General features: G+C 43.0%; 3 protein-coding genes across 13 annotated transcripts; 2 read left to right on the top strand and 1 right to left on the bottom strand.

Annotated features, from left to right (window-relative positions):
• Positions 1-25,803: 25,803 nt before the first annotated feature.
• Positions 25,804-37,772, bottom strand: HIF1AN (hypoxia inducible factor 1 subunit alpha inhibitor). Its single transcript, XM_072620073.1, has 8 exons — positions 37,492-37,772; positions 36,870-37,120; positions 33,724-33,872; positions 32,173-32,318; positions 31,115-31,221; positions 30,615-30,678; positions 28,370-28,480; positions 25,804-27,436 (listed from the first exon to the last, which is right to left on the bottom strand). Exons 1-8 carry the CDS (start codon positions 37,765-37,767, stop codon positions 27,392-27,394), a joined length of 1,149 nt encoding a protein of 382 aa, XP_072476174.1. The 5' UTR covers positions 37,768-37,772; the 3' UTR covers positions 25,804-27,391.
• Positions 37,773-47,128: 9,356 nt separating this feature from the next.
• On the top strand, positions 47,129-53,635 carry NDUFB8 (NADH:ubiquinone oxidoreductase subunit B8). The gene is made up of 5 exons (XM_072620084.1): positions 47,129-47,284; positions 47,430-47,556; positions 50,305-50,404; positions 50,922-51,077; positions 53,452-53,635. The coding sequence occupies exons 1-5, from the start codon at positions 47,200-47,202 to the stop codon at positions 53,542-53,544; spliced, it is 561 nt and encodes a 186-aa protein (XP_072476185.1). The 5' UTR covers positions 47,129-47,199; the 3' UTR covers positions 53,545-53,635.
• A 3,610-nt stretch (positions 53,636-57,245) lies between these two features.
• Positions 57,246-87,388, top strand: SEC31B (SEC31 homolog B, COPII coat complex component). 11 transcript variants are annotated; one of them, XM_072620014.1, is made up of 26 exons: positions 57,246-57,510; positions 59,509-59,595; positions 59,853-59,976; positions 68,883-69,078; positions 69,288-69,383; positions 70,318-70,461; positions 72,855-72,997; positions 73,531-73,630; positions 73,882-74,043; positions 74,604-74,756; positions 76,705-76,935; positions 79,743-79,817; positions 80,244-80,339; positions 80,623-80,722; positions 81,527-81,705; positions 81,951-82,080; positions 82,338-82,483; positions 82,863-83,036; positions 83,120-83,287; positions 83,788-83,950; positions 84,124-84,450; positions 84,742-84,800; positions 84,930-85,076; positions 85,380-85,496; positions 85,890-85,961; positions 86,092-87,388. In XM_072620014.1, exons 1-26 carry the CDS (start codon positions 57,312-57,314, stop codon positions 86,275-86,277), a joined length of 3,774 nt encoding a protein of 1,257 aa, XP_072476115.1. In that variant the 5' UTR covers positions 57,246-57,311; the 3' UTR covers positions 86,278-87,388. The 11 variants fall into 11 exon arrangements, with proteins under 11 accessions (XP_072476115.1, XP_072476163.1, XP_072476152.1 ...); XM_072620062.1 differs by having other exon boundaries at positions 57,247-57,510; positions 70,321-70,461; positions 81,954-82,080; XM_072620051.1 differs by having other exon boundaries at positions 57,247-57,510; positions 81,954-82,080.
• The last annotated feature ends 56,791 nt before the right edge of the window (positions 87,389-144,179 follow it).

Raw genomic sequence — 144,179 nt, 5'->3', positions numbered from 1 at the left:
TACCAAAGTGACTAATAAAAATGTTGAACAGCTCAGGACCAAGGACAGATCTCTGGAGCATTCTGCTACCAAATTCACCCAACACTACCATTCATCTACTAATGACTGGCTACTCTTTCGGTCCAGTTATTCTCCCGGTTACAAATCTATCTATACTATCAACTGGTACATATCTCTCAATCCTATCTAAAAGGGCAATATGAGAGACTTTTGTCAAATGTTTTGCTGAAATCCAGGAATACTAGGTCTCCAATATTTCCTTGATCTACCAGACTAGTGGTCCTGTCAACTAGGAAATGAGGTTAGTGTGACATGACCTACCCTTGATGCTAGCTCATATTGATCACCGAGTTTCTTCTAAATGCTCATAAACCACCATTTTAATAATACATTCTAGAATTTTTGCAGGAATTAATGTCCAGCTCACTAGCTCTGATTCAACAATTGTACTCTCTTCTCTTATTTGAAAAATCTACTTACCTCCAGCTTTTTTGCACCCCTCCTGTTCTCCATGATTTTTCACAGATCATTGATAGTGTATCAGTAATAACTTCCATCCATTCTTTCAGGCTATACTTTTGTATATTTATCCCCAGTAGTTAACATAGTGCTTGGCACATAATAAACCCTTAATACATCCCTTTTCATTCATTCATATTCTGAGACATAGTTCATTTGGGCCTGGTCATCTGAACTCATATAGGACAACTAGGTCAGTGCAGGATGGCCTAAAGCCTCAGGGAGGATGCCAAATAGGAGGAAGTGGCCTTTCTCTGAGTGCTGGATTTAGAATCATAGAATTTGAGTTCAAATTCTAGCTCTGTTGATTATTACCTTTGTGACCTTGGGTAAGTCATTCATTGATGGGTCTCAGTTTCCTCATCTGTAAAATGAGGGATTTGGGCTATAATCCTGTGATCCTCCAAGAAATCATGACAGAACTGAGATGAGGAAGGAGAGTGAAGTTTAGGGTCCATCATTTCAGCTAGCCAAGCCCACTTGGGGCCAGGGTTGCAGAAGTACATTTTGTGCTCAATAACCTTTTCTAATGTTTAGGCTTTCATGGTTGTTTTCTCTCACCTTAGTTCTTAGAAAGGCAGCAATGGTATAGCCAAGCACATACAGGGTTGACCTCAGAGAGGAAATGAGCTGGGTTCAAGTTCTTCCTCCAGCTCATACTGGCTCTGTGACCCTGGACAAGTCAGTCAGCCCCACAGTACTCTCAACCATTCTTTGTGATGAGACGATATCAGCTTTCAATGGCAGAGTTTCCTATATCAATGAAATCATAGCTCTTTTTAATAAAACTGTCTTTAAAAAAAAAAAGCCTTAGTTCAGCTGAAATAGAGAACCAGCATGATGCATTAGGTTGAGTGCTGGACTTGGAGTTAGGAAGACCAAGGTTCTAGTCTCATCTCTGACACTTACTCGCTGTGTGGCCCTGGTCAGATCACTTACCCATTCTGAACCTCACTGTCCTCATATATCAAATGGTGACAATAATAGTGCCTCCCTCAAAGGGTTGTTTTAAGGATCAAATGAGATAATGTTCGTAAAGCATTTTGAAAACCTTAAAGCAATATATAACTGAATAATTTAAATAATAACTAAGTAGTAATATTAAAGTTATTAATAACTAATGTGTGAAGTTTATCTCATACTTCAAACAGGATGGACAAGTGGGGCAAGGGTCCAGAGAGACAGGTGTTGGGGTGTTGGTAGAATTGGTACAGAAAAGGAAAGACCCAAAAGCTAAGAGCCAGAGATTGACACCTGTGATCACTGGCCTCTTCCTTTCTGAGATTTTCTCCCATTTCAACTAAAAGGACATTCAATCTTCCTGCACAGCACTAGTCCAGAGGCTGGAGATGAGGGTAATGGTGGACTTAGCCAAAGAATATGACGAGCATTTTTGGATATGCCAGTGGGGGATGTTTTCCTGGATTATGCATATTTGTTGTGAGGGTTTTGTTTTTTTCTTTTTTTTTCTTTTTTCAGTTGGAGGGCAATGGGAGGGAGGGATAATAAATATTTGCAAAAACATAAAGAAATGGGAGGAGGAAAGAAAAAAAGAAAAGACAAAGTTACATGATAACTTTATTATATATTTAAACCGAATAGCAAGTTATACATAATAGATTTGCAATTCATATACAATTATCTCTTCCTAATCTACCATGTTATGGAAATGCTTGTTTTATTTCTTAAGTTCAGAATAAAAGATTTTAAAAAATAAAGAAACGGGTTTTTGTTTGGAAATATGAAGAAAACAAAACAAATAACCAAAAAAAGGACAGCTGTTCTAGACACTCTCTGCCCAAGAGCAACACGCTTCAACCGAGTCATAGCTCCAAGGGAAATTGTTCTTCTCTAGGGCAAACACTTCCCTCAAACACCTTTGCCACCCTTAGTAGGGAAAACACTTACCTTTCTCCCCAACATGCATCTGATCACAACTGTTCCCACATCTGTCTCTAGCTTTCACTCCTGCTCCACCTCCCTCTACTTCTGTCCCCAACCTTGCAACATTTCCAAAACCTCCCCACATCTAACTCCCATCACACTTGACTATCACATTAGAACCTGAGAATCTATCCTGCCTTTATTTTTAGCCCTGGATCAATGATCTGACTTGAACTCCTGAGGGGTCATTGGTGAACTACATTATGTTTAGGGAGTAATCTTAGGGCCACTGTACTCACATAGCTGCAAGAAGAGGCAGTCCCATATCTTGGGGGAGGATCAGTGAGAGGGTCCCCAAGGACCCTAAAATCTCCTTATCAATCATCTCCAATTGTCAGTCTAGAGCTTTGGGATTTATCTTTCTAGATATGGATTCCTCTCCTCTTAGCATGAATCTTTCAAGACTAAAGGGGCCTCATGGATTTTATCCATCCTCACAACTCCTCCACTCTCCTACCTCCCTCTCCTTGATTATCAGGTTTGTATGAGCTCCAGTCAGGGAGTATTCACTTGAGGGGTGGTACTAGTAGAATCTGACAGGCTGGATTCCATGTGCTTAAAAGGAACAGAAGTCTTTCTGTTTTGTTTTCTGTCATTTTCCTACTGGTAGAGCCCACTATGAAGGTCTCCAGCTGAAGAAGTCCTACCCTGTTACTCTTAGGGTGACAAGGCATTCCTCCCATTGACCCTTCTCCCCCCTTCAATCACTGAGAACTTGAAGCCAATCACTTCTAAGGATAGGTCCAATTATTTTTCCCTAAATGCATCATCTCATACTTCCCCCTCACTGCCGTTCATCGAACATGCTGCTCCCCACGCATATGGGCCTCTCCCTGCAGCTCATCTCCTGAATTTCACCACCTGGAACAGCTTAGCATTGGCTGATTGATTAATCTGCAAACCTGGAGATCTTCCCACTCTTCCTCCTCCACATCAGGCATTCATTCCTTCACTCATCAGACATTTCTTGGGCACTTCATATGTGGAAAGGCCTTATGCTCAGCCTGGGGTGGGGGGAGGATAGGGGTGAAGAGCAGGTACAAGGTCCTTGCCCTTGAGAAGCTTACAATTTAGTAGGAGGACTAAGTCAGCTGGGAAATAAATAAGATTTTAAGAATTAGGATGAAAAGATACTTTAGAGATAATCTATTTCCACCTCTGCATATTACAGATAAAAAAAATGGAAACCCAGAAAAGGAGAGGGATTTGCCCAGAATTGCTTGGGTAGTTCTACGTAGCAGAACAAAGCAAGATGTGATAAACGCTACTGTATTAGGAAGGAACATAGGTATTTTCTAAATATATTAATTAAGATGGAGCCCATAGAGGATCTTTGAGGAATCCTACTGTTTATACTTTTTCATCCAGAGAAGTACTCATTTATCCTCACATTCCACTCAAGGTCACTAGGTCAGCTTCTCACAGAATGACAGAGTTAGAAGAGACCTCAGAGGTCACCTAACATCTCCCAAATGTTTGTGGAGGAAGAGGAAAGTAGTGTAAGGAGGGGAGGAAAGAGGAAGAAGACAGAATCCAGAACAAGTCCCTTCTTCTCCACAAGGCAATTGCCTTGGATATTCCTGTCAGTGGCTCCTAGTTACATACCCAGACATGCATGCAAATTCACCCACAGATACATGAACATATGCAACAGATGGGTGCAGACACATGCCTGAACACATGTTCTCATCTAAAGATATGATCTCATACTCAAACTTTCTCTTCTGGACCTGGGAGGCCAGGGTGCAGGCAAGTCATTTTCCAATTCAGTGTCTTCGTGACGGCAGAATTGAGATTCTTAGAGGGATCATCCAAAGTTAGGGGGTACTACTAGAGAAAGACATGCCATCCCCTAAGTCCCTGGATGCATCTTTTTAAATAGAGAGGGGGGAAAAATACATTATAACACCAACCCCTCTCCTTTCATTCATTGATCTGGTCACAGCTTCTTAACCAGATAATTAATCTCAGAGTGGTCACAGACCCCACCACAGGGTCGTTAATATGGTGACTCTTGATCTCCTCTGCTACTTGCATGACACCTTCCCACCTCCATCACCCCGAAAACTCACTCCTTAAGGCTGTAACATTGATTTCCAATGGCAGGGGGCTGGGGAAGTGGTATTGACTGGGCATCAGACACCATAACCATATTTATTCTGTAAAAGGAATTGACTTGCTCTCAGAACATATAAGGATTTAGAGCTAGAAGAGACCTTAAAGGTCATCTCATTTGAACTGTATATTTTATACATTGAGAAACTGAGGTTCAGAGAGGTTAAGTGACTTAATCACAAAGGTCTTAAGTGGCAGCGTCAGGATTTGAATGCAGGTCTTAGAGTTATAAATTCAGTGTTGCTTCACTACCTCTCAGAGACAGACTTTGGCTCTTAAGACTTCCAAACCACAAAATTCAAACTTTTTTACTTTAGACCCTAAATTCTTGAATCCCAGACAATGAGCCTTAAGTTCTCAAATCTTAAATTCCTGAACCCCAATCTCAAAGTCTCAAATCTAGATACCCAAATTCCAAATGTCTAGGCCCTGAGAATTAAACATCAAATTATAAACCTCTGAACCCCTAGACCCCAAATTCTTAAATCCCAGAAATGTAAACCCTCAAATTCCAAGCCCTTGAATCTCCAAACCCTAATCCCTGAAGATCTAAATCCCAGATTCTAGAATTCATAAATTCCAAATCTAGAATCCTCACAGTACTTTAAGGTTAGTGTGCCTTATATGTACATGCCTGTGTATCCTAGGTAAGGGGGCCAGTAAGGAGGGCATCCTGAACATAGCAGGACTCAGTGCTAGAAGGGCTCCATTTTTTAAATGTGGAGAAGTATGTGAGGAAGTGAGAACAGTAATAATAGCTCTCATTTAGATAGCTCTTTACAGCTGGATATTATCTTGTTTGACATCAGATCATGTGAGGTAGGCACTATTATCCACCTCATTTTACATATGGAGAAAATAAGGTTTAGAGAGGTTAAGTTACAGCAAGGAAGTATTTGAGGCAGGATTTGAATTTAGGTCTTCCTGACTCCAAATTCAGTGCTCTAAACATGATGCCAGGATACCTTAGACAAGGAAGAAGAGACAGCTGGGGAGAGGCAGGAGCATGGAATCTATGGGAGCCTCAAACCTAAATAAGGAAGAGATAGGTGACAGACAGGCACAAGATTGTTTGTACCACGTTATCCTGAATGACTTTGGAAACACCTTTCAGTCATTTCCTATGTCTGTCCTTGTCTTCCACCTTAGATCCAGTCTCAGAATTGTCCATGGGCTAAAACTGCAACACTCCTACTGCAATCCACAGACTCATATCAGACCAAGAGCTTTTTCACAATGGAAAAATGGGTTTCATTGTTCCCTCCCCTCCTACCTCCTCCTTGGTGCCCCCCCCCAAAAACCCAAAACTTACAAAGAAAACTCAATTCTGAATATTTAAATTGTGGACAAAGAATGAGAATTATTGTAGCACAGAAGTTCTTGAGCTTTTTAGTCTCAAGACCCTTTTACATTCTCACAAAGTATTGAGGACGCTCACATATATTTTGCTTATGTGAGTTATATCTGCTAAAAATTAAAACAGCTTAGTATTATTATGAAAATCATTTTGGCCTTGTGGCAGGGACCCCTAATAAGGGTCCCCAGACCACACTTTGAGAATCACTGCTTGATTACACCACCTACTCTGGCCCTGTTTCTCATGCAATTCTTCTGTCTGTTTCACAGGATTAAGAGCTGAATGTCTAGGGATGGTCATATCAAAATGCTCTCATTTCATAGATGAAAAAATCAAGATCTCAAAAAGTAAAGTGAGTAGCCCAAGATCAAAGAAATTAGTAAGTAGTAGAATTAGCATTTGACTCCTTTCTCCATCTCCAAGTCTAGAGCTCTTTCCATGACTTCTCTGTTATAGAACCATAGAATCTCAAAGGAAGAAGGAACCTCCCATCCCAATGGTTATGCCAATGAGCCTAACCCATATCTGAAGAGGAAACCCCTTCATTGACGAGTGATTATCTGACTTCTCCTTGAAGACCTTGCATAAGGGAGCATCCACTGTCTCCTGGAGAAGGAAGGTCAGTGCACTTTTGGAGAGCTCTATTTGTTATGGAGGTATTCCTTATTAAGCCAAAATCTGCCTCTGAAATTTCTGCTTTCTGTAGAGGGCTTCATTCCTCTTATAAAGGACAATCCTTCATCACTTAGAGACATTCATTTGGTTCCCCCTCAATCTGATCTGTGCATACAGAGAGGCAAAATACAGTTCCTGTCTGCAAGGAGGTCACAATCTAGTGGAGGAGACAAAAAGCAAACAAATCCATACAAACAAGCTATACACATAAAAAAACTGGAAATAATTAAAAGAGGGAAAAGCATGAGAATTAAGAGACTAGGGGGAAAGGTTTCCTAGAGAAGATGGAATTTTAGTTAAGCTCATATAGTAAGCATCAGGAAATGTTTATTGAATTGAAATATCTTTGTGCATACAGATGTGTCTGTCTCTCTGTGTGAGTGTCTGCATTTGTGTTCATTCATTCAATAAGCATTGATTAAACACCAACTAGGTGCAGAACTCAGCCTTGGGAACTAGAGGGCAGGGCTGATTGTTGAGAACCCAGATGAGTAAGGCTCAGTGTGGTCCTGCTTATCACCCAGTCAGGAGGGCTGAGGCAGAGGCAGAGGCAGAGGCAGAGGCAGAGGCAGAGGCAGAAAGAGCTCGAACAACAAAGGGACCCTCTGTGCAGAAGGGGCACAGAGAGTGCTCTGAGATCCGAGGGCCGCCCTTGACTATGGATGTCTGCGCATGAATGTGTAGGATGGATCTCTGTGGTTATGTGTTTCTGTCTCACTGTCTGTGCAGATGTGCTCCTGTATCTTTGTGTGTGGCTGGGCCCCTCTGTGTACATGAGACTGTGTCCCGATGTGTATGTGTGTGAGAGAGAGAGACTGTGGGTGCCTGTGAAAGAGGCTCCCCTAATATGCTGAACGGGCCATTACCCCACTGCAGGCGGGGCTGGGGGAGGGGGAGGCAGCAGGATTCTGTAAGAACATTAAATCCCAAATAAAGTAGAAAATATTTTTTAAAATTACTGACTTCCCGTTTTCTCCGAAATGGAGTGAAACGAGGCTGGTCCCGAGGCGAGAGGGCGGGGGGGGGGGGGGGGGGGGGGGGGGCTCCGGGGCCAGCCACTGGAAAGGGGCAGCAGAGCTTTATTTTTTATTTTTGTAATAAGAGGAACTGAATTAGAAAAAACGGGGAAGGGAGAGCGGAGTCGGATTGTTAAAGGATTCAATGAGGTGTGGCCAATGTATTCCAAAGGTGCTTAAGGCAGCAGAGCCGCTCACCAAGCAGGGGCGCGCGCACACACACACTCAGATACACTCACACACACACACACACACACACACACACACTCGGATGCACGGACAGACAGACGCGTGCATAAACAGTCACAGAAACCCACGAACGCTCAGAGATACACAATACATGTAGATACAGGCAAATACAGACAAAAACACACAGACAAAAAAACCCCAAACAGAAACATAGGCACGTATATAAATATACACCATACGAAGACACAGATACATACGCACTCCCATACAAACAACACAGGTGGAAACACACAAACTGGAAACGTACAGACACATACTATAAAGTGCTCAGAGAAATACAGAAAGGCACTTAAAGAGAGACACATCAAGACCCACCCAGAAACACACAAGAGGCGTGTCTACAGAACCATATACACACAAACAGAAACACAGACACACCCCAACAGAACTACACAAACAGGCCATACATTAACACTGATACCCTGACACACCTATTCAAACACTCATCGAGATAAAATATACTTACTCACGCCGGAGATTCACAAAGACTCAGTCACCACCCAAACCCTCAGAAGCACACAGGCCTACACACAACTGCTTCGACTCCTTGTTAGGTCTCGAGGTGCCCATAGGAGATCACCTCTCCACTCCCGCCCCAAACACAAGGCCTGTCTTACCCCTGGGAAAGATGATCTCCCCTTACCCTAGACATCCCCCGCTCTCGGGTAACCAAAGGGACATTGCAAAGTGCTGACAGGGCACCCCAAGGGGCCAGGCTAGCCACCTGCCCCCAGCCTGGCCCCGCCCCACCAGCCCCTTTCATCTCTAGTTGCCTCCCCCAGGTAGGAACCTTTTGATTAACTCTGACTCGGCCTTGCTGGCCTCCCTACCCCCACCCCAACCACCCGCTCCTCCCCAAGTCATCCTGCTCCGCCCGCCCCAGGTCCCCTGTCCCTCCCGGAACGCAGCCTGCGGGGGAGACCGCAGCTCCCCAACATCAAGGAGCCGGCGGCGTCTCCACTCCTAGCATCAATCATCCTTTTGGCTGAAAGCAAAGTTCAGAAAAGTCCAGAGAAACTCGTTCTCCTCAGATTTACTGCGGAGACAGAGAAGCTGATCAACCTTGACCCCCACCACCATGCCCAGGCACACAATGACTCAGAGAACACTCACACAAACACACACACGCAGTCCTGGTAGGCAGAGCCGTGATGAGTCCTGAATAAAGTTGGCCAGTTTAGCTACCCCTACCCCTTGCAACTGAAAAATACCCTTCCTTGAGCCTCCCAGTTCACTGTCAGTTTTGAATGTTTACTATAACACATGCAACTTAGCTTATCACGAAATAAACAGCTAGCAGCCCTTGAAAAGAAGAATTTTCTGGGATCCAAATCTGTGCCCTCCCACCCCCTGGTGCCCTACACAGCTGCCTAGCTTGCCTACTCCTAGTTCAAGATTGGAGTCAAAAGCTGCACTGGGAGGGACAGTTACTACACACAGCCACACAGATGCAGAGACACACCCTGGAGCCCAAATGGATAGACCACAAAAAAAAAGTGGAAAACTAGAGGAGCTGTGATTAAAATCTGTAATTCAGATAAGCCCAGGTGGGAAATGTGTGCAGTCTTAAATAAAACAGGGAAGAAATCATTCTTTCTGTTGTCCTCCATCAATGTTCATGAAGCCCCCTGATCCCACGCCTGGGCAAGAGTTGAAGGGAGGGCACAAGTCAAGAAGGGGCATGGAATGACCCTGGGAACCCGTGATCAAGCTGGGGAGAGAAGATTCAAGTGCACACCAGGAAGCACCCTGAGAGTTCTGATAGAAATATGGCAGCTTAGGAGGTCAATGTGACCTCCTGATTCCAGTATGAAACTGGGACTTGGGAGACCTGGGTTCCAGTCCTGGTTCTGCCTCTCTCACCAACTCAATATATGCCATTGGGCAAGTAAGTCCCTTTCCTTCTTTATGCCTGTTTGCTCATCAATAAAATGAGTGAGTTGGCCATAGATCCCATCCAAGCTCTCTTCTAGCTCCATAAGCATAATAAGATATGAAAGAATGAATACAAATGAACAGAATGGAGTGAGTAGTACATGTGCCCTTCACGAAGAGGATACTTCATTTGCACATGTACAGAAATGGCAGAGGCATAAATTCCAAAGAGGTAAAAGACAAAGAGAAGTTTCATGTAGACCAAAATATTCATAGCCACCGTGTGTGTGTGTGTGTGTGTGTGTGTGTGTGTGTGTGTGTGTGTGTGGATGGAGAACTGGAAATGAAGATTCCATTGATTGCTGAACGATTAAACAAATTGTGATACGTGAACGTAAAGTGATATTTCTTTGCTATAAGAAATTAGGAATGTGAAGAATGCTTTAAAAAATGGAAAGACATATGAACTGATGCAGACTGAAGTAAGCAGAACCAGGAAAACAATGGGTGTAGCATCTTGCACATGCCGTCAGACAAGAGAGATGTGTCTGTTTTGCTGACCTGATTCTGTGTGTGTTTTTTAATCTTTGTTACAAGGGAAGTCTCACTGGATGGGAGAAGGAGGAATATATCTGGAAATGAATCTGATATAAAAACAAAAGGCATCGATAAAAAAATTTAAACACTAGTAAATGCTATTCACATCATCTCCAGTGCAGCATTCTTTCAATTGGCTTTTAGAATTTGAACACCAATAAAAAAGAATGTTTAAATGAACAAAAAGTGGCAAAGATAAAAGGAATAATAAGAATTGGGAGGGATGAAGAGGAGCTACTTAGAGCATCAGAGGGAGAATTTACAGGGGCCGCAGAATAGAACAAGGATAGGAACTAGACCTGTTATTTCATTAATATAGAGAATTCTCTGGAAATTATCTCTATGAGGCACAGGTTCCCCACCCTATACCAATGTGGATTGGCAACTTCTCTGCAATTTAAAGTCTAAAAGAGTTACCTAGAACACAGAAAAATTATGATTTGCCTAGGGTCACACAATCACTGTGTGGGACTAAAATTTAAGTTTTACTGGTCTTGAGGGCATCTCTCTATGTACTACATACACCAACCATGCTGCTTCTCAAAAATCAAAAGTAAGAACCATTAGGATACACGGAGTTGAAAAAGACCTTGTGATCACAGTGGTGCACAAATTTGTTTTGGAACCCAACATATTTGAAGTTAATAAAAAAAGGGGAGATCCCAAAGCATTGGTTAATGACTCTGGGTCCCAAGAGTGATGCTCTGCAGAAGGATGCTTAGTTTTTTTCTTGAACAAAGGAGGGATTAGGATGGAGATGAGGGTTCTTTCCTTGAGGGATTGAGGAGAGAAAGAGGAGTAGGAAGAGAGTTTAAAGAGATCCTTGACTGTCTACCTTGGAGAGGGAGAATCTGTGGGAACTCCTGCTAAGAGGTGCCCTGAGACCCACTCCCCTTCTTTGGGATCATGTCATTCATCTATTGGCTACATTCTCAGTTCTCCCTTTCTTGTGGGGAGCGGGGGAAGGGGGAGAACTAGTTCTCTTGATTTTGCAGTCCCACTGAGTTACTATTCCATATATCTCTCAACCTGTTAGCAGCAAATTGTTAGAATCATCTGCCCCAGCCAACACCATTCTCTCCATCTACTGACTCCTCAGCCTCTTGTAATCTGGCTCCCTTTGCCAATTCCATCATGTGCTCCTTGAGGGTAGGGGACTGTCTTTGACTTTCTTTGCATTCTCAAAGCTTAGCACGGTCCATAATGGGCATTAATACTTGTTGACTTGACCTCTCTACTAAAATTCATCTCTAAGACCAATAATGACATCTTCCTCTTTGATCTCACTGTGACATTTTACACGGCTGCTCACTCTCCCTCCCTGCTCTCCTTTCCTCCCCCTTCACCTCCATCCCTGCCTGGGTAAGCTTTTATCTCTTGGCTTCTGTGTCTTCATGTCCTCTTGGCTCTCCATCTCTCTCTATCACCTATGCTTTACCTCCTCCTTTCTCCTACTCTCTAAACATGGAAGACCCAGGGACTCAGTTCTCAGACCTCTTCTCTCTACATTCCTCCCTCAGTCATCTCATTCAGTCCCATCACTTGCACTGATCTCTTTACCAATGATCTGACTATGTCTCCTACCCTGACCTCTTTCCCCAGCATCCATCTGCCTGCCACATATTTCCCTACCTTATTCCAGCCAGACCAACCTGCTTGATATTTCTAAACACAGGTCAGGTTCACTCTTCTTTCTTTCATTCACCTGAACCACCATCAGCTAGATGATACAGTGAACAGAGTGGTGGGCCTGGATTCAGGAAGACTGAAGTTCAAATCCAGCCTCAGATTCTTAGTAGTAATGTGTCCCTGGACAAGTAATTTAACCATTGTCTGCCTTAGTTTCCTCAACTGTAAAATGGAAATAATAATAGCAAGTACCTCCATAGTTAAATGAGACAATACTTGTAAAGGGCTTAGCCTGGCACATAGTAGGCATTATATAAATGTGTATTCCTTTCCCCACCCTTCCTTCCCCAGGGTTGTTGTGAGAATCATACACTTAGCCTGGCACATAGTAGGTGCTTAATAAATGCTTCTTCCCTTCCCTTCTATTCCTCTTCTCCCTGAAATGCCTCCTTAACTCCCTCCCCTCGGGCTAACCAAATTCTAACCATCTTTCAAGCTCCACTTCAAATTCCTCTTCCTCCATGAGCCTTTCCCTCATTCCCCCAGCCCACACCACTTGTTCCAGCTTATGGTTTTCTTCAATACTTAGCCTAATAGCTAATATTTACATATGACTAAGGTTTATGAAGTGCTTTCCTCACAATAACTCTGAGGTAGGTAGCAAAAGTAATGATGACGATGATGATAGCGCTCATTAATAAAGTGCTTACTCTGTGCTAGGCACTGCACTAAGGGCCTGTACAAATATAACAACCCTGGTGCTGTTATTATCACCAATTTACAGATAAGCAAACTGAGGCAAAAAGAGACTAAGTGACTTGCCTAGGGTCACACAACTAGTAAGCGTTTGACGTCAAATCTGAACTCAGGTCTTCCTAATGCCAGGCCTGACACTATCCACAGCACCATCTAGCTGCTGTATTACCTCCAATTCACAGATTAGGAAATTTAATACTTAGGTGGCAAAGTTGATAGAATGCCAGGCCTGGAATCAGGAAGACTCATCATCCTATGTTCAAATCAGGCCCCAGACACTTCCTAACTGTGTGACCCTAGGTAAGTCACTTAACCTTTTTTACCTCAGTTCACTCATCTGTAAAATGAACTGGAAAAAGAAATGGCAAATCACTCCAGCATCTTTGCCAAGAAAACCCCAAATGGGATCACATCAGACACTACAGGAAGCAACCGAACAAGAAACAGGCTCAGAAAGGTTAAGTGATTTGCCCAAAAATCCTGCAGAGAGCAAATGAGAATCAGGTCTCCAAGCCATGTCCTCTGATTCCAAATCCAGTACTCTTTTTTCCCTCTACCAAATTTCTAAGCCCCTCAGAACCCTCTCTTGTTCTCTAAGCAAATGTAAATTCTAAACCTCCACTCCCTGGAAATGGGTTTCTCAAAGGCTGTCTCCTTCACAGCATAGCCCAGTATCCGACTAATGGGATGTGGTGAGATGAAGATTATGAAGAGCTGACCCAGAGAACCCTGATGGCACCTCTAGTTCTAAAGGTCTAGGGTTTTAGTATCTTTCTTTGAGCCTGAAGAAGGGATTATCTTTGAACCATTTCTGGGATTCTCCAAAGGGTCTCATTAAAAAAGGGAAAGTTTCATAACTTCTCTTTCCAATTCAAATCAACAAACACTGATGTGCAGGGAAACAGGAATGCAAAGACAAAATGGAGAGATACCTAGTCCTTAGTCCTATTCAAGGAGCTTACATTCTACTAATTTGTATTTTACTCTTTTCCCTCTTCAACTGGCCCCTGGGACCTAGTAAAGGTGATGGTAGAGAGACAATCCCAGATTTTCACCAGGACATCAGGCCACAGCGTTTGGGAGTGCTACAGTGAGGCTACATTGCCTCCCACCTCCCTAGGAGAGAGGAGTTCTGCCAATACCTCTCAAAGCACACCCCTTTCCCTCCCACACAACTGCCCATTTCTTCTAGAAAAGGGACCTGGATGGAGGCCTTCTTCCACAATAGAAAACATAGCTGTCCTCACAGGGCCCCCCAGAGAACAGTGGGCTGTCAATCATTACTAACATATGACCATCACCCCATTTTCCACAAGCACATTGTCCCTCCCATCCAAAAATTAGGAAAGCATGGGTCCCAATGAAAACATGCGTAGTGCCAGGCTGTTGTCCGTCTCCACTTATGGAAACCCAGCTGAGAGTCTGGGATGCTCAAGGGCCACAGGAGTATCTGGAAGAAACACCAGACATAGCGCTTATTGTAGAGGATATATAACCCCTGTGGCTCTGGGCTCCACATGTGCCTAGAGAGTCACATAATTTCTCCTCCCTTGCAACATGTGGCCAGTTCATTGGGGCCATTAGAACTCTGCCTCCTTAAAAGTGAGGATCACTTTAGTCTTTGCATTCTCAGTGCCTAGCACATATAGGGATAAGGACAGGACCAGAAATTTCATAGGTATAGAAAACTCCCAGGTAAGGAAACTCTTTTTAATAATGCAGATTGCAGCATGTAGTGTTAGAGAGCCACATGGCGCACTAAGAGGTTAATTGCTTGGGTCAAACATATGTCACAAGTGAGACTCGAACCTAGGTCTCTTTCACCGTAAGACTGGCTTGGTTTCCAGTATTTCACTGTTGCCTCTCACCAAGCACATAGTAGGAGTAGGCCTTAATAAGTGTTAGCTGATTAATTAGCTTCTCTGTATGGGCATCTTCTGCAAGTCTAGCCTCTAGAGTGTTTCTCTTAGTTTTACAAATTGAACTCTCTATGCTCATTTTTATCCTGCGTATTTGGGTGCTTGCTTGAATCCACTCCTTTACCTACTGTGGTTTATTCTTAGCTGGACCCAATTCAGGTTGGGCTCAGGTTCTGTGCATGGAGCTACGGCGCCATAACGTGGCCATTATGAGAACAGCAAATCCCTCAGCGCTTTGAAAACTAGGGTCCTCAGCTGTGTTGCACCTATCCCTTATTAACCTCAAATCTTAAAGCTAGAAAGATCTAAGCTTTCAGGTATCTCCACTTTTACAGCTAAGCAAGTAAGTCCTGACTTGTCCAAAGTCCCACAGGTGTAACAAAAGTAGAAGCCACTGGGCATCTTTGATGGCCAAAAAGATTTTCCTCAGTCATTGGAATATCCAACAAACCTTTGCAGAGCACCTACTGTGAGCAGACCACTTCTAGGTGCTGGAGGACACGAGGTTTAGATAATAAAACACGATCTGTCTCCCCAGAGGAGCCCCTCCCCCTTGTTTTTGGTTTTGCCCTCTGAAGCCAATCTAAATAAACAAATATGGCTTCCCCATGAGAGCCCTTCAAATTATTGAAAACCTTGTGCAGCCACCTCCGGAGGTTCTTCTCCTGGCTAAATGTTGCCAGGTCCTTCGGGACATAGTTCTGAGTGTCCTCTCCATTCCGGTCATTCTTGTTTGAATTCATTCCAGTGTGGTACTTAGAACTGAGCATAATACTCCACATGAGGTCTGACCAGATAAAGAAGCTTTATCTTGGGTATAGGAGATACTTTTGTTCTATAGCTCTGTTGAGGCACCTGAGATTGTGTTACTTTCTCCATTTTACACAATGAGGTTCAGAGGCATCACAAGGCTGTTGCAAACAATGGGATTCAGATTCAAGTTTCTCCAGATTCCACACTGCTTCAGAGTGCCTCAAATTTAATCAGTTAACTAACAAACATTTATCAAGTGCTTTCTGTGTCACTGGTTGTGTCCCACCCAGGTAGTATTCTAGCCCTCAAGGATACAAAAACAAAGAAACAAAAGCAATCCTTGCTTCTATAACCCCCCCCCCCCCCAAAAGGCCACCTCATCATGGCTCTAGAAGGTTTTATCACATTGGGAAGGCTTCAAGCATGGGATTAACCAAAGAACGTGTGCTCTCTGAGGAGCAATCCATGAAGCAAAGAAAAATACAAAAAAATGGGTGTCCGTCCTGGCAGCTCCTTTCCCATTTCTGCAACGATGGTGACAAAGTAGCAAAAAGAGAGCAGAAGGTGCTAAGAATCAAGCTGTTTGGAAAGAGCTTCGGACTTGAAATTAAGACATGAGTTCAAATGCTACTTTAGATCACACAGTCACTGTGTGATCCTATACAAGTCACAACTACTGTGAGGCTCAGTTTCTTATTTGTAGAATGGGGGCACTAATAGCACTTATAGGGTTATTGTGAGAATCTAATAAAAATAATGTATGCACAGACTGAAAAACCTCAAATCACTATATGAATGAGTTATTACCATTGCTGTTATGACCGTAAGATGGTGTGCTATGAAGAGCTGGCCTCTACAAACAGTAACACCTGGATTGAAGCCCTGCCTCTGACACATACTATTGGGAGGGTTCTAGGCAAATCCCTTAGCTTCTCAGGGTGCTGGGCGGTTTCTGAAGATCACAAGTTGCAGAGAAAGTGCCAACCTACATTGGTAGAAAGAGCTTCTTCTTCTAGGAGTTCCCAAGTTCCCCCACAGATCCAGCCCACATTCTCTCATTCTTACTATTAGAAGTATTAATTTGGTACTCTAAATGTTAGACCCTTATTCAGTGACCAACTTGATGACATATTGCTGGGGAACCTGGATCATATAAACCTTAGTATTAGACCCACTTAAGCAAGATCATTTGAGGACAAAACTGAAAGGACAGCAAAAAGACCAAAAAATGACAAAGGTCTGCCAACATTTCTAAAACTATTTTCTTTATCAATGATACTGAAGCCATCACCAGACTGACCTCATCGGCCCAGATGTGTTGCAGGTAGTGGAGGGGTGGGGGGAAGCAGACCTGGAAGGGGTGCTACACAAGTAAAAGCATAAACAGGGAGAGCAGCCAGACCAGGCCGAGTGATATGCAGAGGAATTCTGCATTGAAGGCAATATAGTTTTAAGGACAATAAAAGACTAAAGGTCTCAAGGTATCTGAAAAAAAAGAGATGACACTGAATAATTTGGGGGAAAATCACAGATAAAATTACTACTGTAAAAAAAAAAAAAGATGTTCAAGAAAAATGCCTAACTAGATTTATATGCCTACACATTCTCATCTCTGCAAAATCTTTATGAGGTTGATATGCATGCCTCTAAAGAACATTGCTAACGAGACTATGAGAAAGAAAAAGATTTTTACAATGGACAGTCTACAGCAGAGCATCTTTACCATAGTATAAATGATTAAAAGGTGCTGAGAACACAAGATCTCTTTGTGATTGTTTGTTTAAGAAAAGCACTGACTGAGTCATTAACATAAAAGCTGTCTTCCAAGGAGGTGCTTCCCATGCAAATGTTACAGAGATCACTTTAATAGCACTATGCAATAGTGAGTTACTTCCTTGATGACTGCCTGATTATTAATGTCAATAAAGGCATAAAACTGGGAAATATATTCTACCCAAAGGTGCTTGTCACTGTCATGGAGGATGTCTGAGGAGTGAACATTCCACCTGGAAAAGGGATTTATAGAGAATGAGGTCTTCCAGATGCACCTGTTTCCTGATGAGATTGTACTGATTGCATCAAACCTTGGAATACTACAAAACCTTCTAAATGAGGTTGACAATTATCTAAGAGAGATCAGCCTGATAATTCACATATAAAAACCAAATAAATGAAGAATGAGCATTGTACAGACCATGATAAGCTGTTGAATAGCTAGCTCATTGAGCTCATCTTTTGGTCTTCTGGTATCTATATTCATCTATATCTATACAGACATATCAGAAACAGTAAGGTGAACAATAAGATGAACTCGGAATTAACTAAGAAAGTAGACTAGAATTTTAAAAAACTCACTTTTTTTAACACTGTGTTTCCCTATCTCTCATGTATCAGCCATTCCCATGGTCCCTAAATCCTCTGAATGGCAAGAAGTCTTTGACCAGCTCTTTTACAGAATGGGTCAGTTCATCCCTCCTTAGGCAGCCTGGTGGACCCTGGAACGAGAGTGGAGCTCACCATATTGGTACTAGATTTAGCCTTACAGTAGCTCAGACTCCAGAGCTCAAGCAATTCACTAGCTTCAGGGGTAGCAGAGAATGTAGCAAAAACTCCCCTTTTTAACACTAATATTCTTCTGATAATGCAAGTCATGATATCACAGCCTCCAAAGAATTGCAAATGTGGGCTATTCAAAGGGCAACAGGGAAACATAGGCTAGATGTGAATAGGCTGCAGGTGTATTGCCAACAATAACATACCTGCAAAAAGTGGCATCAAATTATATCCAAGAGGTGTATGCTAAGAAAAGGAGGTGGGTTGTTCCTATATTGAGATCAATGGGTAGCAGATGGACAACTCAGGTTCTGTATCAGTACCTACAGGATGTTAAAAGACTTAAGGAGCCTGAAGCATGTTAGGTTGACAGCCAGTGGAGCATTCAAGACTCTGACAAGAGTCACAGAAGTACCAAAGGTGGTTGCATTGTGATCTTTGTTCTTGTGAGGAGTCCTCATAGCAATGAGATCACAGATCTCTTTAAGTCATGAAATAGTAAATCACACTCTTTGCTGGTTGTCACATAGCTCATGGTTGACTCATTTTAAGATGATGACTAACGCTAGCCAAGGTCCTTTGTACACAAACTACTCTTAAGCCACATCCCTCCTGTTCAGTATCTAGGCAATGACTTGCTTTTTAAACTCAGAGCAGGTTTCTATAGCTATTCCTGTAAAACTACATCCTTGTAGCTTGTCAAGATCTTTTTGAATTCTGTCATCCAGCTATGCTTCCTAGCTTCATATCATCTTTGGATTTGATAAGTATACTTTTTATGTTGAATGCATTCATCTAAATCACTGATAAAAACGTTGACCGGAACATGGAACATAATGTAAACAGAAAAGAATATTGGACTTGGGGGTCAGGTGATCTGAGTTCATGTCCCATTTCTGATAATTTTATATATATATATATATATATATATATATATATATATATATATATATATATATATATATATATATATATATATATATATATATAATATCAGAGCCTGATTTCTTATTTGAAAAGTGGGTTCCGGGGGTGGGTAGGTGGGTGATGCCTCTTGTCCTGTCATTATGCTCAACCCCCAGGATTGTTAGGAGCAAGACTTCGTAAACTCAACTGCCACATGTTTATAAAAACCAAGTCTGGCCCCAGAGAAGAGTTAAAACACCCTCCCTTGTTAAAGAGGCAAGAGACTACTGGTATGGAATACTGTATATATTCTCAGATATAGGGTGATGTGCTGGTTTGCTGAATTGCTTTTCTCCTTTTTAAATCTTTATTACTAGGGATGGGGAGAAGCATATATTTGGAAGTGTAAGTGATGTAAAAGCAAAACATTGATAAAACAAGGAAAAAAATTAAATGTTATATGTGAGCTGTTATTAACAGAGTTGAGGCAGTTTTGTGATATGCTACTAGGAACCTCCTAGACTAGCATATATTCATTAATCAACACTTTGGCTAAGGTCATTCAGGTAAAGGAATTCACTTCTCTTACCCAGTTTAAGCCTCCTACAAGAACACAAGACTCTGTCAAGCCAAATGTAATACCACATGCTACTAGGGGAAGCTAAAGCTGGTGATCTCTTGAACTCGGTAGTTCTGAGCTGCAGTTAAGGTTAAAGAGCATCTGGTGTCTGCAACTGAGACCAGTATCAATGGCAAGTCCCTGGGAAATGGGGAAGGGCACACCAGCCTGCCTAAGGAGTGAATTGGCGCAGTCTCAGGTAGAAAATGGAGTATATCAAGCTTTACATGCTGATCAGCAGTGGGACTAAGCCTATGAGTGGCCACTGAACTTTCAATTTGGGCAAGACAGGGAGCAGTTATTCTCACAAAAACAATTTTAAAAAAAAATTCAAATCTTGCGTGTTTCAGGCAGTGACCTCTAAATGTCTCCTTTTGCCAGAGCTGGGATTATGGAGGTAGTAGTCGGGACAAAAAAAGGGACAAAAGTGGCTCCATGTCTCAGAATTTTGGGAAAAAGGCATGCATAAGAGTAGTTGCCCTTGGAAGCCAAGAATCAGGAGCCAGGTGAGGAATCTTACATAAAGGAGTAGCCAGATAGGTGGTCATCACAGCCCATGGGCACCAAGTCATATTCACCTACAGACACAGGGGTCCAGCAGAAAGGAGACTAACACTAAGGTCTTCCTCTGACTCATCCTGGAAGTTCTACTATGCTTTCTTGGGGACAGAATCAATCTTACATCAACCCAGAATTAGCAGGTGAGAGTAAGCGAGGTAGGTTAGGGAATCCATAAGGAGGTAACCTGGAGAAGGGTGGAGAAAGACAAAGGTAAGAAAAGATCTTGCAACTTCTCTAGGAATGAAATGGGTCTGTTCAGGAATTTTGGTGGGATAGGACCTGCATGTAATAGCTATAAGGTCTTTGTGATCCAACAGAAATTCACTTGTCGGGTGATAGGTCAAAACACTGAATAGTTCAGTCACTGCAAATGGTAGAGCATGCGTGCGCGCGTGTGTTTTCAGAGGTACAGACAATCTACAGTTGAAAAACATTTCTACCTTCCTCTATTTCAACCTGAACAGGGATAATTTCCACGGTAGGGTCATTCAGCATCAGTTCTCGATGTGCAGCTATCAAGTACATTCTCTGCTCGTGTTTCATGCATATTCTCTCCCATACCTACAGTTTGGGAACATGTAGCAAAATGTTTGGGGGGGGGGCTGTTAGTATCTTTCTTGTCACTTATTTTTATATTCTCTTTGATTCAATGTCTTTCACTTTTCAAAACAAAACACAAGTCAGGGAATTCACTACCTCTTGAGTCAATCTATAGAAAGTTCTACTTGACAGTTTTACCCATATCAAGCCTAAGTCTGCTTCTCCACCACTCCACCCTAGAATCACGTAGCAGACTAATCCTGAAAAGACACATCGTCCTTTTACAGTTGGCCAAAAATTTTTTTTTTCAAAAAGTCAACTCTGTACTTCCCTTCCTGAGGAAATGTGAATAACTGGCAAATCAACCTTGTAGCCCCAGACTAGAAGAGGGATGACCAAGAGCCACGTGGTGCTCAGGGGGAGTCTTGCATTTCACAGGATTTATTACAAGCAACCAGGTGCAGTACTTTGAATTCCAGGATGGAGCACGAGCACAGCCTGTAAGAGCTTCAAAGAGCCTCCCCAACGTCTCAACTGCTGGGGAAAACTTTGATGATATAGCTGTGGATGGCAGAGCTAGTGTGACTTTGCTTGGCCCATCAACTAGTGGAAATGGAGAACTGGCTAATTTCAAGATGACAATAGGGCTGGGAGGATAAGCCGGGCCACTAACCGGCAGTCAAAGGAATAGAGGTGAGATGGTATCCAGTTAACCTGAGGACAAGCGGTACCCTTTCCTCCAGATATCACCCAACTTTTGAGAGGTCTATCTGTAGAAAAAGCAATAAGGTCCTTAAGAGCAGAGATGAACTAGTTCCCTTACATCTATCTCCGGAATAAGTGTTTGTTGAAGAGAGGGAATAAGCAGAACAATTTCCAGAGAGATTTCCCTCACCAGATCTGTCCAAATATATAGCACTTGAAGCCACTTCTGAGAAGGCAGGTACCACATGTGACTAAAGTATATCCAGGGTCATAATCACCAAAGTGTGCAACAAAAATGTCACACTACAAAGTGATCAACAAAGGTCTTTCAAGGACTAAAGAAACAGCCTGGCTCTGTGATAATGTAAACTCTTGGAATTACTTCGTTCAAGACTATCTTGGTTTTTATCTCCATATATCCAGCACCAACATGATACTTACAAGGACAGAGCCTGGATCTGTGATTTCAGTGGTAGAGGGCACTCCTAGAGGAGCACTATCTCTGCAACTTACAGTTGCTTGGAGCACTGAGGGGACCTACCCAGGGTAATGTAGCGTCTGTCTCAAGAGGTGGAGCTTGGACCCCTATCTTCCTGAAGCTACCTCTCTTATAGCACATACTCTCTCAAAAATTTGTTGAATTGGCCAGAGACTGAAGAAACTGAGGCCAGTCTGTATTTAGCCAGTTATTAGTGCACAACAAAGGGTTGGTGGAACACGGATTAATTTATAAGGCAGTGGAAGAGTGAGGGTGAGGGGAATACATTCAGATGAGTTTATAAACTATAACACTTCTCAGAGATCCTCCAATCTCAGATGAGAGAGCTCTCCATCTGCCTGAGTCCAAGTAGGTACTTTAGTAGTCAAGACCTCTAGCAAATCCAAAGGAATGAGCAGCTGGCCAAGATGGATCAAGGATCCTGTACCTGGAATGCCTCCAATGTTTTTTCTCTCAAGTAGAATTGAAGATGGCGAATTCTATTTGTGGAAGGTCTACATAATTCGAGTCCTTGAACTCCAAATCCAGCACCCTTTAAGCTTTACCTTGTCTCCTTCAACTTGTGTGACTTTGGGTCTGTCATGTTACCTCATTCAATTTCCCATTTTTCTCTTACCTATGAGGTTGTTTTTACACACTCTCTAGTCCCCTCTGGTTCTAAATCTTTTGATTTTTGATGAGTTACTGAAACCTTTAAATTTATAAGTCGAGCCTCCCTCCCAAGTCCCCAAGGACTCACACCAAGTCTGAACTGGATCCCTGATACTACCTATTTGTGATATCAGGGAAATGTCCTTTTAACTTTTCTGGGCCTCACTTTTCTCAACTGTAAAATGAAGCTGGATGGCCCTTAAGGTCCCTCCAAGATCTATCAAAGTTATACTGGATGAAAATGACCTCAATTGCCACTTCTCCAGGGGAGAATAATCATGATAACCATTGTTCTTGGTGCCATTTAAACAGTATTCATAGAGCACTTTAAAGGTGTCCAAGGTGCCTGTACAAATATCTAATTTGATCCTCTGTTGTAGACAAGTGATTCGCCCAGGGTTACATTGCTAGTACCTAAAGCCAGATTTGACCTCAGGTCATTCTGGACTCCAGGCACAAAGCACTATCTCCTGCACCACCTGGCTGTCTCTTATTATACCAAAGAAATTATATGGTCATAACTATGGACTGAGAGGAAACCTAGGTTCAAAGTTTCAGCTCCACCACTGACTAGATTTGTGATCTAAGGCAAATCACTTCACCGCTGTCCCTGTTTAAAAAAAAAAAAAGTGGTTGGATATGATTTCACAGGTACCTTCCAGATCACTGGAGTAAATCCCCAAGATACTTAGATTCCAGATATGCAGTTCTAGGCTATTTCTCTAATATGCAGGTCCAAATATAAATTGCTTTCTAGAACAAGACACTTGGAAAGAAATATATTCTGCAAAAAACTAACATTCAGGTTTTCTATAAGCCAGATTTCGACTACAATTAAATCATTTGTAAAGCTCCATCACCTGTGAGCTTTTTTCCCCCTTTAGTTTAATATTTTTTCAAGCAGTTACTGCATAAAACAGAAAGATACATCAATGAAGACAGAAGCACAAGTGTCCTACTTGATGTGGATCCAAAAACTGTTTTGTGCTTGAAGGAATACTTATTGAGGGTGGGTACAGTTAAGTCTGAAAACAGATTCTTTCCTTAAGTACTTTAGAACGAAGATACTTAGTTGACATTTTCATTCCTTGTGGAAAGGGTGTTATTACTCTGCATTTTTCTATTATGAACTTACAGGCAAAGAAAACTGGAAACCTACTGCCCTAAGGCATCTAGGATAGCCTTTAAAGGTCTGATGAGTTCTTAGATTCAGGAGCTGTCAGTCATGTATAGTCTGCCAACGAACTGAAAGCTGGAAGGATCCAGGAACTTGGCAATTCTTAAAAGAGGGCATCAGTTTTGAAAAAAGGAGAAAGAACTCAGTTGAGAGATGTGAGAAGAACTACTGCATTGCAGGCAGAGGTTAAGATGTAATTGTAGGGAGGTCTGAGTGAATCACCAAGATCATATGGTTATTAGGCACAAATATATGCTTAAAACTACAAGAAAGAAGTCAAGCTTCTCAGAGGCAAAGAACTAGCTGGCTTGGCAATGCTTTAGGCAAACGACTCCATATAGTCAAGGGAGAGGGTCGTATCTTTGGAATCAGAATCAGGACATCCAGGACAACAGAGGATAGTGCAGAACCAGTCAAAAACCAGGAAAATCCTGTTCTTCCTCGTTTGAATTCTATACTAATTTAAGGTGAGAAATAGAAAACAGATTAGGTATCCTAAAAACTGTACTAATCTGGGCAAGATTAGAATAAAAATTATAAACATATCTCTATACTTAGCTTTTGTTTCCTTCTAAGGAAAGTTTGTGCACCTCCAGTCAAGACGACTCTGGCATATTTAAACCTAGGAGTAACAACACTGGTCATTTAGTACATGCTCCCTTTACAGATAAGAAAACTGAGTCAAAAAAGGCTGACTTGCCCAAAGCTACTGTCAATGACAAGAGGTGCATCTGAACGTGGGTATGACACAGGATATCTTCTAGGATGCAGCTTCTACAACACAGCTGAGCCCTACAGCATGGCTGGAGAGCCCAGCACAAATAAAAGGGAAATGGTACATATAGAAAGTGGCAAATTATATACTCCTGGGGTTTATACCCTATGACCCATTACTGATCATTTTATGTCTATGCCTCCTAGCCAGTAATCATAGAGAGCACTGAGAACACTCTCACCAGACCACAGATGGTCATTACAGCGAACAGACCTGTTCCCAGTCTGAAGAGACAGCATGTCTAAAATGGCCATGCCAACAACCACAAATTGAGTGGATATAATGGAGAAAGAAAAGGCAAAGAGTTAAAGGGGAGCTGAATTCCTTAACCTAGAAAAGGTCTTAATCACTACCTACAGAGCTTCACATTTCTCATCTGACTTCTATGTAATCATGTATCAGGAATCCTAACCTGAACACCTACCTCATACTAGGGCTGGACCCATGCCCACCTCCTTTGCTAACTTAAATACAAGGACCCAGTTCATGCTTTGAAGGTGTATTACTGTTGGCACTTGCACAGGGGGGCAAGGCCTGCACCTGGGTCAGTCTTGCTTATCGATAATATCCTTCCCCTCTGTCTCCTAACAGATTCAGATTAATGATCGCTCATTCCTAATTGTCAAATTTCTTTTCCTTCATCCTGTGTCTAATCACCAGTGACAGAAACCATTACGCAAATGAGCAGATAACTTTCCCCAACTGTTCCCGTTGGTAAAAACCTTGTAATTTAGAGCTCTGATTTGTAGGGGAAGCTGCATCTCCCCAAGGCATCCTGGGCATCTGCTCTACTTTTGTGAAGTCACCCACCCCCAATTCAGAGCCCCAACAAATATTTGACTTTGCATAATTAATCATAACTTTTTTTGTATCTGTAGTGGAAGGGGAGACATAAGAGTTCCCACATGCTAGCCTAACAAGTGATATTTATACTGGCCAAGAACCCTTCCTTATGTGACCAGTTAGCAACATCATGAAGAGTATTGCTTTGTGTCAAGTAAGAAGTTTAGACAGCGGCATCCACAACACGTTTCATCCAGGCAACAAAAGGGGATCTGCCCAGATTCAAACTCTCTGAAGCTAAAATAGCCCGGCAATGTCAAGGGAACAGAGAAGAGCAAGTCAGGACATGGCAAACAGAATATAACACTCAGATTCCAACCCAGATGCATTTTATAAAATGCCCTCACAGCTGGGTTCTCAAATCCAAACTGAGCAGCCCCGACAACCAGTTATTTGTCCTTCCTGTTGTGAGGCTTGTAAGAGGTCAGCCACAGATTGCTGCTGATTCACTACTGAGGGTCTGAAAGAGTGAGGCAACCCACCAGGCTTGGCTTTTCTTGCCCTTTTTCTCACCACAGTCCCTCATGTCAGATGAGAGACCAAGCAGGGACACAGATCATAGCACTCAGGTCATTTCCCAACATTGGTTGTTATTGAAAGAACTACACTAGAGAAGGTACCGTGTCTTCCACACTCACACACACCCTGTTCTCATCAGAGAGAACACCAGGGCAGGCATAGAAAGTACAGGGATTTACAAAAGTAAACACCCCCTCCCCTACACACACCAGTCTATCAGTGCATTATAAGCTGAGCTTCTGGGGACAAAAAAAACTGCTCAGACACTGAAATTAAACCTTTGGCAAAAAGGAAAAAAATAAAACACATTTCCTCCCACAATCCTTCCAGTGAGACTTCTTGCAGGAGGGCAGTCCTCAAGTCACTCAAGAAGACCAAGGAAAGGCCCATCCCTGGTGGCTGCAGCTACCTTGACTGGGGGGTGAGAGGGAGGGTGGTGGGGAGGGCTTTTCAGAGGTTTGGAGCATCTGTACATTCAGAACTAGGGATGATGGCAAGGGCTCTGGCTCATCTCCCTAAGTGATGAAACAAGGGAGCAGCCCCAGTTTACCTCTTGGGCCCCAGTTGACAGCTCCCATCACTGATCCCACTGTTGGTGGGGATGAGCAGTTGGCTTGGAGCAAGAAAGCCAGGAAGCTCAATCCCAAAGGAAGGGGGGTAGAAACGGGCATTTCTGAGCCCCAGAGGCTCTATCTAATAAACCTCAAGCTTGTTGCAGCACAGCCCAACCAATATAAATAAGCTAAAAACCAAATTAAAAATCATCTCAGTGGGCAAGGCAGCAACTTCCCTGCAGTAGTACCCAGTGGAAGTGGACCAAGTCAGCATGTGGAGTGTTGATAGACAGACTTCAGCCACAGTGTGGCCATCAGAAGAGTCACACTCAGGCCAGGAAGCTCCTCCTGTAGCACAATCTTGGCAGTCAAATTGTGGAGAGTGTTGGTAGACAGATCCTGGCCAGAGTATGGGGACAAAGATGTACACACACAAGCCAGACAGCTCCTTCCTTCTTGTGGTACCCAGGATATACCCATGCTGTACAAAAATCAAACCAGACTGTTGGTGTACAGGCAGAGTATCTAGCCAGAATGGGGACAAGAAAGGCTGAAAAACCTCAGGAGTTCCAAGAGCCTGGGAGACTAGTCATTAGGTCAACAAACTCCCTTCAAAAATGCTAACATGATCCAGGTAGACTTGGCTCCTTCCCTTACCCAGACAATGGCAGTGAGGCTGTAGGATACCATGCCAACGACAAGAGCACCATCACAGCCTCAGGGGCCTGGGAGGAAGGACACAAAGACAGACAGACAAACACACACATACAATGACACAAGGCTGGAACTCCACACTGAATGCAGGACTTGGGGGCAAAGAGGGAAGGTGAGTCAGAACAGAAGTGGAGAAGAAGAAATCACTCAAGATGGGAGCAGAGGAGGGTGGGTTGCTTAACTGCCCCACCTGACCTCACACTCCTGCCCTGGGAAGCTGGGGCAGGAACCCAGTCTGTTAAGTGCTGCGTGCAATTAGTATCACTCTGGTTCTTCCAGTCCTCATGAACGAAGCAGCGTGGACCAGACGAGATGGGATGGGATGGAAGGGTTGGCAGTCACCCAGAAGGAGGCCTCAGTCTCCAGGCAGGTTAGTTGTATCGACCCTTGATCATCGTGTTCAACAAAGGCCCCACCTGTGCAGAGACAGGAGGATCCAGTCACAGAGTTACCTGCAACAATCCCATTACCACCTCCCTGGCTTCTAAACTAGGAAAGAAGAAATGTAAGACAAAAGGCAGCTGCAGAAGACCTTGGACAGGCATGGGATGGGAAATGGGCTTTTAGACAAAATTGAAGTTTTATTTACCCTCTATTCCCTCCCCTCTCCGCTGGAAGGATAGTGCTAGAGACCACCTAATACAGCAGGGAATGGCTAACACCCTCTGGAGTCTATTTTGCATCAACTCTCTCCCACAATGCCCTGAAGCATTGTGCTGTGCTGAGCTGATAAACAGATGCCATGTTCTTCCCCAGGGGACAGAAGAGGTGATTCCTAAACAGACAATTGACATACATGTGCATATTTCTGCAGCCTCTGCAAAGAACTCTGGATGTCATGTATCCCTATCAGATCACGTGCAATTAAGGCTAACATAAGCCTAACACCCACCAAGTGTTCTTGGGGCACTGAATATGGCAGTGCCCCCCTCCACAGGGAAGAGACAAGTGTTTCACAACTACTATGTTCCCCTATGCTCTGAGTCACTAAAGCACCTCTGTGAGAATCAGCTCCCAATAATTTCCAAAGCTGCCTTGGCACAGATGTGAGCATGCTGGGAAATGCTTTACTGCTCTCTCCCCAATCTTCAAAAAATCCCCTGGAGGATCCCCCAGCCAGCACATGAGCCCCATAGGGAACATTACTGCCAACACAGAACAGGTTCCATAGATCTGTCGGCCAAGTCTGGCATTCATTAGGTAACAAGGGTTTTCTAAAGATGCCTATAACCTTCATGGAAAATACAGTTTTCAAAATAAGAGAAACTAGGGTTGACAACAAATTCTCTTTGCCCATCAATACCCCTTCCCACCCAATGGCTAAAGCCTCAACCCAGGTCTAGCCATACCTCTTGTGGGTTCCCTAGGGCCTCTCCCAGCATCTTCTCAATGTTTCTCATTATGGCCACTTTTTGATGAGCCTTGAGAGGATATTCAATCCTCTTAGGGGTAGGCGCCCCCTGTAAAAGAAGCAGTAGTTCAGGAAGTCATCCTTATTGGCTAACCTCCAAGTTACCCTAAAACCTTGGTCAGAGAACAGGCAAAAACAAATAGATACTGGGAAATACCTACATTATCAAAGCTACTCATTGTGATGGAAACTTAGGCTCCTACGAGCACAGATTTGGAGGCAGAAGGGACCTTAAGAAGTCATCTAGTCCAAAGCACTCAATTTATACTTGAGGAAACCCAGGTCCTTAGAAGTGAAGTGGTTTGCCCAACATCACAGAGTTACTAAGCAGCAGCCTGGATTTTAGAGCACAGAAGTTCTTGGACGCAAAATCTAGTGCTCTCTCCATCTAACTACGAGGGGATTTTTGTACTTGGAGAGCTGTACTGTATTTGAATTTTTAAGAAAATGCATTTTACTTGTATTTCCTTTTGAAAAAGATAAAAGGATGGGTGTGAGCACAGGTAAAGGAGGTTTTCTGAGGCAGGACACTTAGGCAGGTCTGAGACAGTGACTGAACCAGAACATTCAGGCTGACAAATCCCCAGTGAAATACAAGGTGTTTTGTGAGCAAAAACACCATTCTCTTGCAGAAGTGAGAAGGGAACTCAAAGTTCTAGACCTAAAAACAAAACCAAACAAAACCAGGCCAAACCAGGCACAAGGAACTATACAGCACAGTAGGAAAAACACTGAAACTGGAGTAAGAAAACTTGGATTCAAATCTAAGCTCTGTTACTTACTACCTGTGTGACCCTGGGCAAGTAACTTAATCTTTGGGCCTCACTTTCCTCATCTGTAAAATGAGGACATTAGATGAGATGATCTCTTAAGATAGATCTAGATCCCTTCTGCCTCAAAATCTTATGATTCTATGAACTATAAAGAGAAGCTTAGAAAGTTTGGGTATCACCCTTTCTAGGACTGGATAGTTTGAAGGTTAATTTGGTTTTTGTGTGTGTGTACATCTACGTACATATTTCTAATTACCTTATTCTGGCACGATATTCCTGAATTTTTCCCCCTTGAAAATAAAAACCCCAGAAAATATGTACCCTGCAAAATAAGACTAAAAAAAAAAAAAAACCATGACCAACATGGGAATTTGCTTGACTATGAATATTTTTGAATTTTCCTTTTTTTGCCCAATGCAAGCAAGGTGTGAAGGAGAGAAAACATGTTATTAACCAAAAAAAAAAATTAAAGAATTTTTTTTTAAATGAACTCTTACAGAAAAGAGTATATGGTGGCAGAAAAAAGAAAAACAGAAGCAGATAGTGAACCTGACAATGAGTCAGGAAAGGCCTAGGATAAATGTTGTCTTGGATACTAGTATGTGACCTTCAGCAAAGTCTTATCTTCTAAGTCTCAAGTTTCCTCATCCCTGGATAAATGGGAAAAATATTAGAGTACTTCTACAACAGTATTGTTGTGAGGTTCCAATTTACTATTTTATTTTGTAAACCTTAAGGTACTATATAAAAAAGCTGTTGGTGCCTTATATAAACCACTGGACCTGAAATCACAAAGACCTGCATTCAAATCTGACCTCGAACACCAGAGTCTGGGCAAGTCATTTAACCTCTGTGCCTCAGTTTTCTCAACTGTCAAAAGGGGGTAACAATAGCACCTAACTTTCAGGGTTGTTAGGAGAATCAAATAAGATGCTTATAAAGCACTTTGCAAACCTTAAATCATTACATAAATGTCAGCTATTATTATTTATAAATGTTAACTATTACTACAGTGGCAGCAGCAGAGAAAACGGGAAAGATAATTAGGAAGCAAGAAGACTTGGGCATCAACAAGGTCTAGGAGGCTTAGGGTTTGGTCCTCAGTGAAGATTTAGAAAGCCACAAAAGAAGTAAGGGCAAGATTCTCTGTACCTCTTCTAAGAAAGAACTAGTACCCAGGGAACTTCCCTGAGCTCAGCAAAGTCTAAGTTAGTCCTTGCCAGGACACTTGAACCTCCCTCAAACTTGTGCTACTTCACCTTCCTCTGCCCACAAGGAGACCTGAACCACGAAGTTATCTTTTCAAGAGTGGAAACCCTTCACTTCATCAAGGAAACTAAGCCCCAAATAAGCACACTAATGCCTGACTTCCTCCCATCACCACCCTTACCCCAGGAAGATAATATTCACCTTGTACCAGAAGTTCACAGTGATGGTGGTTCCCCCATTCAGTAATGATTCTATGTGATGCCACCTGCAACAAAATAAACTAACATGCTTCATTTCTGCCATGGGTATTTTTCAGAGTGAATGAGAACTACACAGGGTACAGGGCAAAAATATAAAGAAAGAGCTAAGTGACTGGTCATCACCTAAAACCACTGAGGTCAAGAGCACTAAGATTCTTAAGATAAGACTTATATTCAGTTTCCAAATGTCAAAGAAATAAGATCAACAATCCTTCTGTGGTTTTTATTAAGTGGAATGAACATTCCATTGTCTTTGTCAGGAGAGAACTGTCATTCACCTGCAAGGCTTAGTGAGTACCCACTGAGGATTTACTAGCAAAACTGAGGTTTCAGCACCTCCCACAGGACACAGGTAGTTCTCACCAGGGAATACAAGAGATAGCACACCAAGTTACAACATGAGGCTACTTTCCTCATCACCCATCTCCTATCCCTTCTTACCAGTACATAGGGATGTAAAGAACATCACCAGGGCCAACCACTGTCTCATAGCCAACCACATTCCGGAAGTTCGGGAACCTCTCATAGTCAGGGTTGTCAAAATCCACCTGGCAGATCCGGTGAGAGAAGAAATTAATCAGTCAACGTGCATTTACTAATATCTAAGCTAGCTGTTACCTGCAGCGGTAGAAAAAGTTTCCTTAATTAGGAATTCCCTACACCAGTGAAATTCTAGGTCTAATCTCTATCCTCATGCTAGATGTTGGGAATTAAAAGAAAGCAAACAGTAACAAGAATGAATAGCCTACGTGGGAGGCAAAACGAAACTTAAGAAACAATCAGATAACAATAGACAGGACAAATCTAATTGTGAAGGATCCTAAAGATCCTGGTACTCTGGGAAATGACTGACATAACCTAAAGGTCTGAGAGTTTATCCCAAAAGTCTGAATGCTGGGAATTGTGGAATATGCTGTCAGAGCACAAACAAAAGTATATCTAGTGAGACAAGAATCCTACATGTGATAGGTCAGAAACCACTTTTGGTAGAAAGTATACGTAGAAAGTAATACCTCCCTGGCTACTCACAGTCAGTCATGCCCTACTATGTCTAGGACTTCCTAAGATAATATATACAAGTTATACTGTGCTATACGTGGCACACTTCAATGGCTTAACAGAACAATCTCAAAACCCAGGGAACATGGGAAGGTCTGGATCTGAGCCTAAACCTTGTAGGGGACTCTAAAGCACACCAGCCTAGTCCAAGACAATATGAGCCATAGTTTTAAAAAAAAAAAAAGGGGGGGGGGGAAGGCTCACAAAATAATGAAATTAAATGGAGGTGGACCTATACAGGGCACAATTAATATAAGTCTTGGGAACTGGTGACAAGTGAGAAGAATTATAGAATTTTATATACTAAAATATATTTCTGATTCATCTCCAAAGTAAGCTACCTTTATTTAAAGATTCAACACAACAGTGCCCACTCACCCATAAAAGAGGAATGTTATAAATGAGTCTGGATTGCCTTCCTCCATACCCTGTTAACTCACCTGACTCTGCCTATCACAGGGATGGTGCACAGGGTAAGGATAGAGGCACTCAAACTGATCTGGAGGAAACAGGATGCATCGCTTATAGCCCTTGATCTGAGCAAAGAAGTTCTGTTGTTCATCATAGTGAGCTGGTGTCACATTTCCTGTAAGAGTGAAGATATTGTCATCCACAGCAGAGTTATATTGAATAGGCCAGAAAAGGGGTCTGAAAAACTATAGCCCAAAGTCCAAATCTGACCTGTTTTCATATATCCCCATGAAAAAGTTTTTACATCTTTAAATACAATAAAATTTTATTTAAAATGTAAAAACCATTCTTCACTCAGTCTGTTGAAAAACAGACATCAAATACAGGTGTCTGTAGTTTGCCGCCACCTCCTCAGCTAGAGTATAGAATACAGGAGAGGCTGCATGAAAGTACTGAAGGGTCAAACATCTTTGATGTTTCCACCTACCTATGACCCAAAGTCATCAAAATTCCAAAAATATATATGAACTAATTCTAAGCATGTACAATCACAAGCTTCAGCAAATTATCTAAGTGACAGATGTTTAATGTGCAAGTAGTTCATTAACCATTAAGCGCTAAAAAGTTTGCCAATCATAAAATAATGGATTGTGCTAACAGCTGCTATCTCTTTAAGAGTAAGCTAATGTGAACCAAAATAGTATTTGCAATTTTAACAAAAATGGCAGATTACACCAATTTTTTTTTTGTTTCCAAGGCTAATATACCTTTTGGACATGCTAAAAAGTCCACTTGAAGACCTTTAAATAAATCCATTAAGAAACACTGAAAATGAAGGAGCAACACAGGTTTATTCCACTCTTGGATGAAGCCAGTCTGAGCTGTACGAATTGGCACAAGCTCTGCAAAGTTCTTCTGAATAGCTTTTAAATTTCTCACAGTACGTGCCCAATCCCATCCCAATCTTCACCTCCTCCTCTCAAGCCAGTTGCTATAACTTTTCTATATAAAGTATTACATAGAAGATATTTAGTACACATTCCTGAGTGACAGAAATGAAATCTCTGTAGCCCAGAACTGTTTCCTCAATGGTATTGATTCATAAATACCCTTGAAGATGAGATATTCTCCACAGCCCACCAATGGCAGGCAACCAGAAAAAGAAGAGTCTATATTAACTCAATTATGAACTTGTTAGGTTAGCAAAGAGCAAGTGTGTCAGCTTAAGAAAGAAACTGTTTCAACTAAAACTGATCTGTAACATTAAGTCAGATCATAAGGAATCAGAACTTGCTAAAGTGAATTACCCAGAAGGGCAGAAAATGTTTCAGAACTCAAATCTAAGAGACCTAAACACTCACTAAGTGACTGAAAAGACTCTCTATCCTGATAGAAACCAAACATCTTGTCTTAGGATTAACACTCTTCTGGGCATGATAAAAGCCTGCTAATGATTAATGGTGCTTCAGAGAAGCTCCTAAAGTCCTGCTTGGCATAGTCCACAATCAACTGAGGAGATTATTCCAGCACTGGGTCAGTGAAACTTACAACCACTTCTAGATTTTTGCTTAGTTTCTTACCTTCCATGCCAATGAGCAGCAGGTTGGAGGTCAGCTGCCCCCAGCCACGCTTTCCCTGCTGCTTATTAATCCAGTTCCAGTTAAAACCCAAGAAGTCCATGACAATCTTCCTGCCTACTGTGTCATTGAGAGTTTGCTGCAGGTACAACCTGTATTCCCCAATAAAAAAGTCTCATTAGCATATCTTCCAGCCACAACCTCCCCACATCCTGAAATATAAATCCACACCCAAAGCTGGCACAACCCCACAGGGAACATCTGCTAACAGTCAATACTAATCTGGGAAATTTAAATCCTTTCCCCTACATCTCAGGGCTCTACCATCAAACCTATGCTTTTAGGAACTCCTGAGACTGAAGAATTCCTATTATGCCTTTCGAAGCCTCCAGCTCATAGCAATTTTCTAAAATAAAGCTTAAGGCTTAAGGAGATTCTCTCTCCCAAACTGTCAGGTGTTACAGGATATGGGAGCTCAGATGAACTTGACCAAATCACATAGAATGCCAAATATGGCAGTAATGTTCTAGGTGGAGCCTAGAAGATTATCAATCACCTTAAGGTGACAGTAATATCTGAATTGTCTCAAAAGTAGAATCAAAGAACAAAACTCATAGAATATACTTTGTAAACAAAGTGTGTGTCAGCTATGACTGACTGTCACCAAAAGAATAAGAACAGGGTAAAATAGCAAAGAAATTTTTAGGAAACAATTCAATCCTTCAAGGGCCTAAAAGGGATACTTACTCCCATCAGGAAGGCAGTCATATCTCCTGGGCCTTTCTCAACAATATAAAATTTAAAGCTCAAAGGGACTTGAGAGATCAGTCTAGTCTAGTCCCCACACTTTACAGATCTGAAAAAACTGAGACTGAAAACGGTTAAATGACTTAGCCAAGATGAAATTAAGGATCTGAGCCAGAACTTTAACTCAGGTATTCTGGCTCCGAAATCCAGAGTTCTTTCCACTATACCACACTGCCCTTAATAATGGGATACTACCAAATTCAAACTAAACACAGAAATTCTAGGAAGGTGCTGGGAGCTCTGGATCCTGGGTCTCCTACATGGTTCCAGCTACATCTGACAGATATCATGAACAGGCTCAGAGGAAGGAGAAACCTACTCTCTCCTAGAACCACAGCACAACAATTACTAGACAGATCTTCAGAAGACACTCAAAATAACACCAAACAAAGCACAAATTATGGTAATAATCTATCAAATCCAAACCTCTTTTACTCACAAAAAAGAAATTTAAGCTCCCCTGGCAATGAGATTCCTAAGAGATCAGAATCCAAAGAAAACAAGGTACCATGAAGAAGAAAATATCCCAGGTCCATGGAACACTAGGTTGGGAAGACCAGGAAAGGATGAGGTTGGTGGTGAAGTGCCCAAAGAAAGATAATCTAATTGTGATGAATGATAATTTTCATGAGACAAGAATTTCTGGGCAATTAATTTATTAATTAATTAGGCTAGCACATAATAAGTTGATGGTCATTGCTCTCTCTTAGTAACCAAGAGATCCCACCTTAGACAACATTGAATAACTAAAAACCTTTGGAAAAGTGGGTATCCCCGAAAGGCACAGATCAACCCAGACTGGTGAAAAATTAACGAAGGGGTGGAGGATGAGGTGGGCTGAAAATCTTAGCTCCTCAAGCTGAGAGCTTGACTAGATCAAGAGACTCAGCTGCCTCCAGATGGTGGGACAAAAGAATCCATCTCTACCCAGACCAGTTAAGTTGAGCACGGTGGGCTGGAAATTCACCTAGATTACATTCTCTTTATATATTAATCAGAAATAAGCTCTCCTAGTCGGGTAGAGTCTGGCCAAGCTCATGAGCAGCCCGGGCCTTCAGAGACTAGTCTCAGAGTCTTCAAAGACTAGTCTCTGAACAAGGAAATAGGGGAAAAAAACCCTGGATGCCCCCTTATTAGACATCCCTATATAGGCGTTACCTCCCTCTAAATGAGTACCTGAAAAAGCCAGCTTAAAAAGGCCAAGGTTTCCCATTGCATCCAGAGCTATCTCTAATCATCCTGATGCACTGCTCAATATCTGCTCTCCAGACCCAGATGGCTCAGGAGGAGAAAGTGAGGTTGGTGACCTGCACAGCCCTCCCTCACTCAAAACAAAGTCCAATACAAGTCACGTCATCATTTCTCTGATGCCATGGTCTTCTTTGAAAATGAAGAATGAACAATGACAGAATTGGCTATTAATAATCATTTCTCTCAATCACACATCCACGTGCAAAACTATTCAAAGAAAAGATCAACCCTAGGTCAGACCCTAGGAGGAGCTGCTTTAGGAAGAGAAGTGAATCGTGCAAGCCAAAAGCACAAATAAATGAACAGAACCACACTAGACAATGATTGAGAAATATAAGTGAAGGGACAAATTCCCGCACATGTGCATGTACATGACCTTGAGGTATATGACAACTCAGTGTATGTACAATAATAGCATTCTCCTCTGTACCAATGTTGACTGTGGGGCAGCTAGGTGGTACAGTGGATAGAGCACCAGTGCAGGAGTCAGGAGGACCTGAGTTCAAATCTCACCTCAGACACTTGACACTCACTAGCTGTGTGACCTTGGGGAAGTCACTTAACCCCAATTGCCTCATCCTGGGTCATCTCCAGTCATCCTGATGAATATCTGATCACTGGATTCAGATGGCTCTGGAGGAGAAGTGAGGCTGGTGACCTGCACAGCCCTCCCTCACTCAAAACAAAGTCAAGTGTCATGTCATTATTTCTCTTCTGACATGTCTTCTTCGGCAGGAAGGACAAAACACACACAATGTTGACTGTCCAAAAGGTTGCATCTACAATTCGTTCTTCCCTTCTAGAGAGAAGAACCATGAATCACAATTAAAAAGCAATCACGTATCTACCCATCAGCCACTTCTCAGACCCCAAGTTAACTGGCCTGGTGGCCTTGGCTTGCTACACTACAGACCACTAGTAAATTTAAAAATCTAAAGTCAGAGGAGTCCTAAGGACTAAGCCAGGGGAGTTCCAAGTTGGTGATTCGTGCGCTGTGGTGGCTGACAGGGTTTCCCAAAAAGTGATGAAGTCTCTTTTTACTGCTAGCCTAGCCCTTACCCCTCACCCCAGTCAGCTCCGACTCGGCTCACCTTTCTTCGCTGCCCCGTTGCTGTATGTCCTGTAGCTTCTCTACAAACTCATGGAATTTCATCTCTTCCCTGTTGGACCTTGGTTTAAAAGTCTGGAAGTTAGCCATCTTTTTCTCATCGTAGTACAGGAATTTGTGGGTGCTGGCACTATACACGGAGAAGTCTCCGTTGCCAATGTTCTCTTGCAGGTAATCGAGGTCCCATTTCAGGGCCGGAAACACCAAGTTTGTGTCAGTCAGCACCACAGGCTCCTGAGGAAAGAGCACCAGGCAAAAATAAAGTTGGAGAACAGTCCTTCCAGCTCCCCTCTTTCTTCCCAGGGGCGCTCCCTCGTCCTCACGCCTCCTCGGACAGCTCACCCCCGCCCGAACCTCCTCCCCCTCCCCTCCAGAACACCGCCCCCCCAATCCCCTTTAACGCAGAACTCCCACCTCCTCCCAACCCCGGGGCAGACGAGCGCCACCGCCTTCCAGGAGCTCGGACCCCCTGGCCTTCCTCCCGCCTCGGTCCCAGGACCTCCCCTCGTGCGTTCCCGCGCCCCTCCCCGCTCCGCGCTTCTCTCGGACACCCCCCAGGGCCCGTCACCCCTCCCGGCCTCGTCTTCCCCTCCCCCCGCCTCCACCTCACTCTCGATGAGCTCCTCCGCCCGAGGGTCGCTCTGGCTCAAGCGAGGGATGGGCTGGGTCCGGAAGCTGTAGCTGCGGAGCTGGGACTCGTCCCAAGCCAGGCTCGGGGCCTCGGGCTCCTCTCGAGGGCCCCCGGACCCCGAGGCCGAGGAGGCCGCTGCTGCCGCCGCCGCCGCAGCCGCCGCCGCCGCCATCTCCGCCGCCAAGCCCGGCACCCCCGGAAGCGGAAGCAAACCTTCGCCTCTTCCGGAAGAAGCCACAAATGATACCATAGCGATGGGCAGAAAAGCCAGAGGGCGCGACGGCGAAGCAGGAGGAGCAGCGCCCCCTGGCCTGAGGGGGTGGGATCGTTTCTGGAAGGGCTTTGGGGAATCATCTAGGCCCAATCGCTCTACACGCAATGTAGGGGAGCAGTGGAAAAAGACTCGATTTCCCACAAGGCCATCGTCCCAAGGTACAGGCGCCGTTTGGAGGCGAGGGGGCCGAGGCTGCTGAGTGGAGAAGGAGCGGCCGGGGCTAAGCAGCAGCAGGCCTAGAGGCTCCGGGCCAAGCCTGGAGCTGGCGGCCGGCCGCCGACGGGCGGCGGGGGAGAGTGAGCCAAGGGGCGAGACTCCGAGGGCAGCGCTCTATGGCGGAGCGCGGCGTCCCGGGCCGCTGCCGCCGCCAACAAATACGCCGGTGTCGGACACCAGCGAACCGCGGCGTATTCGTGCCGGACCGGGCGAGTGTGTACGTTCGTACCGCCCCCCTCCCCAGCGGCTGCGGCTGACGCGGGCCCGGCCCGTAATTGGGCACAGGACGTTACGTCACATTCTCCCCCGCCGAAGCCCCGCGAGCTGCCCTCGGGGCTGGGGACGGGCTGCTTAGTGTAACAAAAGAAGGCGCGTCATTTGTTACCAAGGAAAGAGGCAGACCCACCGTGTACCCTAGGAAACTAAGTCTTATCCGTCATGAGCCTGTGCTAAGGGCCTCCTCCGCTGTCTTATCTGATGTGCGCTCGTCCTTCGCGGCCGAAGAAGACCGCCGCATCAAAAATAATGACATGACTTGCGCTTGACTTTGTTCTGAGTGGGGGAGGGCTGTGCAGGTCACCAGCCTCACTTCTCCTCCAGAGCCTTCGGAGGATAGTCATCGGGATGCCTGGCTATGACCCAGGAGGAGGCAGTTGGGGCTAAGGGACTTGCCCAAGGTCACACAGCTAGAGAGTGTCAAGTGTCCGAGAGGAGATTTGAACTCAGGTCCTCCTGACTCCACTGTGCTCTACCCACTGCACCACCCAGCTGCCCCTTCTATCTGATAGGATAAAGAGAACCTCTCCAATCCGGAGGCCTTCTCTTTTGTAGTGATGAAGAGGAAGGGAGATTTTGAAGGACAGTGACGTTTTGTTTTCCTGAGACATCACATAGCAAAAAGTAGTTACCTTCATCAAGGTTCCCGGATCTACTGAGGTTTGTCACATCTTGTATTTGACAAGTACTTATTAACTGTGTGCCAGGCCATAGGTTATGTGCTGGGGATAAGAAGGAAAGGAAAAACAGCCCCAGTTCTCAAGGCGTTCTCGATCTAACGGAGGAGACCACGAGGTACTATAAACTATGTACAGACTTGGAATTGTGGAAAGTTACCTTGACTCCGCATGCCATGGTTCTCAGCCAGCCTCGGGGGAGGCCCAGGGTGGGGAAGGAGATAGTCAGCAGCTCTCTGCTTTTTGTCACGTACTCCTCCCTGCAAATTCTCCTGGTCTTGGTATCTTAGGGAGGGAGGGAAATGGAAGAACCCAGCCTTTTTGCTGAGGTGGACCTACTTGAATTGTCTTAACGTTACCTATAAAATCAGCCTATCAAGGTGTTGTTACCTTGACAGACTCGTAATAAAATCCTTTTAATTCTCTTTATCCTGAGTTTTGCCTTGTTAATCAGGGTGAAAGCCTATATGAATAATTTTCATTTCAACAAAATATGCAGAATTGGAGATGGTGTCAGAGGGAAGGCCCTAGCATTAAAGAGGGCCAGGAAAGGCTTCTGGCAGAAAATGGGATTTTTAGCTGAGACCTCCAAAGAAGTCTGAACGTGGAAAGGCAGGAGAGCACTCCAGGTACTGGGGATAGCCAGTGAAAATGCACAGATGATTAACTGTCTTGTGGGAGGAACAACCGGTAGGCCAGTCCCTCTTGGATACCAGAGGACATGATGCAGGGGAAGTAAGGTATAAGAACACTGGAAAGGCAAGAAGAAGTCTGAATGCTAGAGGATTTTATATTTGATCTTGGCAATAATAAAGAGTTTTGAGTTGGGGGTGTAAGATTTTCAGACCTATAGTTTGAGAAGATCAGCTTGACAATGGAGTGGAGAATAGACTGGAATAGGGAGAGACTTGATGAATGGAGAACCAGAAAGCTACTTCAGTAGTTCAAGTGTGAGGTGATAACAGCCTGTATCAGGGTGGTGGTAGTGTCAGAAGAGAGAGGGTAGAACCAAATTGGCAACCAAATTAATATTAGGGGTAAGGGTGAGGAGTCAAGCATGACATCTATGTTGTGATCCTGTGGTGTCCTCAACAGTAATAGGGACTTTGGGGAAAGGAGAGGATTTGGGCTAAAGGATAATGAGTTCAGTTTTATGTTAAATTTGAGATGTCCAGCAGGCAGGTGGAGATGCAAGACTGGAGATCTGAAGAGAAGTTAGGATAAATATACGAGACTCATCTGAATAGAGAAGATAATTGCATCCTTGGAAACTGATGAGATTAGCCAGCAAAAGAGTATAAAAGAAGAGAGCCCAGAACAGGGCCTTAGAGGACACCCCTGGATGAAGATCCTCCAGCAACGACTGAAGAGAAGTCAAACAGCTATGAGGAAAACCAGGAGAGAGCAGAGTCTTGGAAAAACCTGGGAAGAAGAGAGCAGCATGTGGTGGCTCCAACCTGCGCAATTTCAGGATTCTCTCCAGCTTCCTTCATCAGCACAAGAATAGGAGTGAACTCAGTGATGGTTGGAATAATCTAAGGCTGAGAATAGGCAGGGAAGGATCTTTGATATGGCAAGGAGGCAAGGAATTTGAAAGAAAAGACCAGTGCAGTTGAACTGATTCACTAAGGAGTCAAAATGGGGAAGGGAGGAGTATAATTAGGACAAGGGTAAAGAGATTTCTCCTATTGGTGATACAGATTCGTTTATATCAGAGATTGACCTACAGGCCTGGGGAAGGATAAAAACCCTATTCCTTTTCCACTAGGCCTTGGAGATGAGTCCCCTTTTTAGCCCTTGGAGCCTTTATGTGATATGTGGCCTTAGATTCTAGAAGGATTTGGTTCAAATTCTGCTTTTGATACATACTGGCTATGTGACCCCCATAAATCACTTAACCTCTCAGTTGCCCTAGGCAACTCTCTAAGGCTATAAATTGCAAGGCAGGTGTAAGTCTACATTTTCTCAAGGAGTTCTCTATATCAATGAAATCACAAGTCCTGTGAAAAAATATTTGTATGTATACGTGTACATATAATATAATCTACACTGAAATATTTACTAGGAGCTTCTTTTTTTCTGTTTTAGCTTTTAGAATTTTTCCCCAGTTACACGTAAAAACAATTCTTAACATTCACTTTTTAAATCTGGAGTTGCAAATTCTCTCCTTTCTTCCTCCCCCACTCTGACCTCATTGAGAAGGCAAGCAATCAAATATAGGTTATACATGTATGGTCATGGAAAACAAATATATAATAGTCATGCTGTGAAAGAAAAGACAAGAAAAAAACTCAAGAAAAATAAGTTTAAAAAGTATCAGTATTCAGACACCATCAGTTCTTTTTCTGGAGATGGAAAGCATTTTTCATCATAAATCCTTCAGAGTTATCTTGGATCATTGCATTGCTGAGTACAGCTAAGTCATTCACAGCTGAACATCTTACAATATTGCTGTTACCTTGCACACAATACATTTCACTTTGCATCAGCCCATGCAAGTCTTTCCAGGTTTGTTTGTTTTTTTTTTTTTGACAGCATCTGTATCGGGAATGATACTAGCAGCTGCTGTGGAGGGGTAAGGCCAATAACACCAGCACACAGGAAGGCAGCTAACACACTAACACAGGTTCTTGATCTGCTTTTCGAAAGGAAAGACAGCTTCGAAGGGGTTAATAATCTTACTTTAAACAATGCAGAAAGACATGAATATCCAAGAAAGAATTCAGTAGATAGCGGTCCAATTGTCTAAACAAAGTAATAGAACAATTTACATCACCAGACCAGGGAGCACCAACATGGGGGGAGGGCCTTAATAACGGTTAGCCAGAGTCTCCCCTGGCCAAATCACCAAGAAACATTCTTCCCATGAGTGAGCCCCACAGCAAAATGCCAGTCTCCCAGACCATATAACAAAGACACTGCCCTGTTTGGCTCAGAGCCAGAAGGCAAGAAACGCCCCCCCCCCCATGTGACTCAGCACAACTGTGAATTATCAGGGTTCAAAGGAGATTAATCTTTCAGATGTTTATAATTTATCCTGAGCCTGGGAAACTGAATGCCAAAAACGAAACAACAAAAATCCCGCCTTGCTTACACTTACAGCATCCTGCTCATCATTTCCTATAGTACAATAGTATTCCATCATAATCACATACCACAACTTGTTCAGCCGTTCCCCAAGTGATGGGCATCTCCTCAACTTCTAATTCTTTACCCCAGAAAAGAGCTGCTATAAATATTTTTGTATATATAGGTCTTTTCCCTTTTTGTTTTTATCTCTTTTGGGATAGAGACCTAGCAGTAGTATTGCTAGGTCAAAGAGTATGCATGGTTTTATAGCCTTTTGGGTATAATTCCAAACTGTAGGAGCTTGTTTCTTGTAGGTGAACTGGAATGCCCCAGGGGAAGTACAAAAAAATGAGCCAAATTCAACTGTTCCTGAACTGTTTACATGGGGGATGGCTACTCCATAATGCCAGGTCCCTGATTGGAGAGGGGAGAACAGAAGATTCTTACCTCTCTCCTAAATTATTGCAAAGGTCTCCTATACATTACTGCCAACTAATTTTTCTGATGAGTACATCACTCAGGGGAGTGACAAATTATCCTGTTGTCTCTAGGATAAAAGATAAACTCCTCTGTTTGACTTTTAAAATCCGTCAAAACTTAGCCCAGATTTATCTTTCCAGCCTTTCTCTCCATTCTCGCATTTACTCTTCATCCTACACTCTTCAGACTAGGACACTGACCTTCTCTCAAGTCCTCACTCAAGATACTTTATTTTCATCCCCATGCCTCTCTACCAGCTATTCCTTATGCCTATAATGTACTCACTCCTCACTTCCACCTTATAGAAGCTCTCACTTCATGATGTAGCTCAAGCTTCATCACCTTATATATTGAAGGTGTCAAACAAAGACCACTGAAATACTTCAGAGTGCAATGGGAACCAGATTAAAATGTAATTGGAAAATATTTTACAAAATATATAAAAATACAGTAGATCATAGATAATAATAATATTGATTTTCTAAGTCAATGTGCCCTGGCAAGGATCCTTATGTATGGGTTTAGTGGCTCTGTTTGTATTTGAGTTTGACACTGTTCTTCATGATTCTTCTCCTGATCCCAACTGTTAGTACCCTCTCCACCAAATTACCTTATATGACTATTGATAGCTTTGATTTCTTCTTCTGAATGGTTCTTATTTTTATAAATTTACCTCATTTCCCTACATCTTTGAGAAATGAGGCTTTCATCAAAGAAACTTTCTGTAAATTTTTTTTCCAGTTTCCTGCTTTCCTTCTATTTTTGACTGCACTGGATGTTTGTGCAAAACCTTTTTAATTTCATGTAAATCAAAATTATACATTTTACTTCCCAAGATCTTCTCTTGTTTGGTCACAAAATCTTCCTTTATCAATAGATCTGAGAGGTAATTTTTTCTAGGCTTCCTTAATTTGCTTTAAGATACTATACTAAATCACATACTCATTTTGACCTTATCATAGCATATGATGTGAGTTTTTGGTCTATATTTAGTTTCTGCCAAACTACTTTCCTGTTTTCCTAGCAATTTTTGTTAAATAATGAGTTCTTGACCCCAAACTTGGATCCTTAGGTTTATCAAACACTAGGTTACTATGATTATTTACTTCTGTATATTATGTACCTAATCTGTTAAACTGATCAATCACTCTGTCTCTTAGCCAGTACTAGACTGTTTTGGTGATTACCACTTTGTAACATACTTTGAAATCTAATGCTAGGCTACCTTCACGTTTTTTTGATTCCCTTGATATTCATGACCTTTTGTTCTTCCAGATGAAATTTGTTATTTTTTCTAGCTCTACAAAATAATTCTTTGGTAATTTGATTGGTATGGAACTAAATAAGTAAGTTAATTTATGTTAAATTATCATTTTTATTATATTAGCCCCAGCTACCCATGAACAATGATATGTTTCCAGTGATTTCAATGTCTTTATTTATTTGAAAGGTATTTTGTAATAGTAAATACCATTGTCATGTAACCATGACATCTCAAAGACAAGAACTCACTATTTGACCAAAACTGCTGGGAAAACTGGAAAACAGTATGGCAGAAATAAACCAATATCTTATACACTATACCAAGAAATGATCAAAATAGGTACATGATTTATACATAAAGGGAAATACCATAAGCAAACTAGGAAAACAAAGAATAGTTTACCTATTAGATCTATGAAGAAGGGAAGAATTTGACTAAATCAAAGACAGAGAGCATTATGAGATGTTAAATTTTTATAATGTTAAGTTTAAAAGTTTAGCACAAACAAAACCAATGCAACTAAGATTAAAAGGAAAGCAGAGAACTGGAGAAAAATTTTTATAGCAAGTATCTCTGACAAAGGTCATTCTCAATTAACAAATGATCAAAGGATATGAACAGGAGAAGAAGAAATCAAAGCCATCTATAGTTATATTAAAAATATGCTAAATCATTATTGATTAGAGAAATGCAAATGAAAACAACTCTGTGGTACCACATCACACCTACCAGATAGGCAGTAAGATGGAAAATGTTGGAGGGGGGATGTGAAAAAGGAGGACATTAATGAACTATTATTAGTGGAATTGTGCAACTTTTCTGAAGAGCAATTTGGAACTATGCACAAAAGGCTATAAAACTATGTATACTCTTTGATCCAGCAATACCACGACTAGGTCTATATCCCAAAGAGATCAAAGAAAAAGGGGAAGGGATCTATTTGTACAAAGATATTTATAGCACCTCTTTTTGTGGTGGTAAAGAATTGGAAATTGAGGGGATGTCCATTAATTGGAGAATGTCTGAACAAGTTGTGGTATATGATTGTAATGGAATATTATGTTCATTAAGAAATGACAAGCAGAAGGATTTCAGAAAAACTTAGAAAGACACACATGAACTGTTGTAAAGTGAAGTGAGCAGAACCAGGAGAATATTGTAGACATTATTAGCAATATTGCATGATGAACAACTGTGAATGACTTAGCTATTCTCAGCACCACAATGATCCAAGACAATTCCAAAGGACTCATGATTTTAAAAAGTGCTATCCACCTCTAGATAAAGAACTGATGGAGTCTGAGCGCAGATCAAAGCATACTATTTTTCACTTTTTTTGTCTGTTTTATAACATGACTCATATGAAAATGTTTTGTATGATTGCACATGTATAACCTATCTCAAATTGCTTACCATCTTTGGGAAGGGTGAGGGAAAAGAAGGAAAGAATTTGGAACTCAAGTTTTTTTTTTTTTCAATGATGTTAAAAATTTTTTTTACATGTAACTGGGGAAAAAATTTTCAAAAAATTATATTCATGTAATTATATTCATATAATTCCTAGGCTGACTTATAAGTATGTTATACTCTCTGCAGTATCCAGTCCTGCTGGGTTTTGCTGTTAATATATGGAAATGCTGGCAATTTATGAGAGCTTATTTTATATCCTAAAACTTTGCTAACGTTGTTAATTGTTCAACTAGTTTTTCAGCTGATCCTCTAGGGGTTTTGTAGATATAGCATCATATGATCTGCAAAGTGGTAGTTTTGTTTCCCATTCCCTTCCTATTCTTACTCAATTTCTTTTTCTTTTTTTTTGGTGTTATTGAACATTGAATAATAATGGTGATAATAGTCATCCTTGCTTCACCTCTGATCTTAAGAAGGCTTCTAATTTATCCTCATTAAAGATACAAATTACCTTGTAATTATCTATTTTGGATTTGCAGTATCCTCTTTATACTGATTCTGTATATAGTTTTGGATTTGTCTTCTTTATTAGAATGTAAATCCTTTTCAAGTGGGGATTACTTTATTCATTGTATTTGTATCCCCTAGTACCTAGAACACATAACAGGGACATCATAAGTAATTGTTGATTAATCAATGTGATTGCAAGTTCCCTTGCTAAAACTGATCCTCCCCTTACTACCATGTGTCTAAATATCCCCACTTAACACAGGTTACATACGGATAAAGAAACAGAACCTGAGAGCGGAAATGAGACTCTAACTCGCCCTGACTTTCAGTTCAGGGATCTTTCATAGATCTCATACAGTGGCAAGTCTTCCTGCTGGTGTAACATTCCCAAGGGTGACCTGAACCACATTAAATGTGACTGGGAAATATTTAGCAAACTAAAAACCCAATACAATAGAACATCAGTAACGTCATTGTGGTTTTTTAAGTCATTACGGGGCCAACAGGGATCACCAGGTTGGTGGCCCTGTTTCTGTCTGACACCACCGTACACTATGCTGCTTCTCTGAGTTCCCACTTTGCAAAGATGAGGTGTCTTATTTTCTCTTCCAGTGTACAACAGCTAGGGACAGGAATCATTAACTCAAAGATGTTTGCTAAGCCTCCCAGGAAGACATGGCTTGCTCTTAGGAACTCACAGTCCGGTTAGGAAAAGAGATTAACAATATACAGGAGAAGATAATCTGGTGCAGAGGGAGGGAGAACAAGAAACTGGACGTGACTACAATGTATCTAAACTGTGAAACTGGCAAGCTGCTAGCGGTGCTGAGGGAGGCAGAGGTGCAGAAGAGGAAGAAGGGGCTTCGTCAGCGTTTTCTTGGACAACTTTAGTTGTAAAGGGCTTATGCACCCCCAGGAGAAAAGACTACTGGAAATGCGTTTCTGGTCCAGCTCGACAAAGAGGTCAGCTGGGGCCGGACAGACGCCGCTCTTCCCTGTAGAGGCGATGACAGAAGCAGGGAGATGGGCTGAGAGGGCAGACGGGGCAAGGGGTGGAGACAGACGCTACCCTCGGGTTTTAGGGGCACGGGAGGAGGAGCAGGACTGCAGTAGGTACCCTGGAGAGACTAGAAGAGGAGAAGCCCTAGGGCGGCGTGTCCGGCGTGAGTTTGGGGGCGGCCAGCTTCATTTGCCCCAAACAGCACCTCCGTCGGGGCATTCACCTGCCTTGCCTAGAGGGCACCGAGCCCGCCTCGGACTGGCATCCAAGTCCTCGGTCACCCGGCCTCATTGCCTTCCTTACAACGTCTTTCAACACGTGGCCTCCTTCGAGGACCCAGAGAGTTCTGTAACCCAGGCCAGCCAGTCCTCGGGTCGCTGAACGCCCCGCCCTCTGGCACCTGCCCCACGTGAGCACAGCGCCGCTCCGCGGGATTCTTTTGGCCTCTGCTCGGCCGCCGTAGAACTGGCTTGCGCCTGCGCGAGTGCATCTTGAGGAAGGTTAAGATGGCGGCCTCCATGGCTGCGTCCCGGGGAATCCGATGGCTGGGGACAGCGGCCCAGCGGGTCACCCCTCGGGGGGCCCGGGCAGGTGAGAGGGGCTTTGGGGTGTGAGGTCCGGGAGGAGCGGGAGAGCGAGGCGTCAGCGGGGTGGGGAGGGTTGGGGAGGGCTGGAGCGGGGGTGGGGGCGGCAGCCCCGAGGCTGGGCTCTAATTCTCTGCGTCCGTCCTGCCCAGCCTCGGGCCTCAGCAAGGACATGTTCCCGGGACCGTACCCCCGCACGCCGGAGGAGCGCGCCGCCGCCGCCAAGAAGTACAACATGCGCGTGGAGGACTACGAGCCTTACCCGGACGAGGGCTTCGGGTAAGGGGGCCGCCTCCCCAGCCCGGGCTGCCAGCGCGGAGGCCGTCACGGACGCCGGCGGCCTTCATCCGGGGACGGCCAAGTTTTCGTTTTGTGTGTTTCGGATGAGTAGTCACCGGTGTGGCCCAGGGCCGGGGCAGGTGCCAGGCTCTGCGCGCCTGCGGGCTCCACTCTGACCCCCTGCTGCTTCCTTGCAGCACTCAGGGGCAGCCGCAGGCTTTCCCGAGGGTCCTTCGGGCCCTGGTGGTGCCAAGCTCACTTGTGGCCAAGACAGCGCTCCTCCTCCCTCCTCCCCACCCCCCCTCCTGCCCGGTGTGCCAGTGACTGTCTGGGGCACCGGCTGCCTAGGATCACAACTTGGGTGGCACCCTCAGCTTCTCACCTTCGCTTACCCCCCATAGCCAGTGTGTTGACAAGTCTAGGTTCTACCTTGACGATACATGTATGTGTGTCTACGTATGTACGTATGTAGAGACAGATTCTGTGCGTATGCACATTATCGTGTGAGCTCCTTAGCTGCTAGGACTGTGTTTTTTCCCTTTCTTGTATCTGGAAAGTAGTAGATGTTTAATAAATGCTTGTTGGTCCTGAGTGCTAGGTTCTGTGCTGTGGTGAGGACCATTTGAACTGTTCCAATCCCACTGGGAGGAGGCCTGATATTTATAAGATCAGTCCATAGAATCATAGAGCTAGAGTTAGGAAGATCCTTAGAAGTCTTTCTCTTTTCGCAGATCAGAAAACTAAAGCCCAAAGACAAGGTTTGCTCCAGGGTGGCACAGGTTAGTAGCAGAGCAGGAATTTGAACCCAGATTTTCAGATTTTAAGTTCAGTAATATCTCTTAAATGCCCCATTGTTTCCTATACAGAGGTGTATATATGACTTATACCTCACTTTATGTGACTTTTTTTCTTTGATTTTTTTCAATACTTTTCCAGGCTGGGTGGTCTTTCTGTAGTCACCATAACAAAGGTTGAATAGGTCAGATGCAACTGAAATCTTATCCTGCCCAACTGAATCATTTTTACCACATATCCAGACTCATAATTATCGCTAGAGACCCAAAAACAAAGCAGTCCCTTCCTCCAAGGCATTTATGGTCTAATGTGGGGGGGAGGGGGAAATGGGGGAAGAGACACCTAATGTGGGGAAGAACAGCTAACTCCATTTATTCACTTGCCTTATTTCTCCTATTTTGTCTTGTTAGTAATGACATTAGTTATAGGCACTGCATTCTTTTTTCCCATTTTGTCCTTAGCATTTTGATGCTAGTATCCAACTTCTTGCTATGTTTCCCAATTCATTTTGTATTGTGGCATATCTGTAGGATCTGTTTTCTCCTGATTTAATTAGAATTTCTGGCCAGCAGTAACTCTGGTAGCTCCTCTGTAAGGATAACATTATCTTTGAAGTCTCTGGGATGCACAAATATGTTCCCACATGCTAGTTGGAAAATACAGCTTTCTTGGACTCCGAGGTAGAAAGAATCTCAGAAGCTGTTTAGTGCAGATTAGCTATTTACCCAAACAGGAACCCCTTTGGCATCACTGACCAGTCATCAGGCCTGTTCAGGAAGGTTCTTAGTTAAAAATCCAAAACAGTAATAACAGTTGGAACTTCTGTAGCGCTTTATACGCATCATCCCACTGGACAGATTGTTCCATAGTAACTAGAAACGTTCAACGTCAGTGGTTATAATGAGAAAGAGGAATCTGTCTCTAATGTTTTCTTCTATTTTTGGATTTGACACTACTGTTGAAAAATTACTTTGAAAAAGGCAAATAACCTATGCCTCCATTTCTCATTCATAAAATTAGGGAACCAGATTTGGTGGTCTCTGGTCCCTTCCAACTTGTTTCTTCTCTGATCCTACGATTCTTCCCATGAGCTGAAAGAAAGGAGAGATTATACATTTTTGGCATTTTCACATGAACAAAGTTAAACTGTAATTTGAGCTTATGTAGCAGTCTCACTTAGTACCTAGAATTTGAGTCCTGGATCTGGGTCTTTGTTCAACCATACCAGCTCAATCAACACGTATAGTGCCTGCTCTGTACCAGGCACTGTGCAGGCCCTGGGGATACAAATACAAAAAATGAAGCCATCCCTACTCAATTCACTTACAATTCTAATGAGTGAAACAATAAGTAAATGTCAGAATAAATGCAGCAAAATTATAAAGTTAGTAAATACCAATACATACAAAAAAGTAATTAAATTCACTGTAGTTTGGGAGGGAGAGCACTAACAGGGGAAATTAGGAAAGGTATCATGCAGAAGTTGGTGTTTGAGTTGTGTCTTAAAGAAAAAGAGGCACTCTGAGACAGAGATGAGACAGTGCATTCCAGGCATGTGGGATGACCAGTCCAAAGTCATGGAGATGAAAGATGGAATGTCATATGGGTGAGGAACAGAGAAGGCAGCTTGACTGGATTACAGTGTGGGAGGAGGAGTAATGTCGAATGAGGCAAGAATGATAGGTTGGGGGGAGATTATGTAGGGCTCTTAGAGCTAGTCAGAGAAGTTTGTATTTGTCCTAAAGGCACTAGTAAACCACTGGGGTTAACTGAGTAGGGAAAGGTCAGGACTGGATCTGTACTTAAGGAACATCACTGTAGCAAGTATGTGGGATGGCCTGGAGTAGGTTACTGAGATTCTTTGTGACTTCCTTTCTCTAATTCTCAGGTGAGGTATCTCCAATTCCCCTGGGGTGTGTGGGCCTCCACTCAAGACTTGCTATTATTTTCTAGATATGGTGACTATCCCAAGCTTCCAGAACGCTCTCAGCATGAACGAGACCCGTGGTATGACTGGGACCATTCAGAACTAAGGCTGAATTGGGGAGAACCGGTGAGGAAACAATACTGTTACGACCCCTTCTTTTCTCTTTAAATATTTCAGTCATTCACAGGGTTCTCCATGATACTTAAGGCATCCTTATTTCCCTGCTGGGTGAATCTTCCTTTGTACCCAGGTGGTAATCTAACCCTGTAGTAGAGAAGCAAGGTATCTAGTTAGCAGTAAACTTTTCTGCCTCCCAAGGAATGGGGTACTGCCAAAGTAATACATGGGTCAAATGTCAAGGGATCCCCAAAACTTTGTAATATTAGCAATTGAGCTGCCTTCCCTAAGTAGCAGACTAAGTTAGCGGGTACTACCCCCACCTCTTAGTGTCCCCTTGGTGCCTCCCCATCCCCTCCCCCCAATTCTTGGGTTGTCAGTGTCATTTGAGAAAGGTCTAGTCTCTATGAACACAGCCCTTAGGAGCACTATACCCTCTGCCAGGCAGTTTCCTCAGAGCTCTGTTCTACGCTGCCTTCCTGCTGCTAAGCTCATGACAGTACTCAGATCTCTATATTTGTTGTAGATGCACTTTGACTTTGATATGTACACTCGCAATCGTGTGGATACATCCCCCTCACCTATTTCCTGGAACACTATGTGCAAGCATTTCTTTGGCTTCTTTGGCTTCATGATGTTCATGTTCTGGTTAGGAGAGGTGTACCCCTCCTATCGGCCTGTGGTGAGTATCTAGGGCAGCTATTCTTAACTTGGGGTCTGCCAGTAAATTTTAGGGGGATCTGTGAACTGGGATGGGAAAATAATTATACTTTATTTCAGCTAAATTTCTGATTAAAATTTAATATTTCCTTCAGTTATTTAAAAATATTACTTTGAGAAGGGGTCTGTAGGCTTCACCAGATTGCCAAAAGGATCAGACCCCCTGATCTAGGGGAAATAATGTTTTCGCTGCCTGATGCTCAGCCTTGTTTCCTATGGAAATGAGGCATCTGAAACACAAGAATCCAGCTTTGATCTGAAGGGGTGCCACCAGTGGCTTTTTTGAGGATTTTCTGCCCGGGATGCTGAATAGTAGCAACAGGATGATATATAGGCTTCTTTCTTACCCTGACACAGGAACCCTTCAGTCAACTCAGGAAGCCCTATTAAGCACCTGTTATGTATAGTGCACTGTGATGGGTGCTGAGGATACAAATTTAAGTTAAACAGTCTTCGTCCTCTAAATATTCACATTCTATTGAAAGAAAAAACTATGCACAGGGAATTAAATAGAAACTGATTCTCCCCCTCCCCTCCAGGGCACTAACAGCTGGAGAAATCAGGACAGAGAGACAGGGGTGTCAGGAGGGTGAGCTTTTCAGATATTGAGGGGTAGAGATGGGGGACAGCCTATGCAAAGGCACAGAGACAGGAGAAGGAATGAGATGTATAGGGAACCACCTGCCAGTGGGATACTTAGCCAGGAACTTAAAATATTTGAGGGAGAATGAAAAAATAGGTGGAGGCCAAATTGTGAAGAGCACGAAATGTGAAACAGAAGAGTTTGTATTTTATCCTAAGAACTCTCTAGAATGAGCAGGAAAGTGACAAGGTCAGAACTGCACTTTTAGAAATACACATGGGCCAACTATTCTACCATTCGCTAGAAGTCAGAAAGGGATCTAGCTTGCCCCAAAATGTGATTACCCCAGATGGTGTGAAGCCATTTTTGTGACTAGTAAAGGACTAAGAAGGCAAAGCTATATGTAGTCTTCAGAGACTGAAATACAAAGGGGTTCCCAGGTGCTGGGCTGCATCTTTAAAAGGACCCTTCCACTCACTAAGCATTTATCAAGGGACACCAAGGTGCTGGGCTTTTGGGATACAAAGACCAAAGTGAAAATAGCCCATATCCCCAGGGAGCTTACATTCTACTCATCTTTAGGAGGGGACCACATGGATTGTATGTTGTATTTGATGAGCAATTACATTCATACATAGTCTTGTATTCTAGACATAGAGTGAAAAACAGCCTCTACCTGTAAGTAATTTATAGCTAGGTTGGAAAGACTGTGTACCTGAAAAAGCTGGAAGAGATCTCTAAGATAAGAAGGAAGTGTCTAGTGGTTTAGCAGAGGATTATACATTATTTGGGCATCTGTTTTTAGGAAATGGCACTCAAGCTGGGCCTTGAAGGCAGTATGAGATTTAGATTGGAGGCAGAGGGAGGCCATAAAGGCAGAATGTGCAGGGGACCCTGAGCAAACTGGATGAAGTGGAAGGCATGTGTTGAAGAAAAGGGCCTTCAATGCCAGGCAGATCCCTTAGGCAATGACAGGTCCTGTAACTTTTGGGGCTAGTGAGTCACATGATGAAAATGGTGTTTTAAGAAGATTAATCTGACAACCCGTGCAGAATGGATTGGAGGAGACAGGAGACCTATAGTTGTTGCAGTCAGATGCCCCTTGCTACCTCTGCAGAGATAATCCATGTCTCCATGGTAGCTGGTGTGTCTGTGTGCACTGACACGAGCCTTGATCTTGAGCCCCAGGGGCTCTTGGCTGGAGTGTGTGTACAGGGCTGATGTGAGCACTAACTTCACTTCAGGAAACTAGGAAGCATAGTGTAGCTTTTGCATTTTTCAGTTCTGTAAGCACATCACCCTTTTCTCCTCCCCTTGAGCTGTGAGCTCTGACAGCTGGTTGTTGGTAAAGCCAGCAGCCCTTAAAGCACGTCCCAGCCGTGCCTCCTCTGTGCTTCCCCCACTGCTGCTTCTGCACGCCTCATTTGCTAGGCCACTTTAGCAGGGGAACCATTAGAGGCTGAGTGACTTAAAGGAGATTGAGTCTGCCTCGACCCGAGAGAGAGTGGGATGGATGGATGCGCCGTCTCATTTAGAAAGCTTTGATTCTCTTACAATCAGTGCAAGCAGCACTTCGTTTACAATCTAGGCTTTTTCTCTGCCTTGGGCTCAGCATGAAAGAAGGATGTTTCTCCTGCCATTGCAGCTCAGCTGGGTCTGACAGGGAGGGTGGTGTTTGGTGGGTGTTAGTGTTGGGTAGGGTCACAGCAGATGGGGCATTTATCTGCTTTTTCTTATGTACTTCCTTCCTCAGGCTCCAAAACAATATCCTTATAACAACTTGTACCTGGAGAAAGGAGGTGATCCCAACGTAGAGCCAGAGCCAGTGGTACACTATGAAATCTGAAGGACCTAGCCTGCAGGGCCACTGACTTTCTCCTGTGCAAGCCTACTCGATCAGGAAGATTTAACCTTAATGAAATACCTAATGAAACTCAGTGGCCTGCTGTCTGTGCCTCATTTCTCTTAACACAGGACATCCCTGCTCCTAAACCAAGATTAGTCTAGCCTCCTGCCTCTGGCATGGCCCTCTCTACCCCAGGACTTCCTGCCTGTATCTGGGATCATCCTAGAGCTCAGATCCTGTTCTCACTGAACATTGTATTTGACCCTTGAGGCAGAATGATTTAGTCCACAAGTATTTAGTGAGCACAGGCCCTTTTGTGCCTGGCAGGACAGTGAGAAACAACAGATGACTAAAGCCCAAGGCTCTTAGTACACGTTCTCTGACCATTCATTTCACTGATTTTTCTGGATGTTCCCCAGAGCCTTCAACTGATCATTTACTAATCAACAAACCACCCATTCCTATTCCTGGTGGCCATTGTCTACTACCCTGCTCCCCTCCCTAGATAAACTAGCACCCCCCTTTCCTCTCTTAAGGAGTTCAGAACCTGACTTTTAGTCCTTCCTTATCACACCAACTGCCATTATTCTAGGGGACTTTAGCATCTCTGTTGATCTCTCATGTACCTTAACTTCCCAGGTCCTCATCTCCTATGATTCATTCCTTTACCACAAAACAACTGCCACACACAGGATGGTTATACCCCTAATCTCACCATGTCATGAGTATTCCATTTCCATGCCCATTCACTTTGAAATTCTTTTGTCCAATCATAACCTATCATGCTATCTTTCTCTGTGTATTAATTTTAAATCTATTACTTGTCTTCACTGTCACTTCTAATCTCTCAGTCCCTCAGTACTTGTCAAGCCATCACCCCTGCTCTGACTTCACTTTCCTCTCCAGTCTTGATCCTGCGATTAGCCAGTTAAATTCTACATTGTCCTCTACTTCAGAATCCCTTTCCACCTTGTCCTCTCACTTCAAATGTCTTGGCAAATCCCAACTTTATATTACTTCCACCACCAACTTCCACTTCATACAAGCTGCTAAGCAGAACTGGAGACCATATGGAAGAAGTCATATTCACTAGGTCCATTACAAACTTAATTATTTGATCTTAAGTGTATCCTTGTTGCAGCAAGTAAATCTTTTTCCTCTTCTCTAATTGATGATCTTACAAAAGCTGCTGTAAGCCTCCTCTAACACACCTTTCTGTTTCACAACCTTTTGACATCCTTTACTCTCTCATGCACTATAGGCTCTGAGTCCTTTTTGCCAAAGCCAGCTTCCACATATACGCTTGACATGCCCTTCCATTTTATCCAAAAGCTTGCCTTCACAATCCTGTTATCTTTAATCCCACTCTACTTTGCTGCCTAGAAACCTGCCCAAGTCTCTTTCGGGGGAATAAAAACAGAAGACCCTGCTATCCCCTTGAGGTGTCATCCTGTGTTTCTCCTCCCTTTCATGAGCTTCTAGAAAACACCGTTGCTTCTCCTTCCTCTCACTTTACAATTCTGCGGCTTAGCGTGTAGCCTGCCTGCCAAACCAAAACTGCTCTTTCCATAGTTACTAATGATCACTTAATTGCCAAAATCATTTTCTCAGTCATCCTTGATTGCTTTTGCATCATCTGACCCTTGATTATCTGAATAGTTTTTTCAGATTTTTGGGACTCCTCTCTTGGTTGTCTTCCTAGATACCTATCAAGTCTCCTTTGCTAATTCGTCATACATATGCTGCCTCACTAGATGTATACCAAGTCTGTCCTTCAGCCTTCTTTACACTCATTGCTTGGTGGCCTTAGCAACTCCCAAGGTTCTGTTACCACTGTGCAAGTGACTCCCAGATCTGCATACCCAGCCCTAGTCTCTCTTGGTCTTGGGTCCAGATTATCAACTGACTGGGGATATTTCAAACTGGGTGATCCACAGGTATCTCAAAACTTGGCATGTTCAAAAAAAAAATTTTTTTTTTTAAAGTGACTCAGTCTTGCTTAATTTACCTACATTTTTGTCCAGGGCACCACCATTCTTGCAGTCCCCCAGGTACCCCACCTTTGTGTCATCCAAGCACAGTGCCTGGTACAAATAGCCACTAAATAAATGTTTGTTGAATTGAACCTTCAAATCCACATTCTCCCTCACCCTGCATAATCAGCTGCCACAGACATCATGGCTCTTTTCCTCTAGAACCTCTTCCATCCATAATCCTTTCCTTTACTCACATTGTCACTGTTCTAGTTCAGGCCCTCCTTAATCAGAGCCACTTTCTCCAATTTGCCTCACTTCATTACAAAGCCACCAAAGTGATTCTCTTAAAGAGCAGTCTGATACCACTTCCTTGGATCAATTTACTCCAGTGGCTTTCCATTGCTCCTGGGATCCCGTAGATTGTCATTTGAAGCCCTTGACCCTCTGGCCTAATCTATTTTCTCAACTTTGTTATGTATCACTATCTCCAGCACTCTGACCCAGAAAAACAACTTTTTGGTCTTCCTTACGCAAGGTTCTCTGTCTTCCATTTCTTTGCCTTTGCATTGACTATCTAGCATAACCAGCTGTAATATGCTGTCTATTTTCCTCCACCTCTCACAATCCCTTGTTTCCTTGGGGTGGGGGAGGAGGTGTTAAATGGTAGGCTGAAAAATTGTGGGGGTCAAGTCAGGAAGCACTCAGTGCCTACTATGTGCCAGGTAGGTGTACTCAGATGATGCAGAGATGGTGAATCTCATTCCCTAAAGGTGATGATGCCCATTACCAAAGTATAAGGAAGTCGTTTATAGAATATGAGTTCAACTTTAAACCTAACAGCTACTAGTGCTGTCCCTCCAAAAAATAATTACCTTTCATTCTTAAGAAATGTGTATAGATACATTTCCCCTTTAAAGTATCAGCCCCTTGATGGGAAGAACTCCGGTTTAGTCTTTCTCTGCACCTGGTATATTCTGGGTGTTTAACGAGATTGGTGCATTACAGGCGTTTAATGATTGATTGCTGAAGCCCCTGCGTGCTAAGGATAAAGACAAAAATGAAACAAGTCTTGCCTTCAAGGAATTTATGACCTCCGCCAAAAGTATACAACATATAGCCAAAAAAGTGAATACAAAGTAATCTCATGAGAGAAAGTGCTAGGCGTGGGGGGAGAGGGCTCAGGAAAGGGCTTTGGGCTGGGCCTGGCCTGGCTTGGAAGGAAGCTGGGGGTTCTACCAGGTCAGAGGTGCAGGAAGTGCATTCCCAATGTAGGGGACCACCTGTGCACACAGAGGCGGGGCAGGTCGGAACAGGCACGGCGTGACAGCCAGGAAAGGCAGCCGCCTTGGGCGGGAGGAGCGGGTGCGGAGGGCTAGGCGGACAGACTTCGGGGAGCTCTCCGCGCAGGAGGGCCGGGCCTCGGCTGGGGGCACCAGGCGGCCCGGCTCTCTCCGCGCCCCGTCCCCCGCCGCCCGCCTTCCCAAAGGCACCGCGGTTAACGAGCCTCCGGCCTGCCTCGGGGGGCCGACGGTCTCGGGTGAGGGGCTCACGTCTCCCCTCCAGGCTCCCCACGTGGAACTTTCAAGTGAGAATGGTTCCGACGTCGGATCTCCACGTGGATCTCACCTCCAACCCAATACGTCAAAGAAACGGACACCCACCCACGCACCCCGAGCCCCAGCCTCAGCTCTGCGCCCCACTCCCACTCCCACCCCCACGGCCCCCCAAGCCCCGGCTGATCCCCCTCTCGGCTCCTCGGGGGCCTCCAGCAGCCCCCCGCGCTCCCCAGCAATGCCGAGGCCTGGGCGGGCCGCGCCCCCCCAGCACCAGCCGCGCTCCTCCGCTCTTCTTCGCCCAGATTTCCTCTGCCTCCGTTTCTCACGCGTGGAAATGGGGGTGCGCCCGGCCGGAAAGCAAAGCCCGGCTCGTGGACGAGCGGCCCTCTCAGGAACTCCGAGGTGGCCCGAGGCGCTCTGCCGCATAAACCCAGGTGGCTGCCGTTTCTGCCAGGGAGCTCACGGCAGAGGGAGGGGATGCTCGGGTGCGGGCACGGAAGGGTTACCGGCGCGCCTGAGTTCTCTACGCATGCGCAAAGGGAGGGTCCGGCTCTTGGTTCTGGGAATGAGTTTGGTTCCCAGCGGCTTCCGTCGCTCGGGCCCTGCTGACCCCCGAAGGAAATTGTGGCGGTCGAGTGGATAGTCCGCACTTGACCTCTGACCCAGTTCCGCCACTATCTGACCTATGACCCGGTACAGTCGGGCACAGGTGGGTTTAGGGGCTGAGGGCCCCTGAGCCTGTCCGCCAGCCCTCCCTCCCTTTCCCAGTCATGCTTTCTCCCGGTCTTGCCCGGCCTGGGCCATGAGCACCCCCGCTGCCACCCCGACTCCCCCCACACCCCTATCACCCTGGGGGTCCCCGTCACCCCCGCCTTGCGCATCCCCGCTGCCACCCCGACTCCCCCCACACCCCTATCACCCTGGGGATCCCCGTCACCCCCGCCTTGCGCATCCCCGCTGCCACCCCGACTCCCCCCACACCCCTATCACCCTGGGGATCCCCGTCACCCCCGCCCTGCGCACCCCACTGCCACCCCGACCCTCCCCACACCCCTATCACCCTGGGGATCCCCGTCACCCCCGCCTTGCGCATCCCCGCTGCCACCCCGACTCCCCGCACACCCCTATCACCCTGGGGATCCCCGTCACCCCCGCCTTGCGCATCCCCGCTGCCACCCCGACCCTCCCCACACTCCTATCACCCTGGGGATCCCCGTCACCCCCGCCTTGCGCATCCCCGCTGCCACCCCGACTCCCCCCACACCCCTATCACCCTGGGGATCCCCGTCACCCCCGCCCTGCGCACCCCACTGCCACCCCGACCCTCCCCACACCCCTATCACCCTGGGGATCCCCGTCACCCCCGCCTTGCGCATCCCCGCTGCCACCCCGACTCCCCGCACACCCCTATCACCCTGGGGATCCCCGTCACCCCCGCCTTGCGCATCCCCGCTGCCACCCCGACTCCCCCCACACCCCTGTCACCCTGGGGATCCCCGTCACCCCCGCCCTGCGCACCCCAGCTGCCACCCCGACCCTCCCCACACCCCTGTCACCCTGGGGATCCCTGTCACCCCCGCCCTGCGCACCCCAGCTGCCACCCTCACACCCCCCTCCTGTCCAGCTCGGTCCCAGAGCTGATTCCCGCCCCAACCCCAGCAACCTCCTCCTCCAGTGCTGCCCAGCCCCAGCCCTGAACATCCTCCTCCACCACCATAGCCTGAGCTCTGCCCAACATCCTCCCTGAGCAACACTCTGAGGGACCCCCTCACCCCCACCCTAATGAGCCTCCTTCCTGTTCTGCCCAGCTGTGGCCCTGAGTCCCCAGATCCCTCTCATCCTATGTCTTTAGCGCCTCAGCATCACCCCCAGCCTCCCCTCCTTTACCTTCCATTCTTAGCCCCGAGTGACCCAGCCTAGGAGCTCCTCCTCCTGTACTGTCTAGCCCCAGCAGTGAACACTGACCCCCCGCCCATAAAACTCCCCCACCCAAGAAGATTCTCCTGCTCTTCTGTGTAGCTCGTGCTCTGAGCTTTGCCTCCCCACCCTGCTACCCTAAAGGTAGCCCCGAGCCCATCTGGAACCTGCCTGCCTCTTCTGTCCCATCCCACATCTCCATCTGTCCTGAGAGCCTTGATCCCTGTAGTCTGAGTCCATGGGCCTTGCTGAGTCTTGCCCATGGTCCTCTGAGGGAGGAGGAGCTCTCTGAGGGCTGCTGAGTCAGGACGGGAGAGCTCTGGTTCTCAAGGTAACTCAGTGATGCCAACTTAGCAGCCTCTGCACATTTAGGAGCTACTGCTGCATCATCCCCCTGGTTTTCCTATGCTGAAATCCCCACTGAGGGTGGTATAGGTGCATTTCAGGTCTGCCCCCAGTCCCTCCAGTGTAGGCTCTCAGGAGCCTTGAATGGTCTTGTTATTCATCTTGTACAGGACATAGCATGAAGCTGAAGGAACTTGAGAGGCCTGCGGTCCAGGTGTGGAGTCCAGCCAGCCAGCACCCTATCTATCTGGCAACAGGTGATTCCTTCAGGAACAGGTAGCTGGGTGTTTGTTTATTTGTTAAGGATTCCTAGCACCTCAAACTGATAGACTCTTTATTGATCAGTTGCACTGGAGTACCCCTTTTCAGTGATGTAGGTCTCTTTTTCTTTCCTTCCCGTTATGTCAAAGTGTATTGTGCTGTACAGACCTAACTTTGTGGGAAGTTGCCTTTAGCTTTCCCTTAATCCTTCCTTCCTTCCTTTCTTCTACTTCTCCTTGTGCTTGGTGCCTAGGAACGTCTGCCCAGCAGCTGGATGCATCCTTCAGCACAAATGCTACCTTGGAAATCTTTGAGGTTGATTTCAGAGACCCTTCCCTGGACCTGAAGCATAAAGGAGTCCTTTCTGCTTCTAACAGGTATACTACCAGTTGGTTGGCATGTTGATGGAGTGGCTCTGTGTGCAGAGGAATAGTTTTGGAAGCGTGTGTACATGTGCATGTGTGTGCATAGGTGTGTGTGTGTATGTGTGTGTATGAGAGAGAGAGATCTGGTGGAATGGGAAGAAAAGGCCAAGACTTGGAACATCGAAGGTCTGGGGAACAGCCAGGTATGGAGATAAAGCCTTGTTTGAGGAACTGCAAGTAATCCAGTGTCCCTGGACCACAGAGTATGTGAGATTAAAATGTTAGGAGGTTGGAGAGGTAGGAAGGAGCCAGGTTATGAAGTATAAAATGCCAAACTGAGGATTTTATCTTTGATCCTAGAGGTAATAGGGAGCCATTGGAGTTCATTGAGTACGAAGTGCAAAAATAAGGAGTGAAATTGTCATGCTCTAGAAAAGTCACCTTATGGAAGAAGGGGAGGTAATAGAAGGGAGGACAAACTGGAGGAAGGGGTGGATGGGTGGATGCTGCCCTGGGGTGGAGGGTGGGGAGAGATGGGGAGAAAATTTTGAATTGAAATTCTTATGGAAGTGAATATTGAGAACTGAAACATAAATAAATTATATATTTAAAAAAAAAGTCACCTTTGCAGCTAACTGAATGAGGCTCACCTGCAATGGGGAAAGATTCAAGGACACCAGTCAAAAGGCTGCTGAGGTAATCTGGGCATGAGATGAGGAGGGCCTGACCTAGGCTTGTAGTGACGTAGAGAAAAGGAGGTGAGTGTAAGGGACATAGTAAAGATAAAAATGATAAGATTTGGCAGTGGATTGGATTTGTTGGATTAGTGTGAATTAAGCGTTGAGGATGACACATTGAGTGTGCAGCTGAATTGGAAGATGATGGTGTCCTTGATAGTAATAGGTAAGTTCAGAAGAAGGGTTATTTGGAGGTGAAGATAGTAAGTTTTATTTTGGGCGTAATGAGTTCGAGATGCCAGTGTGACATCCAATTAAAGATGTCCAAAAAATAATTACTGATCATGTGACTATCTCAAGCGAGAGAGACCAAAGGCAAATGTAAAAATCTGGGTATCATTTGCACAGAAATGATGATTGACTTCATGGAAGCTTATCAGATCACCAAGGGAGATAGTATAGAGCAAAAAGAGAAGAAGGAAGGCCTAGGAGAACCTTGATTAGAGGGTGTGCTATGGGTGATGAACCAGCAGAGAAAACTGAGATTGAGGGAGGCAGATGGGAGGAGGAAAATCAGGGGAAGGAGGGGGAGAAAAGGAGCAGTGTCACAAAAACTTATCCATCTAATTTCCCATCTCTAGAAAATTTTTATAAGAATTTATCAAGGGTATCCTCAATAAGAATATTCTTATGAAACCAGTCAATCTTTTTGCAAGTGATAAGTTTACCATCACACAATTGACTGAAAAAATGTAGAGAATACAAGGTCCCACTGTACGTATTGTCTGTCTATTATTTTTTTAAAGTATTTGATTTGGTCAAATAAAAATGCTACCTTAAAGGTTGTCTTCAAACAAAGTGTCTGCTATCCACCCATTAAAATTATTCAAGATTCCTTGAAAGATAGAACAATAGAGGGATATCCTTGTTCTATAACCCTCAGATCTCAAAGATCAAGTGAGACTTATGTCAAGGAGACAGAAGAGCCTTGCAAGTGTTTGCCACTATCATGGGGAAGGAAAGGAAAGGGAATAAGCATTTATTTGTATAGCATCTCCTGTGTGCCAGGCACTATGCTAAGTGCTTTACAAAGATGATCTCATTTGAGCCGCACAGCAACCTTGGGAAGTAAGTATTTGTTGTGATTATCCCCATTTTACACTTGAGGAAACTGAGGCAAACAGGTTAAGTGATATGTGCAGAGACACACAACTGGGAAATGTCTGAGGTGATCCAGCACAGTCTTGAGTTGAAGAGGGACTCGGTGAGGTTCTACAGATATTGCTTTGTTGATTGTCTAGACTTAAAATAGGAAACGTTAATAATGCAGATTAAGCTTAAAAGTGTATTGTGTGTACAGTTTTTTCTCAGAGAGCTGGTTGTTAAATATTTGCCAGCACAATAAGTCAAAGTATGGTCCACAGGGATCTTGATACAGGTGGTTTAGAGGCCTCATATTTATTTGAGTTTGACACCATGCTTGTAGAGATTCCTAGAAGAGATCTGTAACCGCTCAAGCATCTGCCCTAACCATGTACATAGGAAAAACCAAGTGGATGAAGAATGTCTGCTGACTAGATTATGACATGCAGGTAGGTTTATAGCCTATAGAGCTTGTCCATCTGGAACAGACAGTACAAATGGATGATGAACTGGACCCAGAATTAAGCAGGAGGAGGAGGAGAACAGCCTCCATTGCCTTTGGCATAATGGGCCCTTAATAAGTTTTTGTTGGTTGATTGATTGATTGTCTTCAGGAAATTGCAGAGCTCCTTTAATTACTTCGTATTTCTCCAAATAATAAAGGTCTATCTTTTTTAACATCTATATTCTTTCATATGAACCCCATATAGTCTCTGAAAAATTCAAAATGAGTATCACACAGAGGGCATTGGAAAAGGTACATAGTGAATATGAGCAGATTATAATATGTAACAAATAAGAAATTTGAAGAATTATAGTAAAGGATGTCATCAGGGAAGTGTATCATCAGAAAAAAAAGATGAGCTGGTTCCATAGAAAGAATGAGGAACAATAGGTGGGTAGCCACAGTCTGCCAATGGGAACTTGTGATTTCAGGACAAAGAAAGGAAGGCCCCTCAGCATGCTGAGTGGATCCCCTTCAGCTGACACCCAGCAAGGAGGGTCTCTTTTTATCTCCACTGTGATCCAAGCTGAAAGTACTGCAGTCCCTAAGATTAAAAGTCATTTAGAAATATGGTTAGTGGTTGTTTAGTGTCTTATGTAAGCCCTTTGAGGGCAGGACCTGATGCACTTTTAAAAAATTTGTATTCTCAGCTCCTAGTTGCCTGGCATATAGTGTAGACTAAATAAGTAAAAAACAGAATTTTGCCTTAATATAAGGTTCAGTCCTGTGTTTCCTTCCCAGTGATCCTTGACTGAACTGGTTCTTTCAGTATTTCCAGCTTTTCCTTGTGGTTAGCCTCCATGCTGATTTTCTTTCTTTTTTTTTTTTTTTTTTGTGGTTGCTGGGTTCTTCTCTCATCCTTGGTGTGAAATCCAGGGTCATATAGCTCATTCATGTGCCTGATGAAGCCTCCTTAAAAGGGTTCTGTGACTTAGCATGGGCTTCCTAGGGCTAAGGCCTCTGGGCCTCTCTCTTCTTGATTGGGAGAACTATACCATGCTGGTTCCTTATGAAGCTTAGGTACAATTTAATTCAATTCAGTGAACATTTATTAAGTGTCTGTTAAATTCAGGATACCATGCTAGATGTTCAGGATACGAAAATGAAAACAAAACATCCCTGTCAAGGAGGATACTTTCTAGTAGAGGGCTGTGGCAAATATACAAGTAAATCAGTAAAATCAATTAAAAAAAGATTTTCAAAGGGGAGAAAATGCTAATCGCTGAGGGGATCCTGGAAGGCTTTGTGGTCAGTGTAGGGCTTGAGTTGGGCTTTGAAGGATTCTGTGAGGTAGAGAGGGAGTATATTTCTTCTGTGAAGGACCATGTGTATAAAGATGTGAAGGAGAGAGATGAAATATAGTGTGTGGGAACAAGGAAACCAGTTTGCCTAAAAGAGCCAGTGTAATATGAGTTAAACAGAAAAGGTTGGTGGGAGTCAGCTTATGAAGGGTTAAAGGCCAGCTGACTGTTTTGTGTTTTATCTTGTGGCAATTGGGAACTCTTGAAGATTTTTTTATTAGGATAATGTTTTAGGAATATCACACATCTGACCATTTTTGATTTCCTGATCTCTGTTGTGATCAGCCCCTGATCCTAGATATGGTATCTTAAGAACCATTTAGAGTCATTCAGTTTGGTTTCTGCTTCCTAGGAGCTGTTATGAAACAGTGACTTTGGTCCTCTTTATTCAGAACTTCCCTGTAGCTCTTTTTTGTGGAAACTTGAAAGTATAAATGGCACAATGGGTCAGACATGGATCCAACCTTTTCTGTCTTATACAATTTATGAGAAAATGTTATTCTCCATGTCATAGAACTCAGAAGGGATGAGATATATTCCAGATGAAATCACTGTTTTTTTAATGACTTAGGACTGACTTTTTTGTGTAGTATTTTTGTTTCTGTTATTTATTCTTTTATTTCTTTTCCCAATTACATGTAAACACAATTCTTAATCATTTTTTAAAGTGTTGAGGTTAGGATACATTTTTGCTCCTTGAATTTCCCTTAACACCTCCTCTTGGGATATGTGGATGCCTTTAGATCATAAATCACATTAATATGAGGACTCCTTCCAGTAGTATAGGTAGCAGCCCATCTCTGCCTCATTTATACAGTCTTTCACCACGTTCCCCCTTTAATCCTTCGTAGGGAATCCATACATTCCATACATTCAAGACCTCTTGTCTGGAGAGTGAAGGTTGATGTTCTAGCTGCTCATGTCTTTTCCCTCAAAATTATCTTATATCCATTTTATGTAGACCCATATACACATGTTGTCTCTCCTGAATGGTTTCTAACCTTCTTAGAAGCAGGAATCATTTCCCTTTAGTCTTTGTATCTCTACTGCCTAACATGGAGCCTCTTATACAATAGCTACTTGATAAATGTTTGTTGATTAATTGATAAAAGTACTACGTCGTAGTTTTAGAGGATGACCAGGTTAAGTGGAGACTTCTTAAGAATAAGAAAACTGGGAGTAGAAAGACACACATACACTAGCTCCAAACCCACAGCCCATAGAATATCTGTAAAAAAGAACTCCTGGTGAATTCTGGAGCAGCAGAGGCCACAGAACGGTGGAGCGGAGGAGATTTCTGTTCCAGAGAGCCCTGAAAACCTCTCGCAAAAGGTCCTTCAAGCTGCGGACCAGGAGCCGAGCCCAGCCCTGCCTCGGCCGCGCTGCACCAAGAGGAGCAGATCCGAGCGGGCTTTGGGGAAGGAATCTCCAGCGGCTGTGTGGGTCCCTCCACCCACAGGTGACAGGGGTCGGTGAGAGGGTCTCTTTGGCGGGTCGAGAAGGGAGTGGGGTGCCCCCATAACTCAGGCCCCCTCGGGAGGCAGCAGCGGAGTCAGGGGCCGACCAGGGCTCCCCAAGCAGGCAGGAGCCTGGATCCATTGTTGAAGGTCTCTGCATAAACCCCCTGAGGGAACTGAGCCTGAGAGGCAGCCATGCCCCCACCTGAGCAGCTGAACTTAATCTCACACTGAATAGCAGCCCCACCCCCGCCGAAGCCCTGAGGCTGGGAAGCAGCATTTGAATCTCAGACCCCAAGTGCTGGCTGGGAGGATCTGGAGGCAAAGTGGGTGTGAAGAGAATATTCAGAAGTCAAGTCACTGGCTGGGAAAATGCCCAGAAAAGGGAAAAAATATAAGACTATAGAAGGTTACTTTCTTGGTGAACAGGTATTTCCTCCCTTCCTTTCTGATGAGGAAGAACAATGCTTACCATCAGGGAAAGACACAGAAGTCAAGGCTTCTGTATCCCAGCCCACTCAATGGGCTCAGGCCATGGAAGAGCTCAAAAAGGATTTTGAAAATCAAGTTAGAGAGGTGGAAGAAAAACTGGGAAGAGCAATGAGAGACATGCAAGCAAAGCTTGAAAAACAAGTAAACACCCTGCTAAAGGAGACCCAAAAAAATGCTGAAGAAAATAACACCTTGAAAAATAGGCTAACTCAACTGGCAAAAGAGGTTCAAAAAGCCAATGAGGAGAAGAATGTTTTCAAAAGCAGAATTAGCCAAATGGAAAAGGAGGTTCAAAAGCTCACTGAAGAAAATAGTTCTTTCAAAATTAGAATGGAACAGATGGAGGCTAATGACTTTATGAGAAACCAAGAAATCACAAAACAAAACCAAAAGAATGAAAAAATGGAAGATAATGTGAAATATCTCATTGGAAAAACAACTGACCTGGAAAATGGATCCAGGAGAGACAATTTAAAATTATGGGACTACCTGAAAGCCATGATCAAAAAAAGAGCCTAGACATCATCTTTCATGAAATTATCAAGGAAAACTGCCCTGAGATTCTAGAACCAGAGGGCAAAATAAATATTCAAGGAATCCACAGAACACCACCTGAAAGAGATCCAAAAAGACAAACTCCTAGGAACACTGTGGCCAAATTCCAGAGTTCTCAGGTCAAGGAGAAAATATTGCAAGCAGCTAGAAAGAAACAATTCAAGTATTGTGGAAATACAATCAGGATAACACAAGATCTAGCAGCTTCTACATTAAGGGATCGAAGGGCATGGAATAGGATATTCCAGAAGTCAAAGGAACTAGGACTAAAACCAAGAATCACCTACCCAGCAAAACTGAGTATAATACTTCAGGGGAAAAATTGGTCTTTCAATGAAATAGAGGATTTTCAAGCATTCTTGATGAAAAGACCAGAGCTGATAAGAAAATTTGACTTCCAAACACAAGAATGAAGAGAAGCATGAAAAGATAAACAGCAAAGAGAAGTCATAAGGGACTTACAAAAGTTGAACTGTTTACATTCCTACATGGAAAGACAATATTTGTAACTCTTGAAACTATTCAGTATCTGGGTACTGGGTGGGATTATACACACACACATGCACATGCACACGCACACACACATAAAGACAGAGTGCACAGAGTGAATTGAAGAGGATGGGATCATATCTTAAAAAAATGAAGTCAAGCAGTGAGAGAGAAATATATTGGGAGGAGAAAGGGAGAAATGGAATGGGGCAAATTATCTCTCATAAAAGAGGCAAGCAAAAGACTTATTAGTGGAGGGATAAAGAGGGGAGGTGAGAGAAAAACATGAAGTTTACTCTCATCACATTCCACTAAAGGAAGGGATAAAATGCACACTCATTTTGGTATGAAAACCTATCTTACAATACAGGAAAGTGGGGGATAAGGGGATAAGCGGGGGGCGGGGATGATGGAAGGGAGGGCATGGGGAGGAGGGAGCAATTTGAGGTTGACACTCATGGGGAGGGACAGGATCAAAAGACAGAATAGAAGTAATTGGGGGCAGGATAGGATGGAGGGGAATATAGTTAGTCTTATACAACACGACTATTGTGGAAGTCATTTGCAAAACTACACAGATTTGGCCTATATTGAATTGCTTGCCTTCCAAAGGGAAGGGGTGGGGAGGGAGGGAGGAAAAGAAGTTGGAACTCAAAGTTTTAGGAACAACTGTTGAGTACTGTTCTTGCCACTAGGAAGTAAGAAATACAGGAAAAGGGGTATAGAAAGTTATCTGGCCCTACAGGACAAAAGAGAAGATGGAGACAAGGGCAGAGAGGGATGATAGAAGAGAGGGCAGATTGGTGATAGGGGCAATTAGAATGCTTGGTGTTTTGGGGTGGGGGGAGGGACAAAAGGGGAGAAAATTTGGAACCCAAAATTTTGTTGAAATGAATGTTAAAAGTTAAATAAATAAATTAATTAAAAAAAAAAAGAGTAAGAAAACCATGTTTGTAGACAGCTAAAGAAGGAGCCAGTAGATAAGGAGGACTTTAGATGAATCTCATGAATTCTTAACTGTTATCGATTGGTGCTTAATCTAATCCAAGCCTTACTTACAGATTTGGAATAGAAGTGAATGGAACAGTTTGTTAGACCTGAAAAGGACCTCAAAGGCAATCTATGTGGTCCAGGCTCCTCATTTTATGGATGTGGAAACTGAGGCCCTGATATATAAAATATTTTTCTCAAGGTCACTCAGTGAGTGAGGTATTGGCAGAGCCGGGAGTAGAACCCACGTAAGCATTCTGATTAGTTTTTGCACTGGTCTTTTGGAAAACGGAACATACACTAGGTTATCTTACTAAAGAGGACTGGAAATTCTTTTTTCCTTGTACAGGTTCTGGGAACCCAGATCAGAAGGGTCCTTGGAAGCCAGGATTCTTTTCAGAAAGTGTTGTATGTTGTCACATGGCTTTGTCCCTGAGGCTTTCTCAGAAAAAAACATATGGGCTGGCTTTGAGGGGCACATAGTGTAGCAGCTTCTCTCCCATAGATGGGACCTTCCTCCGACAGAAGTATTTTCACACAGACTGGGATTTGCTCCTGTGTCCCAGGGTACTGGGAAAAGCTCTGATTTTGGATCTAGAAGACTAGGGTTTGAAGCTCAGCACTGATAATTCTAGGGTCATCAGACTGAGAGTCGGAAGGGACCTTAAAGATCATCTAATCCAATGTCCTTCTTTTTACAGGTGAGGAAACTGAAGTCCCTAGGGTTAAAGTGACTTGCCCAGGGTCACACAGCTAGTATTTACCTGTGTGTCTCCGAGACAATCACATAATCTCTCAGGACTCAATTTCTTTATTTACAAAATGTGTATAATACTTTTGCTACCTTCTCTTGGAGGATTATTATGGGGAAAATACAGATCTCAGAGTACTACATAAATGTAGATGCTGATGATGTCCTTGGGCAGGAAAGGAGAGGAGAACTTGGTTGTCCTTGAAGGGAACTAGCCCTTCCCTTTCAGTGAATGAAAAGCATTTATTATTCACTTACTGTGTCCCAGGCAATCTGCTAAGCAGTGGAGAAAAGCTGGCATCTTCTTCTGGCCCAGAGGCCATGACCTTCTACTTCCTTCAGTGCTAAGAAGGTGGGCTAAACATCTCTTTGTTGCCTGAGAAAGGACTGATCATATTGGCAGGACTGGGCAGAGGGTAGAACCACTCCTTATGATTGAAGTACGAGAATATAAAGATGCCCTTGAATGGTGAAAGATGGTTGCTTTGTTCTGACTGCTACTTACTGGACCTTGTAGCTCTGAATTTGTGCCAATATGACCAAGTCCTCTCTTTGTAGGTTTCACAAACTGATTTGGGGGAACTTTAGCAGCGGATCTCCTGAAGGTTCAGGAGTCATCGCAGGTGGAGGGGACAATGGTGTGCTCACTCTGTACAGTGTCTCCCAAATCCTGACTTCTGGGAAGGAACCTCTCATTGCTCAGAAGGAGAAGCACACAGGTGCTGTCAGAGCCCTTGACTTTAATCCTTTCCAGGTATGTCTGTAGCCATTTGCTGTTAAAAACCCATTAGGTTATGTCTTCACCTTTCAACTCATCCTCTTGTATCTGACCAAGAAGGGCATCTTCTGTCCAACGTTCTCAGATAGGCCTTGGCTACCCCTTAGTATAAGTACCTTCTTTGCTGAGAGCCTAGATTTGTCTTTCCTGGGAATGGGGAAGTCACTGTCTGTTTTTTCATATAGAGCAACCTCTTGGCCTCAGGAGCAAACAATTCTGAAATCTACATTTGGGATTTGAATAATTTCAGTGTGCCAATGACTCCAGGATCCAAGTCCCAGGTGAGGTTGCAGCATATCCAATGTGTGGAAGTGTCCTTGGGGGAAGCTGGGAGCCAGGTTTCTCCTGATTATACCACTGGGGGGTGCTGAGGTGCCATAAACTAGTGGCAGCTGGGCAGGGATTCAGGGGTTACAGGACAGGGCGAATCTGCCTGCCAGATGGTATTCCCTAGAAGGAAGCAGGGAGCCTTCTTTCTTGGGGGCCTTTCTTAACTATCTAGGGAAAGAGTTTGGGAGAGGGAGAAGGATGGTGTTAGGAAGGCAGTCAAAGGTTAGGGGGTTATCTGTCCATCCCAGGACTTTTTTTCAAGGGTCCTATGGGCTAGGAGGTAGGCACATTACCCTGCATGAGGTAAGGAGGGAGCATGCATATTCCTGGTATGAGCTTATGGCTTCTCTGGGAAGTGGGGGGTCCAGCTTTTCCATTCCTAAGTACACTTTTGCCTGCTTGCCTGTGTCTGTTTGAGTCTGCCTGTCAGTCTGTAATTGTCTTCTCTTTGCTTTTCTGTCCCCTCCCTGCCTTGTGCTTACAGTATCGTGAGGTAAGTTGGGTTTAAATTCATCAGTGTTGTCAGCCACGTGCTTTTTAGCTTGAGATTCTCCTTGAATGTTTCCCATGGGTTTCTCTCATTCTCTCTCTGTGGTGTCAAGATTGACTCTATGACCCTTATCCACCCTTACCCTTCAGACATGGTCAGAAGGGCCGTAACTACTGAGGAAACCTTTTTGTCTGTGGCCCTTGACTTTCCCTGACCTATTGTCATTGCGAAGTTAATTAATGGTAATGACATATTGAGATGGAGCCAGGATGGCCAAATGGTAAAAACCTTACATAGCCCCTTCCCAGCAGCCCCACAGTTCCCAAAGGGCTCATCCAGAGCAACAGACTGAGGGGAAGAGTGCTGGGCTCTAGAGTTGTGAATTTCTGCCTCAGCAGCCTCCAGAGGATGTCAGCGCACTGTCTTGGAATCAACAAGTCCAGCACATCCTGTCCTCTGCTCACCCCAGTGGCAAGGCTGTGGTGTGGGACCTCAGGAAGAATGAGCCCATCATCAAGGTCAGCGACCACAGCAACAGGGTGAGTAATGAAAGCCTCCTTCCACCCCCTGAAGGCCTTCTCTCTGTCCCCTTTACTGGCCTCTTTTCTTCCTTAACCTTAAATGTAAAATGGATGGCCCCTAAGGTTCTGCCCTTGGCCCTTTTCTGTATCTACACCTTTCCCTTAACAACCTCATTGACTCTCGTGACTTCAGTTGTCATCAGTGAGGAAACTTAGGCTTGAAGAGCTTGAGGGATTTGCCCATAGACAGGGCCTGGGCAGATGACTCCTGAACTTCTCACTTTCTGCCTGCTAGATATCTGATCCTGAACACTTGCTAGCACCTCAGACAGCGTATCGAAATCTAAGTCTTCATCTCAGAAAATTCGCCCTTTACCCTTCCTTCTCTGTTTCTGCTGATGTAGCTTCCCCCTCCCTAAGACTCGAAGTTTGGAATAATTATATTGTAATATTTGTTTCCTGTCACCGCCCAAGTCCAGCTGCTTGTCAGGCAAGTCAGTCAGGGAGTATTTATGAAGTGTTACTCTGTGCCAGGCACTGGGATGCAAGACAAAAAGAAGATTGCCCTTTCAGCTGGGTCCCCTCCTGCCCGCGCCCTTGTCGCCCTTCTTCTCTGCTGTTGTAATAGTTTCTAATCGGTCTTTCTTGTCCTTGCCTTCTTCCCTTGCCAGACTGCCTTCACACACTGCTGCCCACATAATCTTCCTGCTTTATTCCTATCATTTCTCTACTCAAAAGTTCCTCCCCATTGTTTTTCAAAAAAAGTTTGAGTTCCCAGGGCTATTATTTGAGGCCCTCCACAATCTGGCTCCATCCTACCTTTCCCATTCTATCACACAGCACTTGCCAGCCAAACTGGAGGACTTACTGTTGCTCAGTCCTGCTGATGAGATTCAGGGGTGCTGGGGACCCCAAAATACCAACATGCTGGGTCCTGCTCAAATGAATTCAACCGAAGCCTTCTTAAAGCCAAAGAAAGACAAAGTTTATTAAAGATTTGCCACCTTGGGTTGGCTCTTAAGGAGTCTAAGCATTTGTAGTGCTTGTACTGCAAGGTGGGCCAGATAGAATCTCAACTAGACAGAGTCTGTGCTGGATTCCACCTGAGCACCTTCATGGAGGGCCTGGGCCAGAAGCAGGTGTCACCAGGTAGTCTAGGGTCCCAGGGAGGGTCTCCATAGATCAAACCCAGGGAGCATCCTGGTGGGAGTGGCTGGCAATAGGATCAAAGGGAGGAATATCAAAAGAATGCTAAGTAGAAGATGGGGAGTATCTGGCCTGGGAGAAATGGAAGGGGAATCCAAGTAGCCCCCCCCCAAAGGTCAGACTTTCCGGGGGCCCTTCAGACTAACGGGACAAAAGCCCTCCTGATCCAAAGGGAAAAGATCTTGGCTTGAGCCCGTACCCCATCACTGCCTTCCCCCTTCTCCATGCCTTGGTCTACACTGTCCTCCATATCTAGACCAATCCCTTATTCCTTTTTCTCAGCCTATTAAAATCCTTCCTTCCTGCTTTCCTTCAAGGCTTAGCTCAGAAGTCCCAAGAAGCCTTCCCTGAATTTCCCTGCTAAAAGTGATGTCTTCCTTCTCAAATTGATTATAGCCCCTTGTGTGGACCTCTCCTTCACACTTACCACATTCTGTCCCATTGCAGGCTTCTTTCAGTCCTTCCCCACTCACCGTTACATTGGAAGCTCCTTGGGTGCTAGCAGGTTCTTGTCTTAGTTAACCTTTGTTACTCCTTTAGCACCACTGGCTTTTCTTTCGTTCTCTTTCTGTGTCCCTTACGTACCTCTCTCGCTCCTGAAGCTCTTCTCTGTGTGAGGCCCTTGGCTTCCCCTGACTGATGTTATAACAGGATTCATTAATTGTCAATGTGCAGTGAGGTGGATCCTGAGTGGCAGAAGCCTAACATGCTCCCTCCCCCAGAGGACTCTCCCAGAAGGATATCCGTGCTCTCTTCCTGTCTCTTTCCTAGGGACTAGTCTCCCAACTCACACCCACTTTTGCACGTTTTAGGCACTTAATAAATATTTAAATCAAATGTCCTGGTTCCTGCAGCCCCTTTCCCACCCTGTATTTCGGCTGTCTCCTCTTCCCATCACACCCTCTTGTTTTATTCTCTGGGATCATGGGCTCAGAGCTGAATAAGGCTGAGCCAAATAACTGGGCATGGGCATTCCCCTGGTGGCCTGCCTCCCTGCTTGTTACTCAGCCTGTGCCCTCCTTCAGCATGAGCCAGCAAGGCTTTACTGATGCCTAGCATATGGTTGGCACCAGGTGTGTCTCTGCGGAGGAGACAAAAGAAGTCGTGCACTCGCTTTAGAGAGCTCCCAGCCTGTCTGGGGGTAAGCAAGGTTCTCACGTGGAATGATTGGACACAGTGTAAGGTGGGACCTGTTTGGCCCACAGATGCACTGCTCAGGCCTGGCTTGGCATCCAGAAGTGGCTACCCAGCTGGTGCTATGCTCTGAGGATGATCGCCTCCCAGTGATCCAAATGTGGGACCTACGGTTTGCCTCTTCCCCGCTCAAAGTGCTGGACAGCCACAGCAGGTAGTGCCAGACTTTCCATCTTTGGCCCCCAAAAAGAGCCCACCTCCAGCATCTCTGAGACCGTAGGACCCTGAGGGATTGCTGCAGACATTTGGGTTATGGAAAACAGCCTTGAGGCTCCAGCCCTTCACTTCTGTCCTCATGGGTTTTCTGAGTTTAGGGTATGGCTAGAATTGACAGTGAAAGCCTTAGCTGTTAGCCTGGCTTGGCCTCCAAGGGCCGAGAGAGCTCCTTGGGAGATTCCCTCAGCCTAGACATCAGGACTACGTGAACCAAGATCTTTAGGCAGTGTAGATTCCAACACCCCTCACCCAACAGCAGCTGGTACCTCCCTAACAGCTGTTCTTCTGATTGGCAGTTGAGCCTTATTACATGGGGTGAAGGTCAGGTCCTCACTGCCTTCCTGGGACCTCATTCTAAGTAGATTCCACTTGCTTAGGCAGGTTTAATTGGTGCTTTGTACACTGGCATTACTCCTTCAGGATGGAAACAGATAACTTCCTTGAGTGACTTCTGCCTTCTGGACTTTTTAGGGGAGTGCTATCAGTGTCATGGAGCCAGGCTGACCCAGAGCTGCTGCTCAGTAGTGCCAAAGACAACCAGATCCTGTGCTGGAACCTAGGAAGTGGAGAGGTAGGCAGGGGCTGCCCCCCTGGAGCAGGTAGTGGGGGGCAGGAGAGGGAAATTGGGAGGAGGAGGAAGAGGGTGATGCCTTAGGAATCTAAAGCTTTGGAGCATTGTAAGACCTTGTCTTTGGAGAGTAAGGGCAATCTGGAATGCAGGGGTAGTGGGTAGGATGGGTATTTCTGATTTTAGGCATGTGCTCAGGATTGGGGAGGCCCTTAATTTCAATCCGGCCTGATGACCATATCTCCGTGGATTAGGTGGTGTACAAGCTGTCCACGCAGAACCGATGGTGCTTTGATGTCCAGTGGTGCCCTCGGAATCCCCCCGTATTCTCAGCCGCCTCCTTCAATGGCTGGATCAGTTTGTACTCAGTAATGGGAGGGAATTGGGAAGCTCAGCGGAAGACCCAGGCTGATAAGGTAAAGGTGGAGGGTGAGGGGAGCTGGGACTAGAGCAGTCAGACAGGGCGGAGAAGACAGCATGGTTGTCCTGCGTCTGTGACCTGAGTTTGATGCAGCAGTGCTTTGAGGGCAGGCTTAGTGAGCTGGTACCCTGAGAAGAGCACAGGCCCAGGAGACAAGAGCTGGGGTTCAGGCTCATCTGTGAAATAGAGACAAGAATAATATTTCTAATGCCCTTCCTTGTGATTGCTGTTATTATTCCTTACGTCGAAGGGCTGTCTTGTGCTTGGTGCGTGTGAGCTGCCGCTGTGATTGTTTCTAATCCTTTCCTGAGGCCTCTTAGAGAGGTGAAGACTGTAGCTTAGCACCTCTGTTCTCACACCTTCTGGGAAGCATCATTTGGGTCAGCTCCTAGCATGTCTCTGACATGCAGTGTGCTCCCTCCCCCTCAGCTGCCCGTTAGAGAAGCTGGAACTCTTATGGGCAGCTCAGGGCTGCCGTGGGTTTGCATTTAGACCTGAAGCTTTGGCTGGGTCCTCCGCTTCATGCTAATGACACATCCACACTTCTGCCTTCAGATCTCGTCTTCTTTCAGTAACCTTGATCCATTTGGCACCGGCCATCCTCTTCCTCCACTGGAGGTACCAGAGCAGGTGGCCCACACCAACTTAATCCCACCACTGAAGAAGCCCCCAAAATGGATTCGCAGGCCAACAGGTGCCTCCTTTGCAGTAAGTTCTGTTCACCTCTTGCCAACAAAGAGTGTGTGTGTCTTTGTGTGTATACAAATAAAAATAAGCCACACAGGACTCAATTAACATGAATCAATAAGGTGTCTTACATGTGATCTTATGCTAATCACTTCTTTGGGCCTCAGTTTCCTCATTGGTAAAATGAATGAGTTTAACTAACTTTTCCCTTCAGTCTGATGTTCCTGTGAAACCTGTGCTGGGGGCTTTGGAGGAAGCAGAGAAGCCTACGTGGTTATTCCACCTTGCATTGTAGACAACATAGTGTAGTGGCTGGAGTGCTATTTTGGGAGTCTGGAGACCCTCCGTGTACTAACTGTGTGACCATAGGCAGGTTACCTCACCTTGCTAGATCAGTTTCCACATCTGTAAAATGGGAATAGTAATGCCTGTTCTGCCTATTTCAGAGTCACAGGATCATAGATTTCAAGCTGGAATGGACTAGAGAGGGTTTTCAGTTCAGCTTTCTTATTTTGCACAGAAGGAAATGTTAATTTTGAGTGACTTGTTTAATGCCCCTCAGATAGCATAGGATAGATCCAGTACTTGAACCTGTGCCCTCTGACTTCATCTACTGCTCGTTCCACTGTACTACATGGTGGCATATGAAGATAAAATGAAATCTTTCTTTTTAATTAGTTTATTTATGAAATAATGTCTTTTAAAATTTTGTAATCTGTAAAGAGTAATGTAAATGTATTCCTTTTTAGTCTGTGCTGGAATACAGATGTAACAGCCAGGTGTCCAAACTTTGATTCAAACTAAGGACCTGTAGAAGTTCAGAGAGAGGGGTTCATTATGGGCTAGGTAGTCAAGGGAGACTTCATGACAATGATGGCCCTTAATCTGGACTTTCAAAAGTGGGTGGGGTTTGAATGGTCAAAGAGAAGAGCAGGAAGCATTCTTTGTGGGAAAAGTCAGTCCAGAGTAAATTTCATGGGTGAAGGGAACAGGAGGCCTGGCAAGCTGAAGCCAAGGGTACCCATGAGAGGCTGAAAAAAAAGGGTGGCACAGAAATATGGAGGGCTTTGATTGGTAGGCAGAGGAGTTTGGCCTTCGTTCTGGAGGTAGTGAGGAAGGCTTATAAGTAGTGCAGTGTCAGATCTGTGTATACTTTAGGGATGTTGATTTGACACTGATGTGGCCTAGGAAGAAACTGGAGGCAGAACAGCCAGTTAGGAGGCTATTGCGAGGAACAGGAGCGAGGTGACGAGGGACCAAAAATAGTGGTGGCATTGGAGATCAAGAGGTGGGAAAAGGTGCCCAAGATCTCCTGAAAGAAGAAGGAACAGAACTTCATCTGTGACAGCTTGGAGAGAGGGTAGAGAAGAGTCCAAGGTGCCATCAACGTTTCCCACCAGTTTTTGTTCACAAACACAGATGTCTATAGCAAAGCCTGGGCACAGTTCAGAAGTATGAGCTGCCTTAGTCCTGTCTGGCAAAGTGCTTGAGGAAGGCGTGTTCCCTAGGGATCCATCAGCAGCCTGAAGCTGAAGGAAACTCTTTTCGGGTCAGTTTGTCCAAACATGTTAGCCTGTGTATCACTCTGTCTGGCATGTGATTCCTTCTCTGATGGTCCCAGGCTCCCATCTGTGTCTGGTCTCTCTGGTTGGGGTGAGTGAGCCTGACTGATGTCTCTTACTTAGGAGGTCATGGGATTTCAGAGAGGGAAGCAAACTTAAAGACTCTCCAGTCCAGTTCTTCATTTTAAAGGTGTGGAAACTCAGGCCTAGAAAGCTGAAGTGGCTGGTCTAGAGTCACCCAAGGGGCAGAGCTGGAATTCAGGTCCAGGATCTCACTGACAGTGGTCTGTCCTTTCCCCAGGGTGCTGCTTTCTTTAGTGGCTGTGGGAAAGAGAAAGGTAGACGCAGGCCATGTTCTTGCCTTTGACACATAGCTAGAATATATGTGATCTTTCTTCTTTTTACAGTTTGGGGGGAAACTGGTTACCTTTGGTCTGCCCAGTCCCCCAACCCAGCAGATGCCACAACCTGGTTCCTACCTCATCTTCATCAGTCAAGTTACCACAGAGTCTGAGCTGTTGGCACGCTCCAAGGAACTGCAGGAGGCCTTAGGGTCAGGTAGTCTCCTGAACTACTGTCAAAGCCAGATCCAACGAGCTTCATCGCCCTCTGAGAGGGACATCTGGCAGTTCCTGAAGGTATGTGACTCAGTGGATCCTATGCCTCCTCAGAGGCTTTGTCCCACGCCTAGTCTCCTAGTCATGTACTGGGCACACAGTGGTAAGGGAAGCCTTTGCTGAAGGCTTGAGCACAGGGAGGAAAAAGGAAGGAAGGAAGAAGAGGAGTGGTGAGCTGTGAAGGACTTGTGTAGCTTGTAGGGTGTAAAGGAAGACCACAGAAAGGTATCTGGGAATGGGAACTTGCTAGATTGACTGAAGATAAGGTATTAAGGGAGATGGTGTGGGGTCAGGGAGAGTCTGGCAAGGCAGGGGACCTGAAAAGAACTCCAGGATTTTCCTTCAGACAGAATATTTTTTTTTTTTACACAATATTTTGATGATGGAAAGATTGAAAAGAGACTCGAAATAAATGTTTATAAGGGATGACTAATGTTAAATAGAGACTAAGAGGGGAAGAAACGTAGGGTGAAGAGATTAATCAGTAGACTTTTATTAAGTACCTACTGTGTGCAAAGCATTAGAGATAAAAAAGAGGTAAAAGTCTCTGGCCTTAAGAGCAACAGTCTGATGGGGGAGACAGAAACACACCAATCTATATAAAGTAATCTATGTACATAGGATTAATTAGAAAATTATTAACAGAGGGAAGACACTAGAATTAAGAGGGGTTGGAGAAGGATTCCAGTAAAAGAAGGGATTTTAGTTGGGAGCTAAAGGAAATGAGAGAAGTCATTAGTCAAAATAGAGAAGGGAGAGCGTTCCAGTTATGGAAAAGAACCAGAAAAAAACCCAGAGCCAAGAGATAGAGTCTAATTTGTGGAACAGTGAGGAAGCTAAGGTATAAGAAGACTGAAATGCTAGGAAGAGACTAGGTTGTGAAGAGCTTTGAATGCCAAACAGAGCATTTTATGTTTGTTCCTGGAGGCAATAGGAAGCCAGTGGAGTTTGTTGAGTAGGGGGTGACATGACTGGATCACATTAGAATGAAGGATGGATTGGACGAGGGAAAGACCTGAGACAGGCTGACCCATCAGTAGGCTGTTGCAATATTCCAGGCATGAGAGGATGAAAGGACAGGGTCAAAGGTGAGAAGGAGGCTTATTCAAGAGATGGTGCAAAGATGAAATCTTCAAGTCTTGATAACATATTGGTTATGGAAGATGAGAGATAGCGAGGAATCAGGGGTGGCTCCTAGGTTTTGAACCTGAGGGACCAAGAGGATAGTGTTGCTCTCTACAGTATTAGGAAAGGTGGGAGGTGGGGAAGGTTTAGGGAGAAAAATAATGAGGTATGTTTCAGACAATTTGAATTTAAAATGTATACTAGATATCCCTTTTGAGATGTCTCCAAGACAGTTGGAGATGTGAGATTGGAGGTCAGTAGAAAATCTGAGGCATGTTAGGTAGATTTGAGAGTCATCAGCATAGAGATAGATGGTAATTAAATCCATGGAAACTGATATGATCACCAAGTACCACAGTATAGAGGGAGTGGACAAGAGTACCCTGAGGGACACTTATGGTCAGAGCGCAGTCTGGAAGAGGATACAAAGAAGGATCTGTCAGAGAGGTGGGATGAGAACCAGGAGGGAGAGGTATCCTGAAAACCTGGAGGGCAGAGAGTATGAAGGGGAGAAAGTGATCAGCAGGGTCACAGGCTGCAGAGAGGTCAAGAAGAGTGCCACTGGAATTTGGCAACTAAAAGATCACTGGTAACTGGAGAGAGCAGTTTCTGTGGAATGATAAGGTCCAAAACCAGATTGTAAGGGTTAAGAAAAGAATGAGGTGAGAAAATGGAAGCATCTCTTATAGACATCTTTTTTGAGGACTTTAGCTACAAAGAACAGAAGAGATACAGGACGATAGTTAGCAGGGATGGAAGGATCAAGTGAGGGTCCTTTCAGGACGGGGTTGATGTGGGTATGTTTGTAGGCAGGAGGGAAGGGGCCAGTAGAGAAGGAGATTGAAAATAAGTAAAAGAAGGGATGACAGGGCAATGTTTTGGAGGAGATGGGATGGAATGGGGCTATTTAACATGTAAAGGGGTTAACCTTGGTAAGAAGTAATGCCACTTCACCATGTGAAGCAGAAGTGAAGGAAGAGAAAATAGCAGAAGATACCAGAGCGATAGGAGACAAGGAGGAGGGAAGAAGGAACTCATGGCCACTGGCCTCAATTTTTCGATAAAAGTTAGGACTCTGCCACTCGATTCACCTGAGACAGCAGAGATTGGTTTGGGTGATGACTGATCACTAGCCATCAATCTAGATTGTAATTGAAGCCTATGTTAGCATTTCTAGGGAAAGGAGACACAGGAGGGGGTGGAGTGGGATTCAGGTCATGGTCCTGATACAAAGAGCAAAACCATCAAACAAGGTGCAAAGAACCAAGTTAGAAAGGTTGGAGTGGGCCTAGATTGGAAAGAGTGCAAGGAAGTTTGGCTTCTGTCTCAGAGCAGTGGAAGGGGAAGGAGTTAGTCTCCTCCTGTATGTAGAGCATTAGGTTCAAAGGAACAGGGAAAGTTTGGCTCTTGAGTACCAGGGCAGAACAAAATGGGGCTCAGTGCATTTGGGGTGTAAAGCAGAGCTCAGAAAGAGTTCAGTCCCTAGGCTGTTAAAAGGAAGTCAGCTCCCATGAATTCAGAGCAGAACACTTAAGCTGGAGGAGAGAGAGTCTTTGCCTTTGCTCTCTTGAGACCTCAGTCCAAACCATTTCAGTAATATGAAGAAATGTGACATTTGGGAACAACCTCTGCTTAGAGTGGTTCAGGAGAGAGGCCCATTCACTGATTGACTGACTTTCCCTCTGTGTCCCATGGTTCCCTAGGTGGCCTTGGAACAGGAATCCAGGACCAGATTCCTCAAGCTGTTAGGATATAGTAAAGAGGAACTTTATGAGAAGGTGAGCTGTTCTCCAATTCAGATTCATGTCCATTTCAGAGAGCAGGAGAATTTATTGGGAAAGACACAGAAATTGGTTCCTTCCTTGTTATTGGGCATGTAGCCCTGGTCACCTGGGCTTCAGTGCTTTTCCTCTCTAAGATTCCAGAAGGAGTTGGCCAAGGGTTCCCAGACAAGACCCTGAAAAGATTTATGGAGCCTTGGTGGGCAAGCAGAGGGAGCAAGGCCTCAAGGCAGTGGAGAGTAAACCCATCTGAGAACATAGCCTGCAGCCCCATTGTCTCCCCCAGCACACACCTCCCTAGTGCACACCATGATCCTCCTCATTCCATGTCCTTGTGTGAAATTGAGACCCACACCAGCCCAGACTGAGGGAAGGTGGACAGAGGGTCATTCTGAGAGGATGCTCATAGCTCTCTTCCTGCAGATGGTCGCATGTTTGGGGAGTGGTTCAGAAGTAGGTGAGAGTCCTCACCCCAAAGGAGATGACCTCCGCTGGGACAGACAAGCCTTCTGCAGGCAGGTGTGGTGGGAGCCCTGGACATTCTCAAAGGCTATGGGAGGGCAGTCTCAGGGCCTCAGGCTACCTTCCCTGTCCTAGTACTCAGCTCCCACTGCAGCTCCCCAGGTGGGATTGGGCCTTAGCTCATTTAACCTTCCTGCCCCTTTGCTTTATCTTCACCCTCACCCTTAAAGGGACAGACAAGGGAATGGACTCACTCGGGCTCCCCTAGCTGACCAATAGGCTGCCCCTGAGTGCAGATCCTCAGTTGTCACCTTTCTCCACCCTTCCCCTCCTGGTGCAGGGCTCCAGATGCTCTTCAGAGGAATTGGCTACATCCTCTGCCTTCTTTGATGAGCTTGTCCCTCAGAACATGACCCCATTGGAGATCCCTGTCACAGAAGGTACCCCTACCTGAGCGAGAACTCTGTCCAGGCTTGTACAAATGCAGGCAGGGAGCCCCCTGCTCCCATATGGAGCAGAGGCCATGGGAAAGGTGTTTCCTGGGTACAAATAGCAGCTTTCCACTTCTGAGCAATTTTACTTTTTCTCCTGCTTTGTCTCGTTGTCTGAGCTTTTCCTTTGATGTGGTTTTCAGGGGTTGCTTTATCCTGTTGGCCTGTTGGGAAAGGCTTCATAGGAGATGCTATGTAGCAGCATTACATAGTGTCTCCTTTCCCAGTCTTCCTTTCTGCCTGAGGGACAAAGATTCCAACACCAGCTAAATGCTCGCTTCCACCAATACACAGTTTTAGAGTGGTTTCTAGGACCCTCCCCAGGCTGCAATAGTCCTGGACAAACTGCAAGGGAGGGAGACCTGAGTCCTTTATGTATATTGGGCAGGGGGCCAAGTAAGGGAAATTTTGAGGGCTACCATTTCTGGAGTTGGGTAAGGGGAGAGGGGCTATGGGTCTGTCTGTCTGTCTGTATGTATATACATATATATGCACACATATACACACACACATATATATACACACACATACATAAATACACACACACACATATATACACACACATGGAAATGATGGGAGACTCAGGTCTGGGAGGGGGTACGTGTCCTGTACATTGTTGTTGAAGGTGTGGGTTACAGGTTCTGGTGGGGAAGGGCACAAGGTCCTATGTTTGTGAAGGTGTTCTTGGGGAAGAAACAAAGGTCAAGGTCTTTGATTTGCCTGATGGAGGGAGGGGGGGCCATCTCCTTGCAGACACTGATGGCCTGCTAAGCCAAGCCCTGCTGCTGGGAGAACTAGACCATGCTGTGGAACTGTGCCTCAAGGAAGAGAGGTTTGCGGATGCCATCATCCTGGCTGGAGCTGGTGGGGAACAGTTGTTGCAGAAGACTCAGCAGCGCTACTTTGCCCAGAAGAAATCCAAGATTGCCTCAGTACGTGCCAGTCGCTGAGGAGGAGAGGACTTATTGCTTCAAACACAGACCTGGGGCTTGCGTGTCATGTAGTGAATGCTTAGAACATGACCATATAATGTGGGCATTACACCAGTGTGTGAATGTGGTGCCTGCACTCTGCATTTGATCTTTCCCAGCCACTCTGCTGGTAGGGAACCCTTCTTCCTAGTGCCCACCCCCGGTGCCCTCAGGCCACAGTATTGACAGCCTTTCTCTCCACTCAGCAGCTTCTGGCCTGCGTGGTGGAGCAGAAATGGAAGAATGTGGCCTGTTCGTGCAGTCTGAAGAGTTGGAAAGAGGCTCTGGCCCTGCTGCTGACACACTGTGGCCACCAAGACTTCCCTGTGCTCTGTGGTGGGTGTGCCCAACCTCCTTCCTTCCTGAACCTCTTCCTTCTCACCTCATCTCTGTGGTCATATGAGGCAAACCATTATCATTGTCTGACTGCCATGCCACATCCCAGGTGTGCTATTGCCACTGAATGGAGCCAGCTTCCCCATGTCACCAGCCATGGAACCCATGTTTCTCTGGGGCTGGATGCCCTTCTGGAAGAGAGACACAAGGAGGGAGCTTGGATTTCCAATGTTAGCTAAGCTTGCTTCTCTCTGCAGATATGCTGGGGACCCGCTTAGAGCAGGAAGGTGGAGGAACACTGTCTGCAGAAGCCTGCCTTTGTTACATCTGCTCAGGAAATGTGGAGCGGCTGGTGGAGTGCTGGGCAAAAATCCACCAAACTTCTTCGCCTATGGCTCTGCAGGTATGGAACCATGTGGATCCTGAGATAGTCACTGATGGCTGTACTCCGAGGTCTGCTGCCACAGCATCAAAAAAGCTAGGACCAGAGACTGTTGGGACTAGTGAGGTCCCTCAGGGTTAGGGGCCTTCTTTGAGGTAGCTGGGGTTGGAATGAGGGAGAGGTTGACCTTGTTTGGATGGATCTGAGCCAGTTGAATAGAAGGGAAGATGGGGATTGGGGACAGAGAGGAAACAACCTTTTTATGTGGGGTAACCCCCTTAGTGGTATAGTCAGAAGACTTCCCCTCAACCATTCTCCCTGGGAAATCTCTTGAAGTTGAAGCTCATCAGACCAAAGAGACTTCTCACCCTTGACCTTTTCCTTTTCCTTGTCACCAAAGGACTTGATGGAGAAGGTGATGGTTCTTAGTAGGAGTCCAGAGATGCTCCAGCGCTCTGAGGGGGATGTCCCCGGCCCTGCTGTGGCCCACAGAGTTACTCAGTATGCCAGCCTCCTGGCAGCCCAGGGCAGCCTCTCCACGGCCATGAGCTATCTCCCCAAGCACTGTGCTCAAGTGAGTAAGCCCCTGGCCGAAGGAGGTGGGGTCAGGCCAGTGTGGGCCCTTGGCCTCATCTCTCCATGTTGTTGCCATTGCAGCCCTCTGTCCAGCAGCTGAGAGATCGCCTCTTCCATGCCCAAGGGTCCAGGCTCCTGGACCAGCAGCCTCCTCCTTTCCCTTTTCCCCGGGTCCCAGTGGGGTCCTCTCCTCAGCCTAGAGGCCTTGGAGCCCAGCCCTATGCTGGAGGATTCCAGCCTCTTCACCAGGTGAGGTCCACCATGCAGTGGGATGGGAAGGGTGGGGAGGCATGCCTGGCATGTTCACATATGTGGAAGGGACATTGCATTTTGGGACAGAAGAGCAGTTTTACTGTCTCCTGTCCTCTTGTAACCTAAGGAAAATCATTTCTATTCTCCAGGCCTTAGTTTTCTCATTTGTGAAATAAGAGTTAGACAAGATCAGTCTGAAGGTCATTTTGAGCACTAAATCCAGAAAATGATGGATCTCAGATCTTGAGGTTGAGGGTGTCAGGGACGTGCTGAGAATACCTCCATGAACTGGCCCTTTCTCTTTTGCTCCTTGAGAAAACCTTTCCCCTTGCAAGGCCCGGATTAGATTCATAACCACAGCCAACTCCTGGCTGGCCTTGCCTTGAAACAGCAGTAGATCATTTCTACCAATAGAAGATAGGAAGTTGTTTCCTTCTGTATCCCCTCCCTAACCTCCTGGTCTCTGTCACACTCCTGGATTCCCCTCCTCTCCACAGATCTCAACTCCAGCAGGGGTCTTCATGCCTCAGCCCTCAGCAACAATGGCCCTCACCCACTCAAGCCCCTATCCAGGCCCCAGAACCCAGAGCACAAGGGACTCTAGGGCAGCAGGTGCTCAGCTGGTTCTGGCTCCCCGTCCCAGTCCTAGAGGAGGGCCAGGTGAGTGAGTTGCTGAGAGTAAAGTAACCAGGAAAGGTTTCCTGAGTTCTGGCCTGGTCATGGCAGGCACCTTTCTTCCATTCCTCCCTCTGATCAGTTCCTGGGCTCATGTGCTAATTATCCTTTTGCTGAGTCAGATAGGGTCACCAACCTCTTTACCATTTGCATTTCAGCTCTGCCTCAACCACAGCTGCTGGGAGCGCAGCAGACCCAAGCCCCTGGTCCTGTGGGCTTCCCAGGCACCCAGCCTTTCCCTGGGCCACCTCCATCAATGGCTCCCCAGAGAGTATCATTTCCTGGCTCCACTTTTGTAGCAGGGGCCCCCTGCTTGTCTCCTTCATTTCCAGGCTGGGCCCCTGGGCCTGGTCTGCCACCCACCACTGGTTCCCAACCTCTAGTTCCGGCTGTCAGTTTCCCTGTGACATACTGCCCTCCCGGAGGGCCCGGTGCTCCAGTTTCTAGAACTTTGCCAGCCACTGGCACCCTGGATCCCCACTCAGGTCAGTTGCTTCCTTCTTCCTCCCTTCATCCTCCTTCCCTCCTCCTTCCCCCAACAATCAGTCTCCCTCTGAAAGCTCCCTTTTGATTTCTAGTCTTGTCTCCTCCCAACACTCTGGGCCCTCAGAGGGTTGGAAAATGTCAAGGAAAATGTTTGAGGATGAATGGCAACATGCATTTGCTTCATCTGGTGGGGAGCGGAGGGCAGGGTGAGGTTCCTGTTTCCCCGTTCCACTGACTTGGGGACCATAGTCCCTTATGCTTCTTTCTGTTCATCCCTCTGCGCCTCACAGGACCCCGAGAACCCTGCAGAGATACCTCAGCTTCCAAGGGAGGCCTCCAAAGAACAAAGGTGAACGTCCACAAACATTCTCCCCTCCCACAACCCCACTTACCCACCTCTCCCTCAGATGCACCCCTTCCCCCACTCCTTCAGGAAAGCCCCAGCTGAGCCTGTGACCCTTCATATTCTTCATTTTAGCTGCCTGAGATGTTTACTCCACCAGCCCCCATCACTGCTCCTACTGGGAACCTGCCCCCTAATCCTCGAGAAGCCTACTCGCCTGGCCCTCCCATCTCTGGCGTGGGTCAAGCTCCCCCAGGAGCTCCAGGAGAGCTCACTCTGCAAGTAAGATGAATGGAGGGGTGGGGGTGGGGGCTTCTTCCTTCAATCCCCCTGCACACAGAGACTTTATGTTTTAACTTCCCTCTCTGGTGTGCTCTACAGAGTGAGAGCTAGCTCAGACCCCAGGGGCCAGGGCCACCTTTTCCCAGGAAGGAGCACGGTGATGCTTTTGGGACCATGGAGTCAGTCTGTAGTGAATGCAAGAGAAAAACAATTTATCTGTTTATCCATTCTGCTCTGTGTGTCCTGCTGTTCTGTCTAGATGGACCTAACCATCTGACTGGCCTGTTTATCCTTTATTAGCAGCTTCAGCAGCTGCCACCTGAGCAAGTGAAGAAGAAGGAGATGCCCCTGGAGCACCAGCCTTTGAAGACCAGTTTTGAAGCCCTTCTACAGCGCTGCGCCTTGTCAGCCTCTGACCCTGTGCGTATGACTTTGGGGGGGACAGAACCCTGCCCTCCACTCCCTCCCCAGAGGACAGTCTGCAAGTTATACCCTTAGCAGTGGGTCCCTGCTCAGCCTCCCTGGCTTCCTTTGTCCCTACTGTGTTAACTGTGTCTGGATTTGATGCTCTGGAAGTGTTAATCCCTGAGGGTGAGAAAGGGAGGGTTGTTTACAGCAGGGGGCGGGGGGGCCTTCCTCCTCCTTCTGATCTTTGGGGAGCATATGGAATGGGACAGCAGGGATGACTTCCAGCTCAGGCCCTTGGGCTAGCTTATACCCCTCTGACTGACCATGGCAGGGTGGAGAAAAGTGCTGTCCAAAACTGGTCCCTGGTCCAGCTCATGCCCACAGATCTTTTCCCCTTACTTTTAGAAAACAAAACGGAAAGTAGAGGAGGTAGCCCTAAGACTGGAATATCTCTATGAGAAGCTGCAGGAGGGAATGGTGGGTACCTCTCCTTTTTCGCTTTTTGAGCTGCATCCTCTGGCCACAGTGGGAAGTCTGGTGTTATATGGGTCTTTCCCTAAAAAAATCCACTGACCTGGACATATTCTTGCCTTCTGTACCCTTATAGCTCTCTCCCAATGTCCTGGCTGGGCTCCATGAGGTCTCCCGATGTGTGGATGCTGGCAGCTATGAGCAGGCCCTGGCAGTACACACCCAGGTGGTGGGCAGCAGCAGCTTCAGTGAGGTATCTGGCTTCATGCCTGCCCTGAAGACCATCCTCACTATTGCCCACAGGCTTCAAGGAGGACATTGAAATGGGTCATCTTGTCCTTCTGACCCTCTATCTAGGTCTCTCACCCGAAGACTCTGGGGATGGGAGACTGACAAGGCACTGAGAGAGATGGGAATGGATGGTTAGATGGCATATCTCCCATCTCCCCCAGAATTAAGGCCCAGGAAGGAGGACAGGAAAAATGTCTCCATTGACCCCCTCCCCAGTTCTAGATCTGCTGCTGTCGACTCACCTTGGCTTCCACTGAGCTCTGCCCCTTCCCCCAGCCTGTGTGGGATCTGACCTGACTTGGCTGTGTGTTGCAAAGGTGGATCCTCATCCCATCCTTTATCTTCTCCTTCAGCCCATCCCGGATTCCTTTAGACTCCACTGTCTCCTGCCTTCTTCCCCTCAGCAGTCTTCAAAGAGGGTGAAAGAGAAAGAATTCTGCACCCCCTCCCTATTTCCACCAGCATTCTGGGCACCCACAACAAGCATTCTTTTTTCCTCTCTTTTTTGTGACCCTGTTCTTACCCTCATCCCTCCTTAGGTCTGTCTCCAACTCCAACTCTCCATTAGAGTTGGACAGGATCTGGCTAGTGCTCAGCCAGATCTCTGATCAGTTGGGGTGGGGGTGAGGATTGGGAGAGGCACCAGGCTATGGAGAAGAATGGAGAGTAGGGCCTCCTCTATTAAGTCTGCTCAGCAGTTGGGCTGGCCAAGTTACCTTTTCATTTTTCCTTCTGTGGGTTGGGTGGGTGCATATATGTGTAACCAGGAATCCAAGAGTTCAGTCCACAATACCTCCTTTCCCCATTCTAGGGGGATGGTTTGTGTTGTAGTCCTAAGTGATCATCAGAATGTGTATCCTGTGGTCCCAAATGGTTGTTAGATATTCCATGTTGTGGTCACAGGTGCTCTAGGATGGGGGAGTGAGTGAGGCTAGGGAAGCGCTCCCCTTGCTCTGTCCTCCATAGGTTGGCCCCCAGGATGGTGGAGCAGGCACGAGCAGCTCTTAAGGCCTTCTGGCTTCTCTTCCTCTAAGCTCCTCACTATGTGCCTCAGGCCCCCTTTTTGGCTGCCTCTCACCTTTTGGATTCTGCTGTTTGATGCACTGAAATACTTGAGGATAAAATAAAATGCTTTGATTGTATTTCCTCAGTTGTCAAGAGTGTCTGTATGTGTGTGTGTGTTATTCTACAGTCTCCCTTGTCTCTTCTCCTACCAGTAGTGAGCCCTTACTGAGTGCTTGGCATAGGTCCCACGTGGTCTCTGCTCTCCTTTAAGCTGTGTCACTAAGGTCATAGGATGGACATAAGATGTAAATGATGGTGCACATAGGACACAGTAGATGCTATTGGAACAGCAGCAGCTCAGATTCTCAGGGAGGCCTTTCTGGAAGAGGCTAGACTCATTTTTTTGGGAGGGAGGAAGATGCCCTGTCCCACAAGAAGAAAACCAGGGGCTGCAAAGTTTTCTACAATTTCTTGTGGGAGCCACTGCCACCAAGGAGAGACCCATGTCAGGGCCCTGATGGATCCCTAGAAGCAACCACTCCCCAAAACCCAGGATCCTGCTCATTCTTCCAGATAGAGAGATAGACGTCCTTAGGAAACTTACCCACTGATGCAGGCAAGTGTCCATGACGGGAATCTGAGAGGGTTTCTGGCTGGTGATGACCTTCAGTGATGTCTGCTCCAACTCCTGGAGCATTTTAAAGCTTATAAGTCACACTCCCTGCAGTGCCAGGTGGGAATGAATACACGTGTTAAACCATTCTATTTGATAAGCAAGGAAACTGAAACTTAGAGAATTGAAATCGTTTGACCATGGTACACAAGTACCAAAAGTGGCAAATGGCAGTCTTCTCTGGCTTTGTCTTATGTCTTATCTCCTGTGTGATAGTTGTGATTTCAAAAAGCAGGGAAGTGGGGAGAGGGAAACTGCAGAATTTGATGTATAGCCAACAGTTGGACAGCCCTACCTCAGGCCTCAAAGTTGTTTAGAATAGCTCACTACTCTAGATGTCCAGGATGTATTCCTTCATACTTAAGAATGAACTAGCCACTTAGAAAGGCTTTTCTCAGCTAATCTCGGGGAGTAAGGCCCAGGCAGTTTGTTTTGCAGTGTTCCATGTCCACAGTTATCTACCTCTTTGAGGAAGAGGGTAGTATACTTTCTCATCTCTGAGGCCAAGCTTTTTTATTATAATACAGTTGTCAGCTTGAGGTTTTTTGTCCTTTCCATTCACATTATTATAATCACTGGACACAAGATTTTGATTTCCAAATTTTCTCCCGATTGCTCCCTTCTGCCCGTTTCAAGACAGCATGCATTCTGATTACCCTTTCCCCCAATTTACCCTCCCTTCTACCACACCCCTCCCTTCCCTTATCCCCAATTTCTCTATTTTCTTGCAGGGCAAGACAAATTTCTATACCCCATTACCTGTATTTCTTATTTCCCAGTTGCATGTAAAACATTTTTTACCATTCGTTTTTAAAACTTTGAGTTCCAACTTCTCTCCCTTCCTCCCTCCCCACCCATCCCCACTGAGAAGGTAAGCAATTTGATGTATGTTATACATGTATAGTTATGTAAAAGACTTCCATAATAGTCATGTTGTGAAAGACTAGCTATATTTCCCTCCATCCTATCCTGCCCCCCTTTTATTCTGTTCTCTCTTTTGACCCTATCCCTCCTCAAAAGTGTTTACTTCTAATTATCCCCTTGTCCCATTTGCCTGGCCTGCTGTCTTCCCCCCCATATCCCGCTTATCCCCCTCTACCCTAATTTCCTGTAGTATGAGATAGATTTTCATAGCAAATTGAGTGTGCATGTTATTCTCTTCTTAAGCCAAATGTGATGAGAGTAAGGTTCACTTTTTCCCTCTCACTGCCCCCACCTTCCCCTCTATTGAAAAAGTTTTTTCTCTCCTCTTTTATATGAGAGATAATTTGCCCCATTCTGTTTCTCCCTTTCTCCTCCCAATATATTCCTCACCCCTTAATTTTATTTTTTTTAGATATCATCCCTTCCTATTTAACACACCCTGTGCCCTCTGTATGTATATAATCCCTGCTCCTGCCCCTCCTAGAGTGATTCATCTCTTTATTTTTTCTTTTCCACTAAAGAGACCATCCCCTTGACTACCTTTTAAAGAGGCCTATTTACGAATGGGCATTGCCTCACTTTAAGTGAGTACCTGAAAAGGCCTTAGCCTAAAAGACCAAGGTCTCCCATTGCATCCTGGGTCACCTCCAGTCATCCTGATGAATATTTGGTCACTGGATCCAGATGGTTCAGGATGGGAAAGTGAGACTGGTGACACAGAACTCCCTCACTCAAAACAAAGCCAAGTGCAAGTCATGTCATTATTTCTCTGATGTCATGGTCTTCCTTGAAAATGAAGGATGAACACAATTGTAATCACTGAATATATAGTTTTCCTGGTTTTGTTTACTGTTCCCCGCATCAATTCATACATCTTCCCATGCCTCTCTGAATTCTTCATAACTATCATTTCTTAAACTCTTAATTACTAATTAATAACTACATTAATGTACTGAAATTTGTTCAGTCTTTCCTCAATTGATGGTACTCTTTTTCTGTTTCCAGTTCCTTGATACCACAAACAGTTCTGCTATTAATATGGTGATGCATATAAGATATTTCTCTCTGTTAGCCTTTGTTCTCTTTGGGGTATATGCCTAACAGTGGGATCTCTAAAAGGAAGGGAGGGAGAAAGGAAGGAAGGAAGGAAGGAAGGAAGGAAGGAAGGAAGGAAGGAAGGAAGGAAGGAAGGAAGGAAGGAAGGAAGGGAGGAAGGAAGGAAGGAAGGAAGGGAGGGAGGAAGGAAGGAAGAAAGGAAGGAAGGGAGGGAGGAAGCTTGATTTAGAAGTCAAGAAGCCAAGATTTGGGCTGGAAGGGGAATGAAAGCTGGCCTGGGCCACTTCACAAAGTGGATGCTCCAGGAGGAACTCATCAATGGGAGAAGGGGGTGGGTCTCATCAACGGGTATTGTTACCAAAATAAAATAATGAAAAGAGTGTCAGTGAAGTAGTGTGGTAGTGAGTTTGTCATCACTATATATTTTCCTTTTTTCTAAAGTTTTTATTAATATTTTCAGTATTTCATGTCACCGTAATTATCCCAAGTACTGCTTCTCCTCCTCTTTCTTCTCCCCAAGAGCCATCCCATAGAACAAATAGTATTTTTTTGGAGAAGAAAAAAAAGTCAGCCCAACCGATCAATACATTGGAAGTCTGAAAGCATGTGTTATGTGTAATAGCTGTGAATCTCCTCCCTCCATCATGGGGTGGGTGTTTCTTCTCATATCTCAATTTGAGTTCTGCTTGATATTTACAATTTTATTACATTTTACTTTTGATTTTGTGTGTGTCATTCTTTCCATTTACATTGTTGTAGTTACTGTGTATATTGTTTTCTTGGCTCTGCTTATCTCATTCTGCTTCAGTTCCTATAGATCTTTCCATGTTTCTCTGGATTTATATCATTTCTTACAGCACAGTAATATTCCATTATATTCATGTACCGTAATTTGTTTAGCCATTCCCAATTAATGGGCATATACTTTGTTTCCAATTTCTAACTATCACAAAAAAATGCTGCTATAAATATTTTGGAGTATATGAGGATTTTCTTCTTATTGATGACTTCTTTGGGGTATAAGCCTAGTAATGGAGTCTCTAGTTCAAAGGTTCTGGACATTTTAGTCTCTTTATTTGCATGATTCAAATTGCTTTCCAAAATGGTTGTACCACCACTCTCAAAATAAAGAGGAAATCCATTAAAGAAGGAACTTTCCATAAGCCAAAATGTAGTGAAGCTTGAGGAAGATAATTTATTTATCTCCATTTAGTAGATGAAAAATTATAATCCACAGCAAACCTGAGGAAAACAAGTTATATGGAAGCAGGTGAAAAGTGGGGAGAATACAGTGAATTTGGAGCAAAGGGTAGTTCCATCCAATAGTGCAATTCTTCTCCAGGTTTCAGTGAATTCCTTCTTTCCTTTATCAATATGGGAGAGAAATCCAAAGTCTTTAACCTGAAGCACTCAGAGCTTCACATTTCTTAGCAGGGTTGGACTTCTTCACAATGTGAAAAACACAGGACTTCGGGTCAAAAATATCTACACAGTTTTCCTCGTCAAATGCAATGGGAATTAGGTAGCTTTGGGAAAGAAAAAGCAAAAAAAAAGAAAAGAAAAGAAACTGGTTAGACTATTCTTTGAGCCTTAAAACCTTCCCTGACTACCCCATTTTATGGAGACTAATTCGCCTTCTCACCTTGTAAATTAGCAGGCACTTCCATAATGAACTAGTAAAGGTGACTTCCGTTGGTTATAATATTTCCTAATACTTCTTCCTGACTGAAGGGTGCTATAACGGGAGAGGCTTTGGACCCTCTACCTCTGAGGCCAATAAGTGGCCTTTGAATATGGGGCTTGGTCCTTTGCTCGGCATATGTTCTTTCATTTTAGGTGAAGAAAGTTGGACACTTTGACCCTGTAAGTTTTGAAGGATCATAACACTGAAAGTCCAGGTGAATGGAAGTGGAATCTATACTAGATTTTGCAGCCAACCCAGCATTGATCTATTAGATTGTAAGCTCCTGGAGCTGTCTTTTTGTTTATTTTTTACATCCCTAGGGCATAGCACATTACCCAGGTACTTAATAAATGTTTATTGATTGATCGATAGCTAAGTAACAACCTTTGGGATCCAGTACAGCAGTAGCTGAGACAGGAACTCATATAGCAGCAATACCGCATTGGAATGTGAACTTGGTGGGAACCATACTAAGCTGAAAGTGAAGTCTGAGTCCACTGCCCCTCAAGGCCAAGGTGTGGCACCAAGGAAGGTGTGCCCCTGAGGTATAGAGGAAAGTTTTGTGTTTTTGTTTTTGCTAAATATTTGAAGCAAATTTCCCTTTATCAAAGGTAATTGAGGTTAAGTAGTTAAGTAGACCTGGGATGCTAGACAAGGGTAGTCAACAGTGAGGCTAACCTATCTGGAATGGGGGCCAGAGCTGGTAGCATCTAACCCTTCAAGGATTCCCCTAGAATCCCAAGAGGAAGAAGTAACTCTTTGTTCAGAGAGGGTAAGGCCATAGAGTGAGTACACACTACTTGTAGAAAGACCAAAATATTCACAGCAACCCTTCTTTGTGGTTAGGAGCAAGCTAGAAATAAATGGGTTGCTTGGGGAACAACTGAACAAGTTGTGTTACATAAATGTAATAGAATATTATTGCACATAAGAAAACAATGCATATGAGGAATTCAGAGAAACATTGGAAGACCTTTATGAATTAATGCACAGTGAAGTAAGCAGAACCAGGAGAACAGTGTAGACTAAGTCAGACCAACTCAGACTGATTGTAATAACCAATCTTGGCTCTGGAGAACAGATAATAAAACAGACTCTCTCCTCGGGAGAGGTAGCAGGATGGACATACAGATAGAGAATGTTCTATTCACTGTCAGTAATGTACTGACAAAAATGTCAGTAATTATTTTTGAATGTTACAAGAAGGGTTCAATATATGTATGTGTGTAGTATGGTGGATATTGGAATATGTCTGTGATGTAAAAAGAAAGGTGTCAATGAAACTTTGTAAGAAAAATATAGTAAATTTTGGTCCCAGAATAGGCTAATATATAGAGGTGGGCATCTCTAAGCCAGACTGTCCAAAGTAGACACAGTTGTTCCTCATATGAAATGTTCCATACATTGTGCTCTTGGTCATTGCATTTGGTTGACAATGTTTTCCAGTCAAGACATTACCATCACAATATCATTGGTCCTATTGGAGAGTAAAGGATCAAAAATTTCATATGGGTAGGAGAGGGATACTCTTCCTGCTCCTAGCTTTCTCCTCTTCTTTTATAGACTGCGGAGTGGGTGTTTCTTCTTGGTTTAATCACCAATCATCTTTGGTTTACAATGGCCCCCCCACCCCCCTCAATACACACAGTGATCTATAAGGGGTTGTTTTGATATCCTAAAGTGCAAGTCCTAAGCTAAGCCAGAACACAGGAGTCAGTACCCACACCACCAGTTCCACGGAAAGTGCCCCAGGCCAACAGACCAGGAAGTTCCCTTGATTATCCCTGTTACGTTTGTGTGACCCTGCATCACAGTTAGCATGGAGATCAAGATACTTACCCAGAACCACCAGCACCATGGCTGTGGACCTGAGGGAGAGCTTTCCAAAGAATTTGAGAAGAACCACTCAGAAAGGGGAGAAGCTGGACTAAGGATGAGAGTATGGAATTCACCTTCTATTTTGGGAACCTGCATTTTAAGCTTCCTGCATTTTAAGCTCCAGTATCACAAAGAAAGAGAGAGAGAGACAGAGAGACAGAGACAGACAGAGACAGACAAACAGAGAGACAGAGAGAGACAGAAACTGTTGATGAAGGTGCTGAGGCTGACCACGATTCTGTGGACTGTGGTGATTAGATAAGGTTTAGGTGAGATGACTGATGCTGTCCCTTAGAGATAATTTCCTTCTGTGTTTCTGAGTGGGGAAAAGGTAGACTTAGAGGAAGCGAGCAGTTGCTATTTGTTGCCCCTTCCCCTCCAGGGTTTTTGTCTCAGCAATTTTCTGTGAGCGGAAGGATAAAGCAGGAAAGCTTCAGTTTCTATGAAACCTGAGCTGGCTGTGCCTAGTCAGCACACACCCACAGCTGTTGACCATAGCCCAGAGCCTCCTATTTTTGCCCTTGCGACCTCTTATTCTCATTGTTATATGAATAAATTCTTGGCTGTTGTATCTTGTGTATTTAATGTTATCCTAACTAATATGGATTTGGGGGGAAAAGTCTGGATAAAAGTACTAAGACACATCCAGTACCTGGCATGAGGCAAGGGATAGGACAGGGCAATAACAGTTAATAATAGCTAACATCTACACGGCATAGAAGTGTCAGACGCTATGCTAAATGCTTTACAATTATTTCCCATTTGATCTTGTGAGGTAGATGCTGTTATTATCCCCATTTTGTAGTTGAGGAAACTAAGGCAAACAAGGCAAAGTGACTTGTCCAGGGTCACACAGCTAGTGTCCGAGGCCAGATTTGAACTCAGGAAGATATCTTGCTAACCTCCAGGTCCAGCACTCTGTGCATTAGGGTTCCACCTCGTAGTTAGATACCAAAGTTCAGTGGGCTACCTTGAAGAAACACACTTGTGGTATTGTTTGAGTTGAGAGCTGAGGTTGCTGCTTTTTTTTTTCATGACTGAAATATCATTTTTACTTGAAAGAATGGCAAACTATGGTTATTCGGATTTATTATTTGTTCGACATTTTCTCAAAAATGAGATGAGCAAACCTATCACTTCAAGGAAAATACTTGATGTTATTTGTTGCCAGTGATAAAATACAAGTTTTCAAACACAAATTAGAATTTTGAAAAACTGCCACTGTAGCTTGATAGCTTTTCAAAACTTAAAATCTCTTCTAATGAGATTAGTGGGGATATTAATCCATGTGAGTTTTTGATATTGTAGAATGAAAGCTCTGCATTGGTTCCACTTAGTGAACCAACATTTTCCAAAGGATCAATGCATGATATTAATACCAAATCATACATGAGTAAAAGATCCATTCAAAGGTAGACCAATGGATTTAATGTGACAGGTCATGAAAAGATGGGTTCAGATTTCACGTTGCAACAAACCTTTAAGCAGTTACCACTGGTTGAGTTTGGGTTTAGTGTCAAAGAGGAATATTCACAATTATCTGAGGTCATTAAAATACAGTTTCCTTCCCTAACTGCAAATCTATAGTTGTCCAGATTTTCTTTATATACTTAAACCAAAACAACATATCTCAATAGATTCAATGAAGAAGCAGAAAGGAGAATCTAGCTCTTTTCTACTAAGCTAGATATTAAAGAGAGTTGCAAACATATGTAAAATAATGTCATTCATTAATTTTTGTTTTGGAAAATAGTTATTTTCATAAAAATATGTTATATATGTTAACTTATAATGGGTTTATCCTTCTTGGGTTTAAAATTTTTTTATCATTTTTATTTAAAGTTTTGAGTTCCCAATTCTATCCCTCCTTCCTCTTCCCCCTCTCTGAGAAGATAAGCAATCATATATAGGTTATACATGTACACTTAAGTAAAGCATTTCCATATTAGTCATTTTGTACAAGAAGACTCAAAAGAAAGATGAAAGGAAGTAAAAACTAGCATGTTTCAGTGTGTATTCAATCTATACCAATTTTTTCTCTGAAGGTGGATTTCATCAACTATTCATCATTTCTTATAGCACAATAGTATTCCATTACATTCATATACCACAATTCTCCATTCCCCAATTGATGGACATTTCCTCAATTTCCAGTTCTTGGCCACCAGAAAAAGAGCTGCTATAAATATTTTTGCACATGTGGGACCTTTTTCCATTTTTATGATCTCTTTTGGGATATAGCCCTAGAAGTGAAATTGCTGGATCAAAGGGTATGCACATTTTTGTAGTCCTTTGGGCAAAGTTCCAAATTGCTCTCCAGAATGGTTGGATCAGTTCATTACTCCACTAACAGTGCATTAGTGTCCCAGTTTTCCCACATCCCCTCCAACATCCAATATTTTCCTTTTTTAGTTATATGAATCACTCTGTATGCAAATGCATATTTTAAAATTATTCATTTTGATGTCTAATATGGTAAATATTAATAGATATAACCCACACTAAAGTTCTTTGGGGTCTTCAATAATTTTAAAGATATAAAGGGATCCTGAGACCAAAAAGTTTAAAAATCACTGTTGGATCCTCTTATTTTTTACTGTCCTGCAATTGTTATAAATTTCTCCAAAAGAAACCAATTTGTGAGAAACTTACATGCAGGAGACTGGGGTTAAATACATCTCCCTCCAATCTTCTTTATAATTCATATTAGAGGTCAGCTTTTTTCTTATTACATGTAACATTCCTTATTATGTTTTTCTATTCCTGTCCAGCAAGATTGTTAAGTTCTTTGAGAGCAAGGATTTTCCATTTTTTTCTTTGTATCTCCAATTACAAGCACAGGGAATGGTACATAAAAAGTGTTTAATAAATACTGATTGATTCATTCATTTTATACATGAGAAATTTAGACATTGAAAAGTTAAATTACTTATCCAAGAATGTTTAGCTTTATATGTAGTGGTTGTCATGCCTTTTTTTTCTGTCTGGGAACCTGAGGGTCCCCCAAAGGCTGCAGAGGAAACAGTCCATGGGACATCAAAAGTAGGACTAGCCAAACCTAGTTTCCAGACAAAGATGAAACTATGCAAGGAGATAATGAGAAATTTTGCATGTGATTACACAATTCAGCTCTTCCCCTTTGTTTGACCATAGGTTTTACCATGGCAAGTGATTGACTATTCCTAACTATGTTTTCCATGCTACTGATGGGATAGGTAGCCATTCCTGACTGCTTGCAGTCACCACTGGTTACTAGCTGTGGCTATAGATGGAGTAACAGATGAGCTTGAAAAGATCCTAGACAGCTGTGGTGACAATGGCAGAGACCTTGAGTGCAGACAGGGCCAAGGAACAGGGCAAGGTTGACCAGTGGTCAAAGAGGCAGAACTAGAACATGATTGAACTAAATTGGAACTTTTGAAAATATCAGTGGAAGGTAAGATGGAGACGAGAGTCACTTTGTCTCATTCCAACATTTTCCCCACTTATGGAGTCCAGAATCACAGCCTCTCTTTTTAATATACCATGACCTTTAAATACTAGAAGAATATGAGACTACCCCACTGACCCTCTTTCCACTCACTAAAAGTGATGAGGGTGGATTGAGCAGAAGCAATCAACTGAGCACTCCAGAGTAGCTCTAGAGAGGAGTTCTTAATTTCATTATATAAGATATTGCATATGGCTACAGCATAGGTTGCCTATGTAATAATGAATATAGAAAATTATTCATAAGAAGGGGAGATCCAGAAATCAAGGATGGTTGCTTGAAAGCAGAGATAGGAGACTTTCCTATTTTAGTGAGATTGTAGCACATTTTATGTTTTACTTTCTAGATGTATTCAGTCAGCTCACTCACAGTTTGTCAGTGAGAGGAAGAGTTGTCTTAGAGTTTGTTGTCTGAGCACCTTCTGGTGAACAGTGAGCAATATCGCAGGTTAATTCTTCTTCCTCTAGGAGACCACAGAACTTTCTGGTGACTTTGCTACAGTATTTCTTAGTCAGCTTAGGGTTATAAGCAGAAAGCCACCCTGTGTGAACTGAATCCCTTCTGATGAAACCACTTAGGTGGTAGTTTGTAGCCTTAGGATAGCATTGCCTTACGACAGGGACTATCTTCACATTTGCACCTGTATTCCCAGTGCTTAACACAATGTCTGGCACATAGTAGGTGCTTAATAAATGATTATTGAATAATTATTGCTGGTTAACCACATAATTGATTAAGGGATAGCCAGGTTTTCTGTAGTTGTAGAAATCAGGGTAATGAACCAGGTATAGGTAGCTGTCATTACTATAGCCAAGGGATGTCCAGCAAAGTCTATCTATCCCATGCCAATTGTCACATATAATGATGATCTAAAGATTTAAGACTATAGCAATAGAAAGGCATTTAAAATGAAGCACCCTTTTATCTCCTTAAACAAGGAAATATTCTTATCTTCTCTATTTCTGTCTAATCCCCTAGTGTTTTGAAAACTTCCTTTTTTAGTTTCTCTAGAAATATTAAGAAGTAATATTTCTTGGCTCTAAAACACCTTCTAAAATTCCTGGAAAAGCCTCTTAGAAAGGTAGATAATAGGTCAAGGACAAAAAATCTTTTCTTATTAATAAATTAAGGGGTAGTATACAATCTTTTTCTATAATAAAATTACTCATTTGAATCACTGCCTCATTACAGATATAGAGCTGATGGGAGCCATAACTCATTCTTCTCTATTAAAAAATGATATACACATATATATGCATATACATATATACACACACATATATACATATATGCACACAAATATCACCTTTGGCAGCTCCAAGAAGCTGTAGCATGCACAGCAGCTACACCCTGGTAAACCATTTTGGCAGATGAGCTAAACCAGGTTGAGGGTAACGTAGGGGTCTCAAGATGGTTGGTTGAATTAGGGGGGTGTCTACCTCAAGCATGTAAAGACTTCCCTTGATGGAATGAGCAAATGGGAACAATTTGTTCCCATGACTAGGAAGGCAGCTAAAGCAGGCACTGTGGAGTGCTTAGAGTGTGGTTAGACATCAAAGATGCCAAGTGCTTCCCCCTCCATCTCAAGCTATCACCAGTCAGTTTTGACTGTGTCCTGCCACTGGACTGTGATGACTCTGGAAGAGAGTGAGGCTGATGACTTTGTGAAACTCTGCCTCACTTAAATCTAATTTATGCATGAATCAAAAGTCATCACCCATACCATTTTACCATTTTTACCTCTCTTAAAGTCCTGTGGTGACAGGCAAGTGATGAAACAGTAGATATGTATACACTGTGAACTACAGTCACAACACTGTACACAGGTAGCCAGGCCATAGGGTTGTCTTCTCACTGGAAGCAGCAGTAGATTCGACAGCCCCCTGGGTGTGTGAGTGGACTTTTAAAGGTGACACTGCTCACCTCCTGGTATGGGGAAGAGAGTAGAAAAGGTGCTCTAAAAATTATTTGCTTACCCAACTCTGGTCTGATTACCACTGCAGACAGGGATCCTACCTTGTAGTCAAACCACACACCAAAAAAATGTACAAAAACTTCTGAACAGATGCTTCCACTCAACATTGGTACATGGAACATGTGCAAACTTACAGACAAAATCCATTAAACTTGAAAGATGACCAGCTCTTGTGAGAGAAAATAGCAGCCCTAAGTAAAACAAGGCTGACAAATGAAGCCTAGCTTAATGAAGTCAGGGCTGGATACATGTTTTTCTGGAGTGGCCACAGTAAAGGGGAGCACTGTGGAGCTTGGGTAGGTTTGCAATCAAGACTAATTTTGTCAGCAAGCTTATATGTCTATCAAAAAGAATGAATGACATGACAATGCAATTGCCACTTGCACAAAAATGCCATGCCACCATCATCAGTGTCCATGCTCCCACCATGATGATCTCTGATGAGGTCAAAGAAAAATTTTATGAAGACTTGGAGACCCTTTTCATCAATGTGCCAAAAGAGGACAAGCTTATAATTCTGGGTGACTTTAATTCTAGAGTAGGCTCAGACTAGCAGGCATAGCAGGGAGTCCTTGGGACGAATGGAGTTGGAAACAGCAACCTCAATGGTCACTTACTACTGAAGTCTTGTGTATCTTATGAGTTTTTCATCATCAACATTGTCTTCTGTTTACCTAAATGCAATAAAATTTCATGGATACACCCTGGTAGCAAACATTGGCATTTAATAGGCTATGTGATTATAAGGAGAAGAGACAGACAGGATGTGAGAGTGATGAAGGCAATGTGTGACACAGAGTGCCGAACTGATCATAGACTTATCCTCCCCAAGCTCAATATTCACATTAAATAAAAATGATGTCTCCAAGGCAAAATGACTACCAGAAGAATTAGAGTGCTTCTTATAGCAGGAACAGTTTGTTGCTAACTTAGAGAGAAAGTTGAGCCAACACACAGCTAGCAACAGTGGAGCAGAAAAAGAATGGGGAACTTTCAGAGATTTGGTGTACATCACTGCATTTGCTTATCTGGGCCAGAACACTCGCAAATACCAAGACTAATTTGATGAAAATGACAGGGAAATTCAGATGCTGCTAAATGAAAAACAAGAACTCCACAAGGTTTACCAGCAGGATAGTTCATCCATCTCTAAGAAGGCTGCATCTGATTTCATCAGTGTAAGTGAAGCTTAGAGAGATGTAGGATTCTTAGCTGAGTAAGAAGGCAGATGAAATTCAGTTTTGTGCTGATATTAACAAATTAAAGCACTTTTATGATGCCCTGAAGTCTATTTATGGACTGAGAACTTATGGTGCATCTCAACTACTCAGTGGAGCCACATTTAGTGATAAGGACTTGATCCTAGAGAGATAGACTGAACACTTCCATAGTGTTCTCAGCAGACCATCAACCAATGCTAAAGCCACTGACCCCTTACCTCAGATTCAAGTCAATCCTTCCCTAGCTGAAATTGCAATGGAAGAAGAGGTTTTGAATGTTAGTAGGCTCCTTTCATGGGGCAAAGCAACTGGTGCTAATTCTATTCCAGCTGAGATTTATAAGGTGGGGAGTCCCTTGCTCATACAAAAGCTGGATGAAATTTTCCAGGTTATATGGCAAGAAGAGGTTATCCCCCAGGAATTCAAGGAATTCTCCATTGTCCATCTCTATAAAGGTAAAGGAAATAGATTGTCTCATGACAAAGGAGGGTCTGTCTCTTAGTCATTGCTGGCAAGATTCTTACCAGAGTCCTCCTTAATAGGCTTATCCTTCACGTGGAAGGTGGTCATCTACCTGAGAGCCTGTGTGGCTTCAGAAAGTGCCAAGGAGCAGTCAATGTGGTCCAGAAATGCCTAGAGCAGAACAGAGGTCTGTACATGTTTGTAGACATGATCAAAGTCTTTGATACTGTCAGTCACGAGAGATTAAGGAAAATTATGTCAAAATTTTGTTGTCCAGAGGAATTCATCAGTATTATGCATCAGTTTCACAACAGGATGCTTTCCTGGGTTCTGGATAATGGATGATGCTCTAGAGCTTTCCCAGGAATCAATGGAGTGAAACAAGGCTGTGTGCTTGCTCCCTTGCTTGTTATCATGCTGTTTTCAGCCATGTTGTCAAATACCTTCAATGAGGACAAACATGACATCAAAGTCAGCTACTGCACTGAAGGTAAATTCTTCAGGTTGAAAACACTACAAGCCAAGACCAAAATGAAGGGAGTTGGTACATGATCTTCTGTTTGCAGATTATTTGTGCCCTCAATGCAGCCTCTGAAGTTGAATTGTAACAAAGTATGGATCTACCACTTATGCTTGTTTTTGCCTAATAATTAACACCATGAATGTATTGGTACTCCATCAGCCACCACCATACCATCCACATGTGGAACCATCAGTTACAGCAAATGGAGAAGTTTTGAATGCTGTGGATAAGTTCACTTACCTTAGCAGTATGCTTTTCTGGGATGTACACAGTGATAATGAGGTTGATGCACACATTGCCAGAGCTAGCTTAATATTTGGGAGGCTCTGAAGGAAGGTGTGGGAAAGAAGAGGTATTAGACAGACTACCAAACTGAAGGTCTGTAGAATCCTTGTGCTGACCTCATTGTTACATGTCTGTGAAACCTGGACAGCCTACCAGCAACATGCCAGAAAACTGAATCACTTCCATTTGAATTGTCTTAGATTCTGAAGATCACCTGGCAGGGTAAGACACCAGACCCTGAGATCCTTTCTCAAATGCCAAACATTCAAACTCTACTGCAGAGAGCACAACTCCAATGGGCTGGGCACATTGTTCAAGTTCCAAGCATATGCTTGCCAAAAAGACTATTTATGGAGAACTCTCACAGGACAAGTGCTCATATGATGGTCAGAAAAAGCCATACAAGGACATTTGCAAAGTCTCTCTTATGAACTTTGGAATTGGTTGTGTGACATGGGAGACACTGGCACAGGACAACTCAGTATGGCTTGCCCACATCCGAGAAGGTGCTGTGCTCTATGAGCAAAGCAGAATTGAAGTAGCTAAAAAGAAATGTGAGATGTGCCAGTTCAGAGCATCCATCCCAGATGTTCACATGGACTATTTGTGCCCGATCTGTGGTAGAGCATTCCAAGCTCGTGTTGGTCTGATAAGCCACAGTAGGACATACTGTAACTTGACTCTAACATAGTGATGCATTTTGGTCCTCTTCATTCTCATGAAGGACAAATGTGTGTGTGTGTGTGTGTGTGTGTGTGTGTGTGTATGTGTGTGTATTGGGGAAAAGTCCTTTTATTTACTTCAGGAGTGAGGGGAATAGTCCAGGAAAAAAATGGGATTCTTGCAGAACTGTTCTCAACTGTTCTAGAATATTAACTCAAACTGTATATTACATATTAGGATCTTTTTCTTTTTCCTAATTCTGCCCTGAAATTATCTTGGGAGGGAAAATTATGTCTGAGGGAATGAGGAAAACTCTATATATCTCTATCTCTCTTAAAGTCAGAAATGGTTTGGATATAAGTTCAATGGTAAATTGAGAAAAATAATTTCTGGCAGATTTTTGCTTCTAAATGCAGATTACATTATGATAATTAATATTTTTCTTTGACATTATGTAAGACTTCATAATTTTTGCAATGCTTTTTTAGATCCCCTCTAGAGGTTTCATTTATTCCCATGTAAATCCCTAGAAGTTCACAGTGGACATTTGGCTTGAGAAGTCTTAGGAGATTTTCTATCAGGCATTGGATATATGCACCAGAAGGACAAAAGATCTCTCTGGTTGTTACGAAGTCAACATATTGTTTGCCACAGTATCCCCTTAGGAAGTAGTCATCATCCATTACTTGATTCTTCCTCAATTCTTACTGGACGCATTGTCACCTAATAGCACCTATGGATCAAAGCCATAGTTCCTTGGAAGACAAGCAGTTATCTATTCTTCAGAGAGGGCAACTTCTTTCTCTTCAGGAAGAGCTTCATATCTATTACTTAACTCCAAATGTTTAGTGGTTCTCTTCCTTCTTTACGTCACGTTCTTCCATATTTGAACCTCTTCAAATATGCTTGTATACCTCTGTCTTTTCAAATTTTTTTTCCCTTGGGGTAGCTACATGACACCATGGATAGAGTGCTGGGCCTGTAGTCAATGAGACCTGAATTCAAATTCAGCCTCGAGCACTTATAAGCTGTATGACCCTGACCAAGTCACTTCACTCTGCCTCAATTTTCTCAACCATAAAATGGAGTTGATAATAGCAACTACCTGATAGGTTGTTGGGAGGACCAAATGCTTAGCATACTACCTGACACATATCAGGCATTTAGTAAATGCTTGTTTCTTTCCTTCTTCTTTGTTTTCATTTTGAAGTCTTTCAGTATTTTAGAGGAAAATTCGAAAATATTAGGAGGTGCTTTTTATGATTCTTTTCTTCTCTTCTAAGAAAGGAACCACTCTGCATACACTTTGGGCATAGATAACAATCCCCTGGCCACAGCAGAAATATAAACATGATACACCATAAAAAAGATCATTGTAAAATTCTTCCTTGGTCTCCATATTTGCTGGGAATGACATCCTTATTCCTTTGAAGTTATCTCAAGGTACTCCATCTTCTTCAAGAATCATAAACATGCTATCTCTGCCTTCATCAAGTCATTGTTAAGTACATTAAATACTATAGGGCCAAGAACAGATCCTTGTGGCACTTTATGAGAGATCTCCCATGAAGCTGATGTTGAGCTGTTAATTTGGGTGGTCTAGTCATTCAGTTAATTTTGAAAGCACCTAACAGTACAATCCTGTAGCCCATATTTTTCTGTCTTGTCCACAAGGATGGTATGAGTGACTTTATCAAATGTTTTATGAAGTCTAGGTGAACTATAGGTGATATGAATATAGGAACATTGATTCAAAGCTGAAAAGGGCATTAGAGATCATCTGATCCAACTTTTTCATTTTACAGATATAGGAACTGATTTGCTTAGGGTCCCATAGGTAATAAGAGAAAGAACAGGAATTTGAATATAAGACCTCAAATTCTATTTCCATGGGAGCAAGTAACTGCTGTCAACCTGATCTAGCTAGGTGAATAGATGGGGGGAAGGGAAGAGTTAAAGATACCACTGAGGTTCAGAGTCTAATTTTCTAGTAGAATGGTGGTACCATGAATAGAAGTTGGGAGAGGGGGCAAGTTTGGTTGGTGGGGCATGGAAGGTGATGAGTTCAGTTATGGACTTGTTGAGTTTAAAAGCCTGTAACTTCTTTAATCTCTGACTTCCTCAGAACATGGCTAAAGCAATCCTTTTTGCAATCATTAGCATTTTCCTCAAGCCTCAAATTATTTTGGATTTTAGTCTTTCTTACACCCCCCTAATTATATTTTTATATATATCCTTACAAAATCTGAGATTATTGGAGAGTTCCCTGTGTGACCACATCAGACCCTTTAGATGCTTTCTTCCTTTCTTCCTCATCAGGATCAATTGCAAATGTGTCATCAGAATTGTGTTTTCTAGAATTTCCCATACTTCTTAAACCATCTTCCTTTTGAATTCTTCAAGTCAATTCTTACTATTAGTTTTACCTCTGCTTTAAAACCTTTTTATTCTGGACCTTTCAAAATCTACTTCCTTAATAATTAAGATTGTCTTTGCAAAGTGTGGAAAGGTCTTTTTAACTACTCAGATCCAAACAGGTAGTAGTCACTTTGGGGAACATTCGTTTGTGCATACGAAGGACAATATTATAAAAATAAGATGGTGTACAATAAAAAGAGCACTAGACTTGGAATTAGAAGATCTGAATTCATATAGAAAGGGTGTTGTTCGGCCTAGAGGCCGATGGGCTACCCAAGTCTTACCTTTCACCTTTGCAGGACTTCGGTGGCCAACCAGATAAACGTATTGAGAGAAGAGACTTTCCAGAGTTGAACAAGGGTTAGGCTTTATTCAGGGTCTTGGTTACATGTGCAGGGTGAATTCTTCCTCAGGAGAGAGGAATCCTCCTCCTCCCAAGGAGGCAAAGATCGTACAGCAAGAGAATGGGAGTGGGAGAGGGGAGGGACCCTCTGCCCTCTAAAGGCCCTTCAGCGCAAAGAGCGCCTTCAGGCTTTCCTGACCCTACTTAAGCTCTTCCGCCGCATAGTTTGCATGTGAATACTGGGCGTGCTCTCAGCCTTTAGATAGTCAACAACAGGTGTGCTCAGACCCTGGGCCAATCTCAAGGGTGGGATGCTCTCCCCAGCATGTATCCCACGGAGAAGAGGTGGAGATGCACGAGATAGCCCATGTCTCATGCCTCAATTCCCAGCTATTCCCTGGGGGGCCTCATGAGAACTCTAAGGTTTAGAAGTCCTCACCTTTACCTGCCCAAGACTGTCCACGTGAAACTGAGCTTACACCCCCAACAGGGTGGAGCCAATATGGCAGAGTGAGAGCAACTACTCACCTAAGCTCTTAGACAAATTCCTTCAGATACCTCTAAAAAGAGAATCTGACCAAATTTGTAGATGCAGAAAGCAATAGGAGACAGACTGTGGCAGATTCACAGATCAGGACAGACGGGAAGGTTGGTGGGAAGGATCTGTTCCACGAGGGTGGAGTAGCATACAGCACATAGCACAGTGTGTCCCCATTGCCGCAGGCCAAGCAGGAAAGCCCCGGGTAGTCTGAGGCAGCAGAAGCACAGTGGAAAGCCCAGGGTGGTAGTCCAGCAGAACTGAATGAATGAGAGTTGTAGAGCCCAAGCGATCAGCAGCAGCTGCTTCTGAGACTATCAGCCCACAGATTGAATGCCTATAAGTCACCTACTCGAACTTCTGGGAGCCAAAATGGCAGAGTGATTGGTGAATGCGCTCTCTCTCTCCCCTTGTTGACCTTGAAAGAATCATAAAATATTTCGCCAGAAAAATCCTGAATCAGTAGGATCAGCAGAAGGGGCAAACAGTCTCACAGCACTTGAGGCTAGGAAAATCACTAACGAGTATTCCTCATACTGAGGCAAAGGACTGGAACTGTCCTGGACAGCCCTACCTCAGCAAACCAGGAGGAGATCCTGAGCCCCAGGGGAGTGGAGCCTCACAACCACGAACACCAGGACCTCAGGCATGCCTCAGCACTCCAGGGGAAAAGGAAAGACATGAGGACAGCCAGGATCACCAAGCACTGAGCTTGCCTTTGCTCTAGCTCAATTGAGGAGATCTCCCATGACAAGACCACCTCTCTCCCACACTTAGCAAGCTAGCTACAGGGCAAATCCAGGGAAACACAAAAAGACTTCACTTGGCCTCTGCTTTCTCACACCAGCCAGCTCAGCACCAGGTTCTTTAGCTTCTAGCTGAAAGAACCAGAGGCCACAATGCACAAAGTGTCATCATCATGAATAAGAAGCAAAGCAGGGTGGAAAAGACCATAGAATCTTTCTATGGGGACAAGGAACAAAACATGAATCCCAAAAGAGGTCAGTATTGAGACTGTACCCACATTTGAAACTTCAGAAGGAACTATGAACTGGTCATATGTACAAAGAGCACCTTGTAAGAGCTGAAGAAGGAAATAGAAGAAAAACTGGCCAATGATTTTAAAAGCATAAAAAAGAATTTCCTGAAGAGAACAGTTCTTTAAAAAGGAAAATTGAACAAATGGAAAAGGAAGTACAAAAACCAACTGGAGAAAACAATTCCTTAAAAGGAATAATTGGACAGATGAAAAAGGAGATGCAAAAGTTAACTGAAGAAAACAATTTGATGAAAATTAGAATTGGGTAAGTAGAAGCTAATGACTCTATGAGACATCAAGAATCAGTCAAATAAAATCTAAAGAATGAAAAGATAGAAGAAAATGTAAAATATCTAATTGGAAAAAACAGCTGACCTGGAAAATAGATCCAGGAGAGAAAATTTAAGAATTATTGGCTTACCAGAAAACCGTGAAGAAAAAAAGAACCTGGACAATATCTTCCAAGAAGTCATCAAAGAAAATTGCCCAGAAGTCCTAGATCCAGAAGGCAAAATAGTCATCGAAAGAATCCACTATTCACCTTCTGAAAGGGATCCCAAACTAAAAATGCCAGAGAATATTGTTGCCAAATTCCAGAACTATCAAGTGAAAGGGAAAATACTATAGGCAGCCAGAAAGAAACCATTCAAATATTGAGGAGCAACAGTCAGGATCACACAGAACCTTGCAGCTTCTACGTTAAAAGACTGGAGGGATTGGAATATGATATTGCATAAGGCAAAGGAGCTGGGACTACAACCAAGGATCAATTACCCAGCAAAATTCAACATAACATTTCAGGCAAGGAGATGGACATTCAATGAAATAAGGAATTTCTAGACCTTCCTGACAAAAAGGCCAGTATTCAACAGAAAATTCAATCTTCAAACACAGGTCTCAAGAGAGGCATAAAAAGGTAAACAAGGGAAAAGAAAAACTTGTTACTCAATATGGGCAAACTGTTTACCTCCCTGTAAGGGAAGATGATACTTGTTAATCTTGAGAATTGTATATCTATCATGAAATATAAAAGGGATATACATAGATAGAGGTAGTGGGTATAAAGTAATTGATGTGATGGTAAAAATGTGATTTAAGCATGCAAAGAGATTGTAACAGGAGATGTGAGAAGGTGGAACCAGAAAATGGTAAATCACATCACAAGAAGAAGCACAAAATTATATTACAGTAGAGGGAAAGAGAGGATGGAGATGAGCATTGTTTGAGAGGTACTCTCATCTGATTTGGTTCAAGGAGGGAACAACAAAATTAATTAAGTATATAAATCTAACTAGCTCTATAGGTAGTAGGAGGGGAAGAGGGAAAGAAAGAGGAGAGGCTAAAAGGGAGGGAAGAAGTAGTAAGTGTAAAGGGGAGTAAAAGGGAGGGGGGCTGAAAGAAGGAAGTGAAGACTGTGGGAGGTGTTGGTCAAAAATTAAAACTCTATTGTGAAGGGGAAGGGACAAGGGAGAATCAAAAGCACAAATGGTGGAAAAGAGGATGGAGGGAAAGACACAGATAGTAATCATAACTATGAATGTGAATGGGATGAACTCTCCCATAAAACAGAAATAGATAGCAGAATGGATTAAAAACCATAATCCAACAACATGTTGTTCACAAGAAACACATTTGAAACAGAGGGATACACACAGGGTAAAGGTAAAAGACTGGAGTAGAATATATTGTACTTCAGCTGATGTAGGAAAAACAGGGGTAGCAATCCTAATCTTAGACAAAGCAAAAGCATAAATATATCTAATCAAAAGAGGTGAGGAAGGAAACTATATCCTGCTAAAAGACACCATAAACAACAAAGCAATATCATTACTAAACATATATGCTCCAAGTGGTATAGCATCCAAATTCTTAGAAAAGGTAAGGGAGTTACAGGAAGAAATAAAGAGTGAAATTATATTAGTGGGGGACCTCAACCTCCCCCTCTCTGAACTTGATAAATCTAACCTTAAAATAAATAAGAAAGTTAAAGAGGTGACTAAAACTCTGGATGAGGTAGATGTGATAGATCTCTGGAGAAAATTGAATGAGGATAGAAAGGAATATACCTTTTTCTCAGAGGTACATGGCACATATACAAAAATTGACCATGTACTAGGGCATAAAAACTTCACAGTCCAGTGCAGAAAGGCAGAGATAGCCAATGCATCCTTCTCAGATCATAATGCAATAAAAATTATATGTAATAAAAAGCCATGGAAAGATAGACCAAAAATTAATTGGAAACTAAATACTCTAATCCTAAAGAAGGAGTGGGTTAAACAACAAATCATAGAAATAATCAACAACTTCATTCAAGAGAATGACAATAATGAGACAACCTATTAAATCTTATGGGATACTGCAAAAGCAGTTCTTAGGGGAAGCTTTGTGTGTAGGAATGCCTACATGAATAAAATAGAGAAAGAGGAGATCAATGAATTGGGCATGCAGCTGAAAAAGAACAAATTGAAAATCCCCAAGTAAATACCAAATTAGAAATACTGAAAACCAAAGGAGAGATGAATAAAAGTAAAATTAAGAAAAATATTGAACTAATAAATAAAACTAAGAGTTGGTTTTATGAAAAAACCAATAAAATTGACAAACCTTTGGTCAATATGATTTAAAAAAAGAAAGAAGAAAACCAAATTACCAATATCAAAAATGAAAGGGGTGAACTCACCTCCAATAAGGAAGAAATTAAAACAACTTTATGCCCATAAATTCAGCAATCTAAATAAGATAGATGATTATTTTAAAAGACACAAATCACCCAGATTAACAAAAGAGGAAGTTGAATACTTAAATAACCCCATCTCAGAAAAAGAAATTGAACAAGCCATCAATGAACTCCCTAGGAAAAAATTTCCAGGGTCAGATGGATTTACAAGTGAATTCTATCAAACATTTAAAGAGCAGTTAATTCCAATACTATATAGACTATTTGAGAAAATTGAGGAAGGAGTCCTCCCAAATTCTTTTTATGATACAAATATGGCTTTGATACCTAAACCAGGAAGAGCCAAAACAGAGAAAGAAAATTATAGACCAATTTCTCTAATGAATATAGAAGTAAAAATTTTAAATAAGATTTTAGCAAAAAGAATACAGCAACTTATCACCAGAATAATACATTATGATCAGGTAGGATTCATACCAGGAATGCAGGGTTGGTTCAATATTAGGAAAACTATTAGCATTATTGATCATATCAACAACAAGGCTAACAGAAACCACATGATTATCTCAATAGATGCAGAAAAAGCTTTTGACAAAATACAACACCCATTCCTATTAAAAACACTGGAGAGCACAGGAATAAATGGAACTTTCCATAAAAAATTAAGTAGTATCTACCTAAAGCCATCAACAAGCGTTATGTGCAATAGAGATAAGCTAGTGCATTTCCATTAAGATCAGGGGTGAAAGAAGAATGTCCATTATCACCACTATTATTCAACATGGTAGTAGAAATGTTAGCTGTAGCAATAAGAGAAGAAAAAGAAATGGAAGGAATTAAAGTAGGGAAAGAAAAACTAAGTTATCACTCTTTGCAGATGATATGATGATATACTTAGAGAATCCCAGAGATTCAAGTAAAAAACTACTTGAAATAATAAACAATTTTGGCAAAGTTACAGGTTACAAAATAAATCCACACAAATCTTCTGCATTTCTATATATTACCAACAAAGCCCAACGGCAACAGATAGAAAGAGAAATCCCATTTAAAGCTAGGGTACACACTATAAAATATCTGGGAGTATACCTGCCAAAACAAATCCAGGGATTATATGAACACAATTACAAAACACTTTTCGCACAAATAAAGTCAGATCTAAGTAAGTGGAAAAGCATCAATTGCTCATGGGTAGGCCAAACTAATAAAATAAAAAGGACAATTCTACATAAATTCATTTACTTACTCAGTGCCATACCAATCAAACTATCAGATAATTATTTTCTAGAGCTAGAAAAAATAATATCAAAATTCATCTGGAAGAACAAAATGTCCAGAATATCAAGGGAACTAATGGAAAGAAAAGGTGGCCTAGCTCTACGAGATCTCAAATTGTATTATAAAGCAGCAATCATCAAAACCACTTGGTACTAGCTAAGAAACAGATGGGTAGAACAGTGGAATATGCTAGGTCTATCTACTGTTTGATAAATTCAACTTCTGGGATAAGAACCCAGTGTCTGGCAAAAATTGTTGGGAAAACTAGATAACAGTGTGGTGGAAACTAGGCATAGACCAATGTCTGATACCATACGCAAGAATAAAGTCCAAATGGGCACATGATCTAGGCAGAAAGATTGATACTATGAACAAATTAGTGGAGCAAGGAATAGTGTATTTATCAGATTTATGGGAAAGGAAAGAATTTTTGACTAGACAAGAGATAGGAAGCATTATGAAGTGCAAAATGATTACTTTTGGTTACATTAAACTGAAAAAGTTTTTGCACCACCAAACCTAAAGCAACTAAGATTAGGAGGGAAACAGAAAACTGGGAAAGAATTTTTGCAGCTAGTGTCTGTCATAAAGGCCTCGTTTCTAAAATATATAGAGAATGGAGTCAAATGTACAAGAATACAAGTCATTCCCCAATTGATGAATGGTCAAAAGATATGAACAGGCAGTTTTCAGGGGAAGAAATTAAAGCCATCTATAGTCATATGAAAAAATGCTCTAAATCACTATTGATCAGAGAGATGCAAATCAAAACAACTCTGAGGTATCACATCACACCTATCAGATTGGCTAACATGACAAAACAGGACGATGATAAATGTTGGAGAACATGTGGGAAAGTTGGAACACTAATTCATTGTTGTTGGAGCTGTGAGATAATCCAACCATTTTGGAGAGCAATTTGGAATTATACCCAAAGGACTACAAAAATATGCATACCCTTTGATCCAGCAATACCACTTCTAGGACTATCTTCCCAAGAGATCATAAAAATGGGAAAGGGTCCCACATGTACCAAAATATTTATAGCAGCACTCTTTGTGGTGGCCCAAAACCGGAAATCAAGGGGATGCCCATCAATTGGGGAATGACTGAATAAACTGTGGTATATCAATGTAATGGAATACTATTGTGCTGTAAGAAATGTTGAACAGGGAGACTTCGGAGAAGCCTGGAAAGACTTATATGATCTGATGCTGAGTGAAAGGAGCAGAACCAGGAGAACTTTGTACACAGCAACAACCACAGTGTGTGAGAGTTTTTTCTGGCAGACTTGGAACTTCATTGCAATGCAAAGACTTAAAAAGTTCCCTATGGTCTTTTAAGGTAAAATGCTTTCCACATCCAGAGAAAGAACTATTGAATTCAATCACAGAATGTAGCAGATCATTTTCTGCTGTATTATGTTTTGTTTTATGATTTTGCCCATTCATTTTAATTCTTCTATGTAACATGACTATGGTGAAAGTGCATTTAATAGGAATGCATATGTAGAACCTATATAAAATTGTATTCCATCTTGGGGAGGGAGGGGGGAAATAGGAGGGAAGGAGCGGGAGGGAGGGAAAAATATCTAAGTTATATGGCAGTGATTGTAGAACACTGAAAATAAATAAAATAATAATAATTTTAAAAAGATCTGAGTTCAAGTTCTCACTCACCTACTTACAAGCCACATGACCTTGGACAAGTCACTTACCAGTTTCCTCATTTGTAAAATGAAGATAATAATCTCTGTATCTTTTACTTCTGGGGTTTTTTGTGAATGCCAAATGAGACACTGGATGTGATTCTAAGTAGTTACATAAATGGTAGTTATTATTACATAATACATAACCTTTGATTCTTCACTCTGTTGCAGAGTAGTGGCCTGGGATATGTATAAAAGTAGACTATCCACAAGTAATTCTTATTCAGTCTTGAGATATATTCTGTGGTACTTTCAGCAACAGTACACCTTCTTAATTCTGCTTTGTTTCAGTTGATATTAAAACACTTTCATATTCCTTAGGAAAATATCAGGAAGTATATCAAATTGCTTATTGTCTCAAGGTAGGGGTAAGTGAGGGAAGGGGAAGTGAAAGAGGGAATGAGGGAGAAAATTTGGAACTCAAAAAAATTTTTTAAATGAATGTTAAAAAATGTTTTTACATGTAATTGACAAAAAAATTAAATGTTATTTTTTTAAAAAACAGGAAGACAGACAAAAAACATGTCAGATACCTGGAGGAAATCAGCCTAGGATTTCTTATTTGCTACCACTGATCATCACAGTGGCTGGTGCACACATGGCTATCCTAGAGAGGCAGCATGTTGTGGTGAAAATAACTTAGTACTAATTCTTCAGTTCTAGTTTTGTCCCTGTTGGCTATGTGAACCTGAGCAAGTTAGTTGACCTCTCTGAGACTCAGAGTTAAAGTGTTATAAAAATCTGGGCTATAATTGACTCATGGGAAAATTGTCAATGAAAGAAGATACATTGAATTGAGGACTTCTTTTATTATTTTGCCATAGAAGCAGAAGGCAGGTTATCATCAATAACTGAGATCATTCTGCTCAGAGTAGTTCTGATGACCTGGAACTTACCTGAGGCAGCAAGTCATATGGTTCTCAAAACACAAACAGTCATGACAGTCTTTAGTCCTCCACTTTCTTCCATGCTCATAGAAAATATCATCCATAATGCAGCCTAAACACACAAATGTCAAACAGCTTTCAGAGAAAAGATGGAGAAACATTACCTTAACACCAAGAGGATCAGCTACTCAGCCACTTACCAAAATGGATTTTGCTTTCTCTAAATGGCACTTTGGCCACATCTGTGATAAGAAATGGACTGAAGTAGCAAACTAAAGCAAGAAAATGAACAATCTATTTTTTTAATATTGTATATGCTAAACTTACTGTTTTAATTATGCAAACAAAGTCATGGTTACTAGGAGTTCTGGCATCTGAGGCAAGGATGGGTAGAATGGGGACAAATCTGGGGCAAAACTGTAAGACCAGGCCTGGAAAGACAGCATGGTGAGGCCCTGCTGGGGGGGGGGGGGGAGAAGAATTCATCTGGGGACCTGGAAGTTCTTGAAATTTTATCTTATTATTTTTTTTGTTTATAATTTTTAAAATTTTTAGTTCTAAATTTTCTTTCTCCCTGTGGCCCCTCCATCATCCATTGAGAAGACAATGTGATGCCCATTCTACTTTTGAAGTCATGCAAAACATATTTCTATATTAGTCATGTTGCAAAAAAAACAAAGGCAAGAAAATACTTAAAAAGTTAAAAATAATATGCTTCAACTTGCATTCAGAGGTCATCAGTTCTCTCTCTGGAGTTGGATATCATGCTTCCATTTTGAGCCCTTTAGAATTGTCTTGGATCATTGTTAAAGGAGCTTCTTTCACAGATGATCATTGTTACAATATTGCTGTTATGTATAAAATATTTCCGTGGTCACTTTACTTTGCATCAGTTCATAGAAGTCTTTCCAGGTTGTGGTTTTTTTTTACAGAGAATATAGCCAGTACATATTTTATTTTTTTTCTTTTTTATGTTTATTTATTTTTACTTTCAACATTCATTTCCACAAAATTTTGAGTTCCAAATTTTCTCCCTTCCTCCCTCCCCACCCATCCCCACTGAGAAGGCAAGCAATTCAATATAGGCTATATATGTGTAGTTTTGCAAACGACTTCCATAATAGTCATGTTGTGTAAGACTAACTATATTGCCCTCCATCCTATCCTGCCCCCCATTTATTCTGTTCTCTCTTTTGACCCTGTCCCTCCCCAAAGGTGTTTACTTCTAATTGCTCCCTCCTCTCATTTGCCCTCCCTTCTATCATCCCTCCACCCCACTTATTCCCTTCTCCCCTACTTTCCTGTAGTGTGAGATAGATTTTCATACCAAATTGAGTGTGCCTGTTATTCCCTCCTTAAGCCATATGTGAAGAGAGTAAGCTTCACTTTTTCCCTCTCATCTCCCCCCTTTTCCCCTCCATTGAAAAAGCTTTTTCTGGCCTCTTTAATGAGAGATAATTTGCCCCATTCCATTTCTCCCTTTCTCCTTCCAATATATTCCTCTTTGATGTTATGCATTGTTCTTCCTTATCTGAAAGGATGAAAGAAAATACTTGTTCATTAATGTTGGGGATGGAAGCTCAATTCCAGGTGGACAGTCTCGGGCGGGTAAAGGTGGGAACTTCTAAATCTTAGAGTTCTCACGAGACCCCCCAGGAAACGACTGGGAATCGAGGTGAACCGAGCTATCTCGAGTAATTCCGCCTCTTCCCGTGAGAAACGTGATGGGAGAGAGCTCTCCCCGCCCTCGAGATTGTCCCGGATCTGGGCACACTATTGTTATCTAACAGCACGGTATTCAGATGCAAACTATGCTGCTGGAGGGTTTAAGTAGGATCAGGAAAGCCTGAAAGGTCTCTTGGGTGGAGGGGCGCGGAGCGGACAGGACAACAAGGCTCCGCTTTTCCTCTCTCCTCTCTCCCCTCTCCCTCTCTCCCCGCTTATACTTCTACTTCCAATCTCTTATTGTAAGATCTTTGCCTCCTTGGGAGATTCTTCGCTCCCTCCTAAGGAAGAATTCCCCTGCACTTGTAACTAGACCCTGAAATAAAGCTCAACCCTTGTTCGACTCTGGAACGTCCTTTCTCTCATATGAGCATCTGGTTTGGCCAACCGAAGACCTCGGGATAGAGGTAAGAAGACTCGGGTAGCCCTCAGGCCTCTAGGCCTGGCACATTAAGAAGGCCACCTTCTATAGTCTAATTTTTTCCCCCCTTTTGGGACATTTTGGGACTCTGGGGACTGCAAGTTCTCAGTTCCTCCAAGGTGGCACAATCAAGGGAGAGGAGTTTACTCCTCTCCTGGCCTGTGCTCTTGTCTGTGAGCAACCGCAAGCACTCTGTTCTCTCCAGGATTTGCCAGTAGGGTTCCCTTTCCAGAGCCTCTACCAGCTCCACCACCAGCACTCTTCCTCACCCCAGGGCCATCACTCAGGGCAGAGATTCAGATCAGTGGCTCAATTTCCCCAAGGTCTTTAGGCCAAAGGCTCCAAAAATGGACACTGAAAAGTGGACACTGACGCTGCAGTTGCTGCTACCTACTGGGCCAGACCATGTTTCCTTCTCCCCCAGGTAAGAGAGCTTTCTCACTGACCTTTGAAGATTTCTTTGGTGTTTGTGGGTTGAGCAATCTGGGAACTGCAGCTGCTGCTGGGGATTCCATCTCCTGAGGCCTGCTCTGGTCCCATTCCTACTGATGCTGCACTGCCAAGGCTGGACTGGGCTCTACAACCTACGCTCTGCTCCATATCCGGTGTGATAGACCTTTCCTGTCAATCTTCCAGGCAATCTTGGGTTGGAAATCTCTTTTACTCTGTCGTTTTGTGGCTTTTGCTGCTCTAGGACTTGTTTAGAGTCATTTTTTACAGGTATTTTATGGGCTATGGGTGGGGTGCTTCTACAGGTCTGTCTTTCTATTCTGCCATCTTGGCTCCGCCTTCTTTCCAGGTTTTTCTTGAGAGAAGTTATTATTTTCTATGATATGAATAACCCATTATTAATTAGGATCCAGGCTTTTTATTCCATCATTCAGGGACCAGCCTTTGTAGATCATCCAGACAGTCTCTGAAGGGCCTGGTTGATAGAGGAGATTGCCCTAATGCTCATTATTTGGCAGGACCCCACCCAACTAGGAGACCTTACTTCTGTTTGGAGTATAAACAAAATCCAATCTAGGTGAATTTTTGCCCTGAAAGAACAAGCCCATGTCCTTGCACCCCTCCATTAGAATTTAGAGTGACCCAACTCATGAAGAAAACCAGCCAGAGAGGTCTGGGTGGAGATGGACTAGATTGTCCCCTGTCTAGATTGCTGGAGGTTGTTGAATCTCAGGTCAAGCCACATTCTCACATTCTCCTAACCCCACCTCACCAACTGTTCACCAGTCAGGGTTGATTTTCATATGTTAGGGGTACCTCCTTTCCCAAAGTTACTTAAAGTATTCAGTTTCTCCATGGTTTTGTCTTTGGTTACTGAGGGAAACCACTGACTATCAATTTTTTGGTTGTTCACTAGCCTAAATAACAAATTAATTATTAATTACTCAGAAACTCTGTCTCTTGGGTTTTTCATTTTTAACATTCTGAACTCATCCCCCTCATTATTTCTTATGGCACAATAGTATTTCTTCATAATTGTATACCACAATTTGTTCAGCCATTCCCCAATTGATGGGCATCCCTTCAATTTCCAATATAATAAATGTATTTTCTTCATACAGAATCTTTTTCTTGGTCTTTACTCTCTTTAGAACACTTATGTGATCTTCCTGCATAATCAGGTATATTTACCCAAGAGAAAGAGTGACTCATCTCCTGGGGAAATTTATCACTATTTCTCCTACCTCAACTGATGATTCATGTATCTTGGAATGCACGGAGACCATGCAGAAGACACAGAGACTGATGGGCAGATGGATCACCAGGATCCAAAGAAAGTCCTGAACATCAGTTGTGGGCAGGCCCAGGGAAGGGAATGGGGAGGGATAGTTGTTGCAGATGGAGGACCATTGGTGGCACAACTGGCAGAATATGGAAGGATGGATCCTCAGCCCCTCACTTTTCCCTTCAGAAACCCTAGAGTCCTTTGAATGCTCTCGCCTTCAGGTATTATATGGTATCTATACTCTTCCTAAGGAGCTCTTGGACAAGTTGTCAATTCTGAAGTTTCTGAAACTGTTCTGGAAATCATTCCTTGTACTTGTTTTGTTTTGGCACTTTTGTGGCTAAGAGAACCGTTATTTTTAAATTATTGATATATTTTGTTTTTACATCACATTAATTTCCACCACATTTTACACTTTACATCACATTTGTTGTATATCTCTGTAAAGGTAAAGGAAATAGGCTGTCCTATGACAATCACAGGGAAGGCACTCTCTTAGTCATTGTGGGCAAGATTCTTTTTTTAAAAAATCATTTTATTTGTTTTCAGTGTTCTCCAATCACTTCCATATATCTTAGAATTTTTCCTCTCCCTCCCCCTCCTTCCTCCCTACCTTCCCACTGCCTCCCTGAGACGGCATACAATTTTTTATAGGTTCTACACATACATTCCTATTAAACCCATTTTCACCTTAGTCATGTTGGGTAGAAGAATTAAAAGAATGGGAGAAATCATAAAACAAAACAAAGTAAAACATAATACAAAAGAAAATGGTCTGCTTCATTCTGTGATCAAATTCCATAGTTCTTTCTCTGGATATGGAAGGTATTTTGCCTTAAGAGTCCATTGGGAAGTTTTTAAGTCCTTGCATTGTAAGGTACTAAGTCTACCAGAAAAATTCCTTGCACACTGTGGTTGTTGCTGTGCACAAAGTTCTCCTGGTTCTGCTTCTTTCACTCAGCATCAGATCATATAAATCTTTCTAGGCCTTTCTGAAGTCTTCTTGTTTATCTTTTCTTATAGTACAACAGTATTTCATTACATTCATATACCACAATTTATTCAGTCATTCCTCAATTGATGGTCATGCCCTTGATTTCCAGTTTTTGGTGTGGGCAAGATTTTTGCCAGAGTCTTCCTTAATAGGCTGATCCTTTTTCTTGAAGATGGTCATCCACTCGAGAGCCAGTGTGGCTTCAGTAAGGGACGATGAATGGTCAACATTGTATTTGTTCCCTGACAACTCCAAGAGAAATGCCAAGAACAGAACAGAGATCTGTATACAACATTTGTTGATCTGTCCAAGGCCTTTGTTACTGTCAGTCATGAGGGCTTTTGGAAAATTATAGCAAAATTTGGGTGCCTGGAGAAGTTTGTTAGTATCATATGTCATTTTCATGATGGCATGTTTACATGGATTCTGGATAATGGACAATGCTCTTGCATCTTCCCAGTTGCCAGTGAAGTAAAGCAGGGCCCTTTGCAGCTCTACAGCTCCTTTACATGCTTTTTAGCATGATGTTTTCAGCAACTTTGTCAACTGCCTTCAAGAAGGAGGAAAATGGCATCAAAGTTTGCTGATGTAAATTATGAGAACTGATGCATGATTTTTTGTTCACAGATGATTATGCACTCAGTGACGTCTCTGAGGTTGAGGTGGAACAAAGTATGGATTGATTCTCTGCTGCTTGTGCTAATTATGGCCTAACAACACCAAGAAAACACAGGTTCTCCACCAGCCAGCACCACATCATATACGTGTGGAACCATCAGTTACAACAAAAGGAGAAATGTTGTATGTTGTTGATAAGTTCACTTACCTTGGCAATATACTTCCCTGAGATGTACACACTGATGATGAGTTAGACACATTGCCAGAGCTAGCTCAGTGTTTGGGAGGCTCCAAAAGAAAGTGTGGGGGAGAAGAGGTATTAGACTACCTACCAAACTGAAGATCTACAGAGCCATTGTGCTGACCTCATTGTTATATGTTGGGATTGGAAGCTCAATTCCGTGTGGACAGTCTCGGGTGGGTAAAGGTGGGAGCTTCTAAATCTTAGAGCTCTCACGAGACCCTCCCAGGAAACGGCAGGGAATAGAGGTGAACCGAGCTATCTCGAGTAATTCCGCCTCTTCCCGTGAGAAACGTGATGGGAGAGAGATCTCCCCGCCCTCGAGATGGTCCCGGATCTGGGCACACTATTGTTATCTAACAGCACGGTATTGAGATGCAAACTGTGTGGTTGAAGGTTAAGTAGGATTGAGGAAGCCTGAAAGCTCTCTTAGCACATAAGGAGCCAAGAGGACAGTAGGCTCCGTTTTCTTCTTTCCTCTCTCCCCTCCCCCTCTATCCCCGCTTGTACTTCTACTTCCAATCCCTTAAGATCCTAGCCTCCTTAGGAAATCTCCCCCTCTTCCTCCTAAGGAAGACCCCCTGCACTTGTAACTAGACCCTGAAATAAAGCTCAACCCTTGTTTGACTCTGGAACGTCCTTTCTCTCATATGTGCATCCGGCGTGGCCAGCCGAAGACCTCGGAGGTGAGGTAAGAAAGACTCGGGTAGCCCACACAGGCCTCTAGGCCTGGCAGTTATATGCTTGTAAAATCTGGTTAGTGTACCTGCCCCGTACCAGGAAATTGAATCACTTCCCTTGGGATTGTCTTAGGAAGATTCTGAAGATCACCTGGCCTGAGCTAAACTGTCAAGCATTCAAACTTTACTGCAGAGAGCACAACTCCGATGGGCTGGCCAGATCGTTTGAATGTCAAATGTATGTTTGCCTAAAAGAACATTTTATGGAGAACTCATACAAGACAAGCGCTTATATGGAGGTTAGAAGAAGCCATACAAGAACACTTTCAAGATATCTCTGAAGAACGTTGGAATAGATTGCATGACATGGCAGATATTGGCAAAGGACCACCTTGTAAGGTATGCTGTCATCAAAGAAGGTGCCATGTTCTATGAGCAAGGTAGGATTGTAGTAGCTCAAAAGAAATGTGAGATTTACTAGAGACATCTCCACTCCAAATATTCATGTGGTCTACCTGTACCCAACCTGTGACAGAACCTTCCAAGCTTGTATTGGTCTGATCAGCCACACTCAGACACACTGTACCTTGATTCCAACATAGTGATATCATCTTGATCCTCTTTGAGAACGAACAATAACAAGCAACATTCATTCCCAAATATATCCTTCTCCCCTTCCCTCTCTGGAGAGCTATTCCTAGTAACAATGAATTTTTTAAATGCTGTAAAATTAAACAACAAACCAAAGGAATTTGACACTATATGCAATGTTGCTCACCCGTAGGACCCCCTGCCCCCACCAACTCTGCAAAGAAGGGAGAGAGATATATTTTCTCCTATTTTCTCTGGGGTCAAGTTTGGCCATTATAATTATATAATATTCAGAGTTTTTTCAGTTTTGTTTTTGCTGTTCTTTCCATGTATGCTGGTTCTTTTTATTTCATTCTGCATCAGTTTGTAGGAACATAAGATTTAGAGTTGGAAACAATATTAGAAGCCAATCTCATCCACTCTCCTCATTTTACAAATGAGAGAACTGAGATCCAGAGAGATTAAGTGATGTGTCCAAGGTCACACAGATCACAAGTAGCAGAACTGGGATCTGAACCCACGTTCTTTGACTCAAAATCCATCTCTGCTTCCATTGCATCACACTGCCTCCTAAAAGTTTTCTCATGCTTATAGGAATTCTTCACATTCATTGTTTCTTACAGTAATATTACCCTACCTATACCCACACCCCACAATTTGTGTAGGCATTCCCCAATCAACAGGCATCTTCTTTGTTTTCAGTTCTTTGTTACTATAAGAAGTGCTATTATGTTATGAATATTTGGGAGGTATATAGGACTTTCATTCCTACCTTTTACCTCTTCAATGTATACTCCTAGCAGTAGAATCACTGAGTCAAGGGTATGACATTTTAGTCACTTTTCTAGCAAAATTCCAAATCATTTTTCAGAATGAACAGACCCAATTCATAGCTTCACCGATAGGATGTTAACATGCCTATCTTCCCAAAGCCCCTCCAACATTGACTATTTACAAATTTTATCATCTTTGCTAATTTTCTGGGCATAAAGTATAATTTCAGTGTTAACTATGATTTGTATCTTTCTTATTATTACTGATTTGGAGCAGTCTTTCATATATTTGTTAATAAGTTGCAATTCTTTTTTGAGAACCTTTGATATTCTCTGACTATCCATTGGAGAATGGCTGTTGGTCTTACATACTATATTCTAATTTAATTCATGCTGCTCTATTCTCTAGGCAAATAGGAATATTCCATCTCCAACATATATGAGCATATGACCTGTACTTTCCTGCCTCCGAGTGTTTATTTACAGTTTTCTGTGCCTGGTGTGCCCTCCCCTACCTATTAGTACCCCTTGAATTCCTATCTAACCTTTAAAATACGACATAAATGACTCCTCTTCCATGAAGCTTTTCTTGATCCCTACCTCCTTTAGAACTCACACAGCATTTTGTTTACATTTGCCTTGCTGTTGCCTTATGCATTTATCATATGCTATTCTATACTATAATTATGTGTGCATATTAAAAAAATTTACATTTATATAATTCTTTAAAGTTTACAGAGCTATTAGATTCTATGCTACATGAGTGCTTCACTTATTGTCCTCAAAAGAATCTAGCAAAAAACTGTTATTTTGTTCCAAACTTGATTTCATCACTGTAGGGAACTCCAGTTGTCAAAATGCCCTCCACTAATTCAACTCAGCAACTCCTTTGTAATTTATAATCCTAAATAATTGCCCAGGCCCCTGAGAGGATATGACATTTGACCATGGTAACACAACCAGCATGTAGCAGAGTCATGGCTTGAATCCGGATTCTTCTGGCTCCAAGGTTGGCCTGGTAGCCATTCCTCTCCTCCACACAAGAAGTACTAATAAATTTTTGTAGAACTGCTGTATTTTGAACCCTAGTAGAGTTATAACAAGGATGGGAAGCCAAGGCTTTATCTTTGGAACCAACATTCAGGAATGTATCCTCAGGACGGGCCCACCTGCCCATTCCCTAACCCCCACCCCTAGGCTACTGTATCCCCCAAGACCATGAAACCATCACACTCCACTCTCAATCCTGACTATCTACCTGGGCCCATAGCCCAGATATACCACCTGGCTTGGGATCCTATACAGAAGGGACCCTTAGAATTAGTGTAGGATCAACCAAGCAACGGATCCAGAGTCAGGAAGACCTGAATTCCAATCTGGCCTCAGACACTTACTAGCTATGTGACCCTGGGCAAGTCAGTTAACCCTGTTTGCCTCAGTTTTCTCATCTGTAAAATAAGCTGGAGAAGGAAATTGTAAACTACTCCAATATCTTTGCCAAGAAAAACCCAAATGGAGTCACAAAGAGTCAGACACGATGGATATGACTGAACAACAAAAACAGAGACTTCCCTAGTTCCAATAGTGGATTGTGCATATTCAACCTAAGTCTACCCAGCCAGTCATGATTATACCCTGTTCACAGAATTCACTTTATTACTCTTACCTTTAACATCGAGTGAGAAGTCTACTTGAAAACAGCTTGTATCTCCCAGGTCAGCTGTGAGGAGGAAGACAAGCAGGAGGACTGGAGGAACCTTCAAATAAACCAGAGTCATAATTGTCAAAGTTCATCAGAAAGGCATTTGGGGAAAGTTAACTTGGAAATAAGGAAAGAAAATCAAATATCTACAAAGAAACTAAATAAAAAAGAACATTTTTGTTGTAGGGTCATACCAAATACAAATGCAAAAAAGATATCTCTCCCAAATTATATTTGGGAAATGGAAGAAATTCCTGCCACATTAAATAGTAATGATAACTGGTTGCTCTCCTGCCTACCTCAAGGCAATTATTCAGTTGAATTCATCTATCAAATACCTGTTGTATGCAAGACCTGTGCTAAGTGATTAAAAAAGATATAACTTGGCTCAGATTCAATCCAGCTCAGACTCTGTCTGGCTGGGATTCTATCTGGCCCACTTGTGAATACAAGCGTTACAAATGTTTAGGCTCCTTAAGAGGCAACCCAGTTAGGTGAATCTTTAATAAACTTTGTTTTCTTTGGCTTTAAGAAGGCTTGAGTCAAATTCATTCAATCACGACCCAGACTGTCGGTATTTTGGGGTCCCTCATCACCCCTTAACCTCATCATTTATGGCTCCCTGACCGGGAAAGCTGCTAATCTCAAGTTCTTCTGCTAAAACTGGAAGGTACTCAGTTTCTCACCTCTAGACAAGAAGCAGAAGAGATCTAACAACTCTTGTTTGACAGTCCTCCCTGGATTGAATCAAGTTTCCTCAGAACGTCACAGTTTGCATTGAAGCCGCAGTTAGTTCAAGGTGAAATAAGAAATAGTTCACTATTGGCTGAATCATAAAAGTCGAAGACTGTCATTCAGAAAGAAAACTTGAAATTGGTCCAGGAGTCCATTTCTGCTAAGAAGATCCACTTACTGGATGTAAATAGTATTATCTTTATTTTTTTAAAAAGACCGTGAGGAAAGTGTTACTTGGACAAGTACAAGTTCTGAGAAATGAGGCTATGCAGAGAAAACGGGAAATGCATTGATATTGAGGTAATGGCAGTTTAAAATCACTTCCTGGAAAAAAAAATAGATAAAACAGGTAGCTTTGTTAGGAACCCAGATCACCCCTCTCTTTTTACGATTAGGAGACACCCAAGGCTGAGCTAAGGCTCAGCAAGCAAATGTTGTCCTGACTTTGGCGTAGCAACCATCTTTTGTGTTCATCCCCTCAATAAACTCTGCTACAACTAAATCACAGAACTGATGGTCCCTGAGCTTCAGACGCAAAAGCAGGCCCAGACATGAAACCCTGCTATGAACAGACTTTTAGTCACTTGGCCATCTTACCTCCCTGTTGCTGCTATGCCTCGTCACTTCTCCTACATCACACTGTTTGATTCCTTGTCTAGCCACAAATATATGAATCAAAGTTTTAGCCCCACTACCTTGGGTCTCCTACTAGGGGAGGCCCCAAAACATGTATCTAATTTCCCTCCCCCAGTGGAATAAAGAAAGCTTTTTGCTTATAAAAAAAAATATAACTTTTGCCTTCAAGAGGTTTACAATCTCTCCTTTTTAAAAATAAATATTATCTAAAATAAATGAATCTTAAAAATTGTTTTTACATGGAATTGGAGGAAAATAAAATATGATTAAATTTGCACCAAAAGTTTTCATTGATGTCTTTTTTTTAACATCACCAAAATTTCCCCAGAATCCCTTTCCCCTTCCAGACAGTCATCCCATACAATAATATTTTTAAAGAAAACTTTAAAAGTTAGAAAATATATCAGTACAGCAAAAAAGTCTAAAAATATGTAGAATATGCCCCAGCTGAAAATCTCCCACCTCTGCAAATGGATGGGTTGGAATTGTCTTCTCATATCTCCTCCTTGGAGCCACATTGTTCATCATTTTGCAACATTTACGTTTGATTTTTTTTTTTGGTGATTGATTTTTTTTCTTCTTATATTATTATAGTCACTGCATATTTTTACTGTTTTCTTGTTTTTGCTTATTCTGTATTACTTCCTATAGATCTTTCCATTCTTCTCTATAGTCGTCACATTCATAATTTTTAAAATTTAATTTAGTTTTTTTGTTACATTTTAAGTTCCAAACCATCTCCCTCCTTCCCTCTCCACCCCACCCTAGAGAAGATCACCATTTGACACAGATACAACACATACATACACACATATGTGTGCATGTAGGTATATTTATATATATATACATATATATGTAAAACCATACTATACATACTTCTATTTATCAGTTCTTTCTCTAGAGGTGGATAGCATCTTCCTTCATGGGTCCTTTGTAGTTGATTTGAGTAACTTGGTCATTCACAGTTCTTCAAACAATATTGTTGTTACTTTATACAATGTTTTCTTGGGTCAGATTCATAATTTTTTACAGCATAGAAGTATTTCATTACCTTTATCAATCAATCAATTAATAAATATTTGTTAAGCACCCACTTTGTGGCAGGCAGTGCTAAGCACTTCATGTACCACAATTTGTTTCACCATTCCCTAGTTGATGGGAATCTGCTTTGTCTCCTGTTCTTGCTATCACAAAAAGTGCTGCTATAACTACTTAGGGGCATATGGGTACTTTCCTATCAATGACCAAGAAGCTTGTAGTCTAATAAGCTATTGTTGGAAGGATCAGATATATGAAATATGCAAAATACTCTACAATGATACTTCAAGGATAGATGATTTCATTAATATGAGTACTCTTTTCACCATTGTGGATTATAATAACCTCCATGTCTTGTTAGATAATAATACTTTTTTTGGTTGTCTTATGACTTCATTGATGCCGGGAGGTCCCAGTGAGAAAATTCCCTCTACCAACACAGATCTACATTTATTCTACAATTTATAATCTTGGTGCCCGAGGCACCGAGAAGTGATATCCTTTGTCTAGGACAACGTAGAGAGTATCCAGAACTTTGAACCCAGGCTTTCCTACCTCTGAGACCAGGTCTTTCACTAAATTATTCTGCCACTAATAATAATAATATAACTAACACTTATATAATGCTTTACAATTTGTAAAATACTTTGTATATGTCTTCCCATTTGAAATATATGTTCTTCTAGAGTTGCCATGACCAAAAAAGTTAATCACTTGGAAACTAGCCTTCTGTTACTGAGATGCACCAAAGCAGGAAGGAAATTAGCATTAAGTAACTACTATGAGACAGGCATTGTGCAAATATTATCTCATTTGACCCTTACCTCCACCTTCTGAGTTAGGTGCTATTATTATCCTCATTTTACAGTTAAGGAAAACCCAGTAGATAGAGGTCAAGTGACTTGTGTAGGGTCATAGGTTTTTAACCTCAGATTTTCCTGATTCTATCTCTTGTGCTATCTAGCTGCCAATTAAAATTCTATGATAATGTGTCATGGTTTGGAGGTGACCTTTGGTTCTCAAAGATTATGCAAAAGTTGATCACCAAGTGATAAATTTTCCCAATCATAGCAACTCACAAAGAATTATGGGAATGGAGGTCAGGAAAATTTGCTTTACATCTCTTTTAATTTCTTCCTTTGTTCTGCCTTTCTCCTATTAGTTTCATAGATTTAGTGTTAGAAGGTACCTTAGAAAAACAGTGGTACCTCTAGTAAATGTTTAATAACCAGTTCTCCCCAAAACACAACACACTTTAAAGTCTAACCTACATCATTAACATTTCCTCCATCATTTTCTTAACTCTAAATAGTCAATAAAAACAATACACTAAGGTGTGTTATGTAGTGTTTGCTGATTGCAGAGGTGCAAATGTTCACGCTGAAAATTTAACAATCAGCTCTCCAATATGCTGACTCCAGCGCACCCCTTCTTAGAGATTAAAAGTCAGTCTAGAAAAGGCAGCTAGGTGGTGGAGTGAATAAAGCAATAGAGTGCTGGCCCTGAAGTCAAGGAGTTGAAATTCGATCTCAGACACTTGACAATACTAGCTATGTGACATTGGGCAAATCACTTAACCCCATTTGCCTTGCCTTCCCCTCTCCAAGAAAAAGAGAGAGAGAGAGCGAGAGAGAGAGAGAGAGAGAGAGAGAGAGAGAGAGAGAGAGAGAGAGAGAGAGAGAGAGAGAGAGAGAAAGAAAGAAAGAAAGAAAGAAAGAAAGAAAGAAAGAAAGAAAGAAAGAAAGAAAGAAAGAAAGAGAAAGAAAGAAAGAAAGTCACTCTAGGGTTCTTAACCTGGTGTCCACCAACCATGGATGAATTTAAAGAGGTCTGTGAACTTGGGTGAGAAAACAATTACATCTTTATTTTCGCTAATCTATAACTGAAATTTAGTGTTTACTCCAATTATTTAAAAACATTTTTAGAAGAAAGACCACAGACTTCACTAAACTGCCAAAAGGGTCCATGACACACATAGATATTAAGAGCCCTGCTCTAGTCTAATCCCCCTCATTTCATGAACGGAGAGTTTAAGAGACTTGTCCAAGGTCGCACAGCTAGCAGGTATTTGAGGAATTAAATCCAGATCTTTCTGACTAAAGTTCAACACTCTGTCCTCAATGGCCCAATCTTTTATGATGCCCTCTTTTGTAATAGGACAGGATGAGAATGACTGCAAAGGAATAAAAGGACAATCTCTGCTTTCCATCCTCCCTCTTTTCACTCTTCCCTTTCTCTCTCTTCTTCAGACACGGCTGCATAGGAGGCTGAGACAGAGACAGCAACCTTATGAGCAATGAGTATAATTATCGACAACTCCCCCAACTCCTTATAGTCTGATCTCCTTTCCTAACCAAGACCCATTCCCAACTCATCATGGAACTGCACTCCCTTCCCAGCCCCCTCCCCCTGTCATTTCTGTCATTGGGTGAATGGCAATTGAAACAATCAGATTGATTCTATATCATCTTTTAATTGATCCTATTTATAGTTCATTGATTTTGTCCAGTAACTGCCTAACTCATGGTTCTTTGTCTCAGAACTCAATTCTCTTCTTGGCAATTCAATGATCTGAAACAATTCCAAAATACTTATGATGAAAAATACTGTCCAAATCCAGAGAAAGAACCATGGAGTCTGAATGAAGACTGAAGCATATTATTTTCACTTTCTCTGCGGTCTTGCATGTGTGTTTTTCCTTTTAATCTGTTTCTTCTTTCACAACGTGACCAATGTGAAAATATGTTTAACATGATTGCACTTGTACAACTAACCTATGTCAGATTGCATACCGTCTTGAGGAGAGGAGAGGAGAGGGAGAAAAATTTTGAACTCAAAAATCTTTCAAAAAATAAGTGTTGAAAACTATCTTTACATATAATTGGAAAAATAGAATGATATTTACATTAAGAAGAACTTAGTTCAAAAATTCAGTTGGCCTAAAATGAGATGAGTTTTTAAATCTAGTTTTCCTGCTAGTTCTATTCTTACCTCAAGGAAAGCTGTTATCCTTGAGGGTTACAGATGGACACCAAGGTGTTTGGTCTAGTATCTTTACACCACCAACCTATCCTTGAAGGACGTCTGCTTTGTTCTCCAAAGAAATCTGGTCCACTATGTCTGACTTTGCAGGTGGACTCAAACAACTAACGCTTCTTGGTCCCAGAAAGGAAGGAGGGGGTTGTTAGTAGACCCTCATTCCCACTTTCCCACCAATCATATTGTCCCCCATACCTCAGCTCTGTAACCAGTCATTGATTTTGCCATCCATGATATCAAGCTCTTTTAACCAACCATAAGATGGTGGCACAGGGGCAGCTAGAGGGTGCGGTGGATAGAATGCCTGAAGTCAGGAAGACTAGAGTTCAAATCCAGCCTCAGACACTTACTAGCTGTATGACCCCAGGCAAATCACTTAACCCCGTTTGCCTCAGTTTCTTCATCCGTAAAGTGAACTGGAGGAAAAAATGACAAACCATTCCAATATCTTCACCAAGAAAACCCTAAACGGGGTCACAAAGAGTTGGATAGAACTGAAAATGACTAAACAACAACTTGTTCCCCACCCACAAAGTCCTATTCTTTGTTTTGTACTCTCTAAAACTATAAAAAAGAGTTGTCCTCGTCATATGGGGGTCTTAGCTTTGGTGGAAGTTGAAATCCTATTTATTGGTAAATTTACACTTAACTAATAAATTGATCATGCTCAGAGTTTTGTGCCTTAGTTTATCTTATTTTAACTGATACACAACCTTATTCCACTAAAGGAAAACCTTATGGATTAGATCTGATTTGATCTGAGGGAAGTCCACTAGCATTTTAGAATACTTCAAAGTAAATATTTTTGAACATAGTGTTCCAGAGGCTATAAACTATTTTTCCACTCCTAACCCTTCATTTTATAGATGTGAAAACTGAGACCAAAAGCATTGAAATGATTTGCCCAGAGTCAGACAGTTACTTTTTTTTAAGTTAATGTGTAATTTATAATCACCCAATGAAAAAGTAATTATGTATACATAAAGGGAGTACCAATGCAGAAGGTACAGAGGGCATAATGCTGGTGGGCATAATGTACATACGTAGTTTTCATGATTTTTTTTTCATGATAGATGACTCAGTAGATAGAGAATCAGGTCTGAAGTCAGGAAGACTTTGGCCTCAGACAATCTTTAGCTGTGTGATCCTGGGCAAGTTACTTTACTTTTGTGTTCCTCAGTTTCCTTAACTATCAAATGAGGATAATGACAGCACCCACCTCTCAGGATTGCTGTGAGGATCCAATGGGCTTCTTAGCATAGTACCTGGTACATAGCAAGCATTATTTAAATAAATAATGTTATTATTATTTGGAAAAGACCACTGGGGGGAAATCACTATGTGCTAAAATTTGTATTGCCTACTACAAGAGATGGTTACAAAAGCACTCCATAGACTTTCAAGTGCTATGTAAAAACCACTAATACTAAGACTGGAGGACTTTGCAGGTGTTTTTGTTTCCTTTTTGGACTGCTATGAGAGACAGCATGGGATCTTTGAGGCCAAATTCAGATAAGAAAACAATATTTTTATACAAAGAGAGAGACACAGCTTAATGGCAGAGTGGATGGACTGCTAGGCTTGGAGTCAGGAAGACTCATCTTCTTGAGTTCAAATATGGCCTCAGACACTTCCTAGACATTTCTCCTGAGCAAATTATTTAACCCTGTTTGCCTCAGTTTCTGTAAAACGAATTGGAGAAGGAAATGACAAACCATTCCAGTATCTTTGCCAAGAAAACTTATGAACATGACTCATCATCATCGTCATCAAACAGCAACAGAGAGACATACAAAGGGGAAAGGAAGGGAGCATGGGGAAGGGAATTTGTGCTTTTTATGCAATACTTACTATGTGCTAGGCACCAGGCTAAGAGCGTTTTACAAATATTATCCCATTTCACCCTCACAACAACTACTGAGATAGGTGATGTTATTATACTCATTTTATAGTTGAAGAAACTAAGGCAAACAGAGGTTAAGAGGCTTGCCCAGCGTCACACAGCTAGATTTGAACTCAGGTCTTTCTGACTCCAGGCCACTGTGTTATCTCCCTGCCTCAGCTGTCACAGGACAAACAAAAGAATTAGAGAAGTAGGCAAGGAAGAAGGTAGTTACAGGAATTTTCTCTGATAACATTAACTAGAAGGTGGAGGGCTTTGGGATCTTTCTCTCATCTGTAAATTGAGGAAATGAACCAGGTAACTGTCAGGATCTCTTCCTTCTCTATGACTTTGTGATACCCTGTGGTCAGGTTCAAGTCCAAACTCACAGCTGGAGTAAGCAGAAATGGTGAGGCAGTAGGAACTTAGGGGCAGGTAAAATCCTATAGGGTTCTTTAATGACATATGTCGGAATCAGACCTTGGGCTCCTGACCACCAATTTAGTCCATTTTCTTTTACACTAAGCTATGTCTCCAAATTAGAAGATCCTGACAATGATATTTTTTTTTCTGAGCAAGATAGATTGCTTTTCTGAACAAGATACATTGAAAGATAGGGAGAGGAGTCACTGGAATGCAAAACTTTTAACCTCTCCCTTGCAATTACCTTTCCAAAGATCATGGTGCCTGGGACCTAGACAAGAAAGCATCTGCCTGTGTCTCATTGTAGCATGCTTTCAAGACTTATTTTACCCACAATTCTATTTTCTCTATCATCAGAAACATATCTGTTATATATGAAAAGGAGCCTCTAAAATTTCTATTCACAACTATTTTCCATATTCCCATGGTAGGATGGAAAAAATGATCCTCTTTCAATTTCAAGAGACAGTTGGGAAAACTCAACTGCATTTTCCCAGCACAGTTTGAATCTTATGATTTAATCTATTCTCCAGAGAAGCCACCTGTGTCCATAAATCTCTCCAGGCCCAATCCACCTCTAATTCATTTGCAGTTGGGGACTCTTAAAAAAATTAATTTCATCTCTTTTCTGAAGTTTTACTGCTGTCTTTTGTTTTCTCATCATAGTCATTTATGAATCTACTCCCTCTGTTCCCACTCCAAACCAGTAAAACTTCCCTTGAAACAAAGAAAAGCAGTCAATTAAAAAATAGGAGACTTTTAAAAACACAATCAAATCCCAATACTCTTTGCTAGTAAAGGGACTCAGTAGTAGAAACATCCAAAACTTCAATACGTGTTCTTGAAGTTTTTAATGAAGCCACAACATATTAATCTTAATTTCCTTAGTACTTTGGCTTATATTCAAATGAGTTGGCATCCCAACTATGATTTCAGAAAGAATACTGGCAAGTTACTACGTCTACTTCAGAATAGTAAAGGGATAGATCAAAGGAACTAGGTCAGGAGAAGGGAAGGCTGTCTACTGCATTTTCTTGGCAAAGATACTGGAGTGGTTTGTCATTTTTTTTCTCCAGCTCCATTTTACAGATGAGGAAACTGAGATAAACAGGGTTAAGTGACTTGCCCAAGGAAACATAGGTAGTAAGTGTCTGAGGATGGATTTGAACCCATGAAGATGAGTCATCCTGATTCTCAGTCTAGCACTCTATCTACTGCATCTTGTAGCTGCCCCTCTGAAGGGAATAACTGCCTTTCAATATTTTAAGAGAGTGACATGTGGAAGAGGATTTAGATATTTTTGTTTCATGACCTCAAAGAACCAAACTAAGAACAGTTGGTAGAAGTTTTAGAGAAATCCATTTAATCTTGATGTAAGGGAAATGGGGATTGACTGCCTCTAGAGATACCAAAATCTCCATTGGAGGAGGTGTTCCAACAGAAACTGGTGAAGTGATAAAGGGGATTCCTATTGTTAGAGGGGCTGGACTAAATGACCTCTGAGACCACTTCTCACTCTGAGATTCCATGAACCCATGAGGACAATGGCAAAGGCACATTAAAAGGAACAGTGAGGATGAAAATTTTGCTGTGGCTACTCAGGAATCAATGCTACATTCAAAACAGAATATGGTTCCCTGTCTACAGCTATTCCCTATTAATTGACACCATCACCCTGATCAGGTCTACTTAAATCAGTGGCAGTTTCACTCGAGGTCAAGCACAAGAGCATTTAATAACTGCAGAACTAGTAATTAGATAGAATTTCAAAGACACTCACCATCTTGAAATGCTTGGTGACTCTACCAGAGAATGAATGCTGGGAAATTTGGTGCTGGGGAAATTTATGGGTCATGAACTTCAGGGCAGCTGGATAACACTGCTAAGAGAATGCCAAGTCAGAGGGAGATCCAATCCCAAAGAAAGCTGGAGGGTATAGGGGCCAAGACTCCACTTAGGGGCACTGTAACTAATTAGCATTTTCCACACATTCTGGTCAGGGCTTATGAAGACAGAAAAGAACTAGAAGTAAACTACCACATCCTTTTAGCCTAGAGGATCTTAGAAATTTATCTAATCCAATGCTTCATTTTATTGATAAAGAAAGAGAGGTAGGCTGATTTGTCCAAAGTTACACACCTTGTGAGGGTATATAACCAGTGTTTCTGACTCCCAACCCAGTGAACATTCCACCTCTTCATCCTGACCTTCTCTGATTCTTGTTGCTTTTCCTTCTCCTTCCAGACACTAGGTATACAAGGGGGATAGAAAAGGGGAAAAACCAAAATAGAAGGTATGCCAACCAGAGATGAGAAAGAAGAAAGAAATGAATCTATTTATCCTAGGGTTTCCTTATGTGTGTCCAAATTACTCATAGGTTACTTTTGATAGTCTGGCTATTTTACTAGTAATGTTATTGATACTATTTAGAAGCAAATTGGCGTAGTGGAAAGGACATTGCATTTTCAATCAAAAGACACATGCTATTGTTGTCTTGGGTCAGGGATGGAAAGGATTAAGGGGAAGGGAATGAGGACTTTGTGCCAGAGACTATGTTGTCAAGGAAACTAAACCATTTATTTTGTTGGTGGTGTAAACAAAAAGAGGTACTACTTATAAATAATGATGTAATGTGATAGTTTTATACTAGAACCACTTTGCTTTGTGACTCAGGAAGACTCACTTTCATGAGTTCAAATCTGGCCTCAGACACTTACTAGCTGTGTGAGCTGGGCAAGTCACTTAAGCCTGTTTACTTCAGTTTCCTCATCTATAAAACGAGTCAGAGAAGGAAATGGCAAACCACTCCAGTATCTTTGCCCAGAAAACCCCAAATGGGCTCAAGAAGAGTTAGATCCCACTGAACAACAATGTGCTTATTATGTACTAGTGGGCATTAGTTGTCTGTTTGTGATTTGTTCCATCCATCCTATGGCTAGACTATAGGCTCTGCCAGAACAGGAACCAAATCTAAAACTTTGTCTTTCCCTCAGCAGCTAGTACCATGCTGTTAAGCACTGCAAGTGCTTAATACACATTTATTTGACATTATTAGCTATTACACTATTGGCAAAATGTTTGCTTTAAACTATTTCTCAGTAGTAGTCGTGGATTTGCAGAGCCATATGTATATACTCTGAGATGATGTATAGAGAAAAACACTGGATTTGGAGCCATAAGGACCTGAGTTCAAATCTATTGACTACCTATTTGTAACTGGGCAAATCGTTTCAACTCTCTGGGTCTGGTAACCTCACGTGTAAAGCAAGGAGTTAGAGCAGATGTTTTCTGAGGTCTCTTTCAACTCTAAATCCTATGACCTATGAATGTGATTTTTGAGTATTTGTGAGCTGGGATTACAGGTCTAGGTTGTCTATGGGTAGCAGAGTTTTCTTTGTGCAGAGCTAACTAGCTGCTTTAGGAGGTGAGCTTATGCTTTCACAGGAACAGCAGCTCTAAGTAAGCTAACAATCCAAAATGAAGGATGAAAAACTGCAAAGCTAAGCACTAAAAGGGAAGAGGGGAGGGAGTGTTGGATTATCAGAGCCTAGGAACATTGGACCCAAAGAAAAAACCTAAAACAAGGGTTTGGGAAGGGAGGTCAGCAGGGAAAAGGAGGAAGAAAGATTCTAAAGTTGTTAGCTTTTCTGTTGAAATATGTTTAAATAATATTGTTTTACTGTTCTCCCCCCTGATCAAACTACCCCTGGTACACTGTGTTCAGTGACCAAAGACACTGATGAACTGGTTTAAATCCAGATAAGGATAATGCAGGATGGTGAAGGGAGCTTAACATCAGGACATATAAGGATTGTATCTGACCTTTGTATCTCTTCCTTCTCCCCTCAGGCTACCACCCACACACCCAATACAGAGCTCTGTACGTGCTGGCCTTTAATAAGTGTTCATCAATTTAAATTATGGTAGAGGTTATTCATGCTGTATTTTAGGTGGCCTTTGAGTTCACTTCTAACTTTGAAAGTCTAAGGATTCTATCAATATTCTTGACAAGAGAAACTGGGGTTGTCCTTAGTGTTTAATCTGACTTTTGGGCATAATTTCCTGACCTCTCTTGGAAATTTTCTATGTACAGTACTCTGTGTTCCATATCTGATCAGTCATGGGAGGCCATATGGTCCAGTAGTCCTGTTCCTCGCTTCTCATAAATCTATTCTTCACCCTTAGCATGACCTCCAGGGGTCCCTTCACTCTTCAGTGCTCTACTAGCCCATCACCCATGTTCTGGCTTCAATCTCTTCCCTTCCCAAACTTGAGCCTGTAGTTGATCAGTTCAACTCTACCATGTCTTCTACTCTTTAATACTCTGCCCCCTTGACCTTTCTCCCTTCTCATGTTTTGTTAAACCTCAACCATGGATTATCCCTACCATTTGCTGTTCTTACTTTTACCTACATGCTACTAAATGTCACTAGAGGAAGCCACAAAGACATAGTGACTGGGTCTTCTGTAAATTGGAGCTACATAATATTAATTGGACCTTAACTGATACTAATTGAACCTGTAGCATATTTTTCCCATTAACTTTTCCAAAGCTCTTTTCTCCTTAACCCTCCCATATCATCCTTGTCCCTCTTCTCACAGAAGAGAACCTTATTTCATACTTTTCTTAGTGACCATTCCTATTAAATTTCCTCTTCTCTTTCTATTCTATATCTTAAAACCCCTTAACACTACTCCATTGCTTCAGTCTCTGATAAAGAGATGGTACTTCTCTTCACCAAGATCAATTCTTTTACTTGTACCCTACAATCCTTGGTTATGGGTTGATACTATAATCCTTGTGTGAATATGTGGCATATGTATCATTTGAGTCACTGCAGTAATGGCAGTGCCTTACAAGCAACCTAAATCCACCATCTTACATAAGGCTAGAGAAAGACAGTGTGTCACTATATTAATCATCCAGCCAGGGAGTGTAAATTCTGAGTTGTCCATTAGGTGGCACTTTCTTTGAGTCACCAACCAAGTGGTCTCATCACAGTCTCATCCAAGGACTGAGTGTTTCAGTTCCCTGTGTGGAGACTCAAATTCATCTCAAGCTCTGCTATCCTCCTGACTCAGGAAACAGCAGCAGCCAGAATAATCAGCAACCACTGCTACCATCCCATAAAATAGGAATCAAACCCAAGGGCAAAAAACTGGAAAGGAGAACTGCAGATCTGTGTGCATATCTAGATTTTGTGCCTCTGTAATCTTTCATGATATTTCCTGTTCTAGAGAAGATTCTGAGTTTCCCAGTGAGGGAAAATGGCAGTCATTAAAAATGATCTGTCAGTTGCCAGTCTCTTCCTCTCTCTGCCCTCAATTCATCATAATACCAGGCACTAAAGCAAACAATAATTTGAAGCAAAGAAGTGACTGCTAGAACAGCATAAGGCACTGAATAGGCAGAAATTACCCACCCATCTCCCCTAGTGGCTTACTGCCTCAGTTGTTCCTATATACACACCCCACCCAGCTTCAATCTCTCCCTATCTGCTTATTCCTTCCTTACTACTCACAGGCATGCCCAGGGCTCTCCCTTCTTGAAAACTTTCCCTTAGTCTTACTAGATCCTCAAAATATTTTCCCATATCTCCCCTCCCTTCAATAAGTGAACTCTTAGAAAAAATTATGTTTATTCATTGCCTCTTTTTCCTCTTCTCTCGTTCATATCTCAGCCCCTTGCAATCTGACTTCTGCGCTCATCACATAATTGAGATTGCCCTCTTCAAGGCTAACAATGATTTCTTATTTGAGAAAGCATTTTCCCTCTTCACTTTTTTCTTGATGTCTCTGAAACATTTGACTCTGTAGAGCGCTCCCTCATCCACAGTATTCCATCTTCTCTGGGTTTTCCTGACACCTTTCAGTCTTGATTCCCTTCCCACTTATCTAGTTGCTCTGTCTATATCTCCTTTGCATTTCTATCCCCAGTGCCTGGCACATATTAGGGGCTTAACAAATGCTTGTTCAATGATTGCTTGATTCAACTGCTAAATCATCATCCATGTTCCACCCGCTATGCCCACATGCCTCCCTCTGCCTCTGTATTGGTTCCTTTTTTTTCTCCCTTTACCCTCTTACTCAGTACTCTCCAGTTCTCCTGATGAATATCAGGCCACTGGACCCAGATGGCTCAGGAGAAGAAAGTGAGGTTGATGACCTTGCACAGCCCTCCCTCACTCAAATCAAAGTCAGGTGCAAGTCATGTCATCATCTTGATGTCATGGTCCTCTTTGAGAACAAAGGACAAACACAATCTGTGAGTAAGTAGCAGCTCTTCTCCCCTCCTCTCCTCTCCTCTCCTCTCCTCTCCTCTCCTCTCCTCTCCTTTCCTCTCCTTTCCTCTCCTCTCCTCTCCTCTGGTGTTCTAGACAGGAGAAGATACACTCCATGGTCAAAAGCTGCCTTTTTTTCCTTTAGGTTTGCTGGCTACATTTCTTTTATTTATTTATTTATTTTTTTGTGGTTCATGAGCTCTGTCTTTTTTTTTTTAATTTAATTTTTAACATTCATTTTCACAAAATTTTGGGTTACAAATTTTCTCCCCTTTTATCCCCTCCCCTCCCAACACCAAGCATTCTAATTGCCCCTATGACCAATCTGCTCTCTCTTCTATCATCCCTCTCTGCCCTTGTCTCCATCTTCTCTTTTGTCCTGTAGGGCCAGATAGCTTTCTATACCCCTTTACCTGTATTTCTTATTTCCCAATGGCAAGAACATTACAGTTGATCCTAACACTTTGAGTTCCATCTTCTTTACCTCCCTCCCTCTCCACCCCTTCCCTTTGGAAGGCAAGCAATTCAATATAGGCCAAATCTGTGTAGTTTTGCAAATGACTTCCATAATAGTTGTGTTGTATAGGACTAACTATATTTCCCTCCATCCTATCCTGTCCCCCATTACTTCTATTCTCTTTTGATCCTATCCCTCCCCATGAGTGTTGACCTTGGATTGCACTCTCCTCCCCATGCCCTCCCTTCTATCATCCCCCCCACCCTGCTTGTCCCCTTATCCCCCACTTTCCTGTATTGTGAGATAGGTTTTCCTACCAAAATGAGTGTGCATTTTATTCTTTCCTTTAGTGGAATGTGATGAGAGTAGACTTCATGTTTTTCTCTCACCTCTCCTCTTTATCCCTCCACTAATGAGTCTTTTGCTTGCCTCTTTTATGAGAGATAATTTGCCCCATTCAATTTCTCCCTTTCTCCTCCCAATATATTTCTCTCTCACTGCTTGATTTCATTTTTTTTTTTAAGATATGATCCCATCCTCTTCAATTCACTCTGTGCACTCTGTCTCTCTGTATGTGTGCGTGTGTGCATGTGTGTGTGTACTCCCACCCAGTACCCAGATACTGAAATGTTTCAAGAGTTACAAATATTGTCTTTCCATGTAGGGATGTAAACAGTTCAACTTTAGTAAGTCCTTTGTGACTTCTCTTTGCTGTTCACCTTTTCATGGTTCTCTTCATTCTTGTGTTTGAAAGTCAAATTTTCTTTTCAGCTCTGGTCTTTTCATCAAGAATGCTTGAAAATCCTCTATTTCATTGAAAGACCATTTTTTCCCCTGAAGTATTATACTCAGTTTTGCTGGGTAGGTGATTCTTGGTTTTAGTCCTAGTTCCTTTGACTTCTGGAACATCCTATTCCATGCCCTTCGATCCCTTAATGTAGAAGCTGCTAGATCTTGTGTTATCCTGATTGTATTTCCACAATACTTGAATTGTTTCTTTCTAGCTGCTTGCAATATTTTCTCCTTGATCTGGGAACTCTGGAATTTGGCCACAATGTTCCTAGGAGTTTCTCTTTTTGGATCTCTTTCAGGAGGTGTTCTGTGGATTCCTTGAATATTTATTTTGCCCTCTGGTTCTAGAATCTCAGGGCAGTTTTCCTTGATAATTTCATGTAAGATGATGTCTAGGCTCTTTTTTTGATCATGTCTTTCAGGTAGTCCCAAAATTTTTAAATTGTCTCTCCTGGATTCATTTTCCAGGTCAGTTGTTTTTCCAGTGAGATATTTCACATTATCTTCCATTTTCCCATTCTTTTGGGCTTGTATTGTGATATCTTGCTTTCTCACAAAGTCCTTAGCCTCCATCTGTGCCATACTAATTTTGAAAGAACTATTTTCTTCAGTGAGCTTTTGAATCTCCTTTTCCATTTGGCTAATTCTGCTTTTGAAAGCATTCTTCTCCTCATTGGCTTTTTGAACCTCTTTTGCCAGTTGAGTTAGGCTAGTTTTCAAGGTGTTATTTTCTTCAACATTTTTTTGGATCTCCTTTAGCAGGGAGCTGATCTGCTGTTCATGCTTTGACTTCAAGTCTCTCATTTCTCTTCCCAGCTTTTCCTCTACCTCTCTAACTTGATTTTCAAAATTCTTTTTGAGCTCTTCCATGGCCTGAGCCCATTGGGTGGGCTGGGACACAGAAGCCTTGATTTCTGTGTCTTTGCCTGATGGTAAGCATTGTTCTTCCTCATCAGAAAGGAAGGGAGGAAATGCCTGTTCACCAAGAAAGTAACCTTCTATAGTCTTATTTCTTTTCCCTTTTCTGGGCATTTTCCCAGCCTGTGACTTGACCTCTGAATATTCTCCTCACACCCACTTTGCCTCCTGATCCTCCCAGCCAGCGTTTGGGGTCTGAGATTCAAATGCTGCTTCCAGCCTTAGGGCTTTTGGCGGGGGCAGGGCTGCTATTCAGTATGAGATTATGTTCAGGTGCTGAGGTCGGGGCAGGGCCGCCTCTCAGGCTTAGTTCCTTCAGGGGGTTTATGCACAGACCTTCCACAATGGATTCAGGCTCCCGCCCGCTTGGGGAGCCCCTGTCTGCAGCTGCCTCTCAGCTTCTACCTCCCGGGGGGGGGGGCCTGAATTATGGGGGCACCCCACTCCCCTCTCAACCCGCCAAAGAAATTCTCTCACCGACCCCTGTCACCTGTGGATGGAGGGACTTGTGCGGCGCTGCAGCAGGTCTGTGCTGGGCTCCGTGTCTGCAGCACGACGGACCTTTTGCGAGAGGTTTGCAGGTCCCTCTGTGGGTGGAGGGACCCGCGTGGCTGCTGGAGATCCCGTCCCTGAAGCCTGCTCGGATCTACTCCCCTTGGTGCCGCGGCCGCAGCAGGGCTGCACTCAGCTCCCAGTCCTGGCGCCCAGTCCACAGCGCGAAGGACCCCCCGCGAGAGGTTTGCAGGTCTCTCCGGAACAGAAATCTCCCTTGCTCCAATGTTCTGTGGCCTCTGGGTGCAGAATTCGCTGTGAGTTACTTCCCTGTAGCCGTTCTATGGGTTGTGGGTTCGGAGCTATGTGTATGTGCGTCTTTCTACTCTGCCATCTTGGCTCCGCTTCCCCCCTCCTCCCCCCCCCTCCCCCCCCCCCCCCCCCCCCCCCCCGGCTACATTTCTTGCTCCCAGATCAAACCTTAAACCCAATTCACTCTGGAGCTCATAGACTGGACAAGTCCCCACCCACCTAGCACAGAGTGAATATAATAACTAAATAGTAATTATTTCTCTTTTACCCAGGAGCCCTGAGAGTCTTCCCCTTCCAGTTTGATTTTTTTTTTATTAAAGGGGCCATCCCTTGAGTAACTTAAAGAAGCCTATTCATTGAATGGGTTTATCTCACTCAAAGTAAAAATGTGATAAGACCCTAGGCTGAAAGGGCCAGGATCTCACATTGCATCCTGGACCACCTCCAGTCATCCTGAGGAATATCAGGCCACTGAACACAGATGGCTCAGGAGAAAAGAGTGAGGTTGGTGATCTTGCACAGCCCTCCTTCACTCAAATCAAAGTCAACTGCAAGTCATGTCATCATCTTGACGTCATGGTCCTCTTTGAGAATTAAGGACAAACACAACAACAATAGTACTCTCACCAGTTTCCATGGATTCATATATCATTTCTATGCAGATGAAGTCTAGATCTACATATCCAGGCCTCACCAACTTTCTATTGCACATTTCCAACTATATGTCCCGTAAGCATCTCAGATTCAACATGTCCCAAGAATCCTCATTATCTTTCCCACAAAACCAGTCCTCTTTAGTCAAGTCAACAAATATTTATTAAGCACCTGTCATATGCTAGCCACCATGCTGCGCACTGAGGATACAAAGGCAAAAACAAACAAACAAAAAACAGCCCCTGATCTCAAGGAGCTCACAATTTAATGGAAGAGACAACATGCAAGCAACTATGGAAAACAAGATATATACAGCATAAAATGGAGACAATCTTAAAGGGAAGACACTAATGTGATACTGTGACTCTCACTGCATTAGGGAAGGTATATTATATTTCTTCCCTTCCCCAGGGTTCTCCACCATGATGCCAAGGTCACCATCTGTAGAACCAACTCAAGTGAAAACTTCCATCAGCACCTGAAACTGAGAAGGACAAACAAAGCAGAGGGGAAACAAAAATCTCCAGCTCCATTTCTTGGAGCTGGGGTAAAAGAGAGGGAGAGTTGGGGAAGGAAGTCCTTCCACTTTCACTCATTCAGTTCATGGCACCCATGATGTGGATGAACTGAGATCTTTACCCTCTGAACACAGAAGGAAAGAATACACAGTCTAGAAAGTACAACTATCTCAGTCCCACCAATTTTTAAAATACAGCCTGTTTTAGTTAGGCAGCTGGTCAAAAATGGATGCCCTGGCCCATGTGATGGGAAACTAAGAATAATTTCATCTTAGGATATCTGTGCATTTCCAGAGAAGCCCCCTTAGGGGTACTTCAGTTGTAGGCAAATTGGGCATGCTCCAAACCTACCATTATACTAAAATTAAAGAAGACTGGGAATGACTTCTTGAAGAAAGTGGGACTTTAGTTAAGACTTGAAGGAAGCCAGGAAAGCCAGGGGAGATGAGAAGACATTCCAGACATGGGACATAGCTGGTGAAAATGCCTAGTCTGTAGATGGAGTATCATGTGTGTGAGGGACAGAAAGGATACCAGTGACACTGCATCATGGAAGGGTCAGCAGATGACTTGAAAGATAGGAATGGATCAGTTTATGAAGGGCTTTAAAAACTAAACAGAAGATTTCCTATTTGATCCTAGAAATTATAGGGAGTTATTTCAGTTCATTGAATAGGGTGGTGACATAGTCAGACCTACAGTTTAGGAACGTCAAATTGGCAGCTAAACAAAAGATGAACTAGAGTGGGGAGAGATTGGAGGCAGGAAAGCTAACCAGAAAGCTGTCGTAAAAGTCCAGGCATGAAGTGATACAAGCCTGGACCAAGGTGGTGGCAGTGTCAGAGGAAAGGAGGGGACATATACAAGAGATATTATGAAGGTAGAAATGCCAAGTCTTGGCAACTGATTGGATATGAGAGAGAGAGAGACAGAGTGACAGAGAGACAGAGACAGAGACAGAGAGACAGAAAGAGAGAGAGAGAGATTGACAGAGAGAGAGACAGAAAGAGAGAGGAGAAGAAGAAGGAGGAGGAGCCAAAAATGACACCTAGACTGTGATCTTGGGTGACTGGGACAATAATAGTAGTTAGGAAGAGGGGAGGGTTTGGGGGAAAGATAACGAGCTCAGTTTTGGACATGTTGAGTTTAAGATGTGTACAGGACATCCAAATCAAGATGTTCACTAGGGAATTGAAGATACAAGGCTACAGGTCAGGAGAAAGGTTAAATCTGTTCAAATAGATACAAAAATTATTTGTTTAGATCTGTATAGATCTCTCTTTCTGGGAGAGAGAGAGATAGAAGAGGACACAGGGCAGAGCAATGCAGGACAACCATGGTTAGTGAACATGACCTAGATGAGTATACGGCAAAGGAGGCTAAGAAAGAGTGGTCAAGTAGGAGAACGAGGAGAATGGTTCACTGGTTCTCACAGAAGAATTAGTGTCACTACAACCTAGAGAGAAAAGAGTTTCAAAAAAGAAAAGGACGAACAACAGTTTCAAAGATAGTGGAGAGAGGTCAAAAGGGATAAGGATTGAGAATAATTTCCCTACTTTTGTCAAGGACACTTCTATCTTTCCAGTAACCCAGGTTCATCACCTTGTCATACCTTCCAAATCTGACATTATTTGATTTTTTGATAATATTGTCCTAGGAAGGGGCTGCCTAGTGTAGTGGGTAGAGGACTGGCCTTGGAAAAAGGAACACTTTGGTTCAAATTCTGCATATGATATAAACTGTGTGATTGTGGCAAATCTAGAACTGAGCAGTTGCTCAGGGTCTCTAAGACTCTGAAGAGTTCTACCTCAGTGGTGTCAAACTCAAATAGAAAGGGATCCTGCTGTGTACACATTGACTTAGAAAACCACAAATTAACATTAGCTAGGTTGTATTGTATTTGTACTTATTTTGCTAAACAGGTTCTATGTTGTATTGTCTTTTTATTTATTTTGTTAAATAGTTTCTGACATTGGGCATTTCCCATCTTCCAGAGTTTGATATCTCTGATCTAAATCACTGGAGTTAATCCCCACATTGAGATTCCCCTACAGTAATAGAATCACAAGCTGAAGCCAAAAATTTTTTATATGATTTATTTTTAGTTTTCAATATTCACTTCCATAAGATTTTGAGTTTTAAGTTTTCTCCTCCTCCCTTTCTTCCCCTATCCCCAAGATGGCATGCAATCTGATATAGTCTCTACATACATATTCATATTAAACATTTTCATGTTAGTCATGTTGTAAAAAGAATTAGAATCAATGGGAGGAACAATAAGAAAGAAGAAACAAAACAAAATAACAAAAGAAAAGGAAAGCAAATAATATGGTTCCATCTGCATTCAGACTCCAAAGTTCTTTCTCTGAATGTGGACAACATTTTCCAAAGTGAGTGTTTTGGAATTATTTTATACCCTTGCATTGCTGAGAAGAGCTAAGTCTACCAAAGTGAGTCATTGTACACAATGTGGCTGTTACTGTATACAGTGTTCTCCTGGTTCTACTCATTTCACTCAGCATCAGTTCATACGTTTTTCTAAGTTTTTCTGAAATCCACCTGCTCATCATTTCTTATAGCATAATAATTTCGTTACGTTCATATGACACAACTTGTTCAACTATTCCCCAATTGATGGACATTCCTTCAATTTCCAATTCTTTGTTACCACAAAAAAGAACTGCCATAAATATTTTTGTACAGGTAGGTCCTTTTCCTGTTTTTATGATATCTTTGGGATACAGACCTAGAAGTGGTACTTCTGGGTGAAAGGGTATACAGTTTTATGGCCCTTTGGGTATAGTTCCCAATTGCTCTCCAGAATGGTTGGATCAGTTCACAGCCCTACTAACAAGGCATTATTGTTTCAATTTTCCCACATCTTTTCCAAACATTTATCATTTTCCTCAGGCCAAAATTAAGAGCCATCTCCTAGGATCTCTTGTTCATAATGATGAGCTGAAGCCCACGAATGTAATTGAGTGTTAAATGTATATTATAATTGTGGAAGGCACTGACTGAGTACTCTAAAGCAATTGAGTCCCACTAATCCACTTGAAGAAAGATCGGGATATAAGCATCAGGTAAAAGGGACAATGAAATATAACAACACCCACTGTCAGATTTTAAGTGGTTGGATTTGCTTGTTGTAAAGATGTTTCTCTTTTATATGTTGAGAGGTCCATATGGTTTCACATGTAAAGTTCAGGAAACTGACCTGAGAGTTGGCAAAGACAATGGATTTGTTCCAATGCCATTTTCTCCACCTTATTGCTTGTCATGAGTGACTATGGGTATAGAGCTACTGAGACAGTCAAGAAAGTCATCTCTTAGAAATATTTCAGGAAGAGTACAGCAGGATGAGAAAGGGGATCTTTCTGTCTTTTCTACTGTATAGCAGTGATTTTTCATGATTTGTGAGCATGAGTGACTCAGAAACTTTCTTCACCCCTCTGAGGTGCTAGAAGGACAAGCAAGGGATGTTTTGAGGAGATGTTTGGAAGTGTAAAATTCCATGGAAACATCCTTAATCTTTTCCTTTTGCCAT

This window comes from Notamacropus eugenii, chromosome 1, assembly GCF_028372415.1.
Source record: "Notamacropus eugenii isolate mMacEug1 chromosome 1, mMacEug1.pri_v2, whole genome shotgun sequence".
Lineage (NCBI taxonomy): Eukaryota > Metazoa > Chordata > Mammalia > Diprotodontia > Macropodidae > Notamacropus > Notamacropus eugenii.
Note: the sequence above shows the minus strand (reverse complement) of the source record. Positions and strands in the feature narration are given on the sequence as shown.

Coding starts and splice junctions, on each gene's coding strand:
- HIF1AN (XM_072620073.1), bottom strand. CDS start 37,767: ATGGTATCATTTGTGGCTTCTTCCGGAAGAGGCGAAGGTTTGCTTCCG. Junction 33,873..36,869: donor CAACGGGGCAGCGAAGAAAG/GTGAGCCGAGTC, acceptor TGGGGAATACAG/GTTGTACCTGCAGCAAACTC. Junction 27,437..28,369: donor CCCTAGGGAACCCACAAGAG/GTATGGCTAGAC, acceptor GTCTCTGCACAG/GTGGGGCCTTTGTTGAACAC.
- NDUFB8 (XM_072620084.1), top strand. CDS start 47,200: ATGGCGGCCTCCATGGCTGCGTCCCGGGGAATCCGATGGCTGGGGACA. Junction 47,285..47,429: donor CCCTCGGGGGGCCCGGGCAG/GTGAGAGGGGCT, acceptor CGTCCTGCCCAG/CCTCGGGCCTCAGCAAGGAC. Junction 47,557..50,304: donor TACCCGGACGAGGGCTTCGG/GTAAGGGGGCCG, acceptor ATTATTTTCTAG/ATATGGTGACTATCCCAAGC.
- SEC31B (XM_072619993.1), top strand. CDS start 57,312: ATGCCGAGGCCTGGGCGGGCCGCGCCCCCCCAGCACCAGCCGCGCTCC. Junction 59,977..68,882: donor GTCCTTTCTGCTTCTAACAG/GTATACTACCAG, acceptor CTCTCTTTGTAG/GTTTCACAAACTGATTTGGG. Junction 70,462..72,854: donor TCAGCGACCACAGCAACAGG/GTGAGTAATGAA, acceptor TTTGGCCCACAG/ATGCACTGCTCAGGCCTGGC.